Raw genomic sequence first — 128,286 nt, forward strand, 5'->3', positions numbered from 1 at the left:
AGGCTCACAACAGTCCTGTGAGATGGGCCCTACAGATAGGCCTCCACAGATTTTTTTTTTTGTCTTGTGGGTATTTGAATTCAGGGGATCTGAATTCTGCCATTTCCTATAAATGGCTGTGAACAAATCACTTAGTGTTTCTGTGACTCAGTTTCTTTCTTTCCCTTATTTCTTTATTTTTTTTAAAATAACTTTTTATTGATAGAATCCATGCCAGGGTAATTTTTTACAGCATTATCCCTTGTACTCACTTCTGTTCCGATTTTTCCCCTCCCTCCCTCCACCCCCTTCCCCAGATGGCAAGCAGTCCTTTACATGTTAAATAGGTTACAGTATATCCTAGATACAATATACGTGTGCAGAACCGAATAGTTCTCTTGTTGCACAGGGAGAATTGGATTCAGAAGGTATAAATAACCCGGGAAGAAAAACAAAAATGCAAGCTGTTTATATTCATTTCCCGGTGTTCTTTCTCTGGGTGTAGCTGCTTCTGTCCATCCTTGATCACTTGAAACTGAATTAGCTCTTTTTATGGAAGAGATCCACTTCCATCAGAATACATCCTCAAACAGTATGGTTGTTGAGGTATATAATGATCTCCTGGTTCTGCTCATTTCACTCAGCATCAGTTCATGTAAGTCTCGCCAGTCCTCTCTGTATTCATCCTGCTCGTTATTTCTTACAGAACAATAATATTCCATAATGTTCATATACCACAATTTATTCAACCATTCCCCCATTGATGGGCATCCATTCATTTTCCAGCTTCTAGCCACTACAAACAGGGCTGCCACAAACATTTTGGCACATACAGGTCCCTTTCCCTTCTTTAGTATCTCTTTGGGGTATAAGCCCAGTAGAAACCCTGCTAGATCAAAGGGTATGCACAGTTTGGTAACTTTTTGAGCATAGTTCCAAATTGCTCGCCAGAATGGCTGGATGTGTTCACAATTCTACCAACAATGTATCAGTGTCACAGTTTTCCCACATCCCCTCCAACATTCCCCATTATCTTTCCCTGTCATTCTAGCCAATCTGACAGGTGTGTAGTGGTACCTCAGAGTTGTCTTAATTTGCATTTCTCTGATTAATGATTTGGAGCATATTTTCATATGTCTGAGAATTGTCTGTTCATATCCTTTGACCATTTATCAATTGGAGAATGGTTTGATTTCTCATAAATTAGAGTCAATTCTCTATATATTTTGGAAATGAGGCCTTTATCAGAACCTTTGATTGTGAAAATGTTTTCCCAGTTTATTGTTTCCCTTCTAATCTTGTCTCCATTTGTTTTGTTTGTACAAAAACTTTTCAATCTGATATAATCAAAATTTTCTATTTCCCTTATTTCTTTATATTAAAGTGAGAGTATTAGACTAGATGATCTCTAAATATATGACCCTATGACTGGCCAAAAGGCAACTAGGTTGTGAGGTGGATAGAGAGTCTAGAATCAGGAAGACTTCTCTTCTTGAACTCAAATCCAACCTCAGACACTCACTAATAGTGTGATCCTAAGCAAGCCATTCAGCACTGTTTGCCTCAGTTTCCCCATCTGTAAAATGAGCTGGAGAAAGAAATGGTGAACCATTCCAGTATCTTTGCCAAGAAAACGCCAAAGAATAAGTCACAATTGAAATGATGCAGTAGTAACAACAACAATCATGTATGAGGTCCTGTGCTAAATGCTAGAGATAGAAAGATAGAAGGAAAACTACCTCAAAGGAATTTGTGTTGTAAAGGGTATTGATGGTCATCTAACTTGACCCTTTCTGGGCTTAGTTTCCTCATCTGTAAAATGAAGGGGGTGGGTACTATCTCTCAGGTCTCTTAGAGACCTGTAAATCCATTTCTGTATTTGAATGACTTTACAAAATATCTTTACTCCAGATCAGGACCACAAAAAGAAAAAAAATGGAAGACATAATAATTAAGGACTTACAAATGGGAAAGACAGCTTTCTTATCACTTTAGAATCATCTCCTTCTGGAATCACAGACCTAGAACTGGAAAGAACCTTAAAGACTGTCAAATCCAACTTCCTTATTTTTACAGTTAAGGAAATTGAGTCACAGGCAGAGGTTAGGTGACTTGCCTGGGGCCACATGTCCACTAAGTATCTGAGACAGGATTCAAACTCTTGTCTTCTTGCTTCTCATTTCAGCATTCTATCCACTCTGCCATATAGAAGCATAGCCCTGACTCAGGGGACGAAACTCCCTCTGAACTGTCTCTCAGGCTGTTAGGCGGCCCAGTGCTACAACATTGGACTTAGAGTCAAGAAGAACCAAGTTCAAATGTGACCTCGGATACTAGCTAAATGATCTTGATCAAGACACTTATCTCTCTCAGTTTCTTCAACTATAAAATGGGGATAATAATGGCACCTTCCTCTCAGGGTGGTTGTGAGGATTAAAGAAATTTTTTTATAAAAAAATATATTTTTATACATTTTATTTATTTATTATGCATTATTTGTTTTATTTTTATTTGCAATATGCAACATACAAAATATTTATTTATGCATTTATAAAAGCATAATACATGGCACACAAGAAGTATTTCATAAATGTGTGTTCTCTTTCCTTTATGCAGGTCATTGCCTTGTCTGAAATGTACTCTTAGTTAGTCATCCAGAACACTGAGATCTCACATAACTTGCCCCTAAGTCATACAGCCAGTATATGCCCAGAAATCATGGTTGAACGCAGTTCTTCTAGACTCCAAGTTCTTCTCTCCCCTCCAATGAGTTATGCATCCATGTCTTATTATCCAAGGTAAAGACATAATAAGAGGCTACCTAACTACTCTCAATATGTTACAGTTCCCTGACTTGGAAGGACCATATCTCAGGGTATTAAAAATATGGGCTTGGGCCAGATCTTGCTCTGCTTTATCCTTGGTCAGACCACATATGGGGTGCTAGATTCAGCTGTAAATGCTCTATTTTAAGAAAAATATGAACCAGCTAGAGTATTCAGGGCAAGAAGCCCAGATTGGTGAGATAACTTGAAGCTATGACATGTGAGGATCTGCTGAGTGAGCTAGAATAGTTAGCCAGGAGAAAAGAGGACTCGAGGGAGACGAGGATGTTTTCAAGGAATCTCCTATCACAAGGAGTCTGATTTTTCTCTAGACTCTCATCAGGGAAGACACATTTCTCTCCCCTCCTCTCCTCCACCAGCTAAGGGCACAGAGCCAGGAGAAGCACGGGAGTCCACATGAGTGCCTGCTGCTATGAGCACCACTGAGCATCCCTAAGTCAAAGATATCATCATTGATTCTCTACCCCTCAGGAGAGCCAAGCACAGAACCGCCTGCCCCTTGGTTGTCTGGGAGCCGTGACTTTATAAGATGATTCAGAAAACTTCTTAAACCATGAGCTTTTTACAGAGACAATCCTAGGGACCACTTCATTGAAAGTAGATCATTCCTGAATAAATTTACCCCTTCTGTACCTAAGATTCACATGGTATATAACTAGGGGTCAGTGGTGAAGGATGGGTTTATCTTGTCCTCTTGATATCTAAAAAGAGAAGAAATAAGGGAGGAGTCTTATTATAGGACCTAAGTGTGTTGTTGAGAATGGAAGTCCTGGGATGCCAGGGATTGGGGCTGGTTGTGGAGACATCAGTAATTTACGGTCAATTACAGAATCTTCCCAGATACCCAATGATCTGAGACTCTCCATTTAATTGATGGGAATATAAAAGGAGAACCATAGCTTCACAGGAATTAAAGTTACTATTTTTGACTAGTAGAAGAAAACATTTTCTTGAATTATTTATCACTGTTGCTTTGTAAACCTTAAAGTGCTATCTGAATGTATGTGTTTTTCCTTTTGATCCAGACCTGTAATTTCCTCAATATAAAATGCTCCCAGTAAAGGACATTTCTTTATTAAAGTCAATTTTTGAGCTCTCTGTCGCCTTTCATGCTGTTGATCACATTCCTCCTTGACATTCTCTTCTCTAGATTTCTATGAGACTACTCTATCCAGGTTCTCCTCCTATTTATCTGACCTCTATATCTCAGTCTCCTTTGTGCGACATCCAGGTCGTGCTCACCAACCACAGGGCTCTGTCCCGATCCACTTTCTCTTCTTTATATATAGTATTTCACTTGGTGGTCTTATCAGTTCCTATAGATTTAATTACCATGTCTTATCCGGAGGATTCTCAAAATTACTGATCCACTTAAGCTCTGTCCTGACTTCCCCGTTTATCATTAGGCAGCTAGTTGGCAAAGTGGATAGAGTACCAGATCTGAAGTCGGGAAGATCCAACTTCCTGTTTTCAAATCTGACTTTAGACACTTACTGCCTGGGCAAGTCACTTTACCCAGTTTGCCTCAGTTTCCTCATCTGTAAAATGAGCTGGAGAAGGAAATGGCAAACCATCCTGGTATTATTCCCAAGAACCTCCCAAGCGGTGTCATAAAGAATCAGAAATGACTGAACAACAGCAAAAGCATAGCCATCTCCAACTGCCTACTGACATCGCTAACAGGATGTTCATAAACTCAATACCTCCAAAACCAAATCTTATCTTTCCCCAAAAACCTTCCCCTCTTCTGAATTTCTATTTTACTGTTGAGGCTATCACTGTCATTACAGTCACCCAGGCTCACAATCTAAGGGTCTTCCTGGAATCCTCACTGTCACCCTCCTTCATATCCAATCTGTTGTCAAAATCCTGTCAATTTTACCTCTGTAATCTCTCCCGTACATTCCCTTTTCTCACTTCTGACACTGCCATTTCCCTAGGGCAGACCAATATCACCTCTCATCTGGATGATTATATTAGTCTATTGCTTGATCTCTCTGCTCCATTCCTCCTCTAGTCAATCCTCTATTTAACTGTCAAGTTGATCTTCCTAAAGTGTACATATGTAGTGTACATCTGATCATGTCATGCCATATCCTATTTAATAAACCCTCATGGCTTCCTAGGGGGTTCCTTCAGGATCTGGGGCCTTTCCTTGTATATTTAGCACTGAGCATATTTGTTGCTGTTCAGTCATTTTGGAATCTTTGTGATTTGGGGCTTTTCTTGGCAAGGATACCAAAATAGTTTGCCATTTCCTTCTCCAACTCATTTTACAGATGAGGAAACTGGGGCAAAAAGGATTAAATGAATTGCCCAGGATCACACAACTAAACAGTATCTGGGGCAGGTCTTCCTAGATTCAGGTCTGTAACTCAGTAAAACATTTGATAAAGATTGACCAAATGACTGATTGATGGATGGTGGAGAGGACTGACAGTTTGATTGATGCTGATACCAGCATCATATATTTAGTCAAAGATAAAAGCTGTTCTATCAACTCCTTGTGCCATTGAATATGTGAATAGTACACATTATCAAAATACTAGCCCCTTCAGAATATACACTCAGTGAACACAGACAATGGACTCAGGGATGGTTTGATATAACAAACCAAAAATAAACTGGTTATGCCCTGCATATAATATGTGCTCATAAATTGTTGAACCAACATGGGTAGGGCTACACTGGATTTGGAGTCAGAGGATTAAGGTTCAAATCGTGGCATGGGTATTTACAAAATTCCTATATGTCATAATCTATCTTGTATTCACTATGAAAGTCCAACTATTTTTGCTCGACCTGTGGCTGAACCTTTTGAACTCATTTTGTTCTGATTAACCACAGCCAGATACTCTGCACCTTGACCCTGACATAGTGATGTCATTTTTATCCTCTTCAAGAATGATAGACAACAACCAAGCAAGATTGTCTAGCACACAATCCAGGACATCCCCAACTCCTAGCATAGTGTACTGAGGATGGATCATAATCCTTTTGCCATCATAGGATCCGAACCCCTCTGGCAGAAACTTTCTTTTCACACAAACACACATACACACACACACCTAAACAACCCCATTCTTCCAGGAAAAAGGAGCTTTCAAGAGTGTAGATACCTCTCATAATTTGATAATATCCTTATATCTGATCAGGTTAGATTAATTTAACCAAATACACTTGAATTGGCTTCTCTAACCAGTGAGAAACCTATTAAATGCTGAGAAACTCCTTTCTGTCTGGCATTTAAGCTCTGCAATATAATCTACAATATTCTTTATACCCCTAAAAGCAAAGGTCTCTCTTCCATAGACCACATGCATGGCTCCCAGTCAGAAATACTATTTATGTGATTGGATGAAAATGTGACCTATACATTCCCAGAACCATTTATTGAAATTTGTGCAGAGTTTATATGTGAGCAAGTCATTTGTCTCCAACCCAGCTATAATTAAAATTATATCCTTACTTGGTGGGTCTCACCTGAGAAATGTTCCTCTGGGGCTATTAATATTCATTCAGATATTCTTGACACATTGTTTTGAGGTTTTGACAGGTGCCTCTGAAATGTTTTAGTCACACACAGAAATTGGTCTTGACTCTGAACACCCAAAATAGTTCAACAGTTGTGCAAAAATAATTGTACTATAATAAAAATAATAAAGCATTTTTTGCTCTTCTTGATAAGCTCAATTTAGAAAATTATCAGTTATACCACCATCTGGTGGTTCCCCCAGATAGTTACAATAATAGAGTCAATAGTCAACAAATAGTATGTCAATAGTCAACATTTCAATGACATCTCAAAGTGAGGCTCAAAGATCAGAATATCTATTTTTACAAATTGCTTCTGGAAAATGATTGCTTTGTGCTTTTGGAGCACTAACATCAACCAATAGGTGAACTTTCTAGTGAGCAAGTGGAGGGAACTAATGGATACTCACCTAAGATATATCCCTGGTGCATATAGTAATACATTTTTGCTCAATGGGAGTTGGAAATCCATGTATTTATTCATTTTCCAAACATTTCTGAGAAGACATTCTCTCTAGAGGACAAGGGGAGTTGAAGGTATATCTGAGGGAGTAGAGATTTGGATTTTCAATAGATACAGATATATAAAGAGGGTCACTTGAGGAAGGAAATAGCTTCATAGAGTGGACCTTCTGCCAGGAGAAATCAGAATCAATTATGATCTTGGAAGGTTAACTTTGGCAGCTGAGAGCCAAGCTTCAGAGAAGAAAAGACTTTAGGAGCCCAGCTAAGACATTGCACCTGGAGAAAGCTTTGGGGGGATTCCAAAGAGAAGAAAATACAACATCCTTAGCAGTGATAGAGGATATCTGGGGTCTCCTCACCCTGAAACAGACTACTACCCTCCTTGCTTGCTCACCCTGGAGCATCTTTTGGTAATGTCCACCTCCCACCCCCTTCTCCCATTAGTGATTTTTGCCATTTTGTGAAGAGACGTGAGCCAAAATGTCTTTACTCCTCTTCCAGCCCAATTCTCCATTTTTTTTTTTAAGACTTCAAAATTAGCGCCAGGCCAGGTACTTTTATCTCATCTCTTCCTCCTCCAATTTTTTGGCTTTCTTTCTACAGTTATATTCTTTCATTAAAATGTCATTCATTTCCTTGGGGGAAGGGATTGCTTTTCCTTATATTTGCTTCCCACTCTGGCACTTAGTATAAACATTTATATATTTGTTTACTTCAATTTCTTCCTTCTATCATAACCACCATGTGTCAGGCACTGTGAGAGTTATTTGGAGGGGAAAAGCCAAAAAATAAACAAACAAACAAAAAACAACTAGCTCCTTAACTGATCCTCATAATAATCTTAAAAGTACTATTATCTGCATTTTATAGATGAGAAAGACTTGTCCAGAATCACACAGATAGTATCTGACAAAGGATTTAAAGTCAAATATTCCTAATCTCAAATGCAGAACTCTAGTCACTATTCCACTTAGCTGCTCATATGATATTTATATATGATAAGTGTGAAGAAAGGAATAAAGTACTTTCAGAAAACTATGAATACAACCCAATATGTAAGAAGTAGAGAGATGAGAAGATAAACTAATGTTAATAAGCAAGCCCTTCCCCCTATTCCTCCTCCTCTCCTAGAATCCACCCTTCTCCCCTGAGTCCTCCTCCCACCCTGAGCAAAATAAATAAATACAGAATTTTTTCCTCTATCCTTATTAGCTCTGTGGGGAGCCTTGTACTGTGGTCAGAAACACTCCATTGAAGAAGGGTTTGAGAGAGCATTTGAAAGGAGAGAGGGTATTGGCTTTTATCTTAATGTATCACAAGAGGGAGTCTGTTATAGACACAGCCCGTACTGTGAAAAGAGACAGGGAGGATGGGGGAAGAACTGAGGGAACCAACAGTCAAAGAGTGAACATGAGCAAAGCAAAGCAAATGGGATGAAGGAGAAGCCAATCCTAAAACCCGAATAAGCCGCAGAGAGGACTAGGGATTTTCCATGGCATAACACGGTCAGTGTACCTACCTATCCCATCCAAGACACATGGGTATCTATCTCTGGCGGTCTAGCATTATAGTCTTGGATGGAACCACAGAAATCATCTGGCCCAAGTCTATTTTTAACCTCCCCGGAGGATATTCACCTGGAATTTGCCCAGTAATCACTTCCAATGATGAGTAACCTTTGCCATCAAGAAATCTGCCTTGGGCTCTAACCCGAATCTATCTTCCTGCAATTTATTTGATCTATGTCTTCGCAGAAATGAAAAGTACATTATAATAGTACTCCCTTTGTGTAACACATCTGTTGCTTAAAATCTCTCCTTTGTTACTTCTTTTAATCAGAGGAACCATATTCACTCCTCTAATCTTTCTTACAGGCCTTCAAATCAACTTTATTTAATAAAATAATAGATTGGGATTGGACATTCCATTGTGATTTCATTGACATAGAGACCTCCCTGATGAGGAAAGTCACTCCACCCGTGCAGGTCTCACCTAAATTGCCACATGCAGCCTTAAAAAGGAATTCCAGGATCGCGTTTGTAATCTGTGTCAGAGGTGAGACTTGAAACCACAGTTTCCTAATTCTGAGACAAACTCCCCATCCCCTACACCAGGACTTTCTTAAACCTTTCTACTCTTGATTCTTTTCACCCCCACCCCCCACCAATTTTATACAGATATGTGGGTATATAAAATAGGCATACAAATAAAGCATTTATTGATAATAAATCATAATTTTTGTGACACCCCCATTCAGTTATGAGACCCCAAAAGGGATCCTAAATCACAGTTTAAGAAGTTGAGCCTTACGCTATACTGCCTCTAACATAAAAATAGCAACAATAACAATAACTGACATTTATGTTTAAAAAACTCTTTACATACATTATCTCATTTAATTCTCCCTTTTGTGAGAAAGATGCTTTGTTGTTGTTAATTCTGTCCCAACTCTTCTTGAATCCTTTTGGGGTTTTCTTGGCAAAGATATCAGACTGGTTGGCCATTTCCTTTTCTAGCTCATTTGACAGAAGAGGAAATAGGATTAATGACTTGCCCTAAGTCACTTAGTCTATGTCTACCTCATCATTCTGATCTATATCTGGTCACAGGGCCCAGATGACTCTGGAGGGGAAAGTGAGACTGGTGACTTTGCACAGTTCTCCCTCACTTAAATCCAATTCACTTGCATATCATGACATTACCTCCTTGATGTCATGGTTGTCTTAGAGAATGAAGGACAAACAATAATTTTCATCAACTGTAAAATGGAGATAATAATAATAGCACTTATCTCCAGGGTTACTGTGAATATCAGATATAATAGTATTTTCAAAGCACTTAATACAGTGCTTGGCACATAGTAGGCATTAAATAAATGTTTGTTTTTTATTCAACAAACAATCATACAGCTGGTAAGCATAAGAAGCCATATTTGAACTCAGGAAAATGTATCAAATAACTTTCTTGAGAAAGTTATCAAGGGAAAATACAAATCTAGGCTTTTCTTGATTATGTATTTACTCAGCTTTCCATTATACTAAATGGCCTCCCTTATTATAATGAGTAGGAAGTTCACAAGTGGAATGTTTTTATTTATACTCCTCTATTTGGTTTTATAATTTTTATTTTTTTAATTCTGAATTTAATCATCAACAAGCATATACATTTTAATATACAGCAAAAGAGGATTATATTCTTCTATTTGTATATATATGTGTGTGTGTGTGTATAAACTGTGAGCTTTTATATGTAGCTTGGTTTTTAAAATATATATATCAAATTTACAAGCATAACAAAATTTCTCTATTGTCTGTGTCTCCTTTTGCACTTCTCTTGGTTTTCTTCCATGTGTTTTAAAAAATTGTTTGTTAATATTGTTTTGGGACAAATGTCTTTTACTACCCACTGATCTATAACTGAATCTCTATGAATAGAAATTCTCACTTGTAACAAATACACACAGTCAAGTGTTTACAAAAAGATTCCCAAAGTGTCAGCAAAAAATAGTTTCCATTTCCATTACTGAATTTCCCAACAATCTTTGAGGTAGAGGTGGGAATTATCCCATTTTATGTATGAGGAAAGGTCAACAATGTTAAGCTATTTGTCCACAGTCACACAATTTGTAAATAGTAAAACCTGGACTGGCCCCCAGTTCTTTTGGCTCCTCTTTCTACTATACAAGAGCTCCTCTCAAAAAAGCATGTATCACGTTCCTTCCTGTACAGGAATGAAAGCAAAGTAGAGGGAGGAGCCATATTTCCTAGAAGAAAAAAGATGGAAGGTGAGTGATACGTTTTAACCACCCCCACTCTCTCCCCCTTTTTAAAGCCTATTCATGAACAAATGAAAAAAAGCATGAATTAAGCACTTACTATGTACGGAGCGATGTCTAAATGGGGCATCTACCATCACATTCTCACAACCAGCATTATAAAGTTATCAATACTTTCCTTAACCCCTCCCAGCAGTACTTTACATGTTCCCCCTGTCTTGCCATCAGATCCAAGCCCATCATTGGAGTCTGACCTCCCTGGCCAGCTGCCTCATGATATCTATCCCCTGACAATGGGTGGATTTTACTCATTTTGAAACTTAGCTGACCTACATCCCCTCTCATCTCAAGTTCCTTCAGCCTTCCAAAGTCTCCAAGATGCCAACTAGCTACTCTGAAAAACAAATCTGTGCCAAAGTACCAGTGAAAATAGTCCTTCCCTTCCTCTCCCTCAGTCCAAACTAGCACACTCCTTTTCCCCCTTACCACCCCACCCCAGTGACATCTGTCAATTTTAAGAATGACTTGAAGGAAACTTTTCATTGTCTAGCTCATGAAAGACTGTTGTGGAAAGAATTTCAGGTACTTGAGGAAATAATTGGAGGAGAAAGGAGATAATTTCATCTCTGGTTCATATGATTTGTTAATTCATGGTAATTTGGTGGTACAGTAGATAGAGCACTGGGCTTGAAGAAGGATAATCTAAGTTCAAATCTGGCCTCAGATACAAGATATTTGATCTTAAATAGCTATGTCACTTAGCCTACATTCACTGGAGTTATTTTCCTCAACTATAAAATGAAGATGATAATAATAGCACATTTCTCCTAGGGATATTGTGAATACCAGATGTGATAATATTTGCAAAGCACTTAGCACAGGGCCTAGCATACAGGAGGCATTCAACAATCAATCAACAAACACTTATTACTAATGTAGCTATAATAATTGCAAGAATAGTTGTTTACCAAAGCAAACTTGACTATTCAGCCCTCTTCTTCTGCTTTATGTTTTCTATCCTGACCAGAGGCCATAATATATAGATTCACAATAGCCCTGATCTGCAGAGGAAGATGCTGCAGTGAAAGGACTAAGGAAGTCCATCCATCATATATGGGCCTACACTAGCCCTGATCTCCAGAGGAAGATGCTGCAATGAAAGGATCAAGAAAGTCCATCACATATGGGTCTACACTAGCCCTGATGTCCAGAGAAAGATGCTGCAGTGAAAGGACTAAGAAAGTCCATCACATATGGGCCCACAATAGCCCTGATGTGCAGAGAAGATGCTGCAATGAAAGGACCAAGAAAGTTCATCATTTATGGACCCACAATAGCCTGATCTCCAGAGAAGGATGTTGCAAGTGAAAGGACCAAGAAAGTCCATTGAATATGGGCCCTAGCTGCCTGGGAGCTCTGGACCTTATAAGCTGCTGAGATAATTCAGTGTGGAGATAAAAGTAAATATCTGTTTCAGGAGTGAGTAATATTGAGGTTTTTTAACCTTTTGAGAAAGCAAAATAAACACAGCAGATTATTTTTTATGTTTTTATATTTGTTGAGGTATTCTTATGTCTTTTATGTTTTAAGTATCTTCAGTGGAAATTACTTTCATATATCTGACACCTATATTTCATATTGAGTTCTTCTAGAAGGGATCTTGTTAATCCCCTTTTGGGGAAGATCTTAGACTTGAAGCAGGCTTTGTTTTAGAAATTTCCCTTAAGTTATTCAAGAGTAGGGGGGAAGGAGCCAGAAAACCAGAAAAAACAATGATCTTCCCCACTAACCCTTTTGAGCCAGGCTCTCCTCCAGATGAACCTGGTCCCTATAAATCAATAGCCCAGCTTCAAGTAGGAGGGAATCCACTGAACCCCAAGTCATCCTTTTTAGGCAACTGAAGTCCATGGAAAGTTGCAAGGCTGCAGAGTTTCATTAGTGATCAGTAAAGTATGTCTCCTATATATTAGGCACTGTGTTAAGTATTAGGGGATATAAAACCAAAAATGGAATAGTTCTTGCTTTTATATTCCATTGAAAAAAACAGACATATAAGCAGATCCAACAATATAAAAAATAAATGCAAGGTAATGAGAATGACATCAGTAGTAGCTAGGGGAAACTAAGAAAATCTTCATGTCCAAGGCATCACTTACGTGATCTTTGAAAGAAGCTAAGGATCAGTCTGGAGTAAAAAGGGAGGGCATTTCAGGCAAAGACACAGAGGTGGTAAAAGATAAAGTTTTGTGTGAAGAGCAGCTAGGAAACCAGTTTGTTTGGCTGGATGGTAAAATGCTGGATAGTATAAGTCTGGAAAGGTGTGCTGGAGATAGATTGTGAAAGGCTTTAAATGCCAGAGGAGTGTGTATTTTAATTTAAAGGAAATAGAATAGAACTAAAGCTTTTTTTTTGAGCAGATAAATTACATGGACAGACCTATGTTTTAAGAATATCACTTTGGTGGTTGTGTGAAGAATGGACTAAGTAGAAATTTTTAGAAAAATAGAATTTTAGAAAGATTAATCTGGCTGTAATATACAGGAAGAATTGGAAGGAGAGTGTATGTAGACTCATAGACAATTTAGGAAGCTATTGAGATAATATTAGGTCATAAGAGTCTGAATTGTGTTAATGGATTGGAAATAGAAAGGAAGATGTGGATTCAGAGTTATTGAAAAGGAAGAATGGACAGGACTTTAGAAAAGGATGGAAGGTGGGCTAAAGGGGGAAACTAAGGTTTTCAGTTGAAATAAAGGGGAAATTGTGAAATCACTAATAAAGAGATGAAAGAAACTGGTTTGGGGGGAAAGGGAAAGAAGAACATGGTTTTAAGCATATGGGTATTAGATAATGACAAAATAGCCAAGTGGAAGCTTCAAGCCGATATTTTGTTTGGGATAGAAGTCAGGGTTGAAGAAATGGATTTAGGAAATCATCTATATGGCAACAACTGAGGAAGTAACTGGATCACAGTAGGTAGGTTCTTTAAAAAGAGAGACTGAAGAGGGAGAGAAATCATGAGCAAAAAAGTGGAAGATATTGGAAAATATCCACCTTGTCAGGAAAGGAAAAGATGAGTCATTATAAGAGGTAGTGATAAAAAGATAAGAAGTATAGGAAAAGATTCAGGAATGTAGCTATGCTGTATAAAGCAAAAGAAAAAGAAATTTCAAGAGGAAAGAGAGAGAAAGAAATTTTTTAAAAGAAATAAGAAATAGGTCATTATGTGCAAAGAATAGAAAGAAGCAGACAAGCAAAACCATTTAGAAATAATGGATTAAATTTATTATATATATTTTTTTAAATCAAGCAGTATGGTTTTAGATACAATCCTCTTTTTGTGTTGTCTTTTTAAACACAACGTTTAGCAGCGTTCCCTTTTTTGGTATTTGAGAATTTGAGAATTTAAAAAGAAAACTAAATTAAAAAAAAAAAGAGGACAGATGACAAACCAAGTCAAATGCTTCTTTTTCTATAATTTCTATTTTGGTGATTTCGTCTAATCCCAAAGATATGCTTATCATCTGTACACAGATGATTCCTAAAGTGCATTAGTCAATCCTCATCTCTTTTATGAATTTCACTTCCAGACCCCCAACTGTTTGTTAAACATTTCAACCTAAAAATCCCTGCAGTACCACCAATTTAACATGTTTCAACACATTTTATCTAAAGACTTCATTATTTCTGCTGAGACACATCAAGGTATGTAAACTGACCATTCTTTTCAATGCTTTCTTCTGCCTCACTGCCCCAAACCAATCTCCTAAGGCAGCTAAGTGAAACAGGGAATAGAACAGATCTGGACTCAAGGATGACCTGAGTTCAGATTCAGTCTCAGACACTTATTAGCAGTATGATCTGGGAAAGTCATTTAATCTTAGTTTCCTCCCTGACAAAATGAAAATAGCAATAGCATTCACCTTCCAGGATTGTTGTGAGAGAGAATATTTGTAAAAGTGCTTAGCATAGTGTCTAGCCATGCAATCTAGTTTCAACCTACCATGACAGCCTTATTTCACCTTTTTCCCCTTTGGTCCACTTTATTTAAAATTCCACTATTTACTATGTACTGGACTTAAAATGGCTATCTCCTTTTTTGTACCCCCAAGCCCAAAATACACTCCCCTTTCATTTATACCTTTCAGAATTCTCTTCTGTCAAAATTCAACTTAAGAAATGTGTCTAAATTCACATTATATTGTCTAACTCTCATCACCAGCCTCTCCCATGAAGCTTTCTCTGACTTCCCAGCTCTTAATAGTCTGTTTTCTTCCTCACATATTTCCAGAGTTCTTAATCTCATCACTTCTCCCCACTTCCCATTCTGTCCCTACTGCTTGCCCCACCTTAGACATATCTGTGTTTCTATGATATCTACCCCAAGTATATGAAAGCTCCTACTTTGGAAACTGTTGATTTGTGTCTCTATGACCTCAACTGTGGACATAGGTTGCTCAAGGAAGATGAATAAGAAAAAAGCATTGTTTTTTGGCCATTAGAAAGTCAATGGAAACTTTGTAGGAGCTTTTCAGCAGAAATGCAAAAAGCTGTGCTCAAATCCAATTCTGCCAGTATTACTTTGGGTAACCCTCAACTTTTTGAGCCTTGATTTCCTCATCTGTAAAACAAGAGGGGTTGGATTAGATGAACTATCAATTTTTTCCACGATACTATGAGGAGCTGGGGATGGGTGGTGGAAGATAGATGGCTAAGGATTAGAGAATGATGTGGAAATGGATCTGATGAATAGACACCGTTTTAAAAAAGTTGGTCCAAGGAAAGAGAGGTGAGGGTTTTCATCCTATTTGTGTGGTAATTTCACTTGTTTGAATGTAGCATAACAAAAGCATGCTATAGCTTGCATTTAGTGTTATCTCTTTATTCAGAAACTCAATGGAAAGATACAATGTCAGGTACTGTTACTGTGGGGATTCTTTTCATACTTTGGTTATTTAAATTAGATGGTCTTTGAGGAAATAGCTTTTCTATAGTGCCTTAAGGTGGACAGAGTGCTTTACAAAATGAACTCATTTTATCTTCTCAACAATTCTGACATAGGTGCTATTATTGTCTTCATTTTTACAATTCAGGAAACTGAGATAGATTATAAGTGACTTGCCCAGGATCACACAGCTAGTGTGTATTTGAGGTAGCATTTAAACTCAGATCCTCCTGACTCCAGGCTTCAGTGCTCTATCCACTGCATTACTTAGCTGCCTCACTTCCTAAAGATTCCTCAAATTCTCAGTTCTGTGATTCTATGAAAATTGATGAGTACAACTGTGTAAGCTAAACAGATAAATGCTCCAAATGTCTCAGAAGGTCAAAAAAGGAAGTGATTTGATTTAACTGAAGAACAAAAAAGAATTTATTTTAAAGGAAATAAATGAACATAAATATAATGTACAAAAGGCACAAGTTAAATTCTGTGGTTAGATTAGGTTAAAAACCAGTTTTCTTTTACTCATTTGGATTGTACAACAGCATTTAGAGTAGTAATAGAAAATAGAGAATTTATTTTTAAAAAGCCTTTTTCACAAATATTTGAACAGATCTAGAGTCAAAGATGATCTGAGTCATCCTGAGAAGCTATTATTATTCCCATTTTACAATTGAGGAAATTGAGGCAAACAGAGCTTAAGTGACTTTCCCAGAACCACACAGCTAAAATATATAACATTACACAAAACTTAGTTTTGTGGTTTGACAACTAGCAGAAACTAGTTGTCTTAATAGAACACCATCATAGGATTATAAATTTAACAGGTGACCAGAACCTCTGAAATCTTCTAAATCCTCAGTTTCTTAAATTGTGGTTCTTGACCCCATATGAGGTCGCATAAGTGAATGTGGAGGTTGCAAAATTATGTTTTATCATGAGTAAATGTTTGATTTGGATACTTGTTTTATTTACCTATATACACAGTCATGTAAAAATTTCATGGGTAAAAGGGGGTCACAAGCCAGAAAAGTTTAGCAGATAAGGTTAGTGAGAGTCAATGACTTGTCCAAGATCACAGAGCTAATTTATTTGTAGAGAGTCAAGATTCAAACTGGGCCTGATAGGCTTCCAGGTCAAAGCTGTTCCCACTACCAGCTGCTTTTTGCAGTGCCCTCATTCTTCAGGACCTCACATGATCACAAGTTGAGATCAAAAAGGAATTTTTTTCTAAGGTACAAGATCACACTATTTAGGTCCATTGTAGAGGTGGGGGCTGGGAGGGGGATTTACATCTTCTGAAGCTTTCAGTACTGGACCCCTTCCAAGAGAGGAAATGGGACTAAAAGGATCATTTGTTTCCTCCTCTTTTGGCTTTTCTTACGTTTCTCCCAACTGTGGCTTACAGACACAAAGCCAGGCTTAGAGTTCTACTAGGCCGTCCTTGCACTGAGCTGGATAAACTCCAGGTAACCTTACTTTTTTTTTTTTTTTTTTTTTTTGAGGAACAGACAATCTGAAGACCTATCTGAAAAATGGGACAGATTGAACAAATGAATAGGATAATGAGATTCATGACAGTAAAAACTAAATTGCAAAGAAAGACCCCCCCAAATTTTTTTTTCTATTTAGAGGAGGAAGCCCTTGGATTTTTCCAAAAAGACTGAAATAGAGATAGTGAGAAACTGACCATTAAAAGTACAAATTCATTTTAAAAAATTCTAAAGAAGAATCAGACACTAAAGAAAAATAGCTTTACTTTATTGTTACTGGCTATCCCCAAAAAAGAAATACAGTTTTTTTCCATGAAGCTGGATGAGACTTGGATCACAAGTTTATGATATCTTATATAATATGTATGTAATAATATTATATAATAATTTGCTTTATATGCTAGAAAAATGATGCCCCTGAATTTTTTGTAGTTATTTTTTCTGTTTCTTCTTTCCAGTATTGAAAGCATAGACTAATATTAGGAAGGCTCCCTTGGTTAGAAGCAGAGTTGGTATTCCCGGCACTATCCAACTTGCAAAACAGTCCTTTGTCTTATACTATTTCCTTCTGAGGAGATGCTTTGGACGTTGCACATAATATCCACAGAGAATAAAATACAGCAATATGTCGTGGGATTTAAACTGGCATTTTCTTTCTTTCTTTTTTTAAACCATGTCCTCCTGTCTGATTTCAGAATTGACTATTGCTCAAAATCTTCCTTTGTATGAAGTTCAGGAGAAAGAGGAGGTATTCAATAGCAATGAAAAGCCTGGACAAAAATAGGTAAGGACCCCAGATTTCTGTTTACTCCAAATCTTTTTTGCAGTAACAACTTCCAAGTTTTCTGTAACAAGCTATTAAAATTAAAATGGCTTAGCAAGAATGATCTGGAAAAACCAACAGCCTAAACTGAAATAATAAATGAAAATGATATGGGGGGAGGGAGTCATATTTATATAATCCTGTCAAATCTGATTTAGGTTTAAAGGAACTTTTTAAGGAAAATATAAAATTTTCATGAATACCTCTAAATGTATTAAGTATGACTTACCAGGATGAGTTAAGGGTCCCTCCAAAATAGAATACTAATATCTAGTATGTTTATCATTTATGATAAACATTGCATATATATTCATTTATAATAAATATCATTTATGATCTAATATTTCTACCCATTTTTAGATTTATGCAAGATGTGGCAGAGAGGGCAGGCCTTGGGATCTAAATAACCTGGGTTCAAGACTTTGTGACCTTAGTTACTTTATATCTCAGAAGCCCCAGTTTTTCTCTGAAGCAGAGAGTTATATTGGAAGGGGTAATTTCCCTTGCTTGGAACATATTATCCACATTCACAGGCCTAGACAAATATATAAGTATACATGTGCAGGTATATGTATGCATATAACTATAAAAACTTGAACCTGGCGTTTTATATAGACTTGAAGAATCATCATTTGTTACTTATTTTCTTAACTAGACTGGAAGCTCTTTGAAAGGCTAGGTCCATGTTTTGATCTTTTTTGTACATTAATCCCAACCCAGTGCCTAGTACAGTGCCCTGAACACTGTATGTACTCAAGAAATATTTTTAAATGACTTTAAAAGAGACATTTCACCCAAGATTTTCAGATTATTAATCAGTGGATTCCCATTTAGTTCACTTTCTTTAGAGGGAAAGCTTTTAGCTTGATTCTGAAAATAGTAAATAAACTTAGAGATATGATGAGATTTCTATCCCAGTCTAAAGGAATGTCCAAAGAAACCCCATTCTTACTTAGTAATCAAATGAAACATTTAAATTCTGGTAATTCTGGCGGGGATAGGGACAGAACTTGGTTACTGATCTCCAGGACCGAGGCATTCTTTCTTCAGGTACATTCCAGGGAATGTACATGTAGAAGCATTCCACACTCCCCCTCCACAGCTAGAATGGTCTGGATTACAAATAAGTCTGGTTCTTTGGGGGCAGAGGAAACCCTGGTGGATCCCCTGTGGACAGTTCCCGGATGAGAGTTGGAGCCTGAATTTTGTCCGGTGCCCCCTGGCCTTGGTTTTCATTGTCAGGGCCAAGTTGGCGGGTAGATCCACAACTAGTAGGTTTTTTTTTTTTTTTTTTTTTTTACCTCTTGGGCACAGACTATGTATGGCAGCCTTCAAGTTTGGAAAAGAAAGGGAAGAAACGCTTTCTCCCTCCTCGGTTGGTACATAGTTGTTCCGAAGGGACAAACCTCGGATTGACCCTTCCCGTCCCCTTTCTCCCCACCCTCCCACTTTCTGTTGGAGCTGAACCCTATTCAGCCGACTCCACGTGCTCCGAGATCTGTCCCAGCCCTGCGGCTGCACCTCAGAGGTAGATGCCAACCCTAACGAAATCTTGGCGGGGAGAGGGGCGAAGAGAGGGGGTAGCTCGAGTGGGTGAGTGGGGAAGAACGAGGAGGAGGAGAAGGAGGCGGGGGCCCAACGGGGAGGAGGGGCCGCGGTCCGAGAGGGCTCCCGCAGACTTGGGGGGGGAGGCGGGGGGAAGAGGCAGGAAGGAAGGGGGCGGGGGGGGGGGGAGGAGGGGGCTGCACCGGGCTCACGGTCTGCTCTGCGCAGCCCGCTCCATCTGCTTGATAAAGCCGGGGCTGCGAGGAGCTGCTCTCGGAGCAGCGGTCCAGGACTATAAAGGGAGCTTTGTGGCGCTAGCGCCTTCCTCGCTGCAGCCTCCTTTCCCCTTCTCCTCCTTTCCCTTTCTTTCCTCCTCCTAGTACTTCTCTCCTCCTCCTCCTGCTTTTTTTCTCCTCTTCCGTCTTCTCCCCGCCCTCGCAGGACCCAGCGCCTGCTGCCGCTGCTGCTGCTGCTGCTCCGCCGGTGGCGTACCTGGCGATCGAGAGTCCGAGGCGGTGAGTGGGGGCTTGGAGCGGGGCAAAAAAGGAACGGGAAAGGACTGGGTGCCTCGGGACAGGGCGGCACTGAGGCTCGCCGCGCCCCGCCGGCTAACGGCGCCCGGCTGCATCCTGCTTTCCCTCCCCGGGGCGCGGGGAAGGCGAGGAAGCCCCGAGAGGGTAACCCTGGTTCCGTGCGCCCACAGGGCTCTGCTTTTCCAGTCTCGGTTGTTCACTACTTGCATTTCCCGGAGGGCAGAGTAACTCCTGTAGACCTTTATGTGCGCGCTTTGGTGGTGGGTGAGGGAAACCCTTTCCTTTGCCCTTTTCTTGCCAGAGCCTACAGCGCTGAGACGCTGGTAGAACTTTCTGCTGCTTTTTGGATGCCTGTCTCGGGCTGTGGGTATCCTGGGTTTTTCTCACCACCACCCCCTCTGTAGCAACCGCAAACATAACCCAGGGAGAACGGGGGTTGGGAGGGGGGAGGGAGCGAGAGAGCTAGAGGCAGTGCCAGTTGTGGCATCCAGGTGTGACTCGCAGCTGCGAATCTGTAGGATGAGGGAGGAAGGCAGTTCAAGCCGCTAGCTTCCCCCTCGTTGAGTTCCTAATCGCTATCCTATGTGTAATTCTACAAGAGGAGAGGACTTGGAAAGAACCGTACGAAGTTGGGGTGGGGGGGCATTTCTCTTCTCTCCCCTCCCAACTTCTGGAACTTGAAATCTTTCCTAACCAGTGGTAGAGGCAAGAGGGGCACCCATAGGAAATGCCAGCCAACCTAATAAAGAATTTTAGTGCCAAAACCTTATATTGAGGGTCACTTGTTAAAGGCAAGGTTGGGCTCCGGCTCCATAACCTGGCAGATGAGTTGATTGCTTGCTGTCCTCCTCATCCCTTATTTGGACAGGGTGTGGGCCAACTAAAATCTGATGGGTCTTTTTCTCTTGAAAATTTGATTAGCCATTCAGAAAGGCTCGATGAAGGAAGATTAAAAAGTCCTTATTGTCACCCTATTGTCTGCCATTGATATATGTAAATATTTTTGGCAAGTCTGGGTGAGCTGTTTACATCATAATTTTTAAAAATAAGAATTGCGGAATGGATTGCTAAATAGGTTTATCATGGAAATGTTCTAAGATGCTTGTGAAATGTTCTTGTTATATGTAATTTATCTATTGAAAGAAACATTTTTTTTCTTCTGAAAGGAGGAAGGGTTGGAGTTAAGATATTGAAGACATATAGAAAGCAGACACAAGACAATCTCCATGGAAAGGCAGGAACAATTTGGGAGGACCAGGAGAAGTCTCATGAGAAAGGTTTATTAAAAAGAGATTCAGTCCCATATCTTCTGACTCCCAAGTAGTACTTCTATCACCTTGCTTTCTTTAAACATGTTGTGTCTTGGCCAAACAAAGACAATCACCAGCTCTTTAGAGAAATAGGCTTAGGGTTAAATTCTGTTGTCCCTTACTGTGGGTAGTCAGTGGTGTGATTGTAGCTCAAAAGAAGAATATTATCTTTAGCATTCATTCCCCCAAATGGTATTTATTGTCTGAATTGCTTTAATAGAATAAAAAATTACATACTTAATTTTTTTTTTATTTTGTCTGACATGAGTTGAACACAAAACATTGGAAAACTGAAGAAGCACAGTACTATACTGGGAAGATAGCTGGCTTTGAAGGCAGAGCTGAGTTGTAGCCTTAGGTCAGCTGTGTGACTTAGTGCTCATCTCTGGGCCTCAGTTCCCTGATATATAAAATGAGGAGCTTGGATGAGTTATTCTGGAAGCTCCTTGCTTGAACTTGCATTTTTTAATTTTAAGATTTTAAAAATTACTAATAATTGAAATTTCTAGAATTAACTTCCTTCATGACACTGTACAAAACATATTAGTCAAAGGTGTTGGCAACATTTATAGTAACAAAAAACCCTTGTGATTGTTAAAATGTAGTTTCTGTAAATATGGGACAATAGATGTCCTTGATTTTGTCCCAGAAGTTCACAATAGGAATATACTAGTTCATCCCATATGTGGAAGAAGGATCCTATCTTCAACATACATGACAAGTCATCCCTGCAACTTTTGCTTGAAGACCTTCACTGAAGGGGATTCCCTTAATTCCTATTCATTTTTTTCCTTTTGGTTACTTTTAATTGTTAGAAAGCTTTTTTTTCCTTTACAACTTTTACCCATTGTCCACAGTTTTGCTTTCTTTGTTCAGATGTGTCCTTTGGACACTTACTAGTTGGATAACTCTGGACAAGTCATTTAACCTTGTTTGCCTCAGTTTCCTCATCTGTGAAATGAGTGGGAGAAAGAAATGGCAAACCAATCCAGTATCTGCCAAGAAAAATCCAATATGACTAAAAAACAAGAACAATCCTTGTTCCACATGCTAATCTTTTGAATATTTGAAGCTGTTGTCTTCCCTACTCTCTCAATCTTGCCTCCTCCAAACCAGAAAACCCTCAAACTGATTCTCATATAATATGGGATTAAGGCTCCCTTGTTCTTATTGGCTTTCTCTCTATGCCTTTAATTTATCAATTCATTATCTTTCCAAAACTTTGACTACAAAATTAAAATAGTACTCCTAGTATCACATACTCTCTTATTCCTGGCATCTCTGGCTCTTGATGTAGTCCAAAATCACATTGTCTTTTTTGATTGCCATATCACACTAATGACTCATACTGAGCTTGCAGTCTATCAAAAATTCTAGGTAATTTTCAGAACAACTGCCATCTATCCGTGCCATTCCCATTTGATATTTGTTAAATTGTTTTCAACCCAAGTGTAAGATTTTATATGAATGTGTAAAAACCAAGTGTTTTTTGAAACTTCTCCAAAGTTATTCTATAGATTAATGAATCTTAAGGGGATGGGTGGAAGAAACAAAGCATTTGTTAAATGGGACTTTAGATTTTAGACTCTGACAGTGTACCACTTTCCTGCCCTTATCTCTCACTCCCACCATTTTCTAGTTCAGGGGTTAAGAGAAAATTGTAGGTGTTCAGTCAGAGGCCAAATATGCCCATTTCTTTGACTGTTTTCTAAGCCGCAGTAAGGCAAGACTCAAATAGAAATCAAATCCCTGTTGGCCAAATAATGACTTAGAAAACCATAAAGTAACATTATCTCTGTTGTTTCGTATTTATTTCCTTCATAATTATCTGGGGGAGTTTTGCAACCATGAATTTGACCTCACTGAACATACCTGTTTCCACATGGAGGGGACTGGATTTCTCTGTGCCTTTCCCAAGCTTGGGAGATTCGTGATTTAACAAAAAAAATGAAAAAATGTAGAGTCTGTACTTAAAAACCAGTGCTTGGATGCTTATTAACTAGAGGAATTACTTAATTTCTATAGATCTCAATTTCCTCATCTGTAAAACAGAAGTAATTCTTATAAAAAAATATCTTGAGGATTATAAGTTTCAGAGCTAAGAGGAACTTTTAAACAATTACCTAGTTCAACCATCTCATTTTATAGATGAAGAAATTGAGAACTAGAGGGTTTAAAGTGACCGATCTGTTGTTAGTAAGGAACAAAGCTTGGAATCCAGATTGTCTGATCCCATGTCCAGCGTTCTTATCACTCTGTCATGTTTAGTGGGATTGTTGTAGAGAAAGCATTTTGTGCCTCAAATCTCTTATTAAGTGGTGGCCTAGAGTTGTAGAATAAGGCTTATGTTGGCAGACCTGGTCGGTGCATTGACTCATTTTGTGTGACAATAAGTATTTGTTGTAAGGAAGAGTTTTATTGTGGGAAATAAATAGTGACAGTGATATTACAAAGGAAAAAAGCATCAATAAAGTTTAAATTGTAAATCTCAAAACATTCTCTGGATTATTATTAGGTCTGTAGCTGTAATACATGTCATATTGAGTCAAAGATTCTTTCTTTAGGAAGAGATGGTTGGGGTGTCTTCAAGGATGTCTTCCCATATCCTGTTTTGATGTTCATCTATCATCTGAGAATTTCTTTTGGACTTGGAATCTGGATAACTTGTGTTCTAGTCCAGGTTTTGTCATGAACATGTTAACTTAGTGACACACTGCACTAATTTAGAAGGATTATCTGACTTCCCTGGACCTCAGTTTCCACATCTTTAAAATAAAGGATTTTTATCCTTAATGATTCCTTGTAGGCTTATTCATGACTAGCCTATTTTCACCTTTCATTAACTTTCAGGGATGGTAATAATGTCATCAATTTACTGACTGTTATAAAATAGCATTTCCTTCTCTTGTCTTCTTTTAAACTTCAAGGGGTCCTCTTTGTTCTAAATAGAATCCCGCATCCTCTTAATACATACCATCATTTTATAACCTTTGATCATATCCCTCCTCAGCCTTTGCCACTGATGATACCAACTTTAGCCTTTAAAAGCTCTTTCATTCCTTTGATCATTTTAATGGGCCCTCTCAGACTTCATTCAGTCTGTCATTCTGAGACTCATGGTTCAGAGTAACATGCTGTATTTCACATGCTTTTTTGGACAGGCATCCATACTTATATGTCCACTGAAGGCCTCCTTCCATGTACTATCGTGACATCGAGGGGACCCTGGATTGTTGAAAAGTCCCTCTGCAGAACCCAAACTCTGAAAGGTCCTCCCAAGCTGTAAGCTTAAGGTCTTGTCCAGGACTGGAGAATTAAGTCTGTTGGGTAGAAAGCTGAGAATAGCTGAAGTAGAAAGGCTCCTGGTTTTAGTTGGTTTTAAGATAACTCTTGCACCCATGTAACCCACACTGATGAAATCATCGATCCTTGAAATGTTGAAATGTGTACAAGGGTAAGAGAGAACTTTCAGTTTTGTTCTTGAGGTTGACCAGCATCCTGTGGCCTCATCCCCAGCAACATGCAAAAATACCTCCTTTCCCAGAACTCAGTGAGTTCTAATTCTGACTTTGATATGAAATAGACCCAAGTCTAATGGTTTGGTTTTAGACACCACAACTCAGGAAACTGATACTGTTTATTCATCTAAATTTGGGGTTCTTAACCTAAAGTCTATGGACCACTGAGGAATCTATGAATACAGAAGAAAACTTATATTTTGATTTTCATTAATCTCTAACTGCAATTTAGCATTTCCTTCGATTATAATTTTTTTTAAAAAACCTTATTCTGAGAAGGGGTCCATAGGTTTTACCAGACTGTCAAAAGGGGTCAGTCATACAAAAAAGATTAAAAACCTATAGTCTACATGAGCCCTCTGATTTGTTCCACCTCTAAAATTTTGTGACTTCTGGGTTTCTTTTCTAACATATGTTTGATAATTTCTTTTTTTCTAATTGTGTAGTATGGATTCTCATTCATATCCCAGTAGAGTTGAAGAAATCATAGATTTAATAGAAAAGTCTCCAGAAGTAATCTAATCCAACCCTCTTATTTTATAATTGAGGAAACTGAGAGCCAGAGAAATTAATACTTGCTTAGGGTCATATAGCTAGACAAATGCAGGGTTCTTTCTACTATAGCATATCACCTCTAGCTGATATCTAAGGGCCTTTCTAACTGTCATTCTGAAGGGGATCCCTTCCTTATGCTTATGACATGCTTTTCCATTCTCATTGAGTCTGATTTTTGTGCAGCAGATACAGTTTATTGCAGGAAACATACAAACTCTCTCAACTTAGTAAGAGAACTTGCACTGTGTTTACACAGTCTTTGAGAACCCAGGATCACTTCTTTGTATCAATGACATATCAGGATATGATTTTTATGGAAATGACTTGAATCATTATACTCAAATACACTTCTCTATTTTCATCTACCCTGTTTTAGTCCCTCTCACTGTCTTGTGAGATCAGTTTGTTCAAGAAGTAGCCTGCCAAAGAAGACTGTGACAAGCAGAAGTTCAGAACTTCTCGTTCTCTTATGGTGAGCTCTTAGTCCAAAGATCACTTTATATTTTATATCTTCCAAGTAATTGTAAATCATACATCTTAGAGTTGGTTGGAATCTCAGGGGTCATTTGATCTAGCCCCCATCTGATGCATTATGTTCTTTCTACAAATCCCCAGGAATTCCATTTCCTATTTTCATGTTTTTATACCAGTTATGCCTATTCTTAGAATGCATTTATTCACCATCTCCACTTTTTAGACTCTGAATACATCACCTTTTCCATGAAGTCTTTCTTGATTTCTTCTCCATTCTCCATTACCTGCTGGAGCCCTTCCCACCAAAATTTTGTATTTCCCTCTCTCTCTCTCTCTCTCTCTCTCTCTCTCTCTCTCTCTCTCTCTATATATATATATATATATATATATATATATATATATACAGCATCTTCTCCTGATAGACTATAAGATCCTTGAAGGCAAAGTCATATTGCTTTTCTCATTTGTAGTCACAACTCCATTTAAGATGCCTGGCACAAAGTCAGTGCTTGATAATTATTGATTGTTTAACAATCTTGAAAACTTTCTTGAATAGTGATTTGGAAACTCAAAATGAAGCAGCCTACCCTATAGCTACAATTTGTTAAGAATTTAAATAGTTCCAATCGTTAAGAAGTACTTACTTTTTACATTTAACCAAAATCTGTCTCTTTCTAATTTTTATTCACTGATAGATAAGAAGTGCATAGGTAGAGCACTGGATTTGAAGTCTGCAAGAACTGAGTTTAAATTCAGTAAGTAGATCCATAGTAAAGTATCTATCTACTTTATCTACTATCTAGCTGTGTGACTTTATTCAAGTCACTTCACTTCTGTCTGCCTCAATTTTTAAATACATAAGATGAACATAACAGTAGTAGATACCTCCTCACAGGATTGGGAATTAATATTTGCAAAGTGGTTTACAAAACTTTAAAAATATAGAATTGCCAGCTACTATTTTTATTATTAGTTCTCTTGCTGTACACTGGAACTATCACCTGTTTTTTCTCCTACAGGAAAATCATTTAAAGAAAAAAAATTTAAAGTTATTATATGTGCTCCCTCTATTTCCAAGCTTTGTCTCTCTGCTGGGTTATATACTCCCAGTTCCTTCATCCAATTCTTATTTATAAAACTCATCCTGAGATCAAGCTCTAGTGAATTCCTTTTCTTTGAATACTTCCTTGTTCGTTGGGCATTTTTCCCTTTGTCTACAATTCGGTTCTTTATCCATGACTAAATATTACCTCTAATCCCATGGTAACTCAGTTTTATAGGCTAACCTTTAATGAGGAACTTTATAAAGTATTTTCTGAAAGTCAATAAGTTATATCCATATTCTTCTTAATCCACATGCTTATTTACCTTGATAAAGAATTCTAAAGCATTAAACTTCTTATGAAAATCATATTGTTTTTCTTCTACCAGATTGTTTGCTTAGATGTTCAGTGATTTTTGCCATTCAGGCGATCAGTCTAACAGATGGGGAAGTAAAAATCACCAGTCTGTAGGCTCAGATGTCTTGGGGGACCTTCTTTGAATGTACAAGTCTCACCAGTATGACCCCTCTCCCTAGTCCTTTAGTAGTTACTTCAAATGACTGATCTAAACAACATTTCTAAACATTCCATAGTTCCATCCTGGAATTCAAACAACTTTCTTAAATTAAATATCATGTGCAATTTATAAAATTTGATCTAAAACATCCTATGTCCTTACCACTTTTTTCTTCTCCAAAATATTAATACTACCAATAAAAATAACCGACATTTATTGCTTTCTAGCACATAGTTCTTGTGCTCGAATGATTTTCACAACAATCCTGTGAGATATCTGCTATTATATTTGTTTTACAGATGAGGAAACTGAGGCTAAAAGAAGGTGAGTGATTTGCCCAGAGTCAAACAGATGGTAAAAATATCTAACTCAAGTACAGTGCTCTTGCCCACTGTTACCTAGTTGCCTCCATACTTACATGAGACTAGCCAGTAGTTTATTATTAATCATTTAAAATTTTAAAAATTGTTTTTCTTCCTCTCAATGCTTGCCTTAAAAAAGATAGTCATTTAAAAAGGTAGCAATTTTTAAAATGTTTAATGTCTTCCTTTATTGATTCAAGAAGACACCTTTTTCAGCATAAATTGATATTGCTTATACTTTGAGAACTTGTGGGATTTTTACTTGAAAAATATGAAGCATAGAAAGGAGTGTGGAAATTTTTTTCTTTTCAAAACCCATATCAGGTGATCATTTTTCTACATGTCTACAGAAAAGAGCTATCACTTTTCTTTTTATTCAAACTTTTCATGGACTGTGATTGGGGTGGGTGATATTATCACCGAAAAACACATCACACTTCAGAAATGAACAAGGCATTTGAAAAGGTGAAAGAATGTTTTATGAGCCTGTGAAGTGGCTTGCTTTCTTACTATCTCTATGCATTCAGTTCCTCTTTGTAGCCAGCATTCCCTGCCTTATTGCAGATGACAATCCTTCCCAACCTTTTGCAATCCTTGACTATGTGTTTCAATAAATGCTTCATAGAAGATTCCTGGAATCACAAGATCTCAGACTTTGAAAGTTCTTTGAAGTCTATCTTATCTAACTTTTACCTCAACAAGAATTCTTTCTATACTGTCCCCAAGAAGTAGTCATCTACTTTTTGCTTGAAGACCTTTTACTGAAAGGAGGAACCCATTATCTTTCTAGGCAGCCCTGCTCTACTTTTGAACAGCTCTAATTGTTAGCAAGCTTTTCTTCCCATTCTGTTTATCTTATATAGTGTCTCATTCTATCCTTTGGAGTCAAGTAGAATCAATCTAATCCTTCTTTCACATGACAGTCTTTCAGATACTCTAAGACAGCTATTATGTTTCCTCTCTGCTCCTTCCATCTCCAGCCTTTCTTTTTCAGGCTGTCCATCTCTGGTTACTTCATCAGCTCTTTATATCTCAAGATTCTTTATCTTTTTAGTGTCTCTGCTTTGGAGGTTCTCTCGATAATCAGTTGCTCTTTCTAAATTGCAGCACCTGACATTCCAAAAGTGATCCCAGGTTAGAATGTACTGAGGCTCTTTCTCTAGTCCTGGACCCTGGTTTATGATTGTATTATTGTTTCATTTTCTTGCTAATTCATACTGAATTTTCAGTCCATTAAAATCTCCAGGTCCTTTTCAGATGAACTGCTTCAAACCATACTTATTCCATTGTATAGTGGTGAAATAATTCTACTTTACATTTATCTCTGTTAAATTTCATCTTCCCTGATTCAACCCAGTGTTTTGACTGTTGATTTTTTTGAATGAATTTGACTAATACCAACATTTTCCTATTCAGAGAATAATTAAAAAAACTTATGAAACCATGAATACTATATAAAATTTGTGGTTGGGATTTTTTTTTGAGGAGTATACGTCAGATTTCACATGGTAGTATGCCCCCTCCTGAACTTCCTTCTCATTTTTATTTATAGATTTTTTTTCCTTTCTTTTTATCTTTTTTGGTTCTGGTATCAATATTACTCTCTCATTATTCTCCCCTACTGCCCTTTCTCTCCTCCCTCAAAGACTTCTTTTCAGCAAAGTCTGGTACATGCCAAGATTTGGGGCGGGGGGTCTTAAAACTTTTCCAATTTGTTAGCTATCCTTCCCAGCTTTGCTATCTACCAATTTGACAAGCATGCCATTTGTGCCTTTAACTAATTAGTTAAAATAACATCAAACAATTCACAGAAAATCTTCAAAGACGATGTTGAACATGATTACTTTCTAGGTTGGGGTGGTGGGGTGGTGGTGATTTAATTTCATTATCTGTATAACATAATATGATATTATTTAGCCTACATCTATCATTGTGGACTTAACAATAATAGTATACATCACTTAAAATACTGAACTGAAAAACATATTGTTCATTTCAATTCTTTTACATGACTGCAATTTGAAATCTCAATGAGTCCTCTGCCTCTGGAGGTGAACTTTGAGAACCCTTGTTATTCAGGGTTGTTTTATATCCTTTGAGCATTTTATCAATAAATACTTCTGATTTAGTTTTAAAAAACAATAATAGTATGAAAAACTTTTATAAACTTTAATAAAAATCTAAGCAAACTGTATCTATTGCATTCCCCTGACTAACTATACTAGCCTACTAATTTTTTTTAAAGTACAAATATAAGGTCAAAACCCATTCCTTCTATTTCTGATGCTGTGACAAGGTATGAACTCTTTTTAAAAAATATTTAATTGAATCAATTAGGTATCATTGTGAACAGGACCTGTACACCTCCTTGAATCAATCAAAGCCATTGCAAGAGACTCATTATATGACTCATGACCTAAGTACTTTTATAAAGGAGAAAAATGCTTAAGATTTGGGAAAAAAAGAAATTTTAACAGCTGGATTCCAGAGCTTGGAGAAGGCATGGAGAAAATGTAAGACTGAATTGTGACAGAAGGAATGGCCTTGACTCTATAATTAACATAAAAGATAAAAATTAAGGCTAAGGGGAATCCCAAGAAAAGGTCATTTCTTTCCTTATTTTTTCCTCTCTTTGTCTGCCACTAGACACAATATAATGTGCAATTTCATCACTTACATATTTGTAATAAACTGAATTTTTTTTCTTATACAAAGATGCCAGGGTATAATATTACATTTACATAAAAATATAGATAGATAAGTAGACAGACATATAAATAAATAACCTCTTCTTAGATGTTGGAAATTTTTTCCTAACCAGGAGAAATTTGGAATGTTTCATATAAAATTAATTTTCCAAAACTAAATAGCTGCTGGGCCAATGTATTGCCCCCAGGCTTAAAATGAGTTAATTATTATAATAGTGTATTGCCATAAGAAATTAGGTTAGTCTATAACAATAGGCAATGTCACAATTTTTATGTGAAAACCAGCTTTATTACAAAAAAAATGAACATGCTTATGGAACTCAAAGATTTGACAGTTCTTACAGAGGTTTGCATATTTATGACAAAAGGAGAAGAAGAAAGCAGGAAGGGGCATGGCATAGAAGGGAAAAGTACAGTAGTCCCTCCCAAAGGAGAGGGGCAAGGTGATAGCAAAAGCCACATTCTTTTTCCTTGGGAGCTTCTAAACTATGAAGATAGGAAGGTCCACTTATTTGCAAAGGATCTTTACTGCACAAGCATTTTTCCCAGCCTGGTACAGACCAGAGTGGCTGATACCTGTCTTACCTCCCAAGAACACACAGGGAACCCGGCTTAGGATACAAACAACAAATTATGTCAGCTGGAGAACTTTGTTCTTGATACCTTTAGGCTCTCCTGAATGCTCTGGGTCCAGTGTTTCTGGAAAATATGGCAACTCAAAAAGACAAATTCAGGGGACTCCTTTGACAGCCCTTAATATCTGATATGGTCTATTCCTGATGATGCTCTTTGAGAACACAACTTTTCTAGCTATCTTCTTAAATAACATGTTTTAGAATTTTGTCAAGAACTGAAGTCAAATTCACTGGCTTTGTGATTTATATTATATTTTACAGGTAAATTCTCTCCATTGATATCTTTCTTATTCTTCCCAGTTTTGCAACGATCACGGATAGTTTCATCAAATCTGCCAGTTCAAATCCCAAGGATGTTAGACTTGGTGATTAGAACTCGTCTTTTGTTGTCTTATAATTTTCCTCCCTCTCTTGGGTATCATATCTATATTAGTTATTTTTCATTTCTATTTTCTAGTCCTCAGACATTTTCCTTAGCAGAGAAAATGAAATCAAAATAAGTTAATTAGCTTTGGTCTCTTTCCTTTACTCATTGTTTTGGGTAATCTACTTTGACTATTTTGACCAGCAGCAACCATATCTATATTCTCTATTCTCTATATACCATATCTATATTCTATAATTTTACCTTTTCCCTCTACATAGATTTAAAAAAAATCCCATTCTGTTGCCTTACACTTCTTATAGGTACAGGTTATTCTTAGCTTTAGCACTCCAAACACTCTTCTTATAGGATAATACCTAACATTTGTCATCATCTTACATCTTGTTCACAATTTAAATTTTTAAAAAAGTAAGTTGGTTGGTTTCCCTCTGTATCTCTATAGGTCTCTTTGTATAATTCCCCCTTTTCCTCTTCATTTCAATTGTTTTACTTTGTGTTCTCAAACTCATTCTTGAGAGTTTTCTGAATTTCTTCAGTAGCTTTTAGTCCATGTGAAACTATCTCCCTTTCTCTGAAAGAGTCCTTTAAAGTCTGCTCACTATATCCTACTCTACTCTCCTCTGTCATATTCTGAGATAAATGAATTTGACATTCCCTTCTCCCTTAAGATTTCCATTATTTCCACCTCAGTAACCATTTCTTCCATTGTTGGTAACAATCAGATTCAGAATGGAAATTCCCCTTACTGGGTCATACTTTCTTGAGGGAGAAAGAGGTTAAATTATAATAAAGGCAAGCCAAGAAATTGTTAGCTGTCTCTCTTTGGTCAGAAAAAAAGCTCCAGCATCTGTAAATATCCCCATTGTGCTTCCATTTTAGGCTTGTGATCCTTTCTCCAAATTTCTCCTCTATTTCCTTTTCCCTTCTAAGTGATCTGGGTATGCACTAAAGTTTGTTTCTGCCTTATTTGATGTTCATCTAAATGTTTTTTTTTCTTGTTTCTTTTACTAGATTTTTTTCAATGAATGCATTTTAAAACATATAGTTATAGTCTATATATTCATGCCTAATCCCCAACTTTCACATAGCCTATTCTTTCTGAATAAGACATACACTTTTAGAATCCTTTTTATAATAGGTCTTACCCCACTAAATTTCAGTGGGATATAGTCAAATTTGTTTCCTTGTGTCAGTATCTTTGATTCAAATTACTTTGGAGGGCTTCTTCTGGCTCAGCTAATATTTAATGTTCACCTCTGTATCATTTCAGCTCTTTATCCATTACTTCTCATTCTCTCTAATGACTAGCTTACATCTTGTTCTGCTCATGCATATCCTTAATCCTTAATATCCTTAAGTACCTTTTATGGTGCTTTTTCCAAGTCATCTTTAGTAATTTGTTATAGCCTTCTTAAACTTAACCTATATCTTTACATTGCCTTTTGGGTCACCTGAAATTTTTATTTTTCTGTTATCATAATGACCTGTGACTAATAACGAGCAGCTCTGTATCACTGAGAGGTCTATCTTTTCTAAATGTGATCTAACCCAATCCCCTGTTTACTCCTGAATCTAATGCATTATCTGTGTGCAACACCCACTCAAGATATAAATATAGATATATACAGATACAGATATAGATACACACAGAGATGAATTAACTCATGAAATATCCTCCAACTCCATGTCATTTTTTAAGTAATATTTGTCTTTCATCCACTTGGTCTTTCCGATGTGAATGGTTAAACTAATCTCTTTTGAAAGACCTATGGATTTCCTTGAAATCTAGTTTGTGGGGTTCAGTGAATTGGAATAATAACAATCTGTAAACAAACAGTTGGAAAAAATCTCACATTTATTTTTTTGTCAATGATTTAAGTGTTGAGAGTGCTTCTGAATCCAGAATCTACTTTTTTGTGTGAAAGCATATGAAACTTACTTTTTTTCAAAATATTAGTAAACTGGAAGTTACTTAAAACAGTAGCCTATAAAAAAATTATCTATTTTAAATAATGACAGGATATGCACTTTTCTTTTTCCTAAAAAACAAACATCATATTTTGATATTTCATTCAAAAAAGGAATCCTTTGAACTTTGTGTCAAATTTTTTTATTTGATGCTTTCTCATGTACATGTTACATGTGCTAGCAGGCACTATTAGCCCCATTTTATAGGTAAAATAACTAGATTCAGAGTAATTACATGATTTACTAGGGTCATACTGCAAGTAAATATCTGAGGTGATATTCACCCACAAGTCTTCTGACCCCAAATTCACTGTTTTGTACTAAGATAGCTTTCCACATTATGAATTGAATGACATCATTTCCCACTAAGTGTGACTGTCTTCTATGGATAGAGGATATTGAACTTGGTAGAGAATGCTTGATCTTTTTCTAGGACTTAAACTATAAAAGATCTTGGCAGCTAGATTCAGGGCAAATGGTTGGAAGGTTGATGAGTTAGCAAAAAGAAGTATTGCATTCATCTGCTGGATAGCGAAGAGCCTCTCAGCCAAGCGAGCTTTATTTCAGACAAACCAAATCCCAAGCACAACAGTTTTGCTTTTCCGTTTCTTATTTAAGGTTCTCAAATGAAAGGTGACATTTTCAGGAGAATGAAAAACATTTAAACATTTGCTTTCTCCCTAATTTCCCAGTTTGTGTTTAATTGAATTTCCAAAGTGGAATTATTATCTTCTCACTATTTATGTAACCCTGGACGAGTCACTTAACCCTGTTTGCCTCAGATTCCTCAAATGTAAAATGAGCTAGAAAAGGAAATGGCAAAATCACTATAGTATCTTTTCCAAGAAAATCCCAAATGAGATCAAGAAGAGTTGGACATGACTGAAAAATGACTGAAAGAAGACTTTTATTGACTGTGGTTGAGAAATTAGATCCTTTGATAGTAGCTTAACTATATTCCTTCTGAGCATGAGACTGTGGAAAGAATAGTGGATTTGAAATCACATTGTCTGGGTTTGTATAAAAGCTCAGTGTCTTTTTATTTGTGGAAGCTTGAGCAAGTCAGTTCCTCCAATCTTGTAACCTATGAAAAGGGCAGGTTGGATAGACTGATCTCTCAGGTCCTTCTCTTTTATAAATCTATGATATGACTTGCTGAAAGAGTTTTTCTTAGATCTCTAGATTTTGGTACCTTTTATTTTCAAACCTTGTTTTCTATAGCGCTTTCTCTGAAATTGACTCTACAGTAGTTGCTTGGTGAATGATTAGCTTCTTTCTGTCTCTTCCTCTTCTTTATCTTTCCCTCTGTTTTTGTCTCACTCTGTTTGCCTCTGTCTCTGTCTCTCTGTCTGTGTTTGTGTGTGTCTCTCTCTGTATGTGTCCATCTCTATGTCTCTGTCTTTATCTCACAGTGTATTCTCTTCCTTCTTGAAAATGGCATCTTCCTAGAGAGCCTCTGGTATGAGACCAAAAGATGCAACAGCATCAAGGCTAAATATGATATATATCAGGGGTCCTCAAACTTTAAAATAGGGGGCCAGTTCACTGTCCCTCAGACTGTTGGAGGGCCAGACTATAGTAAAAACAACTTTGTTTTGTGGGCCTTTAAATAAAGAAACTTCATAGCCCTGAGTGAGGGGGATAAACATCCTCAGCTGCTACGTCTGGCCTGTGGGCCATAGTTTGAGGATCTCTGAATATGAATGATATTCTTTCTGGATCTGTGTCTGTCTTTCTTTGTGTCTGTCTCTCTCTTGTCTCTGTTTCTTTCTGTGACTCTGTTGTTTCTCCGTGTGTGTGTTTTCCTCCTTCCCTCTTTATTTTTTGCGTCTGGCTCTTTTTGAAGCCAAACAGTTAAAAAGAACTGCAAAATAGGCATGTTTACTAACTAGTCACGCTTAGGTACTCTGACACACCAACACTGAAGGATTTGATTCAACAAAGACCCATTGGGTTCCTATGCTGTGCACAGCATTGTGCAAGGGGCCAAGGGAGATAGAAAAAGAAATGAGATTCAGTACCTGCTGTCATTGGTCTTAACAATTAAATGTTCCAGATAAGTAAATAACTTTCTACAGTAAGAAGAAAGTTGGCCATGATTCATGGAATGTTACCATTGAGGGACCGTAAAGATCACTTAGTGCAACTCTATTCCTCACTCCCATTCTATTGAAAAGGAAACAGGATTAGAGAGGTTGGGATTTGTCCAGAGCCAAATGGCTGGTAGTAAATGGCAGGATTGAAGTGAAAAAAAAAAAAAAACAAACCAGGTTTTCTGAATCTTAGGCAAAGGTCCTTAATACTATGCCATACTGCTTTCTTTGTTTGGTTCTTGGGTAGTTTTTTGGTTTTTTGATTTTTTTTTTTTTTTGCATACGGAGGAGTCAATCTTCTCTTCTAATGGATTTTTATTTTCTCACCTATGAAATGATGAAGATGGATTAGTTCAGGGCTTCTGAACCTTTTCTGTGCCTTGGATCCCTTTGGCAATCTGGTAAAACTTACAGCCTCTTCTCAGTATAACACTTTGGAATGAAATGCATACAATAAAACACATAGGATTACAGGGAAAATTATGTCCCAATTATGCTGAAATAGTTATCAGAATTTTTAAAACAAGACCAAAAAAACTTTAATTCACATTCCTAGCTTAGATGACTTTTAAGCTCCTTCCAGCTCCCAAGATCTTATGACTTCGTATTAATATGACAAAACAGCTCTTCATCTTAGTCTGAACTTGCTTTGAGATAGATAACATTATGAAAAAAGTGGTTTTCCATTTCCTTTTCCAGTGCATTTTACAGATGAGGAAACTGAGACAAACAGGGTGAATTCATTTGCCCAGAGTCAGAAACTTAGTGAGTGTCTGAGGCCAGATTTGAACTTAGAAAGATGTCTTTCATTTTTTGCGTTTTTTCTTTTCTCAGTTTTATTAATAGCATTTTATTTTTTCCAATTATGTGTAAAAATAGTTTTCAACATTCATTCTTATAAGATTTTGAGTTCCATATATTCTCCTTCCTCCTTTTCCCCTTCCATAAAACAGCAAGCAATCTGATATATATAGGTTATACATGTACAATCATGTCAAGAATATTTTCACATTAGTCATGTTGTGAAAGAAGAATCAGAACAAAAGAGGAAAACCATGAAAAAAAATGAAAATAGCATGCTTCAATTTGCATTCAGACTCCACAGTTCTTTATCTGATTGTGGAAAGCATTTTCTTTCACCGGTCTTTTGGAATTGTCTTTTCTCATTCCATTGCTGAGGAGAGCTAAATCTGTCATAGTAGATCACTGCACAGTAGTGAATATTTATAATGTTCTCTTGGTTCTGCTTACTTCACTCAGAGACATCTGTTCATGTAAGTCTTCCCAGGTTTTTCTGAAGTCCACCTGCTCATTATTTTTTATAGCACAGTAGTATTCCATTGCATTCATACACCACAGATTGCTGGGCCATTCACAAATTGATGGGCATCCCCTCAACTGCCAATTCTGTGCAACAGAGTTGCTATCAATATTTTTGGGGCATGTGGTTATTTTCCCCTTTTTCACGTTCTCTTGGGGATATTGTCTACACAGTTTGATTGCTGTTTGGGCATAGCTCCAAGTGTCTTTCCAGAATGGTTGGATCAGTTCATAATTCCACACACAGAGGAGCATTTTTTTCCTAAGGAGTTCATGGTTTCACCAGATTGCCAGAAGGGAACTGAGACACAAAATTAAACAAACAAAATCACTCTCACCTTGCATCAAAAAAATTTATCAGTGAATTATGTATGCTGTTTTTTGTGATTGCTTGGGTTGTGCCAAAGCTGATCAGATAACTTGCTAGCTGCCCTGTACCATTGCATCTGGTTACAGCCAGTCTGTGGAAATGGCAGCTAGGGAAGCTGGAATGAAATGCACATTGTATATCTAAAATGTGTGGGCTTAAGGAACAGCTGGGGATGGAGCAAGGGTGGAGCACCCAACGTTGTAAATGGATGATTAAATCCAGTGTAGTTTGAAGAGAAAAAGAACATCTAGCGCATCTGGGAGGGCTCCTGTAACAGCTGGAACCATTGGTGACCCTTGCAGGAAACTAGAAGATAAAATAAAATTGAGGAGGGTTTATATTCCAGACACTTGGGCAGCCTGTGCCAAGCTCCATGTTCAAGAGCATAAGTGGGTGCTGCCTAGGGCCAGACCTTTGATTTTATTGGTATAAAGCCCTTATAGCACTTAGCACCAGCTCTGAAGTCAGGAGGACCTGAGTTCAAATCTGGCCTCAGACACTTAACACTTCCTAGCTGTATGACCCTGGACAAGTCTCTTAATCCCAATTGCCTCAACAACAAAAAAAGAAAAATTCTCTTTACTAATGCAGTCTATATCTTCTCTGAAACTGAATTCTAGAATAGGGAGGGACTCTTAATCTGAGGTCCATGAACTTGTTTTTGATCTTTTTCTTTTTAAAAATAATTATATTCATATTTTGGTGCGATTGATTTACTTTCTTAATCGTATATATTTTATTTTATGCACTTAAAAATCTTCTGAGGAAGGGTCAGTTGGTTTCCCCAGACTACCTGAGGCTGCTATCTCTAAGAAAGGGAAATCCCTTATTTAGAGAGTTCCCTGGAACCCCTAAAGAGTAAACTACTTGCCCAGGATCACACAGCCTTTTAAAAAGTAGCCATTTGGATAATGAGGGGCAGCATCTAAATACAGCATCATGTAAAATGGAACATTGGCCATTTGCTACAGAACAATGACCATCTGGGCTGCCCTATTGCATCACCACCTTTATTGAGTTAATTCCTGAGATTTAATTATTAATAGTAATAAACAGAGAGTTGGTCTCAGAGTTCTGGTACCACCTTTAACTCTTGCTGGCTATATAATGCTGGAGAAGTCATTTAACTTCTTAGGGTCCCCAGGCAACTTTAGCCCTATAAATTAATGAAAAGGTACTGCTCTGCATGAATAGAGTTTCAGATATCATTGGTCTTGTACCTTCTGTAAGAGCCTTTTCCTGATCTCCCTCACTGACAGTGCCTTCCCTCTAAAATGATCTCCCATTTACACTGACCATAGCTTATAAATATATAGTTGTTTACATGTAAATTTCACTTTTGATACTGGCTGATCCAGACCAAAACTTCACTAAATTTTCTGGATAAATCAGCAGCTCTTTCTCCCGATTTATGTCCAGAATTGGCCAGAGGCCACCACCTTCCCGAATGAATAAGTGAGTAAGTTTCCATGTCCTTATAAAGGACAACAGTTTTACCGGTCACAAGTCTTCTGATAATCCAAAGGTGAGAATAATATGGCTAATGTTTCACTTAATGGAATCTTTCTGCCACTGGACATAAATGATGGCCATATAATGAATAAGTGAGTGCTTTGAGGCAGGTGTGTTTTGCTTAGTGTTTTTCCCATTGTGCTAGCAATGAGACCTGTCCATGATCCTAGAGCTTCTGGTAAAATAGTACCCTCCAAAGAATCCTAGGTTGCCAGAATAGAAAGGAGACAAATAGTTCATCTAGTCAAGGTTCTCATTTACGAAGAAAGTGAGACTCAGAGAAGGAAAGTAATTTGCCCAAACTTGGTTGTCAGAAACTTTGCTACCAAAAGCAGAAACGATATAGGTAGAATCCCCATGTACAAAGGTATCAGAAAGGGGGCGGGAGGAATGATATAAAACCCTCATTAAATCATAACTAAAATAGCATCAGATATGCCACAAAATATAAAATGTGCCCCAGGGATTCTTAGAGAAGAGAAAGAGCCCTATAAATAACTGGAAATTTATTCGTGGTATCAACTGGTATTGGAGATGCTTAGATCTCATTGTCATGTGCTTCTTTGGGGATCTGAATCCTGCCAGACCCTGTCTCTTACCCTTTCTCTTCCTTTCACTCCGGGAGGGTTCCTCCCCTCTATTTCAAAACTCTTTATAGCAACCAAAAATATCAAATACTCATCTAGTTACTTTGGGCAAATCATAGCGTCACTCATTTGTGGTGTCATTGGCCTTCAAAAATGAAGAACAACAAGATCTGGTTTCCAATTGTAGCTTGTGGAGAAAGGGTTAACATAGGAGATTGTGTAAGACCAAGAATTGAACAAAATTACACAGACCACTTTTTGTGAGCAAGAGGAACATGGATGGATGGAAACAGTTCAACCTGTGAGATTAGAGATTTGTCATTTCACGTCCACTTCTCCTATTTTTTTCTCTATATCTATGGCATACTCATTAAGGAGGTCAAGTTCAGAATAATTTTCCTTTAATTGTACCCCAGGAATTTAATTGTCTTCCCAGAGAAGGGAAGAGTTCTGTTGTATTCCATGTCTCAGTCAGACCACACTGAGAGCTTTGTGTGCAGTCTGGTCATTAAACCTTAGGAAGGACTTTGTTGACCTGTGTTTGATGGAGAATGGAGTGGGGACCAGAAATCACACTCATACAAAAATCAGTTGAAGTAACTGGTGATGTATATCCTGGAGCAGAAGTTGTATTGATGAAACACAATGAACTTCCTGTGAGTATTTTTCTTCATTGACCTTGCCACATTCATAATTTTCCTATAAACTTGAACTGCTGGAGATCTTTTGGAAGTTTTTCTTTGTATTGTGGGTAGCTTGTCATTTTATTCCTTTGAAAATCTGAGCATCATCTTTGAGCCCTGAGATTTTACAATGCTTACTCTACAACAAACTATTTCTAAAAATGATTGAAAAAGCAGGTTCTAATATAAAACCTTGAGTCTTAAATGTTTATACTTCTAATCTAAAACTGCCTGCCCTGTGACAAACTATTTCCTCCCTTCTCTGCCTTTCCCAGTTCCTTGGTGTCTTAAATTTATTAATAGTCCTTGGCAAATTTTGTCAGGCATTTTGAAAGTCATCATGAATTACATTTTTCCCTTTCTTTCTTCACCTTCCCTCCGTTCTTGTTTACCCCTCAGTGAACTCTAACCAAATATGTTTTCCCCTTAACAGAGGGCTCATGTAGAGCCAAGTATTTTATGCTTTTTTATAGAGGCTCTTTTTAAATTTAGATTTGTTTATTAAATTAATTTATTTCATTTATTTATTTATTTTTTTGGTTTGATGGCTCTTTTAGTTCAAGGGACTAGTTTCCCTCTAAGATGTATCTTATACATAAGAATTACTTTTGCAATTCATCTGCCAGCCATTCAGTGATCATTGGTAAAGATTAATTAAAGCCTGGAATGCGTTTTCTCCTCAGTTCTGCCTCTCAGAAACTATAGTTTCTTTCAAAATTTAGTTCAGATACTACCTCCCATATGAGACCTCTTCTGATTTCCACACCTCTCTTCTCTTTACTATGCCTTATTACTAGTGTCTCAAATCCTAAGTTTATCACTCTCTCAATAATCTGAGATATAAAAGTTATACAGATAATATATTTTTGCCATTTCTCTGGCAAATGAGTCAAGATCCACCTCTCAACATCAGTTTGCCTTTCAAGTTAAAGCATTTTCCAATCCTGGATAAGCTGGATTTGGATAAGAGGGAGAGGAAGAGATCCTCATCAGACAATGAGGAAATAAGTTGATCAAGAGCATTGATAAAACTAGGAGTTCTGTTTCTACTCTACCACTCACTCATCCAGTGATCTGGAGTGACTCATTAGCTTTCTTTGAGCCTCAGTTTCCTCATTTGTAAAATGGGAGGTTTAGAGTAGATGACTTCTAAGATCCTTTCCAGCTTTGTGCTTCTAAAGCTATTAGGTCACTATGTAGAAGAAAGCTAAATTAGACTCACTTTGCTTGTCCCCAGAGGGAAGAATTAGGACTAATGGGAGACAGCTTTTTGGCTAGAGATAAAGGGGGGGAAATTCCTAAATATATGGAGGAAGTGAGTTTCCCCATCACTAAAGGGTATCAAGTGGAGGTTTGTGCAAGGACTCTAATGAGGTGTGGGTTTTACAAGGTGAGCTCCAAGGTTCCATAGACTTTAAAAGTCTGAATCCTTGCAATGTTATCCTTTGAAAATACCTTTGCATTGGTTCTTCTTGCCTCTACTTCCTGAGTCATGCCTTCAGAAGTCCATCTGTACTTTGATTTCTCAGCAAACTATGTTCATTTCACTCTTGTCTTGACAATTCTCCTTCCCCTCCAACTCTTTTTTCCCCTCCTCTAACTACTTTCCATCATCTTCCCTTTATGTGTTTATCCCCTGCGTTTAAATGTAAACTATTGATGGTTCCTCATTTGCTTTTATTTATTTTCCCCTGACATCACAGTACTTGGCTCTTAAGATTGATATAGTTTGTTCATTGTTCTTGAAGTGTATTGTGTCCAGACTAGCTCTCTGGAGAATCTCAGTTCCAGCCCAAGTCCTTGGTCTTAGAGGAGGAGTGATGAGGCAGACTCACATGGATGGTCAAATAAGGAGTATGTTTATTCCAAATTCTCTCAGCCTTATATAACTATAGCAACACTGCATATGCATTATGTACTGTTTATGCAGGACCACAAAAACAACTTGCTGTTATATGTAGGTGACTCTTTGCCACTTGGTATCACTCTGCTTCAACTACAACACAGGTTGTTGTCACTGCCCCCTGACTTCTCAGGAAAGCCAGAGCCCTTAGGGGAAATGGGGAGCCAAACCAGAAATTATCAGCAGTTTCCCTCTGGGCTGAAGGGTCTTATACCTCACCCAGAAATCCCCCACTTTCTGTGGCCCTCTATAGAAGAAGACCATGACATTAGGGTCATGATGTCATGACATGCAAGTGAATTGGATTTAAGTGAGGGAAAGCTGTACAAGATCATGTGCCTCACTTTCTCCTCCAGAACCATCTGGGTCCAGTAGCAAGATATAGATCCGGTTGACTGGAGATGGCTCAAATACAATGGGAGAATTTGGCCTTAAATAGAATAGAATAACGGGGGGGGGGGGGGGGGGAAGGAGGGAGAATGGTGAAGAGTGTTGTTGCAGTATTTCAGCAAACACCCATACCCATTTAACTACAGTTTCATGTAGAAAACATAGATTGCCCTTCCTGAATGAAAGTTCTATTACCAATCCCTAGTCCTGCCTATACTGTTGCAATCTCCAGATGAGTTTTTCAAATGGAATTTATCTGCTTGTGATCCCAACATTGGACATTGTTTTATGTGTTTTCAGTAATTTTTTTGTAGATGAGAGAAAGGTTTGATATTCAAGAGATTAGGACCATTCCTGTTCCACAGTCACTTTGGAAAATAAAGAAAATTACCTTTGGATTTCTGAAGATTCCCCAATATTTCTGGAAATCAAGCCATAGAATAAGAAATAATATTCACTGCTAGGTAGCTAACTTGTCAGGTATTATTCCATCAGCATTGTGGAACCTGGGATCATTGATTTAGAACTGAAAGAGTCCTTAGAGATCACCTAGCTAAAATGAACACATTTTAAAAAATAATTCTGAAATAAAGCCCTCATTTTACAGATGGGGACACTGAGATCCAGAAGTGAAAAAACTGATATAAAATAATTAGACTCTCAAGCCTCCACTGCCTCAGTTTATGGGATGTTGAGAGAGGACTGGCATCCTTTTCAGGGTCTCAGGATCCTTTTCAGGGCTGCTCATCCACCTTGGCTGTTCATCTTCACCCAATTCTCATCTGTGGTTCTAAAAGCTGTCGAATGCTCCACAGCCACACCACATTTAAACCATTTCAACAGATGATTAAATCAGGTTGAAGAAAACCAGTGGGCCTCATTTGGGATTATTTTAAGTAAAAGGGTATTTACTTCAAGCTCGTGAAGACATCCTCAAATGGAATAAGAAGATGATTACAATGTGTTCCAATGGCCAAGAAGATGGCTGGAGTAGGCACTGTGGGTCACATAGAGTTTGGTCAGGTATCAAAGATGCCATGGTTGTCCTCTGCATCCCAGAGCATTGCCAATTGTCCTACCAATGGACTGTGATGACTCTGGAAAAGAGAGTGAGACTGACAACTTTGTGCAACTCTGCCTCATTTAAATCCAATTCATGCATGAATCAGGACATCACCCTGTGGTGTCATTATACCTCTTCAAAAGCAAAAGACAAACAACTACAGCTAAGTGACAATTATATAGCACTTTGAGTCCAGCAAAGTATTTTACATATATAAAATTACCTCAAATAAGATAGACATTTTGATTACTGAAAATTGGAAAGTTTTTCTACAAACAAAATCAATACAGTTAAAATTAGAATAGAGCAGGGAATTAACTAAACTGGGGGAGGGAGAAGATTCACATCTATATATTTATATATATATATTATATATATATGTGCTTATTTATAAATCTATATAAATTTTCTTTGAGAAAAGTTTGATGTCCAAGGTAGATGAGGAATTAGTCATTTACCAATTGATAAATGGTCAAAAAAGGTGAACAAGCAATTCTCAAAGGAAGAAATACAAGCTATAAACTGAAATGTTAAAAAAAAAAAAGCTCCAAATCACTAGTAATTTGAGAAATGCAAATTAAAACAATTCTTGAGCTTCTGCCTTATACCTTTCAGAGGAGCAATGATTTTTTTAATTACATTTTTTATTATAGCTTTTTATATACAAAACATATGTATGGGTAATTTTTCAACTTTGACCCTTGCAAAAACTTCTGTTTCGGCTTTTCCCCTCCTTCCCTCCAGCCCCTTCCCAAGATGGCAGATAGTCCATACATGTTAAATATATTAAAGCATATATTAAATATAGTATATGTATACATATTTATATAGTTATCTTGCTGCACAAGAAAAATCAGATTTAGAAAGAAGGTAAAAATAACCTAAGAAGAAAAAACAAAAATGCAAGCAACAATAACAGAAAGAGTGGAAATGCTATGTTATGGTTTATACTCATTTCCCAGTGTTCTTTTTCTGGGTGTAGCTGGTTCTGTTCATTACTGATCAATTGGAACTGATTTGGATCCTCTCATTGTTGAAGAGAGCCATTTCCATCAGAATTGATCATCATATAGTATTGTTATTGAAGTGTATAATGATCTACTGGTTCTGCTTCAGATGAGTAATGATTTAAAAAAAAATTCCTAGTATGGAGGTGTTCTAGGAAGACAGGCAAAATAATATACTATTGATGGAGATGTCAAGAATCCAGCCATTCTGGAAGACAATTTGGAACTATGGCTAAAATATCACCAAACTCAATACCTTCTGATCTAATGGTACCCAAAGAGATCAAAGAAAAAGATATACCAACATTTATAGTAGTTTCTTATAACATAGATGTGGAAACAAATAGATAGTACTCAGTCTGTCAATTAAAAAGCTTACTAAGCACCTACTTTATGTCAGGCAGAGTGCTAAGCACTGCAGATACATTAGCTGGTTAATGGCTAAACAAATGGTGGTATATAAATGAGAGAGAATTTTACTGCAGTTTGAGAAATTATGAAAGGACCTGTTTAAGAGGAACCTGAGAAGATTTTTTTTTAATAATTATAACTTTTTATTGACAGAACCCATGCCAGGGTAATTTTTTACCACATTATCCCTTCTGTTCCGATTTTTCCCCTTCCTCCCTCCACCCCCTCCCCCAGATGGCAAGCAGTCTTATACATGTTAAATAGATCGCAATAGATTCAATACATGTATGCAGAACTGAACAGTTCTCTTGTTGCACAGGAAGAATTGGACTCAGAAAGTAAAAATAACCCTGAAAGAAAAACAAAAATGCAAGCAGTTTACATTCATTTCCCAGTGTTCTTTCTTTGGGTGTAGCTGCTTCTGTCCATCATTAATCAATTGAAACTGAGTTAGATCTTCTTTTTGTCAAAAAGATCCGCTTCCATCAGAATACATCCTCATACAGTATCATTGTTGAAGTATATAATGATCTCTGGTTCTGCTCATTTCACTTAGCATCAGTTCATGTAAGTCACCTGAAAAGATTTTTACAAACAAAAGCAGAGCGGCGACATGAATAAAACAGGAAGAATGCTTTGTCCAATAACAATGACATTGTAAAGACAGTTTTGAAAGATTTAAGAAGTATGTATGATCAGGGGAATGATTAATCAGAATTCCAGAGGACTTAAGATCCTGCCAGAGGTGTAATAGATTTAGGGTATAGGATGAACCTCACATCTTCAGACATGACCAGTGAGTGGATTTGTTTACCTTGCCTAGGTTTAATACAAGAACTTGGGGCTTGGGTTGTTTTTTTTTTTCCCCAACAGGTTGGGATGGGGGATGAGGAAAGCCAGTGGAAGTGGTGCCAAAAAAAAAAAAAACCCAGAAAAAAAGACCATTGGAACAGCTTAAACAAAATGTGCAAAAGAGAACAAAAAAATTTCAGAAGGAAACATACTAGGAGGACAACAGGGAAAGTAGCAATTGGAATTTGTTACACACTTTTAAAAAAAGTGATATATATAAATTGTGGTATATGAATGTTATGGAATATTATTGTTCTATAAGAAATGACCAGCAGGATGAATACAGAGAGGACTGGCAAAACTTACATGAACTGATGCTAAGTGAAACGCGCAGAACCAGGAGATCATTATATACCTCAACAACGATACTGTTTGAGGGTGTATTCTGATGGAAGTGGATCTCTTGGATAAAGAGAGCTTTAATTGATCAAAGATGGACAGAAGCAGCTACACCCAAAGAAAGAACACGGGGAAATGAATATAAATGCTTGCATTTTTGTTTTTCTTCCCGGGTTATTTATACCTTCTGAATTCAATTCTTCCTGTGCAACAAGAAAACTGTTCAGTTCTGCACACATATATTGTATCTAGGATATACTGTAACCTGTTCAACATGTATAGGAACTACTTGCCATCTAGGGGAGGGGGTGGAGGGAGGAAGGGGAAAAATCGGAACAGAAGTGAATGCAAGGGATAATGCTGTAAAAAATTACCCTGGCATGGGTTCTATCAATAAAAAGTTATTTTAAAAAAAGTGATACATATATAGTAGAGATTTTTGTTTTTAAATACAATCATCTTTGGAAATATTCATGTAAAGTGACTTGTGACAAAATGAACAATTTTAATTACTGAAAACTGAAAAGTTTCCCCACAAAATTAGAATAGTTAAAATTAAAAGAAGAGGGGAAGAGGCAGGGAACTCTGCATAAAATTTCTGAGAAAAGTCTGCTGTCTAAGATATAACAGGTGCAAGAATTATTTCTCAAATGATAAATGGTTAGAAGAAAAGAAGTTCTCAAAGGAAAAAAATGCAAGCTAGTAAATATGGAAAAAATGCTTCAAATAACTAATAATTTGAGACATGCAAATTAAAACATTTCTCAGCTTCTACCTTGCAGATTTCATTTTTTTGAGTTAAAGGGCAGAATGACAAAAATTTTAAAGAGTATTTGGCATTTTGGGGTGGTAGATGATATCAGAGAGTAAAGAGACTGAATGCAGGGAGACCAATTAGGAGAGTATAGTAATAAACAGAGAAGAGGTGAGGGAGGCACATGAGTAAAGTGAAAGGGACAGGTCCATGTGAATGATTTTGTAAAGGTACTAAGACTTAGCAACTGGTGAGATGGAGGTGAGAGTGAAGGAAGAGTTGGAAATGACTTTGAGTTTGAGAAACTGAAAAACTGAATTGATTATAGTAACCTTCAAGAGAAATAATAAAGTTTTGAAGACTAGTGGGGAGTTTTTAAATTAAATTTTATTTCCAGATCTGCATTCTCTCTCTCTTCCCTTTCCCCTGCCTTAGTAGAAAAAAGCAAGAAAAGCAAAACCCATTATAAAATGTGTAGTGAAGAAAAACTAATTCCCACATTGGCCATTTCAAAAAAAAAATCTCTCTATCCATCATCTCTATTGCAAGGTAGATTAACTGGGCAACATAATTCATCATGAGTTCTCCATAATTGTGGCTGGTCATTATTGATCAGAGTTCCTAAGCCTTCAAAATTGTTTGTCCATACTATATTTTTGGCTTTGTAGAAATTGTTCTCCCAATTTTAAGGAACAGTGGTTTTAGTGGGTAACTGATAATGAATTCTACTTTGGATGTATTGAGTTTGAGATGTCTGTCAGACTTCTGGTTAGGGATTTCTCACAGGCGGTTGTGTATGTTGCTGTTATTAGAATCATGACCTCTGAAGGAACAGAGTGTTCACAGTGTCTTCCCCAGGTAGATATCTGTTACTAAGAGTTTCAGGGTTCTCCTTTGCTTCACTGATAACTAAGCAAGCTACATTTGCTAATGTTTCTACAGTAAACCAGGTACAATAAAAAGCACTGTTTTAAAAGTCACTCAACATTAAAAGTCTCAGGTCATCAATTTGCAATGTGAACATTTCTGATTAGTTCAGTCTTCAGGCAAACAATATTGAATTAAAAGTGCAGAATAGTGTAACGTGAGGATCGGGCTTGCATACTTTTTAGGCCAGGGAATGTAAATTGAATTTCCTCATGGGAGCTTTAACTCATGTGTTACACCTGTGATATTTTCAATTAGCTGAAGAAATGCACTAGAATGTCCAACCTGGATGGATTTTTACAGTTGGGCATAACTCTGAGAACACAATTGACTATTTCATATGGGAAATTTACATAATGACTCATGGGCCTTTGGGGGCTTTAATCACAGAAAATATTGTTGCAGCATAGCTGATAAAGCTAAGAGGTGCATAATAATTCTCTGTATGTTAGCCCCAAGATTAAAATAGCATTAAGGTAGTTATTTTGCATTTCAATCTTGGGGGTTTTCATATGAAAGGAAAAAATTCTGAGGGAGTTAGTACAAGACTTTCCTTATGCACGGATGTGTGAGCAGAGTACAATGGGAATTACAAAATAGCCTGATTTTTCCTTCTTAACACATGTTGTCTTTTACTTAGGAACAAACTCCACTGATATGGAACTCTCTGTCTTCTGGAAACCATTTGGCTCCTCCCATGAAGAGAGGAAGGGAATAAGCATTAATATAGCATCTATTATGTGCCAAGCGTTATGCTTTGTCTTTGTAGATATTATCAAATATATAGGATGTATTTATGTATGTTATACACACACACACACGTATCCTCAAAATAACCCTGCAAGATAAAAGCTATTAATATCGCCACTTTCCAGTAGAGAAAACTGAGGCAAACAAAGGCTAACTTGCCCAATGAAAGTCTAAGGTTGGATTTGAATTCAGTGACTCCAGTGCTTTATCATGATTTTATTCTGAGAAAAGGTCTATAAACTTTACCACAGTGTCAGAGTTCTGGATACAAAACATGTTTTTTTTTTTTAAAAAAAAAAAAAAACAACAACAACAACAGCCTCCCACTCTGAAAATAATAATAACTTTGTTTTATGCAGTTGAAGAAAATTTTCTTTCTGTTACAAATTTTCTGTTTTAGCCTAAAAGCAAAACACCCCCCCCAAAAAAATCGTTCTCTTAACCTTCCTTAAGTTTGTCAACTTATCTCTCTCTCCTTCCCTCCTCAATACTTTACTGCCAGACTTATTTTTAAGTTTTTGTTGACATCTTTTAATATCATCCTCATTTCCAAATATATTCCTTCCCTGGCCTTCTTCCCCCTCCCCTAAAATCACCCTCCCCAGTATGAATTCAACTCCACACTCAGATTGTTTACCATGTTTCTTACCTTCCTGTTCAATAAAACTCCATTGATTTTCCCTCTTGTTCAGAATGTTCTCTCTCCTAATCTCTCCTGTCTTTTGCTTTCCTTCAAGACTCCAGTCAAATCCCACCTTTGGAAGGAGATTTTTCCTATTCTTCCAGTGCTTTGTAATGCCTGTTAGTTCATAGACTGATTTTTGTGGACTGAGCTGGGGAGAAATGATTTGTCATTTCTACTGGAAAATGAATTTTGTATTTCATTTCCTAGACAAACAGAGTCTTATAAGACAGCCAGGAACCCAATTAGTACAAATAGTGAATCGCATAAGGAGGTAGCATTATCAATTAGAACAGTCTATATATGACACTGACACATAATTTCCAAAATTAACAATGTGAATCGAAAGAAGTTGACATTCGAAGGAACCACTTCCTCATTTTCTACTCCCTTCCCCATTTTAAGTGTGTTTTTTTAATACTTAAAAAACTTTTCAGGGAAACATAAAAGCTATCTTGCAAAGAGCCCCCAAAATGGAGTGAGAGGGCCAATAAATGTTCCAATGGCCAAGTCTTAATTTCTCTGGCCCTCAATTCCCACATCTGTAAATGAGGTTGTCTTTAAATTCTCTTCTAGGTACTGCCCCATCTATGATCTCAAATATTACTTTATATTTTTTGAAAGACTCTACTTCCTATTTTTTTTCTCACTTATCTCAAAATGTTTGACTTCACACTTTTGGTTCTTAGTGGTTTCTAAGAATGATACCAACCTGGCCTCAAAACCCTGCTATTTGGGGGCTCACTTGACCTTCTTTCAATTTCAGGATAGTATAGAAAAATACCCTTCCTTGTGTTGCCTGAGCTTGGCAGTCTTAGAAAATAACAGAAAAGCAAATACCTGGAAAGTGGTATAGTGATCATTATTTGTGGAATAAATCAAACTTTCAGACTCCAGCAGAGAACAAACTTCCAGGCTTTCTTTACTGGTCACCCAAGGGCCTTTTGTTCAGGTTTCTAACAGTGGCTGATGGATTACATTCCCACAGATAGCCTCCAGGGACAAGGGGGCCAGTGAGCCAATCTTTCCCCAAAGGTGTTTAACCCAGATGTGGAAAAGCTAATAAAGTCCTATTCTGTACTACTGAGTCTTTCCAATAGCAAAGAAATAAAAATAGGAGTTATTTAGTCAACTTTTGGCATACAACTCGAAAAATAACACCAATTAATAGAAAGGGAGTTGGACTTAGGGGTTTTTTTTGGGGGGAGGGCAGAAAGAGAAAGAAGTAAAATGGTTTTAAAGAATCAGAATCAGTTAAATATTCTGCAATTATAGAGAAATTTTCTGGGATGTTCTCTAATACATATTTTAAAAGCCAGACTCCCATATCCTCTGTACCTTCTCCTTCCCTTTCACATATAAAATTACATAGGACAAGTGTTGAAGATTTTGTTATAGTTGAGAGGCAAAATAGCAAAATAGGGGAGATAGAAAGACAGAGTCAAAAAGCTCCCAGTTTTGATTGTTTTCTTTGACATGTTAAAGTCATGTAATTTTAGTCAAGTAGCTAAACTTCTCATTTGTTTATCTTATCAATCAGAAAAATGGAATAACATAAAGTGCCCTGTATTTGAAGTGACAAACTGTTCAAGTAGGGCCCAATTAGTGAAAATAATGAATGTTGTGAGGTGGCACTATCAAATTTATATTGCACATTTCCTTTGGCCTAGGATTAATTACCACAGTTTATATAATCCTAACTTCAAATGGTATAAATTTGAAAATGTGTGACCATTTCTAAGGATTCTTTATTCTCTAATGGGAAGCTGACTATATATACTCTTTAATTTGCTATAGGTAAGTTGATGATCTCTGTTGGTGGAGAGTATTTCTGTACTATTTATACTGTAGTTCTGGAGTGGACCAAAAGAAATTCAGTATTCTAGGATTTAGAGTTCCTTATTTTATATAATCAGCACAGTGTTGTAGATATAGAGGTTAGCTTTGGCCTGAGGAAAACCTAGGTTGGGGTCCACAGAATAACATTGAAATCAGATTAGTCTTAATTAAAATCCATTGTATCATGAATCTACCTGCCTTTATAATTCTGAAAAAGGCAGATAACTTCTTAGTGCTCCTAGCCAACTCTCCAAACTGCACCTGACATGCTGGTCTGTGCCTATGAAGGGAGCTGTCATACCAGGAGTTCCCTCACAGCAACAAAATCACAAGTATGGACCAAAAGCAGACCAATACATAAGGAAAATAAAGTCTGGAAAAGTTTGTGTCACGAAGCTATTAAAGAGCAGAGCTGGGATGCACCCTCAGGTCCTTGGCAGCTAAATTCAGGGCAGTTTCTCTCAGTTTTTACTGAGACCTAGAGCCATTAGGATATGACGATAAATGGTAGTCTTTTTTTAAAAGTAGAATTTTGGAAGACCAAATCTTCTGTTCTTGAAACATTTTAAGATAGACCATTGAATAAGAATTCCCATTATGTTAGGATAAATTCCATTCTATTCAGGCAATAGATTCCAATCAGTTTCCTGAATTTGCCCTTCCTTTTCTTTCTAGTGACTTCATGCTACCATAATCACAATTGAGGGACAACTGCCAGAATAACCTTGAAATCAGATTAGTCTTAATTAGAATCCATTGTATCATTTTTTGTTCTTGAACAGACATTTGTTGTAATGAGCAGATTTCTGGTCATGATTAGGCTTCAAGCAAGTATCATCTTTGCCATAAAATATGGTGGCAAGAATGAACAACTCAGAAGAGGTTAAAATTGGAAGGACATTAGAGAGAACCTGCTCCAACCCCTCCATTTGACAGAAAGAGAAAGTGAAACTTAGCAAGGGTTAGTGATTTTCCTCTTGGGTTGAGTGGTAAGTGGTAGAGCTTAGACCCAGAAGCAGATATTTGACCCCAAGTCTATTCTGTTATCCTTTTCATTATTAAAAAAAAAATGGGTAAAACTCTGGCACATGCCCTTGGAGATAAAACTTTTTTTTTTTAATTTTATTGTCTCAGGTTTCTGTTTCATTTGGTTAAGCCACAAAGAGGCTTTAATTGGAGATTCAATGGAGAAGAGATAGTGAGTGTGCTAGTTCCTCTAGCTTATCTGAGTATTGCTTCTACCCTTTTTCACTCATCACTAAAATCTTCTGTGCTAAGGTTTCTTGCCTAATTTAAACCCAAATCCTGACCTTATCACTGTCTTGGAGGTGAGATGATATCCTCCCAACTGAGAAAAAATAATCTTGTGGTGAGTCTCAAAACATAGCGCCTTCACATTGACTATCCATCAGCTCTTCTGAGACAAAACTAAGCATTCTAGCAGTACTCACCAAAATCCCCTTGTGAGATAATCAAGCTAACATAGCCCAAGGTGATAGTCAAATCCTGATTCTGAGAGCCCATCTTCTATGTTGTGTGTTTCATTTATGAGCTGACTCTCCTTACTGAGAAAAGCATAGATTTCACCTTTCAGTTTTGCTTAAGCAAACATGTAGCTTGGATTAAATTGGCTTAGAGAATACCAGCAAGTACAGAAGTGGTAAGAATAATTTGGGGCTGGAAAAAGCCAGAATAGGAACTCTTTACATGATCTTTCCCTTCAATGACATAACAAATGCTTTCCCTTCACATAGGCAGTATCAGGTTTCATTCGAGTGACGGCTGAGAAAAGTTGAGACAGTGTAGGGGCAAGGAGGGGGACAAGACAACAGGATGCAATTATGTGTTAGCTTGGCAACATTTAGTCCCCTGTTTGTTTTCCTACAAAGCATCTGAACTTTTAAAAATGGATTAGTTGCACTGAACATTCAAAAGTCCATCTGCCTACTGGAGAGAGAGAGAGAGAGAGAGAGAGGAGAGAGAGAGAGAGAGAGAGAGAGAGGAAGAGAGAGAGCGCTACTGTTGCTCAGCAAGAATGACTTGGCACAGTATCCTATCACTGCCTGGGATGTGCCACAGGAAACTTGGTTTAATAAATATAACTTAGCAGTACGGGCAGATCTTTGGTCTGCCAAGTTTTTATTGAATTCTAAAAAGCTGACTGCTTTGGTCAGATAGGCTGCTCTTCCAAGTGCCATTAAGACAAATATTTAGGGATCAGGAAAATAATATCCTGCAATCCTTTCCTTATTTCAGAATATAGAAGTCATGTTTTCCCAGCAACTCCTCAGATATTTATTAAGAATTTATAATAAGATGAGAATTATTATAAGGAATTGGTTGAAAGAGGAAATCTTCCATGACAAGAAAGATGTGCCACTGTAAGCTCATCAAATCAAATCTTTTTTTTTTTTTCATTTTAGAAAGCCAGCAGAATCATTGATCTTACAGGTCATTTAGGCAAGCCCCTTTATTTCACAGATGAGAAAATGGAGGCGCAGAAAAATTAAGTGACTGGCCCAGCGTCGCACAAGTTAATGAGCAATAGGGCTGGGAGTTGATTCAAGGCTTTGTGACTTCCAGTTTAGCACCCATTTCACCTTTCCTAAAGTGTACTGGATTTAGGTTCAGATATCCTGGTCCAAATATCAAGTCTGCTACTTACTGCCCATTGTAATCTTGGACAAATCAGGTAATCTCTCAGTTTCTTTATGTATAAAATAAAAATATCTCTAAAGTTACTTCCAGGTTTCAAATTACAATTCTATGATTTGCTCAAGCTCAAATAAGCAATTATAGTTCACATAGATGTAATACTATAAGGTTTATGAAATAATTTGCATACATAATCATTTAATTTTCACAACAATCCTGTTAGCTATTATAGTATCATTAGTAGAATTGAAAGATTATGTAATGTATATAGGACTGCTTTCCATCTAGGGGAGGGGGTGGAAGGAAGGAGGGGAAAAATTGGAACAGAAACGAGTGCAAGGGATAATGTTGTAAAAAAAAATTACCCTGGCATGGATTCTGTCAATATAAAGTTATTATTAAATTAAATTAAATAAAATATTAATTAAAAAAAAAAGAAAGATTATGTAATGTACCTAATAGCATAGGGTTAAGAAATGGAAGAAAGGGCATTTGAATCAAGGTCTCTGATGCCAACCGAGGAGCCTTTCTCTTTCTTAAAATTTAATTTTATTTTATTTTTAGGTCTAAGTTCTCTTTACACCCTCCTTCCACATTGAGAAAACACCTTCCCCCCCCCCCCACCCGGGATAAAATTCAGGACAGATAGACATGTATTTCTGTAGAATAGATTTCTGTATTGATCATGTCCAAAAGAAAAAAATCTCCATCTTTTTTTTTATTATTATAACTTTTTATTGACAGAACATATGCATGGGTAATTTTTTACAACATTATCCCTTGTACTCACTTCTGTTCCAACTTTTCCCTTCCCTTCCTCCACCGCCTCCCCTAGATGGTAGGCAGTCTTATACATGTTAAATATATCACAGTATATCCTAGATACAATATATGTGTGCAGAACCATACAGTTCTCTTGTTGCATAAAGAATTGGATTCAGAAGGTAAAAACAACCCGGGAAGAACAACAAAAATGTAAACAATTCACACTCATTTCCCAGTGTTCCTTCTCTGGATGTAGCTGATTCTATCCATCATTGATCAATGAGAACTGAATAAGATCTTCTCTTTGTTGAAGATATCCACTTCCATCAGAATACATCCTCATGCAGTATTGTTGTTAAAGGATATAATGATCTCCTGGTCCTGCTGATTTCAATCAGAATCAGTTCATGTAAGTCTTTCCAAGCCTCTCTGTATTCAGAGCTGGTCATTTCTTACAGAACAATAATATTCCATAACATTCATATACCACAATTTACCCAAACATTCTCCAATTGATGGGCATCCATTCATTTTCCATTTTCTAGCCACTACAAAAAGGGCCACCACAAACAGGTCCTTTTCCCTTCTTTAATATCTCTTTGGGATGCACAGTTTGATAACTTTTGGGGCATAATTCCAGATTGCTCTCCAGAATGGTTGGATTTGTTCACAGCTCCACCAACAATTTATCAATGTCCCAGTTTTCCCGCATCCCTTCCAACATTCATCATTATTTTTTCCTGTCATTTCAGCCAATCTGACAGGTATGTAGTGGTATCTCAGAGTTGTCTTGATGTGCATTTCTCTGATCAATAGTGATTTGGAACACTCTTTCATATGAGTAGAAATAGTTTCAATTTCATCATCTGAAAATTGTTCATATCCTTTGACCATTTATCAATTGGAGAATGGCTTGATTTCTTATAAATTAGAGTCAATTCTCTATATATTTTGGAAATGAGATCTTTATCAGAATTTTTAACTGTAAAAATGTTTTCCCAGTTTGTTACTTCTCTTCTAATCTTGTTTGCATTAGTTTTGTTTGTACAAAGACTTTTTAATTTGATATAATCAAAATTTTCCATTTTGTGATCAATAATGATCTCTAGTTCTTCTTTGGTCACAAATTCCTTCCTCTTCCACAAGTCTGAGAGGTAAACTATCCTATGTTCTTCTAACTTATTTATAATCTCGTTCTTTATGCCTAAATCATGGACCCATTTTGATCTTATCTTGGTGTACGCTGTTAAGTGTGGATCCATGCCTAATTTCTGCCATACTAATTTCCAGTTTTCCCAGCAGTTTTTGTCAAATCATGAATTCTTATCCCAAAAGTTGAGGTCTTTGGGTTTGTCAAACACTAGATTGTTATAGTTATTGTGTGAACCTAACCTATTCCACTAATCAACTAATCTATTTCTTAGCCAATACCAAATGGTTTTGGTGACCGCTGCTTTATAATATAGTTTTAGATCAGGTACAGCAAGGCCACTTTCATTTGATTTTTTTTTCATTAATTCCCTTGAAATTCTTTTGTTCTTCCATATGAATTTTGTTGTTATTTTTTCTAGGTCATTAAAATAGTTTCTTGGGAGTCTAATTGGTATAATACTAAATAAATAGATTAGTTTAGGGAGTATTGTCATCTTTATTATATTTGCTCTGCCTATCCAAGAGCACTTAATATTTTTCCAATTATTTAAATCTGACTTTATTTGTGTGGAAAGTGTTTTGTAATTTTGCTCATATCGTTCCTGAATTTCTTTTGGTAGATAGATTCCCAAATATTTTATGCTATCCACAGTTATTTTGAATGGAATTTCTCTTTGTATCTCTTGCTGTTGGATTTTGTTGGTGATGTATAAAAATGCTGAGGATTTATGTGGATTTATTTTGTATCCTGCAACTTTGCTAAAGTTGTGAGTTATTTCTAATAGCTTTTTGTAGAATCTCTGGGATTCTCTTAGTATACCATCATATCATCAGCAAAGAGTGATAATTAGGTTTCCTCATTACCTACTCTAATTCCTTTAATCTCCTTCTCAACTCTTATTGTCGAGGCTAGTGTTTCTAATACAATATTTAATAACAATGGTGATAGTGGGCAACCTTGTTTCGCTCCTGATATTACTGGGAATGGTTCCAGTTTATCCCCATTACATATGATGCTTGCTGAAAAGTCTCCATCTTTATTCTGAAACTGTAACCTCTTGATTTGGAGATTAGAAGTAGTAAGTGTCATCATGAGATCTCCAGAATTGAGTATGGTCATTGCAGCCCCATCTGCTATATGTTGCAGCAAAATCATTATCACTATAAAGGGTGAACATCCAAAATATAAATAACAACCAGAACTGATGTTGATATTGTGTATTTCTAATGATCACCAGTAGTCATGTACTTAAAATATTTTGTGGTGGAACATGATAGTATGAGCGAAAATGGGGTTTTTAGCTTCCCTTGTTGTGGCCAACATCAAAGGATGCATATGTATGTATATTGTTTTAACAGATCTCTTTCCTCTATATAGAATTTCTTCTCATATCTGTAACTAATCTAATGGCTTTTTCTCTTCTACTTCTTTTGAGATGTTTGAAGGAAAAACAGTATCCAGTATACAAAATGGCAATTAATAATAATTGTTTTTTCAGTCATATCCATAACTCAATGAAAGGTTTTCTTGGTGAAGATATTGGAGTGGTTTGCCATTTCCTTCTCCAGCTGATTAAAGAAAGCAGAAGTTAAATAACTGGCCCAAAATAACTCAACTAGTTCATTCTGAAATCAGATTTCCACTCAGGTCTTCCTGACTCCACGTCCTGTGCTCTATCCACTGAGCCACCTAATTATCTCCAATAATAATAATGACAAGCATTCGTATAGTGTCTACTATGTGCCAGGTACTGTACTAAGTATTTTACAGTATTATTACATTTAGTTCTTATGACAATCCTAGGAGGTAGGTAGACTTATTATCTCCAATTTACAATTGAAGAAACTGAGGCAAAGATAGGCTAAATTATAATTGATGTTGCCCCTGTCAATAATAATAACTGATGTAGAAGAGTATCACTCTTCTCCCCCCCCCCCCCCCAGAATTAGTTTCACTCTGGGATTGCTTGAAGTAGCTCTCAGTGTAGTGATGATTATGCTGTAGTCAGGAAACCTGGCTCAAATCCACATCTTGGATGGTCACCAGTTATATGATTATGGACAAGAAATTTAAGTTCTATGAGCTTCAATTTTTTTCATCTGTTTCTTATACTCCCTGCCTCACTTTTGAAAGGAGAGTGCTTTGTAAACCTTAAATTGATGATGTTATGTGTTGTTATTAAATGGGTTAATATCTGCATCAGAAAATGTTCCCACTCTGAGGAACTTACAGGTCATTTATGCATGAATTGAACATTTCCAAAAAACCACATATCTGTTAAAATAATCAATCTATCTATAAGCATTTCCTAAATGTCTATTATATACTAGGCACTGTGCCAGACTTTGGGAATATAAGTATAAAGAATGAAATAGTCCTAATTTACAAGGATCTTACATCCTAAAATTTGATATGAAGTGGGCTAAAAGAGTGAATACCATTTATTTATTAATCATTTTCCCCATAGGATATTAGTTGAGTTGCAGCACCACTGGCAAACTTTGAAAAATACAGTGATATCTTTTTTTCTTTCTTAATAAAAACTTTGGACTTTATTTGTTGTTATTGTTATTTTAAGATTTAAACATAGTGCCATTCTCCATAGCTTGTCCTTCTTCAATTCTGTCCTGTCAGATACTCTAGAACCTACAGGTTATTGCTAAATATCCACCCAAACAGAAAATCAGCACCTTGAAGACAGCTTCTTGGAAGTTTTTAGGGTCTACCTAGAAGAGTATCTGTCACATAGGAAGTGCGGAGTAAGCATTTATTGAATTTAAAATATCAACCACCAGAAACAGTCTTCTGAATTATGATTGCTTCATTAAATTGTAAAACATTCAAACAAGAAGTGAACTTTGAGATTATTAAATCCAGCACCAAATTATTCAATCCAGTACCCTCATTTTTGGTATGATGACAAAAATGATTGAAAGAGTATTTGAAGGGCAGCTAGGTGGCACAGTGAAACAATTAGGAGGACCTGAGTTTAAATGTGGCTTCATACACTTCACACTTACTAGCTGTGTGATCCTGATCAAGTCATCTAACCTCAATTGTATCACAAAAAAAAATGAAAAAAAAATTGGGGTTCTACTGAGTTCTTTCCATACATTCTCCATTGAGCATCACAACAGAACTGTAAGATAGGGAATATAAATGTTGTTATTCCTATTTTACAGAAAAGGAAACTAAGATCCATTAGATGATTGAGCCAATGTTTAATTAGAATGAGGTCAAAAAACAACACATAAAATTCAGGGTTGGGTTTATATTATCCTAGTTTCCAAAGAAGTTAGACCTCATAATTCAGTCATCAAAATGACATACCCTTTTCATACATTACCAAGAATCCAAACAATAATAATAATAATGCACAGCCAACCAACAAGAGATGAAAATTCTGTTTCAACTTAACTGGCTGGCCTTTCATATTTCCCCATCATTTTCACTATAACTTTTGGTTCATACTCAACAATTAAGGTAGACTTTAAGTTTGTCTACCATCTTGAGTCACTGGAGAAAGTTGTAGTTTTCAAAAGCATATATGTTTTTATCATAGTCAAGATTAATGAAATTTGGATACAGTATGATCTGGCGGTTAGAAGAAGTCTTGGATTCAGATCCTTCCTCAGACATATTGTTAGCTGTGTGGTCCTAGATGAGTGCCTTAGAATCTCTCAGTTTCTTTTTCCTTGTCTATATTTATAGTGGGCAATCATAGTAGCATGTATATCACATGTATATGTTATTGTGAGGATCTTCTTGGAATTATTATATTGTAAATTGGAATATTATATGTAAAGTGTTTTGTAAGCTTTAAAATATTTGACAGATGTTAGATATTATTGTTATTACATGTCTAACAAGGTCATTAATAAGACTGAAAATTAGCTAGTATTTACTAAAGTTAGTAATACTAGTTTTGCAAATTTTAGCCAATTTTCTGTGTTCCATTAATATGTGGTCAGGGCTTAATTCCTGAGATTAATAAAATAGAATAGGCAATAGCATTGCTTCAAATCTCAGGTATGCAACATTCTGGGAAATGATAAAAACCAAAATCCTGGGACTGTCTTTCTTTTAGAGAATTATAACATGGAAACCCTGGAGAAACTTCCATCAGCCACATTCCTAGATGGCAACCAAAAAAAAGCCCCAAGACTAACTCCAGAATGTACCCTAATTCCTACAATGTCCCTAATATCCCTCCTGACAAACTCTGCCTCCTCTCAGAGCCAAAGAGCTTATTAAAAGGGAAAATGGTGGAGAAAAGCCCTTTACTTGGCTGCCACTGCAAGGCTGGTTAAAAAACCTAGCTTTTCAATACTGGACGTCCAAAACACTCCTCTACTTTTTAGCCTACTTTAAGTAAAGGGGACTTTCTTGTTGGAGTGCTCACTATGCAATCTAGTCACATGAACCGGAATTCTGTGACTATAAGGAAGATCTTTAGATCTCTGAATCAGTGAACAGTGGTATGACAAACAGAACTAAGAAAAGCAGGAAGGGGAGCCATTTGCACAGGGAAGATAATGAATTTGCTTTTAAGCATCTCGAATTTGAGGTGATAATGAAATCTATCCAGCGAACATTTCATTTCAATTTGGGTATCTTCAAGCACCATGCTTTTTACACATAAATACTTTATAGATGTTTATGATTGAAGTAAAAGTGTCTGGTGAGCCATAGGACAGGTAGGATTAGAGCTTACGCAAAGCCACAGTCATTTTTGGAGAAGTGATTAGTTGAATTAATGAAAGAAAAAAAGAATTGTGTCTCCTCTTTCTGACCTTGCCGAGACACCATGGGTAGATCTGGTCTGGATGTGTGATGTCTCTGTAAGTAATATCAACTTCATGATTTTCATTCATATGCCTTCCAAGGCATATGAGTCTAAATCCCATTTTAGCACAACTTTCATTCATACATAAAGCAAACTTTCATTTATACACAAGTATGTTTCCCCACCCTGGAAAATATATAATACTTAGGGAGAATGAAACCAAGCATTTTGAAATATCTGAATAACTCTTGTGGAAATAGACTTGTAGATGTGTTATGACTTCCTTGGGAGGAAAGCCTAAATTTGAATACATTTTTACTGTTATGAAAAACATGATTCAAGAAATAAAAACAGTAAAACTAATTGAGGCTACTCTTATTGAAATTTCCCAGTGTATTTGGGCAACACCCTTATTCTTTCTCTCACACTTAACATTTTGAGTGTTATTTTGTCTTTAAAAACCAAATTGACTCTGATGAAGCAAAACCTTCCTCCTGAAAGATTCCAGGACTGATTTTCTTCCAAAATTTAATTTCATGTAAAGAACTGCTTGCTTTAGAAAAAACAGTTAACATAAAACAGAATGCTATGTGATCTAATCTGGCCCCAAAGAAGGCTTGACAAAATGTACTTCTCTCTGTTCCTTGCAGAAATAGAAGACTGGGTCTGGAATGTTATACATGTCATCAGATACAGTTGATGTTTTGATTCTTATTGCTCAACTCCCTTTTTCACGTCTGCTACAAGGAGTAGTTTACTGGTTGGGGGGGGAGGGATGTGTTCTGAAAAGAATGTGATGTTAAAAAGCCAAAAAATGCATCAATAAAGCAAAAACTGCTTATATTTGAGCATAATTAAATACCTAGCATTGCTTGTGCTTAAGAGAAATTCTTAAGCTTTATACCTAGTGAAAAAGATATAAACAAATAGTAACTCTAGAGAGTTTTACTTCTGGAGAAAAGTGTGAATGTTGTTACTCACTTACATGGGAATAGGTAAATTCAGGACATGGGATAATTTGACTTAGAGAATCATAGCCAAGCAGAAGGAATGGCTAGTTCCCTCCTACAGAATGCTGTTCAAAATTTGACTAATTCTGAGACCTCCTAGCTTTGCCACACTGTCAGTTGTTCCAGAACAGATTTCTCTCCAAGGCTATCCACACCCACAGTTGAGAGACCACTAAGGTGGCAGTCACTCCCTATGGCAATAAAAACTGGTGAGTTTTTTTTTCTCCCAGCAAAACTACTAAAACAGTGATTCAATGAAATAAGATGGTTGTTTATGTAAATCACTGTCCAACTGACTACCAGGTAGTAGAAATCCAAGTTTCAGAGGAGGCTGGAATATAACTTTTCACTGGGTTTCCAATGTTCAGGATATCATAACTGCCTTCAGGTTGGGTAGTTAATTGGGTTTCCACTGTGTTTGAGCCAAGGTTATCTGCGATTGAAGCTGATCAGAGTTCAGGGATAACCATGTCATATGTGGGAACTCGAATGTTTTCTAATTTATACATAGAAAGGTATTGTTTAGGAAACAGACTATGGTTCATTGAAAGGAAACAGTAAAATAAGTTAAAGTCAATATGAATAGACCAGGGAAGAGAAAATTGTAAGGATCTTTTTTTTTTTCAAATATAACCAAGTGTCTTTAACTAGAATAAAATTTAAGTATGTCTTCTTCATCATAGGCTTTTGGGGTCTTTTATACCAAAAATAAGATATAATCTGTAGTTTTGAAAAATTAACACAGTTTCTGAAGCAAAAATTTGGAAACTCTCAAATTCCAGATATTATTTTTTCTTGGTTTAGCATAATAATGTTAAAAGTAATTCTATGAGCCAAAGCAAAATTAGGTCATGCTGGCCATGGAAAAGACCCAGAGAAACAAAGTATGTAGGTCACCTTGAAGTTTTGAATTTAGAAAGCTTTGGCTTACACAGTTATTTTACAGTTATATCCCTGGGAAGATGCATGAAATATTGATTCTAGATTAAACAAATAACAAATTCTACATGACAGAAAATAAGGATGAATAGCCTGAGTTGACAAGCCTCCTAGTTATGGCTAATAGCCATGAAACTTAAAAATTTTGCAAACTATATTTCTGATTATATGTCTATTCTTGGCATAATAGTTTATTTTACTGACTTTACTCTGGGCTTATAATGCATCAAAAGGAAACAATTAATTTAACAGAGAAATAAACATAAGTACAATTCATTTCTTAGCCTTCTCTCAAAAACATCATTTTGATGTACCTATATCCCCTAAAGAAAATAGAAGGGACAAGTGAATAAACTGTCAGCTTCAGAACATAAGATTTAATATTAGTTCCTATTAGCAAATTTGTAAACTATACATTAGCCAAGACATGTCACTTAACTCAAGCTAAAGTTCAAAACAATTCTTCTAAGGGATAGAGTGTTATACAAACTTACCAATTTAACCTGAATGATAGGTTATTGAATATAACTCATAAGCAGTTCACATAGTCATTATGATTATAACACTAAAATCAATCATTGGGGGCTTTAGAGGAAGGTATTTCTGGGAATAATTGACTTGGCAACTGTAGGTGACTACTGATAACTAGGACAAAAGATCAGATAGATTTTGAGGGTCTTGGAATGCACTTAACTTTGGGTAGACATTCATTGTTAATTTAATAAATATCCTTGAAAAGTCAAATGGACTCAAAGCAATATGATCTGTTTCTTATTCCTGAGGGGCAAAAATTAGGGATGACAATGGGCTTCTAGTGAATAGCTTTTGGGTAGAAGGGAAGGATTCCAATACCAAATTCACCATTCTAATGAGGGGAAAAGGTCTTGGGAAGAGAGTAGAAATATTTAGTTCACAGACATCATAACTAGGAGCAGCTAAGTAGCACAGTGGATAGAGCAACTGACCTGGAGTCAGGAAGACTCAAACCTGGCTTCAGATATTTATTAGTGGTATGACCCTGAACAAGGCACTTAACTCTTGTTTGCCTCAGTTTCCTCCTCTGTAAAATGAAATATCTTGGCCAAGAATGCCCCAAATGATGTGAAAAAAAATGACTAAAACTCCTATAGACATAATAGCCTTTGCGATCTCATTTAAGAAAGGGTTCTTAAAGAGGCTGATTTTAGAAAAGCCTGGAAAAATTTACATGAACTGATACTGAGTGAAGCAAACAGGACCCGGAAAACATTGTACACAGCAACAGCAGAATTGTGCAATGATTAATTATGATACACTTGGTTCTTCTCAGCAGTTCAGTGATCCAAAGCAATCCCAATAAAATCTGGATGGGAAACGCCATGCACATCTAAAGAGAGAACTATGGAGACTGAATGTAGATAAATACATACTGTTTTCACCTTTTTTTTCCTTGTGGTTTTTCTATTTGGTTCTGATTTTTCTCTCCCAACATGATTCATATGGAAATATGTAAAAAAAAAATGAATGAACATGTATAACAAAAAAAAAGTTTTTACATATAACTGGGGGGAAAATAATAATAATAAGTGTTCTTAAATAAGAAAATTATCTGCTTTACTGATACCTGTAACACTCACCACCTATTAGCAATTCATTTCTGTTAACAGGCAAAAGAGTTGGAAGAAGGGAAGGTTAATTATTCATACTGTCCTGTGAGTTATCCTTTGGTCTTCCTGATACTTACTTGAGATACCAGAGAAACAGAAAAGGAGTGCAAAAATCAAAGGAGTAATGATAAAGAATAGATTTGATGACCATAATTAGGAAACGTGTCTGTTTAGACATTGTTTGTTAAAAGTGAATTTTCATTTCCCTAAACCAAGACTGTGTAAGAAAATCTGGACACAATTTGGTCTATGGGACATTGTGATGAGAGAGGGCAAAAATGCTACACGAGGGTTTCATAGTAATGGTGGGCATCCAGGCAGTAGATTGAGGTTGCTGGCCATATCTAGAACAAAAAGTAGAAATGTGAGAGAACCAATAAAGAGGAACTTTTCCAGTTGCAGAATGTTGCTTCAGACTGGCCTTGCTTTCTGCTTTCTTTCCAAAGGACAGATTGGATGAAAAAGGCTGTATCCCACAAAATAAAAAGTTTTTAACTTTTATCATGTTGCTTCTTCCACCCTCTCCTTGATTCCCACCTTATTTTGCTTCACTGCTAAAATCTCTCTAGAAGTGAGGGAGGTTGGAATGAGGACAGTGTTCTTGGGGCTATTGTGATGTACATGCATACAAGTTATTATTGTAGGAATTGTATTACTATATGGAAGAGAAAATCATGCTTTTCATTTATTCAGTAAACATATTCAGCACTTTCTATATGCCAGGTACTGTGCTTTTGTTTAAAGTAGAATTTTTGCTACTTTATTAAATGGAAGATATGTTTGGATGCATTTTGACAAATACAATTATGCTCCCACAGCAAAAAAAAAAAATAAATAAATAAGTAGAGGGGATAGCAAGTTCTACTTAATGGTGGGGAAAGAACCTTATTTAAAATGGAGGTAGAGTAAGTGAACAGAAGTGTAAGCAGATGCATTCTTGATCAATTTGCTTAATGTTCTTCCCTGATATATTGTAGGCATTTAATGTGGCCTTTAAGTGTTAACATCTGTATACTCCCTTTATAACTATTTTCAGCAGATGTATGAGTGAATTTAAATATGTGGTGAATCTTCCTCCCATCCATTCCCACCTTCCCTTCCCCTCTATTTTCTGCAAAAGTGGAATATTATGGGTATCAAACACAACATAAAATGTCAGAGTTTTTCAGTATGTTATCTAGTTTTGCTGAACTGTTTTTTCCATTTGTTATTCTTTGTTAAAATACTTCAAAGCTTGAAAAGTACTTTACTAATATTATTTCATTTGATCTTTATAGCAAGAGGAAGTCAGTTTTATTTTTGTCCCCACTTTACAGATGAGGAAACTGAGGCAGTGATTTGCTCAGAATCACATAGCTAGTAAATGTCTGAGGTCAAATTTGAACTCAGGGCCTTTCTAACTCCAGGTTCAGCACTGTATCCACTATTCCATTTGGCTGTTACAAGGTATGGCTCTCTGGGAAGGAAAGACCAAAAATATTTTAAGATATGTATAAAAACAAGTGATATCAATACTTTTTTATTTTAAAATTATATTAGCTGATATTACATGGAATTTATACTTTACATGACCTATGAAATTGGCAAAGCACTGTACACACTATTTCATTTGATTCTCATGATATCTGTATGAATTAGTGCTTTTCTTATTCACATTTTATAGATGAGAAAATTGAGCTTAGTTAATTGATTTGTTCAGGGTCTTACAGCTACTACATGTTTGAGAGATTTGAACACAAATCTTTATAACTTCAAGCCCAGGATTTATCAACTGACAAACTGCCTTGACATGGTTAGTAAATATCTGGATAACTAGGCTCAGATTTGGTATCTTGTTGGTGAACTAACTCGAACACTAAATTGTGGACGAGTTTGTATCTACTAAAGTTTTATTAAACCCTTCTGTGTTCTACCTTAAAACATTTTTCTCTCTTCCTCTTTTCCTTCTCCATTCTCTTCATTCCTTTCCCTCATGTTATTAGGCTTAAAAAAGTTCCAAAGAACATTTAAGATTTTTGTTGCTTTGAAGATTTGAGAGATTGGGTTTCTCTACTATTTTAACAGTGAGGTTATAAGAAGGGAAGGCTAAATTGAGGGAGGGCAGGATTTTTAGAACTGTGATTTCATCAGTGTCAGACACTACCAGTATGGACAATCCCTTCACTAATGATTGTAATTTATACTCTTAGAGTTATCATCACTGAGCAGTTAAATAACTTGCCCAAGATTATACAGCTATATGTCAGAGGCAGGACTTCAACTTAGTCATCACCCCAAATTTCTTAGGAGATGTCCAATAATTTCTGATATATTTAGTTTGAGTTCTTAGTTGTTCTTCGGTTTTTCAATAGATAGCATGTAGCATAAAGATTTTCACCTAGCTGAGAAGACAACCAACTCCTCATGACTACATAGTAAATGTATCTTAATTTTCTTTAATTTGCAGGTTATCCTTCAAGAAGGAACCATGTCTTGGCAATTTCCACTTCTCTTTTTCACCACAGTGACTTTGACATCAGCCTACTCCCATCTCGATCCTTTCTCTCTTGAGGAACTTGGCTCAGACACTGGAATCCAGGTTTTTAATCAAATAGTCAAATCTCGACCTCGTGAGAATATCATCCTTTCTCCTCATGGGATTGCATCAGTCCTGGGGATGCTTCAGCTTGGATCTGATGGCAAGACAAAGAAGCAGTTGACAACAGTGATGAGATATAGTGTCAATGGTGAGTTTTCTCTCATTGTGGGGTTATCTGTTACAGAAGGGGAATGCCTTTTCCAGGATGGCTTCTTTGTTCCTCAGGATTCATCAAGGCTTATTGGGGAAGATCAGTGATTCCTAGAATCCCAGAATGTTAAAATGAGTTGAAATATCATTAGCTCTGGAGCTGTTTAAATTCCACCTTCGACTACTCCGTGAATAACCTTGGGCAGAAGTCACTGGATAACCATAGACTTCAGTTATCTCATCAGTAAAATGAGGAAACTAGATTGGATGGTATTTTTTCTTCTCTAAATCTATTATCATGTGATCCATTCCAGTACCTCATTTTACACAGAAGAATGCTCTGCCCAGAAGAATCAAAGTGGCTGCCCCATATATAACATAGTTGGGGGCAGGGCTGATACCAGATTCCCAGGCTGCCTAGTTCTCAAAGCTGCATCATTTCCATTACATGGTATAACCCTGGGATGAATTGGTTGTTCACTAAATGTGCTTTAAAAAAATAATGCTATAGTGAGAAAATAGCTTAATCATAATATGATATATAAATATGATTTATTTAGGGTTGTAAAGGAGCTCTGAAGTGATCCAGTCTTACTCTTTTATTAGACAAATGAGGAAATTGAGTTTGGTTTTTAAAATGAAGATTCTTGAGGAAAGTTAATTCCTTAAAGTCAGACAAATAATAATGTGGCAAAATCAGGATTCAAATCTAGGACTTGACTCAAAATCCAACTCTCTTTTCATTATAAACCATAATGTCTCTGGATTGAAAGAATTGGATGGTGGAAGTCAGGAGATCTTGATGATCTTAGGCTGACCACTAATTAGCAATGTAACTTGACTTAAGTTGGTTTCCTTCTCTTTCTCTCTCTCTCTCTCTCTCACTCCCTCTCCATTTCTCTCTCTGTCTCTCTTTCTCTCTCTCCCCCTCTTTTTCTCCCCTCCCTCTCGCTCTCTCTTTCCTTCTCCCCTTCCTCTCTCTCTCCTTCTCTCTCTCTCTCTCTCTCTCTCTTCTCTCTCTCTCTCTCTCTCTCTCTCTCTCTCTCTCTCTTCCTGTCTGCCTCTCTGTGACTCTTTCTCTCTGTCTCAGTCGCTCTCTCTGTCTCTGTCTGACTCTCTCTGTCTCTGTGTGTCTTTATCTCTGTGTTTGTGTGCTTCAATTAATGCTGCTTTTTTCTGCCTCCTTCACTGGTGTAAAAATTAATCAAGATGAATGAACATCTTGTTTGAAGCAAGGGCAAGGTAGTCTGGCAATCAGGACTTTGCCTTAGGGTACTGAACTTCAGGAGGAACTGATTGTATTTGGAATCCATCAGCAAGTAGAAACGGTTAAGCTTAGAGCCTTACTAGCAAAAATAATTAGTTAAAATAGGAAGCCAGCAGATGATAACTTCTTCCCCTCCCAGCTGTGTTCCAGGTGAGCTCCCACCTGGTCCCACTTCAGTGACCACTGCAAACCCAGACTTACTGATGTCTGCCCACAAAGACTGGTGTCTTTTTCTTTCTCCCTCAGGCAATTTGTTGGGGTCTTATCCCAGCAACCGAATTTATCTTAGAAAGTTGCCTGGAAGCATCCTTTCATGCTATTTGTGCCAGGTTAATTTGAGGCCCCAAATTGCTTGTTATGATTCTGAGCTGGAGGAAGTGATTAAAGCAGAGACTGACAGTCCAGAATTCCCTCTGCTGTATAAACTGCTGGTGCTTCGATGGGTCAGTTTCATGCTAGTTGGTTTACTTGGAGTCTGGAATGTCTTTTGCGGGGTATAAAAGAAAGTTGGGTACAATGTTTGGGAGTCACATCCAGCTTTGTCTCTTGCTTCTTGAATGACTTTGGGGAAATCATTTAACTTTTTGGACTTCCGTTTCCCTTCACAGTAAAATGAAATGCTGGAATAAGTGACTTTGAAGGCTTCCTCCAGTTCTAAATCTATAATCCTTTGTAATAAGGAAAGCAGTTTGTAATCTGCCTCTTGAAAATAGGGGATTGTTCCTTCAGGGATTTCTAAAATAAGATCTATGAACTTTTAAAAAATTAATAATTAAACTTCAGTATAGTATGTAATCCTTTGTTTTTATTTTATGCATTTAAAATATTATTTTGAGAATGAGCTTCATGAAACAGTCAAAGAAAAGTCTATGTCAGAAAAAAAATATTCAGAACATCTTTTAGGAGAGCCAAGCCTTAAAAGAGGAATATAGACTATTAGGACTAAACTCCTTTAAGATAGGGACTGTCTTTTTTTATTAATTGCATCCTCAGTGCTTAGCAGTGGCTGGAACATAGTAGGCACTTGTTGTTCCTTTATTCTCAAAGAGAGTCAGTGACATCAAGAGGATGATGTCTTGACTTGAAAATGAAATGGATTTTAGTGAGGGAGGACCATACAAAATCATCCATCTCACTTTCTCCTCCAGAGTCATCTTAGTTCAGTGGCAAACCATAGATCAGTATGATTGTGGATGGATTGTTTATTGGATTGGAATATCACTATTTTCCCTCACAGTCAGTAAGTTTTAGGCCCATTTTAAAAATAAGGAAATGAGGCTCAGAAATGTATATGATTTTCCCAGAACTAGGACAAGGACTCAAGCTCACTGCACCTCTTGTTTGCTAGCTGATCAGAAGCTGATTCTGAGGTCAAATTCTGGAAGAAGGGGTTCAGGGAAGGAGGAAGACTAGGAAAAATTCAGGTCCATTTCTGGAGACTCTAGCATTTGAGCCATGATTTGTGGAAGGATCTGTACATTTATAACTTTTCTTTTTGTTATTTTAACCTCTAAATGTCTCTGGTGCTTGAAAGTGAAAACCCAGAAAAAAAAAGAAGCCATCTAAAGAAAGGCTAAAAGCTGTTTCATAGAGCAGGATAAAGAAGGAAAAATGAGAATTTAATAAAATGATGATTGTCAAGTACCGTGTAAATCTTTAAGAGCTATACAGACATAATTTATGACAAATAGGTAGAAGTCTGAACCACCATAGTCAAACCCAATTTCCAAACATCTAAAAACTAAGAAAGGGAATTAATAAGCTAAGCCTTAGAGTTGGTCGGGGATAACAACCTGGGGTCACTATAATTCCCCAGACTTGCTAGGTCTTGCTTTCCTGTGTCATCACCTTCTGTGTGGGATCAGGGAGGTATTTCTGGACTCCATTGCATCATGCAAGTCTTCTTCTTGTGGGTTTTTTCTTCAGAACAATTATATTCTCTCTAAAAACATTGGTTGCAAGATTTATTATTTCATAGTTAAGTGAATTGCCTCCAAAAATGATGACTAGTAACCTTTCTATAGGGCAAGCCCACACTTGTAGACTCTATAAAAAGAGTATTTATTTAAAAAAACCACCCACATGCAAATCCAACCAGTGGCACTTTCAAATACACTGATGTTTTTGTCCTTTTGATGAGTTATCTCTACCCCTAATCCATCCTCTCTGGCCCTCTCTTCATTTCTATTCAAAACAAAATAAAACAAAAAGAGTAGCATTGGTATTGAAATCTGGCTAAATGGTATAAAATTCAGTCTGGAAAAAGAACAACAATTGATTGAGTACATCCTCAGCTTTTGGGCATTCTAGGACAAAATGGTTGGGTCGTCTCTGTGGAGGAAGGGCTAAGGTAGGACTGGTTTATTGAGCATTAAAAATAAGAAAGGATATAGAAAGGATATTGAGTTAGAGTATCTGGGGTCAAAACTTCCTTCTGGTACTTTCTGAATGATCAGAGAAAGTCATTTGGCTTTCCCGGGCTTCAGTTTACTTTTCTGCAAAGTGAGGGAATTGAATTTTCTGGGCCCTTAACGTCCCTTTCAGCTCTTTATCTGTGATCCTTATTACATATTTATATGGCATTTCTCTTAAGCTTATGATTTCATCTGTGTAAGGGAGTCCTAGGGAGGAAAATGTTTTTACCAATGCAAATCAGCACTTCCCCTCAGTCTTGTCTAGGGACATTGATTTTTTTTCTCTAGATTTGACCAGTAAGCCCTAAAGTGTCATATGAAAGGAGAGAACTGATCTCAAAGTCAGGAAGACAATTTGAGTGAAAGAAGGATCTGCAGGAAGTGTAAGGTCTGTGGGTATTACCTAACCCTAGCGTTTCCTCCATCTAGTGGAATATTCTGCATACAGAAAATGTTCACTGAATGAATTACTGATAAACATTTATTGAATGAATATTTTGTCAAAGGTGAACAATGTGCCTGATGTTTGAAGTTGACCCTATTCTATTGAGAGTCTTTTTTTTTTTTTTGAAGAAAATTGAAATAACAGGAGCAAGCCAAGATCTTAACTCTTAATTGACACAGTAGTTTCCTGGTTGTCTTGTTTCATATTAAAAGCATTTTAAACACCTGTGGTTTTTGTCTGGATGGTAGTTAGTAGAAGGAACCACTAGAAGGAATAGAGCTCAGAACTTTTCTAAACTTTAATGAACAACCTTGTCAGTTGCCAGGCTGACAAAATACATCCCCCAATGGCCAAGCCTCTGGAGATGAGCCACTTTCCACTTTTAGTCCAATCTTCAGATGATAGGTCTTTGCTGGATTAATAATTAATGCTTTTCCAGCTTAGTAACATTCAATAGTAACAACAATAATGGCAGCATTTCTATAACATGTTAAGTTTTGCAAAAGACTATACATTATTTTTATCTCAGTTATTCAACAGCAGTCATTAAAATGCCATAGAGTGCTGGATGCTAAAGATCCAAAGACAAAGATAAAATAACCCTTCTCTTAAGAAGCACTTTCCACTATTTTGAAAACTCTCTTATACAACTGATAAACAGACAGGCAAGAATTAACATGCCTTGGAAGTTGCAGTGGTCCTATGTTTTTATCTTCCTTCTAGCAAGTCCCAAGGGTCCTCTCCACACCATGATGGTGCACTGGAAAAGACCTTGAGTGAAGGTCTCTCATCATTAATCCTTTTAGAATCAGGTAGGATGTTTAGTAATTTACAAAATAATTTCATAGTCAGTATTGTTCAATGGAAAGAATGCTGGCCAATGAGATTAGAGGACCTGGATTCAAATTGTGGCTGAATCACTTAGCTTCTATTTGTAAAGCAAAAGGAATGGACTAAGTTCTCTTCCAGCTTGAGAATCTATGACTTGTGTCTTCAAATATGTCTATTGAACCCTAGACTCATAGAAGTATGGTCTGAACTGATAAATTCAAGGGTGTAAGATACATTGGTATTCCTTGACTAAAAAGTAATATCAAAGAGTATGAAAATGAAACAACAATAAAATCAAATTATTCCTTTAATATGTGAGAACCCAAGGGAACCTTCAAACCCATCTCCTCTCATCTGCTTATCATAAAGATAGGTGAAGAGGTGAGCATGAAGTGTTGTATCCCCACATACTTCCATAGTTGAACTGCTGTGAGCAGAGATCCATTTTGGATCAGGATATTAGCCAATTTGACTTTGAACCTAAAGTTGAACTTAATTCTATAGGAAAAAACTCTTGATTGTAAAGGGGTGACGTCAATATATCAAAGATGTCAGAGCCAATTCTACCTTATATTAATAAATTTATGTGCCTTGTGATTTTGCCTTTGCTCTGTGTCAGATTTAAAGTCCCAACAGTTCCTAGGTTGTTATCTGACTTCCATTTTTAAGAGAGGGCTCACTTTAAGAGAGGGCTTAAGACAACTAAGACAACAGAATCAGCTCTGCAACCCTTTGATAAAGAATGTTCTTATTCCCCATAAGTTACAAAATAGAGGTCTCTTTTTTATTTTCTTTGTAATTAATTTGCTGCATTCTCCCATCTCTCCCACAGGATATGGGAAAGCTTTAAAGAAGATCAACAAAGCCATCATCTCCAAGAAGAATAAAGACATTGTCACAGTGGCTAATGCTATATTTGCAAAAAATGGCTTTAAAATGGAAGTGCCTTTTGTTACAAGGAACAAAGATGTGTTTCAGTGTGAGGTCCGGAATTTGAACTTTGAAGATAAAGCCTCTGCTGCTGATTCCATCAATCTCTGGGTTAAAAATGAAACTAGAGGTGAGTATTTGTGCACTCTGAAAAATACTTAGGATGACGCAGAGTAGATGAATGAGATCTCAAGATATATTCTGAACACCCAATTGGATTGTCCCACTCAACCCTCTGTAAAGGAAAACCTTATTAATCCAGCTCCTGCTAAATTGGAATTTGGAATCATTTAAATAGCCATTTATTTTCATAGACAGCTGCCCCAAATCTTCTCTTCTTCTTAATAACATTCTCAATTCCTTCAGCAGATCCCCATATCACTTGATTATTGTTCCTTCAGGCTCTACTGGGCATGTTCTGATTTTCAGAGCCCTTCCTAAACACCCAGAACATGGGTTTACACATGTGGTCTGAAAAGCGATAAATACACTGTGTGTCTATAACTTCCCTCATTCTAGATACTGCTTCTATCCATGGAATTTTGGTTAACATACTGTTGGCTCATGAGCTTTCAGAATAGTAAAGTACCTAGTTTTATTCCCAGTAGTCTAATAATTTCTCCTTTGTACTTTACTTGTGCAGTTAATTTTTTTTTAAAACCAAAGTAGTAAGTTCTGTCTTATTAGAGTCATACCATATTTCTTACCTTGTTTATAACTAATTAGCCATTCCTGGATAAGGGAAATTATGGAAAGTCTTCTTGTACAAAGTAGGGATTTAGTTGGGATTTTAAGATTGATAAGCATTTTTGTCAGTAAACTGAATTCAGAAATCAATAGCATGACTAACATAATAGACAAATGACAGAATCTAATAGCATTCCACTATATCAGAGATTGACACTGATCCTTGAATCACCTCCAGCTTTTCAGTCAGGGCCTAGTTTACCTACCTGTATTATCATCCAGCCCCTTCTTGTCCACAGTGATATTATGAAATGCCTCATTGAAATCCAGGTATACTATGTCTGTAGCAGGTTAGGAGAAAGCCAGACTTTTAGCAAATCTACTTGAAAATATGAATGTCTGTTATGACTTATTCTTGGTGAGCTCAGTTCATATTGATCAAGCTTCTTTTTTTTTTGTTAACCACTTTGTCATGAATGAAAGTCAAAAATATCTATCTATAATTTAAAGCTCTCCCCTTTTTGAAAATTAGTATTTCATTTTCTAGTCTCCAATACTATGATGCCTTTTCCTTCCTTCATATTTCCCCCCTCAAAAAAAAATCAGTGGAGTCACAGAATTATAGATTTAGGTAGAAGGTTTAGCAGTCAGATGCACAAATTTTTTGGTACATTAGGATGCAATTTTTATCCAAATAAGATTTTTATTGGATAAAGAAATTTATGTTTATCAAGCTAAATAGTCTCTTCCCTATCTGGTGACCAAATTATCTGTGAATTGGACTTTTAGTGAGTTGGAAGGGAGGGATATCTACCCCAAGCATGTGAAGATTTCTCCTGGAAAGTGGTAAGATGAGAACCATTTGTTTCAATTTGTTTTGGAGCACTTAGAGTTTGGTCAAACATCAAAGACACCAAGATCATCCAATGCAGTAGTCTTGACTTTTATCCTGTCACTGGATTTAAATGATCAGGAAGAGAGACTGAGGCTGATGATTTTGGGCAATTCTGCCTTAAATTCAATTCATGAACAAGCTAAAACATCATCCTGTGATGTCATTGATCCCTTTTGAAAATGAAGGACAAGCAACAACCAATTTCTCACCCTCTTATGAGAGGGAAGATGGCCTTGGAGTTAGTAAGACAGTGGATGAAATGCTGGTCCTGAAAGTATAAAGATTGAGAGCTTACATTCTAATGGGGAAACCCAACTCCTAAAGGTGCTGATAAGTGAGGCAAGGAGGAGAAAGAGCTCTTTCCTTAGAGCCATACCAAGGAGAGAAACTGTAGGATGAGCATTGAAGTCTGGTTCCCAAGAAGATGAAGCAAAAACCTTACTCATGAGAGCTTAAGGGTCATTGGGATAAAGTCAAGAAATTCTAGATACAAATTCTACCTTTGACCCTTACCAACTTTATAATCACGGACAAATTACTCAACTTTTTTCAATTTCTACAACTGTAAAAAAGGCTTAATTGAGATAATGTGTACAAAGCACTTTGTAAACTAAATATAATATTATATAACATAGGTAATAATATATTATTAATATATTATATTATTCATTTTATTAATGTCAGTACTTACTGTCTCTTACCTGGAATTGCCTGTTAACCATGTGTTCTCTGGATCCCTTTCTAAGGATCATTCTTCTTTAGTAGAAAAAACAGAAGTCAAGTAAATTTGGGTGACAATACCTCATAAAGCCATCTAGTCCCAGGCAGCCCTTCTATAGCTTCTTTGACCTTGAGTGACTGAAGAAAGGTGAATACTGAGCCTTGAATTAGGAAGCTCTAAATTTATATCTGGCCTCAGACACTTATTAACTCCATATCCTGGGCATATCACTTAACTTCTGTTGCCTCAGTTTCCTCAGCTGCAAAACCAAGGATAACATTATATATTATATGTATAATATAACATAATATGTCATTAATATAATGTTACATAATATAATAGTAATAATATATTAACACAGGGTTATTGTGAAGATCAAATGAAATAACCTTTATAAAAAGTGCTTAGTTCAGGGCCTGGCACATAGTAAGTGTTATATAAATGCTTATTCCCCAGAAAATGCATTGATTTTGAGGTGGAGCCTAGACTCATCCAGGCTTCAAGACATGCTGGACAAGCCAGGGCAGGTCACTTTTTATATTTGTAAATCTCATTTTCTTCTTCTGTAAAATAGTGTCAGTTAAGATAGCTTCTTTAAAGTCTTCCAAAAATTTCAAGTCTTTAAAGATTTATTTAAAGTCTAACAAGCTTTTTGTACATACTCTGTCTTTTAATACTTGTAACAGCCTTTTGAGATAAATATTCCAGATATTATCATCACCATTTGACACATGAGAAAACTGAGACTTAGAGTCAGGTTAAACAATTTGACATAGTCACACCATTGGGAAGGATCTAAGGTAAAATTGGAAATCTTAAATCTTAACACAGTATTACATAACATAGCCTAGAGAGACATATTTTTATAATTTTTATTTTATTTTTAAATTTTCTTTTAATGGTATATTAATTTTCCAATTATAAGTAGAGATGGTCTTCAACATTCATTTTTATAAGATGTTGAATTCCAAATTTTTTCCCTTGCTTCTTTACCTCCTACCCCTGCCTAAGACAGTAAGCAATGTGATATAGATTATATATGTACAATCAATTTTTAACATTTCCGTATGAGTCATGATGGGAAAGAAAAATCAGATTAAAAGTGAAAAACCACAAGAAAGAAAATATAATATAATATAAATAATAATAAAATAATATAAAATTTCAGAATCTCAAAGCCAGCTAGAATGGCTCCAGATCCTATTAGGAGCAGAATATCATGGACCTAAGAAGTATTGGTGGCAGAATTCTAGTGTTCAATGGATAATTTCCTATGGAATTATTTATGTAAGTGGTGAAAGGCTCTTACCAGCTTGCAGAAACTTATTTTTCCCATAAATTAAGTGAAATACTATATAGTAACAAGAAATGGTAGAAAACGGGATCGCTCTTTTCTACTAACTATTAAAAAATATATTTAAATGGGTTTTCATCCCTTGTAATCCAGAGTACCTTTGCATGAAGAGCTTGGACTTAAGCCTTGGCCCAAGCAGCTGAGCCAGGAGCTTGCTGATTCTGCCCATTACCTAATCACCAAAACATACTATAGAAGGGGATGGGTGTGGGGGCAGCTTGACCCTGGAAGGGAACGGCTTCCATTCCCATAATATCAAGGTGCTACTCCCCCTACCAAGAAGAATAAAAATACCATGACAGAAGTAATAAGCCTGGATTCCAGTGAGAAGAGTGAACCCCTTTGACCTGATAGCATTATATTCAAGCAAGAGTCAACACAGGAGGTAAATCCATGTGCCTCCTGAGGTTTGGTGGTGTTGTACATTGCATGGAAAAAATCGTGATAAGAAAGCAAAATAAAGGTGGTCATTCTAATTTCTTTCCTCTATTAATGATTTCTAATTTTTCCTATCTATAGCTTGTAGGTATGCTTTTGCTTAATTTTTGTCTTTTCTATTAGATTGTAAGTTTCTTGAGATCAGGGAATGCTTCTTTCTTATTTATTTCCTCAGCACTTAATACATGTGCCTCATGCACAATAGGGACTTAATAACCGTTTATTGACTGACTTATAAGGAAAAAATCGGGAAAGTTTTTGTGGTGATCAGAGCATGGGACCTTTGTACATTAAAAGGATGTATCTATCATTTGATCAACAAGTGTTTGCTGTATGCTAGATACTAAAGATGCTAAAGATAAATATTAAATACATATAATATTTATATATTTGTTTATATTTAAATATGTATTTATTTATATCTGAATCCAATATATATTTGTGTGTATATTATATATATGAGATTCATTCTTTTATATATATACATACATACATACACGCACACATATAGACTTCATTCTTATTATACACATGCGCACACACATATACACACATATACACATATATAGGCTTTGTTCTTATACACACACACACACACATATGTGTGTGTGTGTTTATGTATACACATACACACACAGAGGCACATTTATATATGAAGCTAATTTACTTACAAGAACTGATGTATCAGACCTGCCTATATTTTTGTCTTAGTACTACTTAAGGAAATGCTTTGGAACTGTTAGAAATTAGAGCAAGAATAAACAGCCAGAACATGAGTGCCAATGGAGAATGTCTTAGGAATGGCTGCTTTTTTCCTTCTGCTCTTCAATTCAATGGCACACTCATGGTAGTCTTGAAGTTTCAGGAACTGTCTAGTACACAGTCATATACTAGGAGATGAGAGTTATAGGGTTCTGAAGGTTGTACTCAGACCTAGTTCAAATCCTGCTTCAAATACTGATTAATTATGTGATTCTGAGCAAGTCACTTAAATCTCCCTTAATCTCATTTACCTCATCTGTTAAATGGGGATAATAGTGCCTCCCTGACAAAACTATTATAAAAAATTAAATAAAACGGTATTTGTAAAGAGTTTTGAAAACCTTAATGCTCTCTACAAATGTTAGATATTATTATTGTTAAATTTGAGGGTAACTAAAATAGTGGTTTGATGGTGACTACCAAGATCTTAGAAATACCGATTTTTAGGAAGGAACTTGATAGGTCTGCTCTTCTGACCCTCTTATTTTATAGATGAGAAAACTGAGGCCTGAGAAATTAAGTGATGGCAGAGTTGGAATTTGAACCCAGGTCCTCTGCCTCCACCTGCAGCATCCCTTAAGAGGCTGTGTATGAGCTGCTTGGACTCAAGGAAATGCCCTTTTATTTAAAGACGTGACAGCTATGAAATTGTTTCACAGGGCACAAAACCCTGTTCAGGGTTTTTTTTTTTTCAAATTTTGAAGAAATTTTAGCAACTTATGTAGATATCACTAAAAATAGTAGATGTAATCTCAGTGATAGGAAAAACTTCAAGTATTTTTAAATTAAACTTAAAATTTCAAGGACCCCAATCTCTAAGCTTTCCCTATCTCCAGAACAGTTGGTATCACTTCTGTTAACTAAATGTCAACATGCTACAATTGCATGTTTGCTGCTTGGTTTTTAGTCATATCTAGGCAGAAATCACAGTTGAAAGTCTATAGAGAAAAAGTGAAAGGAATTTTAAAAACTGGTTTTGACCAGAGTTCACATATTTTCATAGAAGCTGGTCTCCTGTGGAGAAATGGGATTTGATGCCTTTTATGATTTTTAGTAGGTGATATAGGCCATTTTCAACACCGTGAGGTTGGAAGACTGGGAACCGGGAAACCTGAATTCTAGAGCCAGCTCTTTCATTTTGTGCTGCTTTTTGGGGGGCCTCTGTTTCCTTGCCTATCAAATGAAAAAGTCAGCTTAGATCAAAGTTTTTAACCTGGAGGCCATAAATCTTTATGTATACATTTCAAGGGAGAATGTGAACTTAGATGGGGAAAAATACATGTATCTCAATTTTAACCAACCTCTCACTGTAACGTAACACCTTCCTCCAGTTAAGACATTCTCAGAAGGGGTCCATCCATCCATGAGTTTCACCAGAGTGCCAAAGGGGTCCAAGGTATTTGTATATGTGGGACTGCTATTATTCTCTTAAAAATGACGAAGGGGATGGTTTTAGAAAAACTTGAGCAGGCGTGAAGAGATACAAAATGGAGTGAGCAGAATCAGGAGAACAATTTATTCAATAACAATAATACTTTAAAGACAGACAATTCTGAACCAACACACATTTTCAAAGGATTCATAATGAAAATTATCTATTTCCAAATAGAGAGGTGAACTCAGCATGCAGATTGAAATGTTTAGATAGCTGTAGAGATAGATATGTATGCTTATATGTATATAGAGATAGATATAAATATATTATATTTATTTTGGGGCATGGCTAATGTGGAAATTTGTTTTGTTTAACAATGTATTAAGTGTATATGTATAACTTGCTTTGTTTATCATGTTTGTTAAATGAGCAGTGTGAAGGAAAGAATTCAGAACTATAAATAAAAATTTTTTTAAAGGGGAGGAGGGTCCACGTTACAAAATAAGTTTAAAGTATCATTGGACTAGAAGAATGAATTGCAGAATGTTGTGATGCTCAGAATATGGGGCTTTGAATAGAGAGATCTGGAGTTCAAGTCCTGTGTCAGACATTTAGTTTGCATGAAGCTTTGAGTTCTACATCTTCCAAAGGGGAGGAGAATTGGACTTAGTGTCTTCAAAGGTCCCTTGGACCTTCAATCTATGATCTTTTGAACTCCCAGTCCTGCTCCTATTATCTCTAAATCCCTTCTTGTCTTCTCATCAGTAGACCACATAGATTTGATCTCTCACTGCATTTTCCTTTTGATTTTACAGGAATGATTGACAACCTCATCTCCTCAGATCTTATTGATGGCGTGCTCACCAAGCTGGTGCTTGTCAATGCGATATATTTCAAGGGCTTGTGGAAATCACGATTTCAACCTGAAAACACAAAGAAACGCACGTTTGTGGCAGGTGATGGGAAGTCTTACCAAGTACCAATGTTGGCTCAACTGGCGGTGTTCCGATGTGGTAAGCTCCCACTCAGGGGCCCAGAATTCAAAAACAAAGAGAGACTTTTGTAAAAATTCTGTTGTGTGAGGCAAGATCTAGTACAGATGAACAGTGGTTGTTTTTCCTTTTTTAAAATTAAGGTTTTTTTTCAAGTAAAAATAAAAAGCTTAGAGGTGAGAAGTCTCTCTTTCCTTAAAAAGTAGTGTCATAATGTTACCAGGCATTTATTTAAAACCTTTAGAGCTTAGTAAGGCCTATAATACTGTACCACTCCTTGAAAGCCCTAAGATCACTTCCATGGCCCAAAAGTTTAGGTGATGTTAACAGGCTAGGTTTCAGTTATGTGAGAGCTAGCCATGGCTTAATTTAGGGATGCTCATTGCCATAAATCTGGCCTGTAGATGGTGTGGTTTTTAGCCACAAAAGTTTATAAAAGCCATCTGTTACAGTCTTTATCCTTAGGAGGATTTCCTATGATTATAAAATTAAAGATCCATGGATCTTTTAAAGGAAATGTGATATAATGCTTAGAGAGCAGACCAGGTCACATACTCTGGAGGAAGTCCTACAACCTTTCAGCACTCAGTATTTGAGTATCAAACCCAAATACAATACAAATCCCTAGGAGATACATAGTGACTAAGAAAACCACAAATTAACATTATCTATGCAGTATTACATTTTAATTTATTTTGTTATAATTTCACAATACATTGTAATCTTGATTACCTAAACTGCATTTATCCAGAGCTTGACACTTCTGCTGTAGTCAACTCTCTGAAATGAGAAGGTGCTAACCTCAATTGCTAGAGGGAGTTTCTTCCTCTTGGGAGTTCTCTATAATGATGAAATCACAGAGCTAGTCCCTGTGAAGGATCAAGTGAATTTTCCTATTAATGATTTAATTTCCTGTTAATGACTTAAAGACCTCTGTGCTCATTATCATAGCATGAATGAATTAAAGCCATCTTTCTCTTTCTTTATTTCTTTTTTATCCTGGCTATTCTAAACTATATCACCTCTATAATCTGATAAACTCCAGTGGCTCCCTATTGCCAAATATAAGATTTTCTGTTTTGTTCCTCACCTGCTCCCTTCCTACTTTCCCAGTCTCCTCTTACCTTCTCCCCTCCACCTGGTGATCCAGTGGCAGTTGTGTCTTTGCACATTCATCTGTCTCTAAGCATTTTCTCTGTCTACCTCCCAATTCTGGAATACTCTCCCTCTTCATCTTTGTCTTTTGCAAAACCTTAATCCTAGTGTCTTCCCTCTAAGATTACCCCAAAATTATCCTGTAGAGATCCATTTGTTCCTGACTGAACTCTCCTCTTCCCTTTAGACTGTGAGTTCCTTGTGATGGCTGTTTTTTGCCTTTCTTTGTAGCTCTAGGGCTTAATAAGTACCTGTCACATAGAAAGTGCTTAAAAAATGGAGTTGACTGAAACACTTGGGAACCAATTTAAATTAGTAGTGATTACTGCTTGAAAATGTTGTAATTTATGACTTGAACCTAAACTTATATGTTTGATTTCCAATATTATATTTTCATAAATCTTCAGGCAATTAAACTTCAACACTCGAATTCTCCAATGAATCTGTGGCAGATTTTTTTTTTAATTGGCAGTTCTTGTCCTTATTAATCCACAGTGAAACTGTGAGCTGTTCTATTAGTTATCCCTAATAAACCTTAACATAGCTGTGTAACTTGGAAGAGACAATCTATTTGAGATAAGATAACTGTTCCATGTCTCTTGCTACCAATATACCTCTTGGGAGGACAGTAGTCTAGTAAAACTTTTGCTTATTTAAGAAAGTATTTTTTTAAGCTCCTGACATGTTTATAGCATGTCTTTGGGGCTATTGAAATACCAGAAAGAATAGTAGTTGGCTTTCTATAAATAAATTTGTCTTAAAATTAGGCTGTTTAAAAGCAAAGGGAGGGATGGGTATCTTAGTATCTTTCTCCACAATCCAACAGCATTAGCTCAGTAGTTACAACCACTTGCCATTACCCTTAGTTTTTGCATTATCTATAGTGATCTTACCAGGATGATAGAACATATATCCCTACCTGTTTTTAACATAGGTCTGCCATAAGTACTTTCTGGTACCAGGCATGGAGCCAAGCTGCTATTTGCAAAGCTCTTTTAGGTAATCTTTGCCATGTTGTCTGGAGAAGGGAGTGCATGTATTATATTTGTGAAGCTCTACTAGAAATTTGGCAAATTATGTCATGCTCAATTACAATTAAATCATGGTTAACATTGTTAAAACAATACTTTAAAAATTGTCAAATTCTCCCATTCCTTCCTAGCGTGTAATTTTTAATAGAATGAATTGTTGTTGTTTGTACTTCATTCTGGAAGAACACCATGACTTCAGGAAAGTGATGCCATGACATGCAAGTGAACTGGATTTAATTGAGAGAGGGCTGTGCAAGGTCAATAGAGAGAGAATTGTTTCTAAAAATTCAGTTCCCTGTCAAGCTTAATAAACATTTATTAAGTATCTGTTATATGTAAGATATTGGGGCAGAAAGGCAAAACCAACATATTACTTTTTTCCTGTCCCAAAAAGCTTACCTTTTATTGGGGGTTGAGTGAATGCAGTATTTACATAAGGAAGTTTATACTGAGTAATTTTTAAGAGTTAAAGAATGCTAATAAGAGAGACTCAGTAAAGGCTTGTGTAGAAAGGTGACTCCTGAGCCATTCTTTGAAGGTAGCTAAAGATTTTACAAGACACAAAGTTAAAAGACGTGGACCCACATGTAAAAAGACAGAAAAAGGAGGTAGAGGGTCATGTCCTGATAATTGCTGTTCTTTCAATTTGATTGGAACAAAAGTGTACAAAGAGATCTATCAAATAATATTGAAAAAGGAGATGAAAACTAGACTTAAACATTTTGAAAATTTTAAACTGAGACCTACCCCAAAACAGAATAAAATAAACTGGGATCTAATTACTTTTATGCCCTGTTTAGTTGAGTTCGATAAGTTGTTTTCATCAACTGCATTAGGACCATTTTTTGTTAATTGAACAGATTTTCCTATAGTCACATTATATTGATATATTGACTCTGGAGCTAAATGGATATAGTAATTTATAAGAACTACCATAGGCTCCTCTGTTCCTAGCAAATTTTGTGCCTGTGACAAGGTTTAGAACCATTTGTCCAATCTGTCTAAGTGAAAATCATGATCCAGATTTGGGCAGACCAGGTCACCATTATCTGAGTTTTATCTATACAGATTTCTAATTTCTTGGACTATCAGTTTTGACAATGTAAGTTTTCTTGCCTGGGTGAGTTTATTTTTTTCTTCTCTTTATATTTTTTTTCCAAGAAATAGTATTATTTTAGAAAAAAGAAATTGATCAAGCCATCAATAACTCCCTAAGAAAAAATCATCACGGTCAGATGGATTTACAAGTGAATTCCACCAAATATTTTTTAAAACAGACCTATAGTTTTCCTCATTCCTTTTATTTCTGACTTTTTTTTAATTTTCAGAAACATTGGAATATGCACCAGAAATAAATTCCCCATGGGGACTTATACCCATGGGACACTTAACCCTGACAGTCCAAGTTTGAAATATAGCTATGGCAAATTTGGCACTTAGCATAGTATGTGACACATAGTAAGCACTTAATAAAGATTTTTTGATTGATTGAAAATCATAGTTTTGTAGTAGCATAGATTTAGAGTTAAAAGGGCCTTAGAGGCTATTGATTGAACTTCTTCATTTTACAGATGAGGAAACTGAGGTTAAGTAATTTTCCTAAGATCACACCAATAGTAATCACAGAGACCAGATTTGAAACTAATTCTATTTTAGGAGAGACAACTAGATATTGCAGCAGATATAGCACTGGTCTTGGAATTAGAAAGACTCATCTTCATGAGTTCAAATGCAACCTCAAACATTAAACCCTGTTTTCTTCAGTTGCTTCATCTATAAAATGAACTGAAGAAGGAAATAGCAAGCCAAAAATATCTTTGTCAAGAAAACCCCAAAGGGATCACAAAGAGTCAGACACTACTGAAAAAAAAAAAACTAAACTAAAAAACTTTTAGGAAAGACCCTAATCATGCTTCTTCTCAATAATGTCTCCCCACCACCTTCCCCATTCCCCTTTATATGTTGTCTTCCCCCATTGGAATAATAATTCTGATTAACACAATGACCAATCAAAATTCCAAAGGATTCATGATAAAACATGCTCTCTACCTCCAGATAGAGAACTGATGAGCTCAATGCAGATTACTTTTTCTCTTTCTTGCAACATGGCTAATGGGGAATTTGTTTTGTCTGGCTGCATATTTGTAATGAGTTTTATTTTTCTTTCCTCCTCATTGGTTGGGAGATGAAAAGGAAGAAGGAGAAAATTCAGAACCGGAAAGAAAATCAAAATGAAATTTAAAAACAGAATATAAACTCCTTTGAGAGTAGGAGTTTGCTTCACTTGCTTGTATTTACTGCAAAAGCCTAGCACAATACATGATGCATAATAAACACTTAATGTTCTTGTAGTACTAATAAAGTGTTTGCCCCGTAATAGGCACTTTACTAAATGTGATGTCTAAAGAAATGCATATCACACAAGCCAGTGATGTAGATTCAGGATGCAGATGGATTTTCACTTTGTTAACATGATAATTAGATTGGCTTCTTCTGATGAATTAGTATTTGTTATTTAATAAAAATAAATCTTGGAAGCCATATTTAGTTCCTACCATTAACATACATATTCATACATTCACAACATTGCACTGTACTCCATAAAGTAAATTCTTGATAGTCCAGGGAAAACGTTTGGCCAGTTGTGATGAGAATTGATATATGTATAAAGAATCACATGAGCTAATTTCCTATGTAAAATCTTTATAAAATTATTTATTTGAAAAGAAAGAAAACTGGATAAACTCAAAAATGTTCCTTTATTTGGACTAGGAATTTGGGTTTTTGTTTGTTTTTCAGAAAGGATGTAAATGCCATTTTTATATCTTCTCTTTGGGGACTAAGGATAGAAATGAAGTATAATTGAGTGAGAATCACATGCTGGGATACATAAAGGCTCTCTAAGCATCCATGGTCTTTTTTTTTTTTTTTTTTGATATTTTTTCATTTCTTAATTTCTTATTTTTCATTCAAATCTTCTAGGTTATATTTCCTTCAAGCAAAAATGTTTGCCTTCTCATTGTTTTTCTTTGCAGGCTATCAAATAAGATTTGATAGCATCACCAAAATCTTCTAATTTGCAAAGATATTGAGTGCCCTTTAATACCCAAGAATGTAGAACAAAGTACATAGAATTTTAGGACTGGGACATATCTTGGTGGGGAAAGAACTTTTGTGTTCTGCCAAGAGACTGCCTACACTCCCTTCTGCTCCTGATTCATTGTTTTATGGAAACAATAACTTTCAGCTGCAGCAGGTGTGATTTCTTTTGGTCACTGAATTATCTTGTGTTTAGAATACTACTTCAGAAGTGAAGTGACATTCAATGAGATTAGGTTTCTAGAAAATTTCCATAGAATCACACAATGAATTATTCCTGTCTTTTAAAAAGTGGTGAAAGAATATGATTTCATTTCTGAAAAAATAATCTTTTCTTTTCTTTTTTCCCCAGAGGAAAGCTTTTAGTTTATCTCCTTTTCCTCAATACCCACTCTATCTATTTTCTAGCATATATATGAATGACCACTGAAAAATTTGTGATTAGAACATGAAAATACAAGAGTATATGGGGGATAGGCAAAGCAATGGTCATTGGCTATGTGTAAAGACTGGGCATTGATTGATATTATAAATAGAATCAATAAATCACATATATAATTTCATTCATATAGAAAGCTGTTTTTATGTTTGTATATATTCAGGATGCATCCCTGGGTGTTGATACTGTTTTATTCATAGTCACAAATTTAGACCTGGAAAGGACTTTTTTAGTCATCTTTTCCAATCCCCACTCAAAAAGAAATGAATTGACTTGCAAAAAGACCACATATATTTTATCCCTGATCCCACATAAATTTTATCCCTGACCTATATCTCTCTCTATTAATGACTTAATCCTCCTGATTTTTCAAAAAAGTGATTTGTTAAGGGAAAAATTGCTCCAGTTTTCTAAATAGCCTTAAAGGTTTTTCAAATTTCCAGTGAAATCACAAAGACTCAAAAAGCAAATTTCTGGCAATATTAAGACTGAGAGGATTATTATTCCTCTCCAAGGGATGATAAAAAACCCAACTAATAGTCTTTACTTTGCCTCTGACAATTCAACTCATTTTCTTGAGAATATTTAAAGCCTAAAGCTAGAAGGGGGATAGAAAATCCCTCTGTATTTTGTACTCAAGCAACCAAAGAAAGGACAGAATCACTCATATCCTGAGAGTTATTATGTATCTCTGAGTAGTGGCCGAGTATGCTGGGGCAGCTGAGTGGCCTTGTTGTCTGAATGCTGTGGATAGAGGGAACACCATGTTCCAAAAGGTTACACTAATATGCTTGTCTAAATATTTCCTCATTAAAGAGACACTGGTGTCATGCATTCCACTAGCTGGACTAGTTCTATTGCATTTTCTGGTCCAAGATGTTCTTTGCACAACAGAGACCCCTGTGTCCATTTATGTTTTTGATAGGTAGACTTTATGGCAGACAGGATTCCAGAGCCGTCTGGAAGAGGGCAGACAGACATCCCCAACAAAATGTTGCCCCAAAAGAGAGGAATTGGGTCAAGTGTCATCTTCAACAAAAGACTTTTCCCAATCTCCCCAGAAGCTACTTTCCATCTTCTCTGTATCTCTTATATAGACCTGTGTAAATGTGTATTTTCTCAGCCAATAAAATATTGAGGGAAAGATTTTTTTTCAGCATTTTCTTTATATCTCCAGTACTTAGTGAAGTACCTGACTTGTTGTTCAATCATTTCAATTCTATCTAGTTCTTCATGACCTCATTTGGGTATTTCTTGGCAAAGATCTTAGAAGGTTTGCCATTTCTTTCTCAATATCCATCTCTCATCTCCAAATGAGGAAACTGAGACAAATAGAGTTAAGTGACTTGCTCAAAGTCACACAGCTATTAAGTGTAGAAGGGCAGATTTGAATTTAGGTCTTCTTGACTCCAGACCTGGCACTCTGTCCACTGTACTACTCACATGTCTAATATAGTAAACTCCTTATAAATACTTCTTGATTGGTAGACTAGAGTTCTGGTTTCCAGGGGAGAAAAAAAGCTAATTTCCTTATAATACAATAATTTTTTTTTTAAAGATAGTCAAACCCTTCAAGCTGTTCATACCTCTATTTTCACTACAACCCATCTCTTGGAATATTGTGTTCTTCTTGGCTCCAATGTACCAAGCTTATTAGGTAGTGGGAATGGTTTAGTTTTAAAAGTAGGATCTGTGATTTCATCTACATAGGGGAATTTTTAATAATGCTTATTGGGACTTGTACTCCAACTTACTAAGCCTTATTGGGCTCCTGAGAGGCTGTTGGCCATAATTTGCCATAATCAAATTACCAGAGGCAGAGATTAAACTTGGGTCTTTGTGACTGACACCAGCTTTCTACCAACAATGTTACACTTCTTCTAATGTTAGTCTAGTTTGGAGAGATGGGGATAACATCGGACTTGAAGTCAAGAATTTTGGATCTGCAGCTGACTGTCTATGATCTTGAACTAGTCACCACTAAAAGCACCGCACAGTTCTCCAAAGACACGCCAATCTATCCTATCCCTCCCCATGTCAAAGCAAAGCACATTATCCAAATTGCATCTACTGAAAGACCAGCTCAGTAGGTAGTTATATACACGTGTACTGCATCCACTGATGGACCAGCTCTAGAGATTATATACAAATTTCTGTCAGAGTGTTTTGTATCTTTATGGACTTTAAATGCATTTACTAGGATGACTGCAGAAATGGATGGAAAATGTTCCTTATTATCCTCCTGTTCCCACCCTCTGGCAAATGGCATGACCCTAAGGCAGCCTTAATTCTCCCTTTTTTCATAATTGATCCCCACTTAATGCAAAGTCCAGAATTGAAAGTATTTCCAAAAACAAGGTCTCTGCCCTTGCATTTCAGCTGAAATCCACACCAGGGCAAATGCGGTGATAGTGAAACATAATAGCTATACTACTCAGACCTCCTTTTAAATTGGAAGAATTATAAAGCTGCATGGGAAATGAAGATGTAATTATACTTGGCCTTGTTCCTCCAAGGGAAGAACTATGGAGAGGAAATGTCAACCTGAATTGTTCTCTTGCCCTGGAGGATGTGCTAGGGTACATTTTGTTGCTTTCTGTCAGCAGCATTGCACTTGGGAGGAGAACAATCTGTGAATTTTCTAGGAAACCTTGGAGGCCGTACTGAAGCTGACTCTGATTTCTTTTTCCCTGTGTAGGGTCAGCGAGCACGCCTAATGATTTATGGTACAATTTTATTGAGCTGCCGTACCACGGAGAAAGCATCAGCATGTTGATTGCCCTGCCTACGGAGAGCACCACCCCACTCTCTGCCATCATCCCTCACATCAGCACCAAGACAATACAGAGCTGGATGACTAACATGGTACCAAAGAGAGTACAACTGATTCTGCCCAAGTAAGTAGCACTTTGGGCTGCAGATAAAGGTTTATTGGATGGAAGTACTCCACAGACATTTGTTGCTTTCAATTTGGGTGCCAAATGGAGGTCTGGTCAGCCCATTTCAGAGTACGGTCTGGGAGAAAGGGCATTTAGCACACTGAGAGTCTCATGACTTGGTTCTCGTCATAGAGCTGCCATTTTTTGGTTATGTGACTTTGAACAAGTGATTTATATCCATTCTTCTAAATCCCAAGTTCCATTTTGGGATGCTGAGAATGTATTTCTTCCCTCCAAAAAGTTAGGCTAGGCTTCTGAGCCTAATAATCACTCACATTAAGTGGAAGCTTTCATTCCAGGTCACACATTTCTCATCTGATCTGAATTAAAGAAAAATAAAAGAGATACTTTGGGAGACTCTCTTTCTTCCCCTCCCCTTAGTAGGACAGAGCGGGACACTGAGCTTTCCCTCTCTAGCTTCCTTTTTATTTGTTTAGGTTGTCTGTAACACCATTGTTAGGGATTGCTTTTATTTGCTTGATATTTAAATTTGGGGTTTAAGAATCAAGGTACCAATTTAAATTCCTATTTTTAAAATTTGCCACTGAGTACTAACCTCTTCCTAGGTTGTTTCTTTGTTGGATTCTAATAGTACATATTTGTTCCTCTTTTATTTCTTTCTCTTATACCAGATTCACAGCAGTAGCAAAACTTGATCTAAAGGAGTCCCTGAAAACTCTTGGCATTACTGACATGTTTGATTCATCGAAGGCAAATTTTGCAAAAATAACAAGTATGTTTGACAAGTTTTGTTCCTAAATAAGCTTGTACTTTCATCTAGGAGTAGGGATATCGTGGCACTAAAGGATAGGATACAGGGCTGGACTTTTGTGTTCAAATCCCATCTCTGAGAATTGCTGGCTGTGTGGTCTAATCATTATTTGACTAAGTATATACCTTCTGACTGGGAAGAGAGAAGGAATTCTGATCTGAGAATGACAGAAATTTCATATCCATTTGGGGGAAGCAGCCAGAATTTAGCATGTGTTGCAACACTCAAAATTTTAATTTTTTTGCTATAGACATCACAAAATGGTCCAATTGGATATTGAAGATAATGATAATCGATCTATACCTGATTAAACTTGTCACAATTTATTTTTAAATCCTCAGAAGACTTTCATTTTGTAAAATAGGCATTCTAAGACATTTGATTCTCTTTTAAATTCTTTCCAATATCTCAAAGCTTTGAGTTCATTGTTGGCCTTTTCAGATGCTCAAGTGTGAGGTTGGTAACTATAGGGTTAGCCTGAATTCAGAAGTTCTATTTCAGGTATGTTTATATCTATGAATTTGAAATGAGATCCCAAAGATGAGCTTGATTATAGTTTGTTTTGAACTGAGAAAGGATGTTTCCTTTGCAACTACTTTTAAGATTTATAGGTTTGAAATTACATTTATCACATCTCACTTTCTATAACTTTTCCCCCAACATAATATTTCAAAGATATGATCTCAGTATATATGTGTATATACAAATATATATATATATATATATAATTTTATAAAGTTTTGAATTTGCTCTTTTCCATTTTGAGAAGTGAATATATCTAGACACTTTGCATAATACACTTGCACAAATTCATTCCTGTTAAAGGTTAAGAACTCAACCAATTATCATTAATTCATCAATCAGGATACAGCTTTGGATATTCTCTCCCCCCTCACCCCAATTATATATTCCTAACAGGTGACAAATATGCTTACATGGGTATGGCAGTGCACTTTAATGAGGATGCTGTACCTGTGATTTTGTCATCCTTTGGTGTGAAATGTATGCTGATAGTGGTGGGAATACTATGCACAGAGCTCCCTTGTGAAGTGCCTTTGAACTCTTAGAGAAGCATTGAGGTACAGAAAGAAGAGTGATATGTTTAGAGTCAGAGAATCAGATTTAATTCCCTATTCCTACTTATTACAGTCTGTGTGACCTTGGACAAGACAATTAACCTCACCTCATCCGCAAAATGAGATTGGATTAGATAATCTCTAATATATTTTTAGTTTCGAATTTACGTTCCTGTGATCTATGGAGCATTAATCACCTCCATATGAGAGATTTAAGGTCAGTGACTTCTCCTATATGATCTTCCATCTCACTAAGTCATTTCTTTAGCCCTCAGTATTCTCCTCTGTAAAATTGAGGGGGCTGTGTGAGGTGATCATTAAGTTCCTATTCGTGGAACTCTTGCATAATTCAGTTATCTGAGGTGACCCTAAATCAACAAGTTTCAGTCATTGGCTAACCAGATCATTTTCCATCCTATCAAAAATAATGATAATATTATATACCTCAACAATGATATTGTTTGAGGATGTATTCTGATGGAAGTGAATCTCTTTGATAAAAAGAGCTAATTCAGTTTCAATTGATCAAAGATGGGCAGAAGCAGCTATACCCAAAGAAAGAACACTGGAAGATGAATATAAACTGCTTGCATTTTTGTTTTTCTTCCCGGATTATTTATACCTTCTGAATTCAATTCTCCCTGTACAACAAGAAAACTGTTCGGTTCTGCACATGTATATTGTATCCAGGATATATTGTAACCTATTCAACATGTAAAGGATTGCTTGCCATCTGGGGGAGGGGGTGGAGGGAGGGAGGGGAAAAATCGGAACAGAAGTGAATGCAAGGGATAATGCTGTAAAAAATTACCCTGGCATGTGTTCTATCAATAAAAAGTTATTAAAAAAATAATGATAATAATAAATAGTTAGCATTTATATAGTGTCTGCTATGTATCAGGCACTGTGCAAATATTATTATAAATATTATTTCATTTTGAGTATCCAACAAGTCTGAGAGAGAAATGATATTATTATATCCTCATTTACAGCTGAGTAAATTTAGGCAGACATAAGATTAAGTATCTTGTCCAGAGTCACACATCTAGTAATGTCAGAGACTGGGTGTGACTTAAAATTCAATCTTACTTTGTTTTGCCTGAACAGGTTCAGGAAACCTTCATGTTTCTCACATTATCCAGAAAGCAAAAATTGAAGTGAGCGAAGATGGGACCAAAGCTTCTGCAGCAACAAGTAAGTGCCCAGTGTGGATGTTTTCCAGCAGCTGCTCAGAGAGCCCAGCCCTCGTCCAATTGATTAGCAGTAGGGCTCAAGGTTAAGTCCTGTGTTCTTTTGGATTTTCTTCACTTTGGACATTAAAGAAGACCACGCTTCTTAGACCATGATCCCCAGGTAGTAGAACTGCCTCATTCCTAATACAAAGCAACTTCCCTCTCTATCCAAAGCAAAGTGAAGGATTGATATCTATCTGATGAATCCCAGATGTGTAGTTCATACATTAATGACTTTTCATTGATACTGGGCTGTGTGCAGGGGTACCCTGCTAGGGAAAGTTTGAGATGAGCCACAGTCTCTGCCCACAAGTAACAGCCCAGAAATCTGGGAACAGTCAGAGAAAATCATCTAGATAGTGCCATGGACCTGGAATTAGAAAAATCTGATTCAGCTTCAGCTGTACTTGAAAGCTTTATTACCTTGGGCAATCACTTAACCCCTGCTTGCCTCAGTTTTCTCATTTGTAAAATTGGGATGATAATAATAGCACTTACCTCTCAAGATTGTTGTGGGGAGCAAATGAGATAACATGTAAAGCACTTTGCACACTTTAAAATAGAATATAAATAATAGTTATCATCATCATTATCATTATTTGAGAAAGAAAATATATTATAAATCTCTCCAAAACTAAGTATATTTGAGTCATTTTTCCAGTACTGATCATTGTGATACCAAATTTGAGTAATATAAGAGAAGCACAAAAATCAGTCAGTCCTGCACTTAATGTGTCCATCTGTCCATCAATCAATGAGCATTAATGATTAGAATGTGAGCTCCTTACAAAAAGAAATTATTTCATTCTTACATATGTAATCTCAAACTACCTGGCAATTTGATTGATTAAGCACTTATTGTATACCAGATATTCCACTAGAAATTGAGGGCACAAACACAAAGAATGAAATAATCACTATTTTCCAGGAGCTGGCATTGCAATGAGGAAAAAAGTACATATAGTCAAGATTATGAAACCTATAAAAATAGTTGGAATTAAAAAAAATAAGCATTTCCCCCAAATTATGCAATATCGCAAAGTACAAACCTCTTTAAATTGCTTCCATTAACACATTTTTGTCTCTGAAAGTTCTCACTTGGGACCCTAAAACAGGTTGGATGAGCTTCCTTACTCACTTTGTTTTCAGTTATATTTTAAAGAATAATGGTTATATAAAGAATATATATAATATATGTAAATATATATAAAGAATAAAGGCTATCTAGAAGGTTAGAAAAGTCTGAAAGCATGCTTTTTCTTTTGTAAATTATTATATTTTAAATTTTATATTATTCAGCAGCTGCTCAGAGAGCACAGCCCTCATCCAGCTAGCTGATGAAGCAGGAAGGGAAGAGAGACAATAGTATAAAGCACAATTCTTGTTTTCAATGACCTTACAGACTAGGTTGAAGGAAGACTAGATTTATTCACCAAAAAAAAAAAATTTACTTGCAATACTATATATCATCTGAGTGATATAAAAGAAACTACCATAGAGGTCTAGAAAGGTCAGAGAAGACTTCATAGAGGTGGCAGTTTCAGGAAGGCCATAAAGGATGGTTAGCAAATGGACAAACTAAAGGAGGTTGGGGGGACATTATAAATGAAGGAAATGACATTCACAAAGGTGTTTCCATGTGTCAAATCATTCCCACTGACCCACACCAGACAAGGAGTGAGAAGGAGTCTGCTGAGACTATTTATTGTTAATTATTAAATTTAATTAAATTAATAATTCTCTAGTAAGAGAAATATTAATTCCACCCCAGCCCCTTCCCCTCCTACCCCCCGCCCCGCCATGTCTTGTTTAGATTACTGATATTTTCCTCTTGGTTCCAATACCTTTTCCTCTTTATTTCTTTCTTAGCTGCCATTCTAATAGCAAGGTCATCACCTCCTTGGTTTATAGTAGACAGACCGTTTCTATTCTTCATTCGACACAATCCTACAGGTAAGTGATTACTACTGATTCTATTATGTACTGAATTTGGGCATTCAAAAAAATGTGTGGGGAACATAGCTCCATCAAGATTTATTGCCTCGGGATTGTTCCACTTAATACTGTAATTATTCTATGGCAGCAATTACCTAGCCTTTGTATACTACATCAATCAACCATGAAGAGTTTCAGGGTGGCATTTTTAGATCTAGGAAATTTTTTGGCAGGAGCTCATTTTGGCAGCATGTTGCCGGAGAATGTGGGACCTTTTTTACATTTTGGCAGAGTCGTAGGTGGGTCTCTTTTGTAATCGTTTAGGACAGACATAATAGCATTTTAAAGGCATGATGGTTAACTGACTGAAACCATCCGGATTTTCCAAAGGCTTAGATGCAGTGGTCAAATTTCGTAGGAAATTTCTCATTTTTGCATAACATCTTTGAACATATTACAACATTCTGACCCATACTTAAAAGGTTCATTGATTAGACCTCTGAAGACTTTACCCTAGCATGTCTTTGATATATTGCTATATTGGTCCATATACAGGCTAAGCTCTTAAAATGAAATCTCTTTGAAAGTAGAGAGATAGTATTTAACATATACTTTAACATATTTAACACATATTGGTCTGGGGGAGGAGGAGAGGGGGGAAAAGGAGAAAAATTGGAACAAAAGGTTTTGCAATTGTCAATGCTGAAAAATTACCCAAGCATATATCTTGTAAATAAAAAGTTATAATTAAAAAAAGAAGAAGGAGAAGAAGGGACTAGAGAGAAAAAAAAATACAACACAAAGAAAAAAGTTTATTTACTTAAGACTGATAAAAATTATTTGTAATAAAAAAATTTTTTTAAAAGAAAGGAAATATAGGTATAGAGATATTTTTAACCACAAATAGATAAAATGATATATATATATACACATATATGTTAATTCATATATAGTATATATTGTAGGTATATGTAAATGTATATGTGTAAATGTATACACACACACACACACATATATATATCCATACACAGCCTAAGCTCTTAAAATGAGCTTTGAAAAGAGATAGAAATATGGGTATAGCAATATTTGTAATACACACATACACACACAAACAAATAAAATGCTAGATATGTATGTATATACATATATTGTAGATATATGTAAATATATATGTATATATATATATCCATACACAGTCTAAGCTCTTAATAAAATTAAATCTCTTTGAAAGAAGGTAGATAGAAATATGGGTATAGAGATACACACATACACACAAACAGATAAAATGCTATATATGTATTACATATATATGTATGTATTCATATATACATATATTGTAGGTATATGTAAATATATATACATATTTATAACAGTTTCTTTTTTTTCCTATTTTTACTCCTCTAGGTGCCATTTTATTCATGGGACAAATAAACAAACCCTAAAGAATATGCAAAAAAAAAAATGCAGTTTTTCTTTGAGAAGCAAAGACTCCTTTGCTGTGAAGAAAAGACTCCTTGATTACATCTTTAATAGTTCTGTTGAATATTTTTGTACATTACTCTGACTCTGTTCCAAAACTAGGTCTTAGGAAATTTGGCTGGGTTTTTTAATAGAGCCTCCACCGTAGAAGCATTGCTGTTCTGGGCTAAGCGTCCTAGGGAGAAGAAGGATGGGGATGGTTGAAGCACTGCAAGGAGTGAATAGAAAGGCTTAAGACTTCAAAATGTCTAAAAGATTCTTCAGACTACTGAATGGTTACCTAGGCTAACAAATCTCTTGTATTTACTGTCAGTTTCAGGATTTTAAAAAAGAATTTTTTTTTTGAAGCCGTGGCTTTGGGAGGATTTTAACCAGTGTGACTAAAAATTTTGTGGTAGTGTTGACTTTTTTTCTATGGAAAAAAAAATGTTGAATGCCTTTTTAATTCTTTTCTTTGCCCCTCAAAGACTTGAAAATAAGCATTTGGGGGACAGAAATAACTCAACTCAGCCTTTTTGTGTGTTTTGTTTTTGTTTTCTCTAATGCATGTATTCACTAAAATAAAGTTTAATGAACCAATGGCATCTTTGATAGACAAAATTTGCTGTTCTGTGGTGGGTCTGCCCTTGCTGGAGTGTGCTTTTTCCTGGACTTGCATTTTTTGTATTTTGTACAAAGGAAACAATAAAGTGTTTGTAAACAGTGGGGAAAAATGCTCCTTCAACCCTCATCTCGTCCCCGCCTACCCCCCCAAAAAATCCTCATGCTTTTTCCTAGCAGTGAAATACTTTGATCTGACAGGAAACTATTCCTTCTGAACCTCTGCCCTTACCAAAACAACAAAAAATCCAAACACCTCCAGATCTTTCATGTCCCTTTTCCTTCAAGCTTGACAGCTAAAACTTAATTCAAGCCTTCAATGCTTCTTTGTTCATCTAGGATTATCTAGGAGAAGCCTGAAAGGTGACCCCATTCTAATCTCTACTGTGCCCACCACCACCACCACCCCCAGCCCCAATAGAAATTTGTTTAAGCTTCCAGCCAAGGGAAGAATCTCTTCCATACTTGCTACATACAAATGGAATTTTTCTTCTTTTTTATATACCAAGACTCTTCCCATACTCTTTGGGATCCTAATTTTCTAAAATGCTCAATTTTCATAAAACTGTTAGCACAAATTGTTTTTCATTTGGATTAAGGGATTTCTTGAAATCCTATCTATGTCCAATGCAATCAGAACATTTTTACTTTCTCACCACAATTTATAATATGATTTTTCTCCTGAATATTTTTCCTCTCTCCCCTTTCAGTCCCTAGGCCTCTATCTGTCACCTTTCAATGGGTACATGAAAACTTTAGACTTAGGACTGAGCTCATTTACAACTTATGGTAAAGCCAGTGCTGACTGAGTGGATGTTTGCTGCTTTACATCAGTTATTTCAAAATACCATTGACTAAGCAAAGAATGAAGGCAAGAGGAATGCTTATTTAAGAAGATGGAGGAATTGGCTACAAGGCTTTTCACCAACTGTTTACACATAATTACCATGCAGTTCCTAGCTGTTTATTACATTACTTTAGGCTGTAAGACAATTACCTGGTTTCTCTTATCCTTTGACTCCAACCAGAAGTGAATTTAATCTTATTTATTTAATATTTTCCTGTTACATTTAAAACAATTTTTAAATATTTTTTAAACCTTTGAACTCCAATTTCTCTCCCTTGTCCCACACCTAGCCACTATTAAGAAATAACATGTGAAGTTATATAAGACAGAAATGAATTTAGAAATAAGATATGGAACTGGAAAGAAAAAACATAGGAAGCATGTGGTCTTCCCTTTCTGCCTTTTACAAAGAAGGAAACTGAGACCCAATTAGATCATTATTGAAATATCAATGGATGTAGCAAGGAAACTTTAAATGCCACAATCCAAGTCCTTTTATAGATAAAGGAATTGAGGCTGAGGGGCTTACAGATAGTAGGGTCTTTAGAGATGAAAATCCAAGTGTCCGTATTCCTAATGATCTACTATAACTTGAATTGGTTTCCCTTTCAGCTAGTCTGAATTAATAAAGTATATTAGAAAAAAAAAATAAAGTATATTAGGACACTTACATTGTGATGTGTTCTCATTGATAACAGTTGAACTTGTTTCTGAGACTTGTGAAAACTGAATTTAAGTTACTGAAAAGAATACTTGTTTTGAAATTAAATCACTTCGGCTGAAGTCCTGACTCTGCTACATGACAGCTATATTGGCCAAAGGCAACTCTCACCTTCTTTACCTTTAAAAAAGGAACAAAAAATAAAGTAAATAAAAATAAAAAGGAATAACACTAATACCTGTACTATTTACCTCAATAACATTGTAAGAAAAATTTCCAATCTGCTAAGTAAATGTGAGATTTTAAATATTATCCCAAGGTCTATTTTTAATATATAGTTTTATATTTTAATTTGTAGATTTCTCATATGATTATGTGAAAATATAGATAATTCCAAAGTGCCCAGATTCAGTTTTCCAACTTTAACTTACTGTCTCACCATCTTTCTCCTTGGTCTTACCACCCCAACTACCCACCTTCCACCCCTCCAAAATTTGACTCCAAGTTTTTGTTTGTCATTGCTTCAAAAACGTTTCTAAATGCTGCATTGGCTAAAAATGGTCAGGATTAAACTGCATATTTCAAGGATGTGGGTTGGATGTGTACAGAAGTTTCTGCAATATTTGAAAATCCATTGGTTTTGCTTGATTGTTTGCTAATTTAAAATATAGTAAAAAGACATTTTAAAATGTACATAAGAATTAGAAAATATTCATAGAAAATCATCTATAAGATTTAAAAGCTAAAATTCTAAATTAAATAGTTAAAATAAAAAAGATTACCTCTAGATAATCTCATCTAACTTGCATAAAATATGCTTAAAGTCCCTTGCTCCTTGCTAGACTTTGTTTCCCAGGACAGCTTAATTAGGGATAAGGCATGAGTTGAGTACACTATGGTAGTATTCTATATCCCAAGGTAAACCACCAGGTGGTTGACTAGATTTGAACCATTCCAATGTGTGGTCTCCTGATTTGCTCCATCTAATTAAGCCACTAAATGGTAGTCAAAGCTTATTTTATAATGAATGTATAACACAATTTCTCCTCTTCCCCATCCCCAGGCTTTTAACAGTAAAATATCTAGGTTCTTTTTGTCCCTGTCCCAGTGTATCCTAATCTCTTGCTTTCTTTTTTCAGTATTATCCTAATATTATATTCTCTAGGATATAGATTAAATGAAATTTCTACTGGAGTGAGAATAAGCTTAAAGTTCCTAAGTCACTCCTGTTAATACCTGCATATTCACTGATTGCTCCATTTCCAAGATCCTTAAAGGAATTTGCTCTCATGTGTCTGTTTCAAATTCTCATAGGGAAAAAAGCAATAACTGTTAGTTCTTTCATTCTAGTCAGCTTTGGAACAATCCTCCATTTAATACCTGTGATTGCTAGTCCCAGCAGACTCCCTTTCTTGGATCTCACTATTTTCAGTGCCATGACTGGCCGGACCACCACAACAGCACCAGCAGATCTCACCAACCTTGCCAGCTAGAACCTCAGGAAGACCAGAACGTGAGAAGATGACTCGGGAACTGTCCATAAAGCGGGACTCTCTTTTTTAAGAGACCTCAGTTGAAGTACATCAGTGGGACTTTTTGTTGACCCCATACTTACTATGTCCCAGAAATTTTCAAAATGCAATGGAAAGTCTCCAGAGGTCCTCAAACTAAGGCCCGCGGGCCAGATGTGGCAGCTGAGGACGTTTATCCCCCTCACCCAGGGCTATGAAGCTTCTTTATTTAAAGGCCCACAAAACAAAAGTTTTTGTTTTTACTATAGTCCGGGCCTCCAACAGTCTGAGGGGCAGTGAACTGGCCCCCTATTTAAAAAGTTTAAGGACCCCTGCAACTTACAGACCATGCTCCATCAATGAATAAATATTAATTAAGGACCTGCTATGTGCTCGGCACTGTGCTAGACACTGGAAATACAAATAAAATAAAACTATTTCTACTCTCAAAGAGTTTATAGCCAGGACTGTTTCTGGTAGAGGGTTGCATTAAGGAAAACTGAATAATTCAAAAGACTTGGAGACAAGAATAAAAATTACAGTCCACTATTGACTGTGTATTTGCCTGCCCTTGTATGTATTTGGGTTTGTGATGCAATTAAACATACAAAACAAATGGTTTCTCACACAGATTAAATGTCACAGAGTTTGAGAAGACAGGCAATTTTCAAGAGTAACAGTGGTAGATGGGAAGGACAATGACAAGTAGACCCACTCATCTTTACACCGAGCATGTATGGTGCTTTCAAATGGGCCTGGAACACGATGCATTGAAAAATGTTAGAGAGGAGGCGTTGACCCAAATAATTGTAAAGCTGTATGGTGTTGATGGCCTACAAAAGTCTTTGTCCTTGGAAGGCAATTGGAAACAAGCCACCTGAAAAAATCATTCATGAGAGAGCTTTTCAAAAGGACACAAGGGAGTGGCCTTTTGTACTCCCTGTAATTTTCTGTTCTTCTGAAAATGAAAAACCTGAATAGTATTAGTTTAGTACTTATAAGGGAAATGGGGAATTGAAAGAGGTACACAGAAGATTTGTTTTTATCTTTGGTTTCCACTCTGTTCTTACAGAGTCCTTCCCACCTCCTGAGGCCGGCTGAAAAGAATTTAGAAAAATAAATAGCTAAATTCTGTTTAAGCTAGTACAGCTTCTGTGACCATGTCCTGGGTGAGATGGTTTTTTTGGTACTTGAAAGTCAAAGGAAATAACTTCAAATCTCCCACCTAACACTTACTGTGTAACCACTAACAAGTCATTAAAACTATTGGGACTTCAGTTTCCTCATCTGTTAAGTGAGAGTCTCTTTTTTTTTTTCTGAGACCCTCATTCAGAGTGTGACCTCTTATTCAGTTTTTTATAATCCTTTCAGGCATTTCAACCTCAGACTTCCCATTTCCCAGAAATTTGGCTGGACTAGCTGGTCACTAAAGTTCATTCTAGTTCCAGATCTATGTTCTTACGATCCCTAGGACTATGGCTATATAGTTGTTCCCATGCTGTTTCCTCTGCCTGTCCAGATTATATTTTCTGTGACAATAACCCATTAATGCATCATTATCTTTCAAAGGGCTCTTCTCAGCTCCCCAAACACTTGGAGGCAGGAGGGAATCTCTGATCTGTCCCTAGACCCCTGAGCAATCTTGGAGAACAGAGCTGGGTAGAAAGCAGATAGAAGTTGTGACTGAAATGAAAAGTAACTGGAATATATTCATCAGTGCTTGCAGGTTAAATGTTCCATAGTGCCATGCTACAATGGAAACTCAACTATTTCCCGTTTTTCTACTTCCATTGTCATGGGATAGCTGATGAACTCTATCACCCATACTTACAATTCTTTCTGTTTCAACTCCATATCTTAGAATCCTTGGTTTCCTTCAAGACTCAGCTCACATACCACATTCTACAAGAAAACTTTATGGGTTCTCTCAGATGCTAGTGCCTCCTGTCCCCAAATTACATTCATTTTTATATATAATATTCATTTTTCACATACTAACTGAGGCCATGTATCAGCATGTACAGAAATGTTTTCCTAGATGCTTCCAATAGTGTGCAATAAAGTTCAAAGGCATGATGTTCTAAGATGACAAAGCAATCCTCTTAACTGGCAGAAAGTGGAGCAGAAAGAACTGACTTATTGAACTATGGAATCATAAAATTTGAGAGGCAGAAGTGTCCTCAGTGGCCAAATAGTCCAACCCACATATCAAAGCAATCCTCACTATAACACACCTGATGAAAAATAACCTCTGCTTAAACATCTAGCCCTCTCTTCCACCCTAGTTACCGTATATTTATGAGCTAATTTCTAGCCTGCGAGCTTGGGTTTGGAGCTGTCTTTTTTGTTTATTCTTTATTTGGGATGAATAAGCATTTATCTCAAGACAGCTATGTCCAGGTAGGATGGTGACCTTGTATATTCTAGTGGTCCAGAGATTATGGGTCTTTTTGGTTAGACCTGACTGACAGCAAAGGAAGGAGTCCTCAACAATTACTCTAGCACTCTTGGAAACAAGCATTATTCAGAGTTTTGGCTCAAGCCTTAGATGGCATGAATCAGTTTATTTAGATAATGTAAGGTCAAGGTAGGACATAAAATGCCTGAGCAGCAGTAATTCAAATTGCTTAATATTTAAATCGTTCAATTTCCTGGTAAAACATAATAGAACTATTGCTGCCTGTACAAGTTTGTTTTTGTTAAATATGTGCTTATAAGTGTTCTATTTTGAGCATTTCTTTTGTGGATGGAAAACAAATACCTGTTTTATATTTGATTTATATTACACACTGAATGCTTTTCTATTTGTTTTTTTTTAAAGACTCCAGTCCTGAGCCAATTCTTAACTTACAAATAATTTCCCCCAGAGTCCCAAGGGTCTTAAGAATCATAGAGGGTGAAAAGGGAGCCCAATTACTCTCATTGTAACCCAAATACACCCAGGACCACATATCTAGCAGCTCTTCAGTGGAGAAGGAACTAGATAACAAAATTACATTCTCTTGATCCTAATAGTAGTTCTTGAGATGTATAGAGTGTTCAGGAGGCTCAAACTTTGGTATGAGGGCTTTCTGAGCCCTTCTTAAGGCTGTTCATTATTCTTTGGTCCACCTTTACCCAACTCACTTGTGGCTCCCAGAAGCTGTAGAATGCTCATTGACCACACTCTGGTAAATTATCTTGGCAGATGGGCTAAACCAGGTTGAGCATAACCAGCAGTCCTCAAACTGGTCAATGATTTAGGGGGATGTCTACCCCAACATGAGAAGGCTTCTCCCAATGGAATGAGAGGAAGAGAACAACTTGTTCCAATGGCCATGAAGACAGCTGAAGCAAGATCTGTGGAGCACTTAGAGCTTGGTCAGACATCAAAGACTCCAAGGTCACCCTCTGCATCATGGACCATTCCAATCCTTCTGACTTTTGTTTGCTGTTAGATTTTAATATCTCAAGAAAAAGAGAGTGAGACTGACAACTTTGTGCAATCTTGCATCACTTAAATTCAATGGACAAGCAAATCAAGACATTCCCCAAAATGAAGGATGCTTTTGAGCAGATTTTTCCCACACAACATGACAAATATGAAAATATGTTTAAAAATATTGTACATGTATAACCTATATCAGATTGCTTGCTGTCTTAGGGAAGGGGGAATTTAGGAAGGGAAGGAGAAAAAATGTGAAATACAAAATCTTCCTACATTTCAAGAATGTTGAAAACGGAAAACAAAACATAAAAACAAAAACAAACAAAAATAAAGGATGAACAACATAATAGTTCTTAAAGTTTGATGTCTTCTGTATAAAATATGTTCAAGTTGTCTCTTTTATTAGAACTGCAACCTTGAGAAAAGGACTTTTTCACTTTTCTTTTTGTATTTCCAAACCTACCACAATGCTTGACAAATAGGTGCTTGATGTTTTGTTGATTTATTCCTCTTAGACCACTCAGAGAATAAAATTGGAGCTACTCAAGTAATAGAAAGTATGAAGCTCCTTCATATATACAATTGCCAGAAAATATATACTCATGGTAATCAGATTTCTACTATATTATTCTCCTTATTATTACTGCTGTTAGCTTCATATACCATCACCTTGTATTTAACAAACTGAATCTAGAGCCTACATAACTGATATAATCATTTTTAATTTCCTTTAAGTAGAGGCATGTCTTACTTAGTAGAGAAAGTTTTCTGAAAAACAAATCTTACTTTAAATAAATTCTATTTTCTCCTTTGATTTTTAGTGTTCTTTCAACTTTCAATAATCATGTGTTAATTATCTCCCATTTACCAAAAAAAAAAGTATAGATGAATTTTATTATTATTTTTCCAGTTCTATAAAATATCCTTTGGGCATTTCAATTGGAATAGTGCTGAATGAGGAAATTAATTTAAATAGTATTGTATTATTATTATTATTATTATATTGTCCTTCATTATCTTATAGCTGAACTATTATAAAAGCCTGTTAGTTGATCTTCTATCCTTGAGACTCTTCCCATTCCAATCCATCCTCCATTTTCAAATCTGATCAAACCATAACCCTATTAAATAAACTCCAATGATTCCCTATTACTTACAGTATCAAATATGAAATCCTATTCGATTTTTATAACTTCCTACCTTTTGATTCTTCTTTGATCTTATTCCCTACTACATATCCTTTGATCCAGAGATTTTGATTCTCCTGGTGTTCTTCAAAAATGATAGATACTCCATTTCCCAAATCTCTCCCTTCAGCCTGCTAACTTCCCAGGCTTCCATCACTTCTAAGTATCTTGTTTTTGCAAAGATGAGTTTTTTAAATGTTATTTTCCCATTTCCCATACTTCTTAATATCAAGCCTTGGTTTTGTTTGTTTTTCTTAGGATAATTTTTCCTGGCCTTTCTTTTTATTCCCAGTGCTTATTGTACTATTGAATTATTATTTTCTTTCTGGCCAATTTTAATTTCAGAGAATTCAGTTCTTTAATGAGGTTTCCACTGTCTGTTCTAATGTGTCAGTTGTTTCCTTGATATCCTGTACTTTGATTTTTCCAATCTTGACCATTCTTGTTTCATTTTTTTTCCAGATACAATTGCAATGTCTTTAATCTGTCATGTTTCTTTTCTGATGCTTTTCCTGGACTTTTGTGGAACTTTGCTTTCTATGCTCTCTAAAACTAAGATATTTATTCATGGTGTTTGGAGTTTTGCTTAGTTTACTCAAGAGGGAGACCTGTGTTTTAGTCAAAGTCAATAACTGAGTGGTATGGGCTGCTAGGACCCAAATGGGCTGTTTAGAACATGCTGAGGCTGCTGTTAGCCTAGGGCTGCTGGGGCCCTATTACTGCTGGACTGACTATCAAGCTGTTCCCTAGAGTGCCAGGCTAAATCTACCAGGAAGACCTTGAAACTGGCATACTCAGAATGCCTTAAAGTTACTCCTGTCCAAGATAGGCTTATTTGGGGAGGCTTGGGCAAGGAGTGCCATAATGGATCTGACCATTACCCCTCAAAAAAGTCCCAAAGTTTCTCTTCTGCAACTGCATTCCAACAAGTAGATCTTGATTCTGTGGAGTGCAGAAAGAGAATTTTTAAGATGGCCTCAAAGGCTACAGGAATCTGAATGGCTCTCTGCCTTTGGCTGTGGGCACACTTCAAGACTTGTCTATCTCAGAATCCCCTCAGGACTCTACGGTTCCTTCTGTGCATTCTTAAATTGAGTGGAAGAGTTTAGAAATTATTATTTCTATGACCTAGGAGAGTGCTGCATAATTATGGTCAGATAGAGTGCTTGCAAGGGATCTTAGGTTCTCTTCATTTTAAATGAAGTGACTTTCCTTTAATTCCCAGTAAATGCTTTACTACAGCAGGCTTTATCAGATAGATGGATAGATAGATAATTGATATATGGATAGATAGGATAGATAGATCACAGATGGATAGATGGATGGATGGATGGATATAGGTGGATAGATGATGGATAGATGGATAGGTAGGTAGATAGATAATGGATAGATGACGGATGGATGGAGGGATGGATATAGATAATGGATGGATAGATAAATGATGGATAGATGGATAGGTAGGTAGATAAATAGATAATGGATGGATAGGTAGATGGATAAATGGATAGATGGACGGATGGACTGATGGACTGAGAGATATGTATATATCTATGTATATATGAGATAAATGAGTACATACATACAGATTTCCATGTATGTATATACAAATATATATGTGTGTGTCTACACACTACACACACACACACACACACACACACACACACACACACAGAGGTATGAAGAAGTGAACCAAATAATTATTTGTTTTGTTTTTAGAGAAATTATAAAAGAAGACTACATCTTTTTGTTTGGGGATTTGTTTTTTGTTTTGTTTTGTTTTGTGGGAGAGAATATACATTGAATTATCATTAAGGACTAACAAAGTTTGTGGATTATCTAAATGTCTATAGTCTTTAGACTACTCCAGCTGACTGGTTAGATAATCATTCTGGGTATAAATCTCTATTTCCCATAAAGGGTTTCAGTTCCTTCAAGAACAGGTCATGCTGATGGCTGGATGCTAAGCTCCTCACAAGGTATATGAGCACCCCTAAAATGATCCAGGTCTCAGGATGTCCAACATCATTGCTATTGTCAGACATTTCACAAGTTACAAGATATGCTGTAGTTATTTTGAATGGAAGCTGGAAAGGGCTAAGGGTAGTTTCAGAAAAGGCCTTCACAGTCCCATCACTGCTCATTTACTTACAGAAAGGGTCACAATATGGAGGTGGTCATGCCCTATCTTATATATACATCTTTTTCGGGCTGTAGGTGCTGACATCAGTGTGGAACAGCTTTGGTTCTGGTTTCCTTCACACACTGATGACCTTTACCTCCATTTTCTTCAAACTTTTGATCACTTTAATTAGTTTTAAATACTAGATGTGCTAAAAAAAAAAAAATTAGCCCATTTTGCAGCTTTCTTCTAGTAATAAACTTACTGGAAGAGGTTGCAATTGGTAACCACATTGCTGTAACTGGATTTCACTCATCTAAGGATCACACAGAATATAGAGTTGGAAGAAACATCAGAAATTGCCTAATTATAGCATCACCAGTCATATAAGAACAGATAAATTGATTGGCAATAAATTGATAAATTATTTGCCAAACCATCTAAATTAAAGGATTTTAAAAAACAGACACAAATGATTCATCAGGTGTTTTTTTTTTTTTTTTACTATATTCAAAATTGACTTGGACAAAAAAATATGGCTTAAGGTAAAAGAGAATTTGAAATGTTATTCTGATTTCCTCCAAGGTCCAGTAAGCTGACTGTATAAGCCTTTCAAATAACTTCCTTACTGAAAATGCTAATAAGCCTTCCAGGAAAGTATTTTTAGAGTTTGAGATGTTGAAAGCAATGAAGATAAAATCCAGGATTCTATCTAAACTAGAAATAAGCAAAGTCTATGTGAATGCACAAACACTGGAAACAAATGAAGAAATAATGTCCTCCTTACATGAACTGATGCTAAGTGAAATGAACAGAACTAAGAGATCATTATACACTTCAACAACAATACTATATGATGATGAAATCTTATGGAAGTGGCCATCTTCGGCAATGAGAGGATCCAAATCAGTTCCAATTGTTAAGTAATGAAGAGAAGCAGCTACACTCAGCGAAAGAACTATGAGATATGAGTGTGGACCACAACCTAGCATTTCCACTCTTTCTATTATTGTCTGCTTGCATTCTTATCTTCCTTCTCAGGTTATTTTTACATTCCTTCTAAATCTGATTTTTCTGGTGCAGCAAAATAACTGTATGGATATATTGTATTTAACATATACTTTAACATATTTAATGTGTATTGGACTGCCTGACATCTAGGGGAGGGGATAGAGGGAAGGAGGAGAAAAATTGAAACAGCTTTCCCAAAAATCAGTAATTAAAAATTACCCATGCATGTTTTGTAAATAAAAAGCTATGATTAAAAAAGAAAGAAAGAAAGAAAAGAAATAATGTCCCCAAACAATTACTTGAAAGTTGAATGGGCTGCCTTCAGAAATGAGTTTCTCAAACAGCTAGTAGATATCTGTTAAGACCTGAGTTCAAATGTTATCTCAGATACTTGCTGTGTGACCTTGGAAGTCACATGATTGTTTCTCACATGAAAGAAGTATAATTTGTACCAGACATGGAAGATGAGCAGGTTAACTTCAATAAAGAGAAATGAGGAAGAAGGCATTTCAGATGAAGAAAAGCATATACACAAAGATAGGGGAAAAAAGTATGCTTTGGGTGAACAAATTATCTTTCCTAGTTTACCTAAAACCTAAGTTTGATAAAAGGAAGAAGTAAAATAAAGCTGGCAAAGCAAGTTTCTGACCAGATAGCATGTTTTTAAAATGTCAGGAAAAGTGTTAGACTTTATTTAGCAGAAGATGTCTTGTTCATTAAAGTTTTAGATTTTTTTATTCATTTTTAAAGCAGCAATGGGCACTCACAGCTATCAATCACTAAGCATTCAGAAGAGGAGAAACTAGAGCCAGCTTTTTGGAGTTGAAGGTATAATAGAGAGCCTATAACTGAATAAGAAATCTGGTTATAAAGTCAGATGCTACCTTTTCTCAATCACAGTGGATTTATCCATGATATAAAATCACTTAATTGTTGCTTTGGAAGATTAGCTTTTCTTTCACAAGACTACCATAACACTTCCATGACAAGGAAATGATTATGGCACCATCTGGTGGTTAAAACCAGAATGATTGTCCTAAAATCACCAGTTCAGGTGATCCATGCTTTTTTTATTTGGAAAACACATATATTTCTTGGTTCACTTTTTGTGGAATAAACTTAATGCTTAAATTTTCAAGACAGCTGGCTATGCTCAGATATCTAATATGAAGCAATGATAGGAATACAGAGTTGCTGTTTTACATAAATTTTTTACATTTTAATTCTTAGATATGAAAAATATTCTACTCCTGAAGAACTCAAGTACTGGCTTTATATTTTTTCACAAATGATGTAACAAGCACTTAATTTTCTTCTTGACAGTTGTGAGACTAATCCAGGAAACAATTTTTACCCCCTCAGCAAATAAATACCCCCTGTATGATCTCTTACAGTTATCTACTAATTCTATGAAATAAATTGTTTCTTTTTATCTGTTTGCATTTCAAAACTCATAGTAGGATTTACTATGAACAAATCTAACAGCTGGATGGTTCAGGAACTAGTTGCAAATTTCCAGCTTTTTATGTGACTTTTTTCAAGTATACAAGAACTTAATAAACTATTTCCTTTCTAGGTCTTGCATTTTATTAAAATGCTTCTTTAAAAAACAATTTTATGCTTTACACATTACACATTCAGATAAAGAATTTATGGACTTTTTAAAAACTTTTTTTATTTTTTGTGATTTTTTCTCTTTTGGGCTGTTTCTCCTTTCACAACTTGACTAATATAGAAATATATTTTACATAATTGCACATATATAAACTTTATCAAAGTGTTTATTATTTTAGGAAGAGGGTGAAGAGGGAGAAAAACTTGGAACTCAAAATCTTGTTAAAATGAATGCTAAAAATTGTTTTTACATATAGAAGGAAAAACAAAACACTACTTAAAAAATTAAAAAACAATTTCAAACTCCTTTACAAAGGACTCTAGAGAACATTCATTTAAATTCAAAATAAAGACATATATGTAACCAATCTTTTCCCAAATAGCAAGACGGGAAATTTCTGATAAAACTGCCCTAAATGAACAATACTAAAAGGAAAAATTCCTCTTCCAAAAATTATAGATATAAAAATGTTTGTACTTATGGTAATAAATTATCTTCCCAATTCTAAATTCATTGAATTAACAATTATTTATATCCTTCAAATTGGTCTTAAAGTTTATGTCCTTAGAGTGATTAAAAAATAACTTTGAATTTCTTTAATTATTACTTTAAAATTCTAAATCGTTTACTGACTTACTAGCACACAAAATTTCAAGACATTCATGCTTATTGTATAATTGTCACAATTTGAATTTTGTCTTTCCAGTGATGTCAAAAACCTTTTACATACTATTTAGTTGTATTAAGTAGGCCAAGTTAGCTAAATGCGTCAAATTTAGTTGGCAAGTAATACTTTAGAAGATAAAGATTTGCTGTATTTGACATTTTAAAAAAAATTAGTATTATTGTTACTTGCATTAAAAAAAACAAGTCTTTCGGCCATAATGCTTCAAAGCTAGAAAAGAATAATTAAATGAAAAGAAGCATACCATTCTACAAGTCACAGAGATAAATCCAGAACTTTAAGAGTAATTTCTTTTAAAAGGTCAAAAAATATGACAACAAACTTGAAAGGATTTCACAGTAATCATTTTTGAACAGCAAATGACTCTCTTCTAATCTAACAAGACCCCTAAGGGAGGAAGAAGATGTCTCTGAGCAAGCTGGGAACTGGCATCATATTTTCCAAGTCACTTTGAAGTTTCTCTCTCTTCTTTTTTTTTGCGTGAGTTCAAGTGCTAACATGCTTTTGGCCAGTTAACTCAAAGCAGTAACTTTTTCCGTTAATTTTTCACTGGGTTTGGAATAGTCCCAAGGTCGTCTATTCTCAGCCAATCCATAAAGTTTCCTCAGGGCCACCCGAGCAGCTTCTTCTTCAGCAATCAGAACTGTTTCACCAGGTCCTTCTGCAATCAGTTTCTTTTCACTAGAAGATAAAAACAACCATTAAATGTCAGTTTGCAGGCAGTAGACACATCTCACTGCCATCTGGAGATGGTCCAGGAGCTTGTTTTAACATTTTAGTAACTATATTTCAATATACTTGGTTGGTTGTCTCTGTAACCTACATATTTAAAAAACATTATTTTGAGGTGTCCATAGGCTTTACCAAATTGCCAATGGGATACATGACCAAAAAAAAAAAAAAAAAAAAGATAAAATAAATCTGCACTGGAGGGGACTTTGATTTTTTAATCTTGATACTTTTAGACTGGGTAGTACCTGGAGTAAGGAAGATTCATCAGACATGAGCAGTGTGAACCCTGAACAAGTCAGTCACTTAACCCTGTTAGCTTCAGTTTCCTCATGTGTAAAAAAGCCAGAGAAGACAATGGCCAAGCACCCTGGTGAGAAAACCCCAAATAGGCTCAGTTAGGACTGAAACAACTCCACAGCAACAACAGCTACGGTCTGTAATGGATTCTGCATCAGCTTCAGCATAAAAACACCTTTTGAACTATCAATGGACGAGGCTTTGCTGCTGGTTCCTATTCAGATCCATTACAGTTAAAGAACTGTTACAGAACTTGCTTTCTAGACATTAAAACAATTGTATTAATTTAGCAACACTGCCTTAATTTGTGTTGAGGCTAAGACTAATGGACATTCAAATTTAAACCAACCAAGAGGCAGCTAGGTGGTGCAGTGGATAGAGCAACAGCCCTGAAGTCAGGAGGACCTGAGTTCAAATCCTACTTCAGACACTTAATTCTTCCTACCTGTGTGACCCTGGACAAACCACTTAACTCCAAGTGCCTTGCAAATTAAAAAAAAGAAAATTTAAGCCAAACTAAAACAAAGGCATGTAAAGGAAAAAGGGAACTAGAGCATGGTAAGTAAATAGATAAATTTCAAAAATCTGTAATTTCATTTATGTAGGTCGGCACCATTTCCATGGATACAATTTGGTAAAGCGTTTTCTAGAATCGCCATGGCTGAAAAGCACAGTAAGCCTCCTGTAACTTAGCTAAGTTAGTCCCCTGGACAACAAGCACAGTCCACTGCCAGGACCTAACTGAAGCCTATATGGCTTGGTAGGACCCAGTATTATCTTTGAGAACCTACAAGGAAATTTCTGAGTATCAGAGTGAGACCTTATAGATTAACAATGTATTTAAGGTTTTTTAAAAAAGATATATATTTTTTATTTACATTCTCATGAAGTTTAATGATGGTGTTCAGTGTATAAGTTGATTTTTCAATGTGTAAAAAAAAAAAAACACCACAAACATTTCTCAAATTTCAAATGAGCATTGAGAGTAGTCCTCTCTTCTGTAGCTGAATCACAGCCATGAGGAAATGAATGTTTAAACCCAGTTGCCTCTCAGTTACAATAGTTAAATAGCAAGAGCAGAGTGGGGGTTAATTAATACAGCAAATACATGTCAGACCTGAAATTTTTTGGACAATCTTTTAGGTTAGTCATCATATGCCTTCCAAACTCAGCATTCTGTAGTAAAATTAACAGAAACTACTACTAATAAAATAAAATAGATCATGTTTTCGAAGCCAAGGGTCATGCAGATTACAAAGTGATATCTACCAAAAAGTAGGATCTAAGAAGCTGTCTTTCTCTGGAATAATCACAATAAATATCCTTCAATATAATTTTGTTAAAATTTGCAAACAATACCATAAAATGCAAATTTTACTAACCAATATAAACCAACAAAATACAGTGGTAACACTGTGCTGCTTCCAGACTGCCTGGTAATTCTAGATTCAGGAGCAGAAATATTCCTTTTTGTCAGCTCATCAACTAGTAGTCCCATGGGATTTACAACGTTCCACATCTCAAAAAGTTCTTTTCCAGTCATCTGTGTAATTAAGAAGTCCTGCAGATAAAGATAACATTATAAATATTAGGTAGATGGGAAAAAAAAGTCATTCACAATTTTAATGATGCTACCATATAGTTCCTACTGCATGACCTAGATCATACTTCTTTAGAAACAAAGTTCCCACAGAATAAAAGAAAATCCAACTCCCAAAGAATTACATTATTTCATCCCATGCTCCTTATAAAACTATAGGGCAACAAAAAAATGTGAATAGTCCGAGTTCAATTTAGTAACAGCATTTACTATAAATTAAAACAACTCTGAAGTACCATCTCACAGCTCTCGGACTACTATAATGACAGGAAAAGATAATGTTGGAGGGGTGGTAGAAAAACTGTGACACTAATGCATTGTTGGTGGAATTATGAAGTGATCCAGCCATTCTGGAAAGCAATTTAGAACTATGTCCAAAGCCATATTAATTTGTGGTTATCAAATTATCCATTGATCCAACAGTGTCTCTACTAGGTCTGTATCCCAAAGACATCATAGAAGGGGAAAGGATCCACACATGCAAAAATGTTTGTGGCAGCCCTTTTTGTAGTGGCAAAGAACTAGAAACTGAGTGGATGCCCATCAGTTGGAGAATGGCTGAATAAGTGATGGTATATGAATATTGTGGAATATTATTGTTCTATAAGAAATGATCAGCAGGATGATTTCAGAGAGGCCTGGAGAGACTTTCATGAACTAATACTGAATGAAGTGAGTAGAACCAAGAGTACACAACTGACAGACTTAGCTTTTCTCTGAACGATACAATAATCCAAGACAATTCCAATAAACTTGGGCGAGAAAATGCCATCTACATCCAGAGAAAGAACTATGGAAACTGAATGTGGATCAAAGCACACTATTTTTACCCTATTCTGGGGGGTTTGATTATTCTTTCTTATAATTTTTCCCCCTTTTGTTTTGATTTTTGTTTCACAAAATGATTAGTATGAAAATGTTTAAAATGATTGTACATGTATATAACATAGATTAGACTGCTTTCTGTCTTTAGGGAGGGAGAAGGGAAAGAAGAGACAAAAAATTTTGGAACACAAAATCTTACAAAAATGAATGCTGAAAACTGTATTTTCCATGTAATTGAAAAATACAATACTATTTAAATTTTAAAAAATTAAAACTCTTTACATACATTATCTTTCTTTGTTTATTACACTACCTTGTGAGACAGCTGTCCCCACTTTATAAATGATAAAGATGAGGCCCAAATAGATTGACCAACTGCCCTGAATCACAAAAGCAGCACCAGAGGCCATCTTCAAACCCAGATTTCATAGACATCAAGTCTCACCTGTGTTGTCCCTTGTTCAGATCTGGCGTATATTACATAAAGATAAAATATTTCTGAGATTACAAGTTAATAATCTCTACTGATATGTAGCAAATGTAAGATAGTCCCATATTTATTAATCATCTAATTATTTCCTTTATATATTTCAACAGCTTTTATTTACCTTTTAAGGATGATCAAAATACCTAACTGAAAAAATAATCACCTTACCAATAACTTGATTAAAAAAAAACAACTATTTTGAAGCTTCACAAACAAGGATGAATAATCTAAGAAAAATGCCAATGTTCATTCTTTTAATATCTATTATTATTTTATTATCTATTTAAATGAAAAGGGAACACCTATGAACTCTATAGTAACTAGCAAAACATTTACTTAATAGTTAAAGCAATTTATTCAACTAGACATGTTGTTTAAATAACCATACTAATATATGATAGGCCGGTCTTGGAGTTCAGGAGATACCAGGGCTGGATAAACAAATCAGAGAGTCACCTGCTATATAAATGCCAGTAGTTATTATACGTAGATATGCTTTATAAATATGTGTAATAACTTATTATCTAAATAACAACACTGAGCTAAGTCAAATTCATATTGCAGCATATCTCCAAAGATTCTTATGAAACAAATGGCGTTGTGTTGTTATTGTTTGTTTAAATCAAATATCACTTGAATGAGTGGGACAATGAAAAGAGGTTGGTAATCTTCATATATTGATATTGTGCATAATGTACAATGGTGGAAGGCAGGTAGGTAGCGCCATTACCAAGTTTAGGATCATGAGTTCTAATTTAATCTCAGATCCTTATTAGCTGTGTGACCCTGGACAAGTCATTTAACCCTGTTTACCGCACTTCCTCATCTGTAAAAGGAGCTGGAGAAGGAAATTACAAAACACTCCAGTATCTTTGCTAAAAAAATTTCCATATAGGGTTATGAAGAGTTGGAGATGACTGAAATGATTCATCACCACAATTTCCAACTAATAAATATTTACCAAATTGAATGGTGCTTGTGCTCATTTGGCTAGTCATGGCTCGAGTTTGTCTACCATTTTAACAGAAACAAAAAATGAAAAATAAAGAACAAATCCATTGTTCTTGATTTTTCCTGCTGTTTATACCTGGTTTTGGGAATAGTCTAAATCATCCAAGTATCTTCACAAACAATAAATTATGAGTAACGTGTGATTTGAAAATGTAGCTGTTTAAATAAACTCAACCTCAAAAGCATGAGTAACGTATAATTACATACCCTGACAAAAAGTGATGTTTTCAAAGGCCCACTGCTTTGCAACAACGCTCCTATTACGGCAAAGAAAGTCTGTCGGAGTACTGTCTCGGGGACTGGAAATTCTGCACTTAGAGTTAATTGCTCCACTGCCAAGTTTCTGGCTACGTGACACACAATGTCCTCACTGGTAAGAAAATTCACAATTGCTTGTGTGCCTTCTGAGGGCAGGCTTGGGTATGCGTCTCCAAGGAGCTGCGTGAGACATGTTTGTGAAAAGGCTCTCCCTTGTTCTGAGAGTTCTTGATTATCTCTAAGGTTGAGAGCCACAGCTTCTTTGCCTACTCCCAGTTTCTGTCGCCTGGCTTCCTCACTTTCAATGTAACATCTGTTAATGAAAGCAGTTTTGAGAAGGTCTAAAGAAAAGTCTTCATGTAGTCGATGACAGAATGCCTGGATTTCTGCATGGTAGTCCCAGTTGGGCTTCTCTGAACTGAAAATGCAAAAAAGAACAGTAAGAGAATAATCAAAAGCATAATTTTCTTTTTATCAAATGTGCTCACTTCTCCAATTACAAGAAATAATTAGAAAAGTTGCTATTCCAGCTTCTAGGTCCTTTTTTCTCAAAACATGAATCAGACTGAATAATGGTTATAATTTTTAGAAATGTAGATGACTAAATTTTCTTTGAAAGGTAGCTACAATCTGGCAACTCCTACATGGTAAGACATTATCTTAATTTAGAAGCTCTAGATTTTACCAAGAATCTCCATCTCCTCCAATCCATGAAGTTTTCAAAGTATGCCATTCCCCTCCCCCCAATGTCTTTTTCTGGCTCACCTAGCACCGTGACATTCCCATCCTCTGAGTAAACTACTTTTACCTATTAAATGAGGGTCAGAGCAAATGACAGAAGGTCTTTACCAGGTTTCTAAGATTTTCCCCAAACAAGCCTCCTGGCAGAGATGCCCAAGCCTAGAATGCACAAGTTAGGGAGGTGATAGCAAGAAAAATGGAAAGAGAATAGCATTCTCCAGTGACTCCAGAATGAAATATAAAATTCAGTTTGGTATCTGAAGTCTTTTGTAGTCTAGCCCCTCCCTGCCTTCCTGGCCTCCATCTCACCCTTCTACACTGTTCTAGGCACCCTCTGCTGGGAAAGCTCTCCACCTTACTTCTGCATCCCCTAAAGACCCCTCAAACCCCCCCCCCCCAACTCCCGCAGAGGTGCACCCTCCCCTCTTATGGACACTTTATGAGATCATCTCCCAATTGTCTACACTAACCTCCGAGGCACACAGTATGTCTGATGTGAGTTTGCCTTTGTATCCCCAACACCTAAAGTGGGGCCTAGCATATAAAAGGCAAGATCTGGCCTATTATGTGTCTTCTATTTACAAATATTATCTCATTGGACCTTCGCACCAACCCTGCCAGGGAGGTGCTATTAACTAGGGAAAGTACTGAGTAGCTAAGGGACTTGCCCAGGGTCACATAGCTGGTGTCTAAAAGGTGTTTAAATGCTAGACTCACCTCACAGATCATACAGAATTTCTATTATTAATGACTATTTGGGGGGGGGGGGACTATTTAACCTAGGTGGGAATGAATATGCTTTTTACCTTTTTTTTAATTGTATAACTTTTTTATTTTTCAAAATACATGCAAAGATAGTTTTCAACATCCATCCTTGTGCTACAAATTTTTCTCTCTCCCCCCAAAGCTAGTAATCCAATATAGGTTAAACATGTGCAAAGAATATGCTTTTTAGTCAATATTATACTTTATTCCATAATTTATTTTAACAAATTATAATGAACTTAAAAGAGATATGCCGGAATAAGCAGGGGATTTGGGGAGCTTTAATACTAGCTCAATCAATGGACATGTATTAAGCACTTAATAATTAATTAATTTAATTAATTAGCACTTTGCTAATTAGCAATTAATAAGCACTTGCTTAATAAATTGTGCCAGGCACCGCCCTAATTCATAGGGACAAGAAAGCAGCAAAGACAGATCGTGGCCCAAGGACCTTCCACCCTAGTTTACGTCAAATATGAACAGCTGTGACCTCAGTCGCAGGACCTGGCTTCCTGGGAATGTAGGGAGATACGAGTTCAAATGCAGGCTCAGACTTTTACTAGGCATGCGACCTTGGGAGAGTCACTTGACTGCTGCCTACCTCAGTTTCTTCAACTACAAAGTGGGCTCACAGCAGCCCTCCCAGGCTGTTGTGGGGATCCCGTAAATTAATGCTGTAAAATGCTTAGCAGTGTCCTGGACCACAGTTGACACTTAATAAATGCATCTCCCCTTTTTAGCCAAGTCCCTATTTCTCTCAGGGCCTCAGTTTCCCCATCTGTCAAAATAAGAGTCTAAACCGTTGACCTCTAATGTCACTTCTACTTGGCTAAGGAAAAGTGACGAGTTCGAGATTGACTTCAGAGGATCTCTAGCCACTGTTAATTGGGAGATGCGGAGTGGAGTGGGGAAGGCCATGGGTCCTTCCCGTTAGCCCCACCCCGCGCATGCGCACAGACGAACGCAACACGGTCAATTACCGGGGCCCCGAACCTACCGGCGCACGGGAGGCGGGGGACAGCGGAGCTGCCGCCGTCGTTCTCTCTCTTTCTGGAAGCGGAGAGCAGCGCGGAACCCGCCCTTGATGCCCCGGCTCTGCAGAATGGGCTCCGGAGTGGCTGAAGCTCGCAGGAAGCCGCGGGGCCCCCGGACAAGTAGTCGTACCAGTCCAGACGCCATGATGTACCAGCGTGAGCGGAAGGAGGGAAGAAGGAAAGGAAGGAAGTGGGTCGGGACGGTGCAACGTTAACACCAGTCCCCGCTTCCTAAACTGGGGGAGGAGCCTCCGCTAAGGACGTTGCGGGAGGTGGGGCCAAGCTTCTGGTAGCTTGGGGATGCCCTGCAGGTGGGCCCTTGTAGGGGCGGAGCTAAATAATCCTTGGGGCGGGGAGGGGGAGAACAGGACCCGGGAGGTGGGGCCAAGCTCAGGGGAAGGGAGAGAGGGCGGGGCTAAACCTGCCGACCTCTCTCCTTGGGGGCGGGAGGAGACGAGGCAGCCTCTTGTGGGCGGGGCCTGGTTCTCCCTTCTTTCCTCCCTCTGCTGGCTATTTAGCTTGATGCATCAGTCGGCCAGAGCTAGAGCTGCGCGGACGGCCAGTCCCGGAGCAGGGAACTGCCCACTCCTTGTGTATGCATACCTCTGTGTTCCCAATTAAAGTGCTTCTCCTGCCTCAGGACAAAAAAACTTGTCAGCTTTCCCGGGATCACTTAAACATATCTATTACCAGGAAAACAAAGGTTGCCAAAAAAAAATATTTTGAACCTAACCCTAAACTACAGATCTGAAGTTAATTGCTAGCATTAATAGTGCTTTAAGGTTGCAAAGCTTATTTTTAATTTCATTTTGAAAATGTAAAATTAAATAGAATTATATTTTACATATATTATATAATACATATATAACATGTATAAATTTTAAAAAATCAAATTTAAAAAACTAAAAGCTTATTTTATCCTCAAGAACAATCTTGAGAAATAAATGCTGTCATTATCACCTTTTTACAGATGAGGAAACTAAGGCTGTCAGATTGACTTGCCCAGTCACACAGCTGTTAAACATCCTGAGGCACATTCAAACAAAGGGTTTTCCTACAGCAAATCCAGTGCGATACCTGATAGTGCACCACTTTATGTAAGATGCTGCTGATTTTTCTTTTTTTAATTACTTTTAAAATTTTTTAATAAACGTTTTATTTTCAAAACATGCATAGTTTTCAACATTCACTCTTACAAAACCTTGTGTTCCAGTTTTTTTCTCCCTCCCTTCCCCCATCCCAAAAGGCAAGTAATCCAATATGTGCTAAACATGCAGTGTTTACATACATATTTCCACATTTACCTTGTTGCACAAGGAAGGTCACAAAAGGGGGGAAAATGAGAAAGAAAACAAAATACAAGCGAACAACAACAAAAAGTGAAAATACGATGTTGAGATACACATTGAGTTCCCATAGTCCTCTCTCTGAGTGTAGATGACTCTCTCCAACCATTGGGACTGACCTGAATCACCTTGGTGCTGCTTATTTCCATAGAATGTTAACCAATCGCTTTGAGGTTTTCTTTTCATATGTCTGATTGTTCTCTCAGTTTTCATTTCAGGATCATCGTTCATGTCTTGTTTGGTATAAGGATCCACCAGGTCTCTGTCCTAGCCCTTTCTTCCCAGATACTCTTCCTGAGAGATCTCATCAACTCCCATAGGTCAATTGTTGTCTCTATGCAGATAATTTCCAGATCCACATATTCATAATTTTTTTCTTCTTCATAACTTCCATTACTTTTTTTTTGGATATCTCCACTGCAAAGTCAATCAATTAATATCAATCAATAACCAGGAGGGGGATGGAGATTGAGTAGAAAGATAATGAGTTTGGTTTTGGATATATTGAATTTAAGATATCTACTGGACATCCCATTCTAGATGGCTGAAAGGCAGTTGGAGCTACAAGATTGGAGCTCAGGAGAGACATTGGAGCAGGTAGATCTGGGAATCATCAGCATAGAGCTAATAATAAAATCAGTGAGAACTGATGAGAGCTGTCTCCAATTAAACATGTAGAAATATTTTTGCTAAAATCTATCCCACGTCCTCGCATATATGAGGTGCTAAATAAAGGCTTGTTTCTTTTCTAATTATCCTATTTTTGTTAGACTTTTGTTTAATATCATAGATTAAATGTTTGAAGGGACCTTAAAAATCTATCCCACTTCCTGGCAGATATGAGGTGCTAAATAAAGGCTTGTTTCTTTTTTAATTACCCTATTTTTGTTAGACTTTTGATTAATATCATAGATTAAATGTTTGAAGGGACCTTAATGGCCAGATAACTCATCATCTTATTTTACAGATGTGGAAACTGAGGCACAGGGCAGTTAAGTGACTTGCCCTTTAATAATTTACTTCACTAAAAAGATTTTGAATCAGAATTTGAACACAGGGCTTCTTGTTTTTAATTCCATTGCCCAGTCTACAGTACCATGCTGCCTTTTAACTCTTCCACTTATTTGCATTAGTTATTCTTCTTTAATTGTCTTGTATTAATTTCAGTATTGGGGGCATACATGGAGACAAATGAAGAAGGAAATCTTTGATTATCAATGTTTGAATCCTGTCAAACTTCAGGGACATGCAAACAGCCACCAAATTAGCAGACAAGCCGCTAACAAGTTATATTTCTCCTTTTGCATAGCTGAAGCCATCCTTGGTAACAGCATAGTAAACTGACAAGATTTACTGCGTCTACAGCCAGTGTTTTGTGTTGGAAACAACACCTCTGGGAACCTCCCTTGACAACCTTTGTCCTGCCCTTGGGGCCAACAACCATCACAGTGACTCCTGAAATGTACTAGGAGGATCATTTAATTCTATCAAAAAACAACCTTTAAAAATCTTTTTAAAGAAGTACACACAAGATAAGGAGAATATGTGAGCTAATAAATCATGTTTTGGATTGGAAGCATATTAACTATTTGTAACCTTTATCTTATGCCTTTTTGAAAATCCAGAGCTCTGAGTATACATTTAATTTGGACTATGGGACTCAATGTGGATCTCAATATAGTATTTTCACTTTTTGTTGTTGTTTGCATTTTGTTTTCTTTCTCGTTTTTTTTTTTTCCTTTTTGATCTTTCTTGTGCAGTATGGTAAATGTGGAAATATGTATAAGAGAATTGCATATGTTTATGCACATCTTTTATATGCAAGATTCTGGAGAAACAAAGACAAAAACCAAAACTACTAATGAAACATTATTTTAATAATGATAGCTAGCCTTAATAGCTCTTTAAAATTTGCAGCATGCTTGGAGTTTTATTTCATCTGCTCCTTACAATGCCTCTCTGATGTAGGTGCTGTTACTCTGCCTAATTTACAGAAAAGGACACTTGAGTCTGACTTTGTGCCACCCAGTTACCTCTAAACCCCAAATGTTCCCAAATAAGTATCCACAAGGCAGTTTTTAAGAGCTGGAAAGATAAAGGAAAGCTGTACAGAAGAGGCGGCACCTGATCTGGACTTTAATCTAATTTAACAAGTGCTACAGTCCGAAGCCCATGAAGGAAGGAGGGAGAGATGAGAAGGAAGAGAGTTCCAAGCATGGAGGAAGGGCCCCTGAGAAGCCGGAGAGGCAAGAGATGAACTGAAGAACAGCCACCTCCTCTTTGAGCTCTAGTTTGGCTGGAAAATAGATTGTGAAGAATCATTGATTTGCAACCACAAGGATCTGAAGTCACTGAATCCAGTCCTTTGATTTTACAGACAATAAACTCAGTTTAAGTAGCTTGGCCAAGATAAGCAGGCACTCAAATCACAGCTCTCAGGCTTCAGAGACAGCATTCACCTTACTGTTCTGGGAGCACTAGGGAGCCACTGAAAGTTTTTGAGTTGAGGGGTGGCATATGGCTAAGAAAAAATATTTGGGCAGCTGTGTGGAAAATAAATTAAGAGAAGGGAGAGCGTGGAAGTAGGTGTTTTCACACCTACATATTCAAGTGAAAGAAGATCTGGGATTGAGATGGGGTGTTGCCAGAATTTATGTAAATACAATTAACAAGAATTAGCAAATGACTCTATGGGTGTGGATTACAGAGTCAAAGGTATTGAATGTATATGAAAATAAGTCACTAGGTAGATAACAATGATTTTCATAGAAATAGGGACGTTTCTTTGGGAGAAGAAAATTTAGGGGAAAAAAGGATTTCAATTTTGGACATTCTGACTTTGAGATGTTAACAGGACATATGGGCAGAGATGTCTCTGAAGCAGTTAGAGACGAAGGACCAATATTCATTAGAGAAATAAGCATGATTTGGCAGTCATCTTCCCATAATAACTGTATTGGGAATGGATGAGTGGGATATGGATGATGTTTCAGCAAAGTAGACTCCAAAGTGAGACAGGTAGGAGGAAATTCAGGAATAATGATAGCGAGGAAAAGTGAAATCCGGGATAAAAAATTTCATAAAGTTTAGAAGAAACCAATGGTCAGGTCCAATGGAGAAATTCCAATATAATTGTAGGATCAGAAGCCAGATTATAAGGGTTTCAGAAGTGAGTAATTTGGAAACAGAGACAGAATGTGTAGACAATTCTTTCCAGGAATTTGTTAGTAAAAATCAGAAGTGATTTCTGGGGAAAGAATTCACAGTGAAGTGAGCTGTTTTGTTTTTTAAAGATGCCTTAGAGCAAAGGTCCTCAAACTTTTTTAATAGGGGGCCAGTTCACTGTCCCTCAGACTGTTGGAGGGCCGGACTATAGTAAAAACAAAAACTTTGTGGGCCTTTAAATAAAGAAACATCATAGCCCTGCGTGAAGGGGATAATCGTCCTCAGCTGCCGCATCTGGCCGGTGGACTACCGGTAGTTTGAAGACCCCTGCCTTAGAGTATGTGAGAAAGAGCAGTGCCCTGCTACCAGGGCTCTCCAGTGTTCAGCTTCTCTTAGCCTGGGCAAGTCCTCTCTAGGGTTTGGTTTTCTAATTTGTATAATGCTTAGCTTCTGGGCTTCTAAGGACCCTTCCAACTCTAGAGCTCAGATCCTACAATCCTGAGGATTGGTGTGGTCTACACCTGTTTACAAGCAGAAAGAAAGACTCCACCCAGACTGAAGTTTGTAGGAAGAAGGATCGATGGAATTGAGGACAAATTTTGGCAAAGGAGGAAGGCCATTTCTTTCTCAGTAATTAGAACAAAGGAAGAAAGGATGGGTGATGATGAAGATGGGTTTTGAAACTCTCAATATAAAAGTAATAGATTTAGAAGGGGGCCTTAGATCATGCTTACAAATGACAGAATTGAGGGCCAAAGAGTTTAAGTGGATTGCTCATGATTCCTCAAATAAAAGAAATAGAGATTTGAACTCACATCCTGTGATTCCAGGTTTTGTGCTCTTTCCATTGTATTATGCTTTTGAAGACATCCAGTTCAGATGGCCTTAATTTTCTCAGGAAAGGAGGAGATTATGTCATCTGCTGATTTGGGGCTGGTGTTGGTATGAGGAAAAAGAAAAACATTTGAAATTGCAGTCACATGGAATGTGATAGTCAAACAAGGAAGAGTAAAAAGATTCCTGAACATCTACATTTGGACCGATTAATAATGGTCCAGATAAATAAAAACCTGAATTTGTAGTGAACCCAGGCAGTGAGATCTGGTGACTTCTTCCAGTAGTATCCAGCAGCTCCTAGGGAGGAGCAGGAAAAGTCCAGCGGGAAAGATGACCCAATGCTCACTATTGTTCTAGGAACTCAAAGGTAGAGGCAGAAGATTGGGCTGGTTAAATTTAGGATCGAGACACTAAAAGGAAATTGGCCAGAATTTAAGTGAGAGGCAACAAAATATAAGGTTATGTTATTTTGGGGGAAATTAAAAGATCAAAGAAGAGAAAGGACCACTTTGAGGGAGGAAGGGCGTAAGTTGAAAAATGATTTCCAACAATGGAAGGAAACTGGATCAGTTCAACTCTCATTTTGACTGTTTTCTCTGCCAAGAAGAATGATCTTTGACTTTGGAAGGTTAGAGCAAAAATACATAAGGGGGAGTTGATAATCAAGACAAATCTGGAAGCAGAAGAGATTGTGTGATTATCTATGATTAATTCAAATCAAGAAGTCCATATTATTAAAGACATCCCTGGGGGCTGCAAGAGTAGGCAGCCATGACTGCTGAGCCACTGCCAGTGATCCTTGGTGGTTCTTATTTATTTCTGAAATATTAGTGGTTCTTATTTATTTCTGAAATAGATGTTGCTTTAATAAAAATCATGCCTTTCCATTTGGTATTTTTAACAATTTATGGCAAACTTTGAGTCTTTTCATCTGCACAAAAAAGGGACTTAGTTTAATTGGTTCTCTTATAAATATTCTACCCTCTGGATTGTTTCTTTTTTTAAAGTGAATTGTTGATTGTGGTGGTTGTTTAATTCCATCACTGTCATTTCCTCTTCCCTCCCAACTTTGGTCAAATCTGAAAATGTGTACCTCCTTCTAGATGTATCATCTGCCCCAGTCTGCCGTTGTGGGCAATATCAGCCTTTTGTCACATCCTGTGATGTATACTGTTTCCATTGTACCATATTATGTAGGACTTGAGTTCATATGGCCCCAATTTTCTCAGTAAAAGCAAAGACAACGTTATTTGCTAAGGTGGGCCTGGTGTTAAGGTCATTTTGTTGGATGGTAAGCTCTAAAGAAGCATCATCCTGTGAGTGGGCAAGGGGCTGTGCAGATTGAAAAAGATGCCCAAAGAGATGGTGTCCTGGTGCCCCAGGTGGGAACGAAGGAGCAAGGCCAGGACTTCTTCCTTAAATAAAGGAATGAATCAGGAATGCTGAACCTTGAAGAAAAAAAGAAAAAGATTTTTATCAGGTTGGGCGGAAGAGGGCAGTGGAAAAAAAGAGTCATGTTGATGAAGTCTGCAAACAGCAACAACAAAGAAAAACCAAAACAGAAAACAGGGCAGGAATAAATTTCAGATAATAAAGTTTTGAAACCTTTGAAGTTTTTTGAAGTTCTAAAGAGAATGTCTCTTAAATGATTTTTGGAGGAAGAATATTGAAAAAATCAACACCATTTAGAAGGATCTTTCAAGGAGAAATTATGACTCAGGGGTCTAGTATTTGACCTGGGTATGTGTAGTTCAGGGAACTTGAACTGAAATAAAAAACTAAGTTAAACTATTGTCTAGAAGAGAATGATGTCTTCCTTCTTCCGTGGTGTGATTTAATGTTTCTCTAGCATCTGCCAAGTCCTGCTGAGAAGGACCTTTTCCAAAAAAGGAAATCACATTAAATTCTGTTTTCTGCTTGGTTCACAGATTTTAACACACTTTTCTCACTATGCAAATAGACAAGTTGAAGAGTTGTCCCCTCTGAAAGAAGTTTACTAAGGTCGAGATCCACATTGCATTCTTCAAAAATTTACAATTAAAAGACTAGACACCGTGCCCCCTTACAAATACTGCTTGTGATTTGGACTATGCCCAAAGGGCTATAAAACTGTGCATATCCTTTGAACCAGCAAAACCATTGCTAGATCTATATCTCAAAGACATTTTCTTTTAAAAGGAAAAGGACCAATTTGTACCAAAATAATTATAGCAGCTCTTTTTGTAGTAGCTAAGAAATGGAAACCAAACAGGTGCCCTTCAACTGGAAAATGGATAAATAAACTGTGATTCTAAGATTGTAATGGAATATTATGCTATATGATAATTGTGAAAATATGTATAGAAGAATTACACATGTTCAGCATATATTGGATTACTTGTCTAGGAAAGGGTGGAGAATGAAGGGAGAAAAAAATTGAGACATAAAGTTTTGCAAAGGTACATGTTGAAATTATCTGTACATATGTTTGAAAATAAAAACCTTTAATTAAAAACAAAAAACAACAACAAAAAAAAGGAATATTATGCTATAAGAAGTGACAAGCAGGATGGTCACAAAAAAATTCTAGAAAGACTTAGATGAACTGAAGCAAAGTGAAGTGAACAAGACCAGGAGAGTGGTATGCATAGTAACAACAATATTGTATGAAGAAGAATTATGAATGAATAGCCATTCTCAATAATACAACAGAAATGAATTTCTACATAAAATAATCATGTGGTATCTTTTCAAAGCATTATAAAATTTAATTTTATTTTTAACAGTATGAGTTCTGAAGGAGAGAAAATACAGAAAGATTAGAACAGAAACTTCAGGTTCTTACTCACTAATGTAACCTGTGATCCATAAGAATTCTCTTTGGGTAAATAAAAAAAATCAAATTGAACTATACACATATAGGAATATTTTATATAGCATACATATTAATCACTTATTTTGTGGAGTAGAAAAGCATTTATAATATCTTCAATTATTGGGAAGGCTGTCTAAACATTTTGTAATTTCATATTTGAAGCAGCTTGGTGTTATATAAGGGGCTTAATTTCAAGTCAGACAACCTTGGTTATCCTATCTCTGTAACTGAGGACTTGAGTTCAAATCAGTTTTCACACTTTCTCCCAGTGGAAAAATGACCACCTTTTGGGGTCTTTTTAATCTGTAAAATGAGGGGATTGTATTAGATGACCATTACATTTCTTTCCAGCTTGAAATCTAAAAGTATACACATTTCCTTCTCATTTTCTTAATCGTAAAAAGTGAGAATCTCAATCTCTGATAAAATATGAATTCTTCCCATCTAAGGCCTTTGAGGACAAATGTTTTTGTCTGCCTCCGGCAGAATAAGCAGTTAATATGCTATTGATAGTCAAGATTGAGGCCTAACATAATTTCTTGCAATTCTTTTTATAATTCTGAAGTATCACCAAATGAATTGGCCCCAAAACATTTCTCTCTCTTTGTTTATCCACAGTTAGAGTTCTTCTAGATTTAGGTTCAGAGAGAGAGCCAGACAGAGTAACAAAGACTATTAAGAGATAAAAAAAAAATGTCAACAGACACTTGATTAAAAAAAAAAATTCAAATCCTCTCCAATTCCTTGTCACCAAATCCATTTACCCATCCAGAGGATAAATACTCAATAATTCTGGAAACTCAAGTGTGTTTACTGTGAATCTAATGTTTAAAACTACATATCCAGATGTTACAAATGCAGGATAAATTGAAGTTGTTTTTGCAAGAGATCATTGTTAAGTCAAGTTAAATAATCAAACAGGAAATGAGCCAACACTTAAATTTCCTTGTATAGAACAATGCAAAGGGATATCTAGGGGTTAATTGTCTAATGCAAGGCCTAGGTATAAATATGAAATGTGAAATACAATAAACCATGAATGTTTTAATTTAATTTTATTATAAACTTCACAATCATCAATAAACACAAACCTGTATTTTATTTTAACAATAATTCAATTTTAATTATCTTCAATTCCTACTTCTCTTCTTCCTTTTCCCCCTACCCATTGCAAGAAACAAAACCTTCCATAAATATGTAATTATGCAAAACAAATTTCTACATTAGCCTTGAACAAAAATATAAAAGGGGAAGAAAAGAGCAAAAAAGATGCTTCAATCTGTATTCTGAGTCCATCAGTTTTCTATCTGGAAATAGCATGTTTCATCATAAATCTTTGGAATTATATCAGTCATTGTGTTAATTTAGTTAAGTCTTGCAAAATTAATTTTCTTTGCAACATTGCTATTACTGTATACATTGTTTTCCTGATTCTGCTCTTTTCTCTTTAAGTTCTTATAAGGATCCCAAGTTTTTCTAAACCATCTGCTTTTCTGAAACCACTATTTCTTACAACATAGTAGTATTCAAAACACAAAACAAAATAACTTGATCCAGCACTTCCCAATTGATCAGAATCCCTTCAGTTTTGAATTGCCACCACAAAATGAATTGCTGTAAATATATACATATTGTAAATATGGATCCTTTGTCCTTTGAACTCTTTAGGTGTATAGTAACAATATTAATGAGTCCAGGGTATACACAGTTTAATAGTTTGGGGGGCATAGATCCCCATTGTTTTCCAGAATAGTTGAACTAGGTCACAACTACTGCAACAATGTATTAGTATACTTGTTATCCCACGCTGGCTCTAATATTCCTCTTTTTTTTTTTTATGCCATTTTAGTCAATTTGATGTGTGATGATGTTTAAATTTGCAAGTCTCTATCAAGAATTTAGAGCATTTTTCATATTTCATTAGTAGGTTGGACTTCTGAAAAGTTTCTTCTATTCACATCCCTTGACCTCTAATTAATTGGGAGATGATTCTTATTCTTGTAAATTTGACTTTTCTCTATGTATCTTAAAGATAAGATAACTTTGTCAGAGAAAGTTGCTGCAATTTTTTTTCCTGTTTTTCTTCTAATATTTTTACAGCATTGTTTTTTTGTTTGCACAAAACCTTTTAAATGTTGTATTTTCAAATTCATCGTTTTAACTCCTGTGATTCTCTTGTTTGGTCCTGAACTCTTCCCTTTTCCTTAGATTTGACCAGTGATTTTTTTTCCCCAAGTTTCGCTAATTTGCATATGATATCACTTTATTTCTAAAATCATGTACCTATTTTGAGCCTATACAGTATGAGATGCTGGTTTATGTGTGCTAGCCTGCTTTGAGTTTTTCCAAATGTGTGTGTTGAATAATGAATTCTTGTCTTACTTAATAACTAGGATCTTTGGGTTTATTAAACAATAACTTACTCAGCTTATTTGCTTCTGCATATTGTGTATCCAATATGTTCTATTGATCAACTTCATTCTTACTTTGTGCCAAAAACACAAACCTTTCAATAAGCAAAGAACACAAAGAGCTTTGAATATAAAATTGTGAGCTTGATCCATACTTTTAAGGGCATATTAACTTTAATAAGCTAGTAATCAAATCAGCCATTTTGAGGGCCCTTCTGAACTTGTATTTTAAAAAATGTTGTTTTTTTTAAAATACCTATCATTACCCAATAACACTCATCACCCACATCTGCAACCTCCATTAAGTGTTTTCTTCATAAATACTGGCTTTTTGAAGATGCTAAATTGGGGTGGATGGGGTTTAGGGCAAACACTTTTTTTCAAATTTTATCATATTAAATATGATAATGTAGTAGGTAGTAACAAAGTTGCCTAGTTTGTGCCCTTTTTGAACTATTTTTAGATCTTAAAACCAATTTTTTTTGCATATGTATCATTATCCAGTAACTTCTCTTTTCTATCTACAAGATCTTTAAAAAATACTGGTTTTTATCAGATTATCTATAACAAAATAGAAAAGGAAAATGACAAATGCTGGAAGAGATGTGGAGAAATAATGCACTGGTGTGGAATTGTAAAATAATTCTAGAGAACAATTTGGAACTATGTCCAAAGGACTATAAAACTGTGCTTTAACTCAGCAATACTTCAAAAGAGATCAAAGACATATGTAGAAAAACGCAGCTCTTTTTCTGGTGGCAAAGAATTGGAAATTAAGGGCGTACCCATCAATTGGGAAATAGGTGAACAAACTTGTAAAACAGGTGATTGTGATGGCATACTCTTATGCTGAGAGAAATGAGAAAGACAGTGGTTTCAGAAAAAAAAAAAAAGGAAGACATGAACTGATTCGAAGTGAAGTGAATGGAATAAAGAACACTGTGTACAGTAACAATATTCTAATGATCATCAACTGTGAAAGATTCTTATTAATGATCCAAGAAATTCCAAAGGGCATATGATGACAAATTCTACTTCCAAAGAACTGATGAACTCTGAATGCAAAGTGAAGCAAATTATTTTCGTTTTCATTATTTTTCTTGATTTTTTTTTTTTTTTTACTGCATGGCTATTATGAAAATATATTTTGTGTAATTTTATTTTTTTTAATAGCCTTTTTTTTTATAGGTTCTATGTATGGGTAACTTTACATCATTGACAATTGCCAAACTTCTTGTTCCAATTTTCCCCCTCCTCCCCCCCACCCTCTCCCCCAGATGGCAGGATGACCAGTAGATGTTAAATATATTAAAATATAAATTAGGATATTGTGTAACTTTAAAGAAAAGAAAAATAGTGGTTTTCAAAGAAAAGATGGGGAAAAAGAAAAAATGGATTGCTCTGAACATTGTGTA

At 36.3% G+C, this 128,286-nt stretch overlaps 2 protein-coding genes and 1 long non-coding RNA gene across 4 annotated transcripts; 2 read left to right on the forward strand and 1 right to left on the reverse strand.

The window, feature by feature from the left end:
- Positions 1-19,181: 19,181 nt before the first annotated feature.
- Positions 19,182-95,555, forward strand: SERPINE2 (serpin family E member 2). 2 transcript variants are annotated; one of them, XM_051983452.1, is made up of 9 exons: positions 19,182-19,385; positions 66,293-66,572; positions 72,364-72,591; positions 79,509-79,706; positions 88,108-88,306; positions 88,981-89,081; positions 91,304-91,390; positions 93,298-93,381; positions 94,768-95,555. In XM_051983452.1, the coding sequence occupies exons 2-9, from the start codon at positions 66,314-66,316 to the stop codon at positions 94,803-94,805; spliced, it is 1,194 nt and encodes a 397-aa protein (XP_051839412.1). In that variant the 5' UTR covers positions 19,182-19,385; positions 66,293-66,313; the 3' UTR covers positions 94,806-95,555. The 2 variants fall into 2 exon arrangements, with proteins under 2 accessions (XP_051839412.1, XP_051839411.1); XM_051983451.1 differs by lacking the exon at positions 19,182-19,385 and adding an exon at positions 19,601-19,917.
- A 12,299-nt stretch (positions 95,556-107,854) lies between these two features.
- MRPL44 (mitochondrial ribosomal protein L44) lies at positions 107,855-116,514 on the reverse strand. The gene is made up of 4 exons (XM_051983453.1): positions 116,222-116,514; positions 113,665-114,133; positions 110,917-111,095; positions 107,855-109,186 (listed from the first exon to the last, which is right to left on the reverse strand). The coding sequence occupies exons 1-4, from the start codon at positions 116,401-116,403 to the stop codon at positions 109,018-109,020; spliced, it is 999 nt and encodes a 332-aa protein (XP_051839413.1). The 5' UTR covers positions 116,404-116,514; the 3' UTR covers positions 107,855-109,017.
- Positions 116,485-117,425, forward strand: LOC127553048 (uncharacterized). The gene is made up of 2 exons (XR_007951650.1): positions 116,485-116,569; positions 117,229-117,425. It is a non-coding gene; the product is annotated as an uncharacterized LOC127553048 (long non-coding RNA).
- Positions 117,426-128,286: the final 10,861 nt, after the last annotated feature.

This window comes from Antechinus flavipes, chromosome 3 (genome assembly GCF_016432865.1).
Source record: "Antechinus flavipes isolate AdamAnt ecotype Samford, QLD, Australia chromosome 3, AdamAnt_v2, whole genome shotgun sequence".
In the NCBI taxonomy this organism is placed as follows: domain Eukaryota; kingdom Metazoa; phylum Chordata; class Mammalia; order Dasyuromorphia; family Dasyuridae; genus Antechinus; species Antechinus flavipes.

Excerpts from the sequence above, each read along its gene's own strand:
- SERPINE2 (XM_051983452.1), top strand. The coding sequence starts at position 66,314 with ATGTCTTGGCAATTTCCACTTCTCTTTTTCACCACAGTGACTTTGACA. Across the intron at positions 88,307-88,980 it reads GTACAACTGATTCTGCCCAA|ATTCACAGCAGTAGCAAAAC; the intron begins GTAAGTAGCACT and ends CTCTTATACCAG. Across the intron at positions 89,082-91,303 it reads AAATTTTGCAAAAATAACAA|GTTCAGGAAACCTTCATGTT; the intron begins GTATGTTTGACA and ends TTGCCTGAACAG.
- MRPL44 (XM_051983453.1), bottom strand. The coding sequence starts at position 116,403 with ATGGCGTCTGGACTGGTACGACTACTTGTCCGGGGGCCCCGCGGCTTC. Across the intron at positions 114,134-116,221 it reads CCCCCGCCTCCCGTGCGCCG|TTCAGAGAAGCCCAACTGGG; the intron begins GTAGGTTCGGGG and ends TTGCATTTTCAG. Across the intron at positions 109,187-110,916 it reads TATTTTGTTGGTTTATATTG|TGAAAAGAAACTGATTGCAG; the intron begins GTTAGTAAAATT and ends TTTATCTTCTAG.